This window comes from Ranitomeya variabilis, chromosome 3 (genome assembly GCF_051348905.1).
Source record: "Ranitomeya variabilis isolate aRanVar5 chromosome 3, aRanVar5.hap1, whole genome shotgun sequence".
In the NCBI taxonomy this organism is placed as follows: Eukaryota; Metazoa; Chordata; class Amphibia; order Anura; family Dendrobatidae; genus Ranitomeya; species Ranitomeya variabilis.
In genome coordinates this window covers 731,596,775-731,740,953 of record NC_135234.1, presented here as the reverse complement: position 1 = coordinate 731,740,953, position 144,179 = coordinate 731,596,775, and the positions used below count along the sequence as shown (strand labels likewise).

Here is a 144,179-nt window from a genome sequence, read left to right as displayed (position 1 = left end):
TGATTAGCCAAGCTGGTGCGACGTCATGTGCATAATGCAGTGATGACGTCGCACCAGCCCAGCTAATAGATGACCTGGGAGTTAAGCAGATTTCCACGTCTCCCATCCAACACTCAAGATTACTGACCTTTGGATCGAAGTTCATCAAATCGATTCTCCTCATCTCTACACCTGAGGTGTCTGGGAGCAGCAAACTCCCCAACTTCCTATTAAGAACACAGGCACACTTGGATAAACTGGAGCACACGTGTTTTCGGAGGTGTCAGGGAGAATACCTACGACCTGGTTTGGAATTATTATAGGAGATGCGATTCATTATAGGAAGCTTCTGTTACGTAATAGACAATTCAACTGAGTCTCTTCCATCCTTTATGTAAATGGCAGTGACCCCCGGCGGGAGATAAACCCTCATTATACACTTAGGGTACCGTCTCACTATACGATTTACCAACGATCACGACCTGCGATACGACCTGGCCGTGATCGTTGGTAAGTCGTTGTGTGGTCGCTGGGGAGCTGTCACACAGACCGCTCTCCAGCGACCAACGATGCCGAGGTTCGCTGGTAACCAGGGTAAACATCGGGTTACTAAGCGCAGGGCCGCGCTTAGTAACCCGATGTTTACCCTGGTTACCAGCGTAAAAGTAAAAAAAAAGTAAAAAAAAACAAACAGTACATACTCACCATCTGATGTCCGTCAGGTCCCTTGCCGTCTGCTTCCTGCTCTGACTGAGTGCCGCCGTACAGTGAGAGCAGAGCGCAGCGGTGACGTCACCGCTGTGATCTGCTCTCACTTTCCGGCCGGCAGACAGTCAGAGCGGGAAGCAGACGGCAAGGGACCTGATGGACATCAGATGGTGAGTATGTACTGTTTGTTTGTTTTTTACTTTTACGCTGGTAACCAGGGTAAACATCGGGTTACTAAGCGTGGCCCTGCGCTTAGTAACCCGATGTTTACCCTGGTTACAAGCGAACGCATCGCTGGATCGCTGTCACACACAACGATCCAGCGATGACAGCGGGAGATCCAGCGACGAAAGAAAGTTTCAAACGGTCTGCTACGACGTACGATTCTCAGCAGGGTGTCTGATCGCTGCTGTGTGTCAGACACTGCGAGATCGTAACGATATCACTAGAACGTCACGAATCGTGCCGTCGTAGCGATAAAAATGCCACTGTGTGACGGTACCCTTAGAGCTCAGGACATTATTCACACATATAGTTTCCATCTCCTCCACAATGGAGACAGATGATGCAGATCGCTGTCGCGTGCCGCGGTTATGTCTCCCATTTGCTGCCTCACAAAGTATATTCACATTCGAAAGACGCTTTTTATAGATTTTTATGATTCATTTTACGGATACCAGCTTTCTGTGTCATTGAACTTCTCGTTATTATTAAGCCTGCGATAAACAAGAACACGGGAAGATGAAAGGGATCTAAATATACAGTGAAGTGCATAATAAAGAGTGTAAGTGCAAGCCTTCATCATTTATTTATAGGACTGCTAAAAACAAAGTTGTGAAGAAATAGAATTTGAGTTACCAAAAAAAAATTATATTCATTGTCCCTTGCTGCTCCTCTTCTATTTTTCCCCGATGCCCCGCAGGTCTCTGTGCTTCACCTTTTGGCCAAATAGCATGTGACTGTGACTGCAGCAGCCAATCACTGTGTCATGCTAGGTTCAAGGACAATTGCCCTCCTAATACTATCATTTTGGACAAGATGATGGTCACAAAGGGATAAAAAGAACCCCAACGTGCGTTTCGCGTATGTGTTTCAGCTTCCTCAGGGAAATACCGGATAGAACCTTTCACTTAACTTTTATCAGGACCTGAGGTCACATGGTCTCGTTAGACCAATAGCAGCTGGGTATATCGGCGCATGTGCAACTCACCATGTGCGCCAACCGCACCGCCCACATTAATGAAGGAGGGCCACACATGGCCAGGAGGCAGCAAGCGTTGCTAAGGCTCCTCTGCATGCTCAGACACCCATATAGATGCAAGGAGCAGTGCGAGGGCACGGAACAGAGGGGCGCCCTCCACAGGCTGTCATACACTAGGGTCAAATATATAGTATGCATCACCAACTAGGGGTGATAACTACCACACTATTATGCAATTTGTATAATTTATACAATGTGATTTTCTGGATTTTATTTTTGATATTCTATCTCTCAATGTTAAAATTAACCTACCCATTAAAATTATAGACTGTTCGTGTCTTTGTCAGTGGGCAAAGTTACAAAATCAGCAAGGGATCAAATAATTATTTCCCCCACTGTATTTCTGGTCACATAATGGCTGGGTGATTGGTCAAATTAATTAGAATAATCTGCTGCTTCAGTGACGCACAAACTCATCAACTTTCATTAGATTTTTGTATTCGATGTTAATATCACTTTCATGGCCCGCATAGCCCCTCCACGAACACAGTATGATTCCCCCACAGTGCCCCCACACGCACACAGTATGACGCCCCCAATATCCCAATTCAAACACATTATGATATCCCACACACAGTATGCTCCTCCAGAGACCCCACAAACATTGCGATTGCCCCCATAGCTCCTCACATAGTATATTTCCTTCACCACCTCCATCTCAACACAGTATGGTGCCCCCACATATGTATAATGCCCCATGCTTCCCCACAAAGCATGACGTGCCCCCTACACACACACATAGTATGATGATTAAATGGAGCAGTGGTCAATCTTGGGCATCATTGCTCTATTCAAAGTCTATAGGAACTGTCAAAGATGGCGAGTAGGGTATATGGTATTAAAGGGGTTGTCTGGTCATCTGATAAAGGCTGACAGGATTCACCGGTATTGCCGGTGAGAGTGGGTGGTCACATGACCGCAACGATACCATTTGCATGCTTGTAGTCACATTACAACTAGACGTGTCTGGCCTCACTCATGTCACATGTATTGAGAGAAGTCTAGAAAGTCTAGTCAGAATGTGGCCAGAAATATGCAAATCACATAACTGAAGTCACCTGACTGCCCGCTCTCACTGGCAATACCGGTGAATCTACAGCGTGACTGCAGGTTAGAAGACCAGATAACCCCTTTAAACGGTTTATGAAATTTCCTAATTTAAACAAGAGTGTTTTGGTAAAATCGGGGAATTGAAACACTATAAAAGTGATAAAATCAGGAATCTGCTTTAAAAAAAATAAATAAATAAATGTACTATTACTTTTGATGAAAGTTGAGGGGCCATTTTTGGACTTTAATTTTGACTTTAGAGGAACTGGAGGAATAAAAGAGAATATCGATTTTTACAGAAATCTAGAAGAAAAAGAAAAAAAAAAAAAGCCAGGAACACTTTTCAATTAGCGGTGGCACTAGTACATGGCACTGGGATCAGATATGTCACGAAATAAATGTCACCGATCCACCGCTGTGTTGTAAGTGCAGCCATTGTGCCGCCTCATTATCCAGCTAGTAAAGTAACACTCTTGTTAGTCAGCCCTAGAGGTAAATGGAGTTTCAAGGGTCCGATATTAAAAATACTCTGCGCCAGGACTGTCTCCGAACGTAGCAGAAAATGACAAAGATCAGACGGGGAGAGGAAGTTTCTGATTTATTAGTCTGCAGATGTTCTGTACAGGGAAATCTCATTATAAGCAATCCAGGTCCGGGAGCCTCCAGCCTGTCTACAGTGGATGCAAAACTACAACTCCCAGCATGCCCTGACAGCATACTAGCTATATTTTTTTGCAACAGCTGGAAAGAAAAAGGATAACCGTGCATATAAAAGAAACACATCAGTCACATGTATAAATATATGCAGCATACAGATACGGATGTAAGATTAGTAAGAGGCATCGGAAATGCAGCGCAGTAGTAGCAGAGCTTGGTGCAGCACCATATTATATCCATATGAAAGGTGAATGCCTGGCGAAAGTATGTGCCAGATGTATACACCTATGTAGTCGCATATACCTGCCATAGACATTTGTGGCATATAACATGTAAAAAATCATGAAAATCCTGTTTTTTGTGGGGTTTTTCATTTATTTTTTTGTGAATACTTTTGTACACACATAAGTAGTTTTGTTTTTTTTTGCCTATAAAAAAATATATATCACACCTAGGACATGATGCGTTTGGGAAAAAAAAAGTCTTAGGAGAATACAAAAAAATACACCAAAAATGTAAAAAAAAATATCATGCAAAAAATTCACGAAAAAGCTGTACTGCTTATAGTGCATTTAATACTCACAGCTAATATCTGGCCAAAGTTTTGCCACAAAAAAAAAAAATTCCAATCATTTTGTGCAAACAAAAAAATTAATATATGGTATGACAAAAAAACAAAAACATTCCAAGGCTGCGTGTACAAGATGTCTTTTAAACGTGGTTTCCTGAGTGTTTTTCCAATTATTTTGGCCACCGATGACTTCATGTAGTTTTCTCACGTTTTTTTGTGACACATTTTTCACCGTTGATTTCCTGTCATTTTTTTTTCACTTCATTGAATAGTGAAGAAATTGCTAGTGGTTTAATAAACAAAAGCGATAGCAGAATGTTCCAAAAGACGACCAAGCATCGTATTTACATAGAAATGCCTATTTTCATTGTTTTGAGCATGTTCCCTCAACCTGAAAAATCCTCTGTGTGCACACACTCCTACAGCGGTTTCTTTGGACGATTCAGTGTAAAATGGGAGGGTTACCAGGAATGAGTTCAGGTTGCTTAGCAACCAACCGTTTGCCATCTGGGTGACTACTGTCCTATGTACTGGATTAGTCACATGGAGATTAATCTACTGTACAAGAAGAGGACATGCATTTCTAAACACTAATACAGACATTTCTTAAATATGGAGTCGGAAGTAGTGCTAGGCCCTGCGCCATATTTACATCTAGCACTCACTTTTTGCATAATTTATCTTTTTTTTTATTTTCAAAGATGCATCAGACTGCCTATAAGGCTGCCGTCACACTAGCAGTATTTGGTCAGTATTTTACATCAGTATTTGTAGCCAAAACCAGGAGTGGGTGATAAATACAGAAGTGGTGATGTGTTTCTATTATACTTTTCCTCTGATTGTTCCACTCCTGGTTTTGGCTGAGAAATACTGATGTAAAATACTGACCAAATACTGCTAGTGTGACGGCAGCCTGAGGGTGAGAGCAGTTGTACTCCATGGAGAACTTTTTTTGCCCATTGGCTTGGCTTTAGTGTTTTGTACCTTTTCCCCTGGTATTCTTTATGAAAACAAATTAATACATTGAGAAATGGAGGGGAAAACAGGACTCGCACGCTTTCTTTACAAGTGGGCAGGGGAATCAGGACTCACAGGGTTTCTCTACAAGAGGAAGCAGGACTCAGGGTCTCTCTACAAGTTGTCAGGGGAAGCAGGACTCACAGGCTCTCTCTATAAGTGGGCAGGGGAAGCAGGACTCACAGGCTCTCTCTATAAGTGCGCAGGGGAAGCAGGACTCACAGGCTCTCTCTATAAGTGGGCAGGGGAAGCAGGACTCACAGGCTCTCTCTATAAGTGCGCAGGGGAAGCAGGACTCACAGGCTCTCTCTATAAGTGGGCAGGGGAAGCAGGACTCACAGGCTCTCTCTATAAGTGGGCAGGAGAAGCAGGACTCACAGGCTCTCTGTATAAGGGCTGTCCCACACGTCCAGATAATTCTGGTACCGGAATAAATCGGTACCGGAGTTATCCGTGTCCGTGTGCCTGGGAACTCACGGAGGCCATACGTGCGGCACACGTGTGCCGCCCGTATGGCGAGTGGGTACCACACGGAGCGTGTGGTACCCACTCTGCATCATGCTGAAGCCGCGATTCATATGTTCCCTGCAGCAGCGTTTGCTGCAGAGAAAATATGAATAATAGTGTTTAAAATAAAGATCTATGTGTCCGCCGCCCTCCCACCCCCTGTGCGCCCCCCCGCTGGTCAGAAAATACTTACCCGGGTCCCCCGTCGGCTGTCGCTCCTTCCTGGTCTGGCCGCGGCTTCTAGTGTATGCGGTCACGTGGGCCCGATCATTTACAGTCATGAATATGTGGCTCCACCTCCCATAGGGGCGGAGCCGACTATTCATGATTGTAAATGATCGGCCCCACGTGACCGCATACAGTAAGCCGCGGCCAGACCAGGAAGGAGCGACAGCCGACGGGGGACCCGGGTAAGTATTTTCTGACCAGCGGGGGGGCGCACAGGGGGTGGGAGGGCGGCGGACACATAGATCTTTATTTTAAACACTATTATTCATATTTTCTCTGCAGCAAACGCTGCTGCAGGGAACATATGAATCGCGGCTTCAGCACCATGTGGGGGGGACAGCGTTTACTGTAGCGCTGTCTCCTGCACGCACACGGACCCCAGACGGAGAATGTCCGTGTGAGGTCCGTGTTTTACACGGACCCATTGACTCTATTGGGTCCGTGTAATACGTGCGCTCCCACGAACACTGACATGTCTCCGTGTTTGGCACACGGAGACACGGTCCGCAAAAAATCAATGACATCTGAACAGATGCATTGATTTTTATGGGTCTACGTGTGTCAGTGTCTCCGGTACGTGAGGAAACTGTCACCTCACGTACCGGAGCCACTGACGTGTGAAACCGGCCTAAGTGGGTAGGGGAAGCAGGACTCACAGGCTTTCTTTACTCAGTGGGCAGGAGAAGGACTCACAGGGTTTCTCTACAAGTGGGCATGGGAAGCAAGACTCACAAGGTTTCTCTACAAGTTGGCAGGGGAAGCAGGACTCACAGGCTTTCTTTATGAGTGGGCAGGGGAAGCAGGACTCACTGGGTTTCTCTATAAGTGGGTGGGGCAATCAAGACTCACAGAGTTTCTCTACGAGTGGGCGGCAAATGCAGGACACACAGGCTTTCAGTACAAGTGGGCAAGGAAAAACAGATTTGCAGGCTTTCTCTATGAGTTGGAAGAGAGAGTAGGTCTTACAGGCTTTCTCTACGAGTTGGAAGAGAGAGCAGGTTTCACGAATTTTCTCTATGAGTAGGTGACGAAAGTAAGAATCATGCTTTCTCTACGGGTGGGCAGGGGAAGCAGAACTCAAAGGCTTTTTCTATAAGTGAGCAGGGGAAGGAAGACTCACAGGGTTTCAATACGATTGGGTAGGGAAGCAGGACTCACAGGCTTTCTCTATAAGTGGGACGGGCAAGCAAGATTTGTAGGATTTCTCTACGAGTGGGTGGGGAATGCAAGACTCACAGGCTTTTTCTTTGAATGGTAAGGGCAAGCAAGATTAGTAGAATTTCTCTATGAGTGGGCAGGAAAAGCAGAACTCAAAGGTTTTCTCTACAAGTGGGCAAGGAAAGCCAGACTCGCAGGCTTTCTCTATGAGTGGTAAGCGAGAGGTCTCACAGGTTTAGTAGGTGGAGTAAAGTAAGACTCACACGCTTTCTCTACGAGTGGGCAGGGGAAGGAGGACTCAGAGGCTTTCTCTGTAAGTGGAAGGGGCATGCAAGACCCGAAGGATTTCTCTGTAAGTCTGGGCAGAAGTTTTACAACTTTTTACATAAAAATACCAAACCAAATTATATAAAACAATATATCCCACAGCTCTGCACCTCAGCTTCTGACATATTGTCCTCAAAAGGAAGGCATAACCTTGCCGCTTTATTAAAAAAATAAAAAAAATTCTACATTCATAGAGCAGATAGTACAGTATCTACAAAGGACAGATCTGACAGTATTTGTCCTATCAACATCAGGCTTTGCTTCTAGAACAGACAATAATCAATCATCTAGTTTTCTTTGTGGAAATGTCTGTAAATGATATCCAGCGTAGAAACAAGATGCTTCCAATTACAGAAAACAGCTTAAAGTTAGATGTAATCTCTGCCCAATTACCCATAATGTGTCTATAACAGAGGACACCATAAGACAATTTCTGTCCATCTGATATAACAATGCAGCACGAAGACTACATGTTCCTGAATGTTCATGAACAATGAAGCTTTCTTCTGTACTATCCAGCCATAGATAGAGCAATTTACACTCAGCGCTCCTCTTATAAGCAGCAAAGGAAGGAGAAAGTGTATATATTTTCCAAAATATTACATCAAAGAGATAAATTTTTCGAAAAATAACCCACCATAAAAAAATGATTGGTAAGCCTGTTACATTATTTCTCGACACAAAACTGGGCAGAGTCATAAATTAACTAGAACTAGAGATTTTTCAAACTCAAGTAAATCAGTTCAGGTCAAAGAGGTACGGGGGTGCGGCGTCAGGAGGGAATCAGTTGTTTTTGCTTGGGGCAAGTTTGGCCATCAATTTCAACCTTTTTGGGCAAAGTCGTAAACAGTAACCCAACGCCTTTGTTCTCTGTTGGGTTCTTCATATCTGAGATCTTACATAAAGACCTAAGAAAGAAGTTGCCCTGGACTAAAAAAATCTGTAGGGGTCCAACATCAGCTAACATCTGGTGCAGGGGTCGCCCAAAGTATATGGTATGGAGCCAGCACAGCACACATCTACTTCTGGTGGCCGAATCACTAGGCATCAACCGATTCTGGAGGTGGTGGACCTCAACGATCTGCTGGCCATGTCTGAACTAAACCAGTCCTTTTTTTAAGTGACATGGATGTCGTTTACATCATCCATACGCCGCTTGAAATCTCTCACTTAAATCTTATAGCATAGGACATGCGCATACGCACTTTACTTTTGGCCTGGGATGGGGAAACAACCCTACACCATGTTACTTCATCTTCAACTTGATGCTGAATCATTTAACATGCATGGTATCTCCAGTAGCACAAGATGAAGAAAGTAACCCAAAAGTGGCATCAGAACTGGCGCATGCGCAGAAGAAAGGTCTCCTATAATTACAGCTCATCACCTGTCTAACTACAGACCAGGTATTCAGTGTCTGACTGCTGTGACCCCCCAATGATCACAAAAACGAGAGTTTCATCTTCCTTGGTTAATGGGACAGGTAACAATACTCAAGCTAAACTAATTTTTGTGATTGAGTTTCATTAAAAACGTGCCAATTTGCCTTCTATAGCCTCATTTATTGCTGGCTGCAGAATGAGTTACCTGAGAATCCGTCAGTGAACTCCTTCTGGGAGAGTCTGTAACTCTTTATCTGTCTTTTCTGAGCTTCTTTTAGCTGTTTTATAAACACAGACCACATCACAATGGAATGCACAGGGAAACATAGGGCCGGTAAAAGCAAGACGGTTCAACGTTTTTAGCTAAACCAAATTGAAATTATTTTTTTTTATTAAAAATATATGCATTTAAGTAAAAAACAAAAATGTCCAAGAGGACAGATCCTTTAATGAAAGATTATTCATTAGAAATTCTTCAGCAGAAATATTGAATATTCTCAAGTAAATAAATAGATGCAATGATCACCATCAGTGCCACCAAGTCTATTATTAGGTGCAGCACTTGCTAAATGCACACGATCTCACTCCTGCGTCTACATCGGAATCATTTAAAGGGCAGTGAACCTACAGAGCTGATGTAGCAGAGCAGAGCTGTTGTAGCAGAGCTGAGGGAGCAGAGACGAGCTGAGCAGAGGTGTTGTAGCAGAGCTGATGAAGCAGAGCAGAGCTGATGGAGCGAAACAGATGTAGCAGAGCTGATGTAACAGAGCTGATGTAGCAGAGCAGAGCTGATGTAACAGAGCTGAATCTGTCTATTCAACATCAGGAGGTTGCATTTTTCATAAATTGTCAACTCATAGTTGTGCCCCAGTAGTGACAAAATATTGTATGAGATTGTCTGGCACTTATGTCCACATCAGTAGGTGTTGCGGTCCGATTCATCAGCAGGACCAGGGCACAATACCAGCCGATCATACACAGATCCCGGTAGGAATACGTACACACAATGGAAGAACATTTGCACAGTATCTGATGATCATGTATGAGTCTGTATGAATATGAAACTGTATGGGGGGAATTAAGACACACAAGTTAGGGGCCCCATAACAAGTAGCTGTTTTTACTACAAGAAAGCCGCCACTAGATATCTCTGGCAGGGGCTAATCTCTCCGAGGACAAAAAAAGGCAGTCTGAAATCGGGTATGCCGGATCCTCAGTCATCCTCTATCCATTACCCCCTTACATAATAGACTACCAGACAAGCCCACTTGCTCAGCAGACATTAATCTAATATGTATGGGGGCCTTAAATCTCCTGCTGAGCTCAAATTTCTGCTGATAGTTCGCTGAAGCTCCAAGGAGGCATGGCTTACTGATCTTTCATCCTATGGAACAGTGGGGGGAGGCTCCTGCTGCAGGCAGCTGTCTTAAAGAAGTCACACACAAGATTGTGATAAGCAGGTGAGCATGGCCAAAAAAAACAAGATTTACCATATATAATTGTAATGTAGGACAAAAGACGAATCAAAAGGAAAAGAAGATTCAAAGAGGAATTGCTGGGGTATTTCCTTCTTAGATTTGTGTTCCTATTTGTGGTTCTAGGCCAGGAAGTAGAGCAGCAGTGGACTTCTTCATTAATGAGGCAACCAATTGGAGAGTAATCAGCTACTGTCAATCCTCTCCCGCAGAAACAAACCCCCCCGTGTCTCTACACATATAATAGTTTAAATAATTTTATATTGTGATAGCAGTTATTTTTACAGTCATAATGATACCAAATATATAGCTTTTTTTGGTGGGTGGGAGGGGGACAGGGAGGGTCAATTTAAACATTTATATCTTTATTTATACACTATATTTTGGTTAAAATCTTTTACTTTATTTTTTCTGCCCATAGGAGACTTGAACCTTGCATTGCTTGATCGATGTACTGCAATACTACACTATCACAGTATATAGTGTACGGTAATTCCCATGAAGCCCAGCCTGCGGCTCCGCTTCATAGTAGGACTATGATAGAAGGCCACCGGCTGACATTGGCTCCCCACGATAACTATGTAATTGCTCCTTGACTTAAAAACAAAACTATAGTTGCGACTTTTATTTATATGCAAATGGACTTGAGTGCTCTGGGTGTTATCAGAGCACTTCCTGGGCCTCCACCTCCCTGGTTTTATTTCCCACCTAGCCCCCCTTTCCTCTGCTCATTGGCTTGCCTATGCAGTCAGCGAATTGTCAGTGAAGCAGAGGCAGATTGGACTGGGCGGGGAACAGAGACTTGACCAAGTCCAGTGCACTTAAGCCTCATTTGCATATGTATTGAAAGAGCAACTTTTTTTTCAGACAGGGAGCAACAGACTCCGTCAGTAAACGTATGGGTTATATATTGAGAGCAACATGACCATATAAACAGTTCGGGGGAATGGATCGTTGTGAAAATTACCTTTAAGGGGGTAGTATAGAGATCAAAAAACAAATTACATAAATATGAAAAATAGTAATATTTCTTATATCTTCCTGACATTTTTTCTTACATTGCAGTCCAATTAGTAAAAATAAGCTGATATGAGTCCTAGTACGTATCAGTTTTATCTCCTTCCATACTTCTCTCGGGCTGGGAGGTAGTTTGCAGCAACGGCAATCCTCCACAATTACTCTGTCTGAAATGTGCACCCCAAAAAATAAACATTTTGCTCGGCCATGCCCTCTTACTTTGTAATTACTCAATGAGATGGAGAAAAGGAGGATCAGAGGTGATGCTGATGTAGAAGGCTCAAGAGGATGAGCTCAGTGATTGGCTGCAGCGGTCACATGCGTCGTTGCGACATCCTGATTGCAGCCTGCAAACATTAGCAGCAGCAAGAGCAGCAGTAGAGATCTGGCTCTGGAGTAGAGTAAGGCTACTTTCACACTAGCGTTGTTTGGCCTCCATCGCAATGCGTCGTTTTGGAGAAAAAAACGCATCCTGCAAAAGTGCTTGCAGGATGCGTTTTTTCGCCATTGACTTGCATTAGCGACGCATTGCGACGGATTGCCACACGTCGCATCCATCGTGCGACGGATGCGTCGTGTTTTGGCAGACCGTCGGCACAAAAAAACGCTACATGTAACTTTTTTTGTTGAGACGGTCCGCCATTTCTGACCGCGCATGCGCGGCCGGAACTCCGCCCCCTCCTCCCCGGACCTTACAATGGGGCAGCGGATGCGTTGAAAAACTGCATCCGCTGCCACCGTTGTGCGGCACTTTCAACACTAGCGTCGTTGCGTCGGCACGACGCATTGCGACATGCAGTGCACGACGCTAGTGTGAAAGTAGCCTAAGGCGAATAAAGCTAATTTTACATCAGCCAAGAATTGAGGGATGTCCCCTGTTGTACAGGTATATTTTTTAGAATCCAGTCCCATCTGAATAACGTGGAGCTTTCATGGCAGATGGGCTCAGGCACGAGTTTTCACGGCAGATGGGCTCACACACGGGGTTTTCATGGCAGATGGGCTCTCGCACGTGGTTTTCATGGCAGTTGGGCTCACGCACGGAGTTTTCATGGCAGATGGGCTCAGGCACGAGTTTTCATGGCAGTTGGGCTCACCCACGGAATTTTCATGGCAGATGGGCTTACGTAAGGAGTTTTCATGGCAGATGGCCTCACACGTGGTTTTCATGGCAGATGGGCTCACACATATTTTCCATGGCAGATGGGCTCACGCATGGAGTTTTCATGGCAGATGGGCTCACACACGGATTTTCCATGGCAGATGGGCTCACACACGGATTTTCCATGGCAGATGGGCTCACACAGACTTTTCATGGCACATGGGCTCACACAGTGTGATCGAATGTGCACTAACAAGCTTACACAAAGCATAAGAAACATGGCAAGAATGCAATTTAAATGAATTGAAATATGTAAGTGTTGCATATATATTAACCCCCTGCGGGGTACAGCTACACGGCTCACGTGGTCCAGGATATCCGGGGTCATCCACCAATTCTAATCCCATCATATAGTGTAGGTAATAAGAGAACGGCTCGCCACATTCTTCCTCTGCACCTGAGCTGTGCTCTCAGTTCTAGAAAGTGAAGGACTAATAACTCTTACAGACAAGTCCCCGTTTTTACTGATCGGCCCATAAAGATGGCGCATTACTTATTTATCATAGAGAGTTACAACTCTAATCTGCCTTCATTATAGAAGCATCGTATAAAGCAGTGCCACACAAACAGCTCACGATATAAAAAAAAAAACTGCCAGAGATAAGACACAACTAAAAGCGTAACATAGGAGACAGAATGGGGGATGACCATGCATGTTAAAGGGATCGGGAGGGATAGTGGGTCGTCATCACCTGCCTGGAGCACAGAATATAGAAGTTGTTGTTGTGCACTGGGTGTCAGGGTAAGCAAATGAGACAAGAATACAAAATGGGAGACGTGAATATCAGAAGCGTACAGGAAAACCGAAGAATAAACATAAATTCAAGGGGCCCATGGATTGATCATTTACCCCTATAATTAAAAATATGGGGGTCCTGCAAGGGATGCACTAAGTAGCTGGGACTCACCTTCTCCCTTCCTGGACATGGGAAGCAGCCACACATTGAGTTTGATGACATCGCCCCCTGGTGGAGGCTTCTGGCAGGTGAAATAGAACTGCAGCGCTCATTTCGCGCATGAGTTCTATTAATATGGAAGCCTACAGGACACGCATGCCAATACAACAGAAAAGGAGGCATTTGTTGGATCTATACAGATATCTTAGGGAATCCTACTAAGGAATACTGCAGTGTGACCGGATGAAAACCAGAACATTTGTGTTTTACCTAAATTTTTGGCTTAAAGTAATTTTTCCCATTGGGTTTCATTAAAAAAATGCACCTTTTGTCTTCTGCGGCCTGTAAATTGCATTGGCTATTGGTGGCTGCAGGATGAGTTATCGGAGAATCAGTCAGTGAGCTTGTGCTGACAGTTTTGGAATCCTTTTGTGTCATTTTTCTGAGCTTCTCTCTCATCTAAAAATCAGGATGACATGAAATTTCAGTTCCACATTAATGTGGCCTATGTTAATAAATCAACTGAAAAGCGCCTGTAAAAGGCAGATTGAGTTGCAAATTCTTCCTTCAGAATTAGCTCACTGACAGGGTCTCAGTTAACTCATTCTGCAGCCAGCAATAAACAAAAGTTATTCCTAAAAAAAGTAAAAAGTGCTATGGCCTCACCTGCTGAAGGGGATTCTCTATGCCGCAGATCAGGTAAAGCAGCACAGATCAGAGGCAATGATGCAGCTGCCCCGGACTTGACGGACGGCTCTGTATCAGCGAGGACTGGTAAATTATAGCAGCAGATGGAAGAAACAGATGCAGCAGAGCCAGATGTGCGGATAGAATAGGAAAATAAGAGATGAGTAGGTAACTGGTATCTTGCTGCAGAAATGCAGTTATACACAAGAATGTCAGATATAAACAAACTGGTAACTTGCTTGCAGAGATGTGGTTACTCACTGGAATTGCAAAGATGCAAAGACACCCCCACCCTCATCATGGGTGATTTCAATATCCCAATTGCTTCTCCCCTCTCCCCATCTGCTTCTCACCTTTTATCTCTAACCTCCTCTTTCGGCCTCTCGCAGCATACTAACTCTCCAACACATGATGATGGAAACTCCCTTGATTTGGTCTTCTCCCGGCTTTGCTCACTGGATGATTTCACAAACTCCCCTCTCCCGCTCTCTGACCACAACCTTCTTTCATTCTCTATCAAGAACTGCCATCCCGCTCAGGTCATCCCCACTTTCCACACTTATAGAAACATACAGGCCATTAACACCCAGAAACTTATGAAGAACTTGCAGTCTTCATTGGCCCCAATCTCCTCCATCTCTTGTCCTGATTCTGCTCTGAAGCATTACAATGAAACCCTGCAAAGTGCCCTGGAAGAAGCTGCACCTCCTATACATAGAACAACTCGGCACAGACGGCGACAACCGTGGCACACGCTGCAAACACGTTTCCTGCAGCGGTGCTCCAGGTGCGCCGAACGTCTGTGGAGAAAATCTAATCTGCCCGAAGATTTCATCCATTATAAGTTCATGTTAAAAACATACAACTCTGCCCTTCACCTCTCCAAACAAACCTATTTCAACACCCTCATCACCTCGCTGTCCAATAACCCTAAACGTCTCTTTGACACTTTCCGGTCCCTACTCAACCCAAGAGAGCAGGCCCCAACCACAGATCTCCACGCTGACGATCTGGCCAATTACTTCAAAGAAAAAATTGACCACATTCGACAGGAAATCATCTCCCAATCTCTTCATACCAAGCACTGTCCTCCCTCCCCCACTGCATCTAGTTCACTCTCTGACTTTGAACCAGTTACAGAAGAAGAAGTAAGCAGGCTCCTTGCATCTTCTCGCCCGACCACTTGCACCAGCGACCCCATTCCGTCGCATCTCCTCCAGTCCCTTTCCCCGGCTGTCACCTCTCACCTAACAAAAATATTCAACCTTTCCCTCACTTCCGGTATTTTTCCCTCCTCATTTAAGCATGCCATCATACATCCACTACTTAAAAAGCCCTCCCTCGATCAAAATTGTGCCGCTAATTATAGACCTGTCTCTAATCTTCCCTTCATCGCTAAACTCCTGGAACGCCTGGTCCACTCCCGTCTTACCCGCTATCTCTCAGATAATTCTCTTCTCGACCCTCTTCAATCTGGTTTCCGCTCTTTACACTCTACTGAAACTGCCCTCACTAAAGTCTCTAATGACCTACTAACAGCTAAATCTAATGGTCACTATTCCATGCTAATTCTCCTGGATCTCTCCGCAGCATTCGACACTGTGGATCATCAGCTCCTCCTCACTATGCTCCGCTCCATCGGCCTCAAGGACACCGTTCTCTCTTGGTTCTCCTCCTATCTCTCTGGCCGATCCTTCACTGTTTGTTTTGCTGGTTCCTCCTCCTCTCACCTTCCCCTTACTGTTGGGGTTCCTCAAGGATCAGTCCTAGGCCCCCTCCTCTTCTCTTTGTATACTGCCCCTATTGGACAAACAATCAGTAGATTTGGTTTCCAGTACCATCTCTATGCTGATGACACCCAATTATACACCTCTTCTCCTGTTATCACGCCGACCTTTTTAGAAAACACCAGTGATTGTCTTACCGCTGTCTCTAACATCATGTCCTCCCTCTATCTGAAACTGAACCTGTCAAAAACTGAACTCCTCGTGTTCTCTCCCTCTACAAACCTACCTTTGCCCGACATTGCCATCTCTGTGTGCGGTTCCACCATTACTCCAAAGCAACATGCCCGCTGCCTTGGAGTCATCCTTGATTCCGAGCTTTCATTCACCCCCCACATCCGATCACTGGCTCGCTCTTCTTATCTGCATCTCAAAAACATTTCCAGAATTCGCCCTTTTCTTACTTTCGACTCTGCAAAAACTCTTACCGTCTCACTTATTCATTCTCATCTGGACTATTGTAACTCTCTACTAATTGGCCTACCTTTTACCAGACTCTCCCCGCTCCAATCTGTCCTGAATGCTGCTGCCAGGATCATATTCCTCGCCAACCGTTACACCGATGCCTCTACCTTGTGCCAGTCATTACACTGGCTACCCATCCAATCCAGAATCCAGTACAAAACTACTACCCTCATCCACAAAGCACTCCATGGCTCAGCACCACCCTACATCTCCTCTCTGGTCTCAGTCTACCAACCTACCCGTGCCCTCCGCTCTGCTAATGACCTCAGGTTAGCATCCTCAATAATCAGAACCTCCCACTCCCGTCTCCAAGACTTTACACGTGCGGCGCCGATTCTTTGGAATGCACTACCTAGGTTAATACAATTAATCCCCAATCCCCACAGTTTTAAGCGTGCACTAAAAACTCATTTGTTCAGATTGGCCTACCGCCTCAACGCATTAACCTAATTATCCCTGTGTGGCCTATTAATAAAAAACAACAACATAATCACGTTCCTCCATCATGTTCTCATACACTTTATGCAGTTAATAGCCTCTGTGTCTGTACTGTTACATACTTAGGCAGTTAACTGGTTCATGCAGCTTTACATGAACACCCGAGCCTTACACTATGGCTGGTCCAAATAACTAAAGCAATTGTTACCATCCACCTCTTGTGTCTCCCCTTTTCCTCATAGATTGTAAGCTTGCGAGCAGCAGGGCCCTCATTCCTCCTGGTATCTGTTTTGAACTGTGATTTCTGTTATGCTGTAATGTCTGTTGTCTGTATAAGTCCCCTCTATAAGTTGTAAAGCGCTGCGGAATATGTTGGCGCTATATAAATAAAATTATTATTATTATTATTATGTATAGGCAAACTGGTAACTTGCTTGAAGAGATTAAATTATTTACAGGTATAGCAAAGATGTATAGGCAAACTGGTAACTTGCTTACAGAGATTAAATTATTTACAGGTATAGCAAAGATGTATAGGCAAACTGGTAACTTGCTTGCAGAGATGAGCAAGTGTCCTACCAGGATAGCAGAGATGAGCTTGTTAACATAACTTGAGACAGCAGCGTACAGAGTACACCAAGAAGCTGGACTGAGTTTGAAAGTAGAAGCTGGTTGCTGTACAGAAGCTGTGAAGATAATTAGGTACTTGGCTGGAATAAAGTCAAGAGGAAGAGGAGGATAACTCCAGGAAAATCACATGGTAGCAATGTGCAATACTTCCTAAATGCTCAGCCTAAAAAAGGCATATGATGACAACAACAGTGGTGCAACTGGTACCGGTACAGGCACGTAACAGAAAGTAGGCACATTATAAAGAGTTTCAGCATTTTACCCTTTCAACAAAATTGGCAATCCCCATTTCAAAACCCTGTCTGTGCCCTCTCCCGTGTCCCTGCTGTACACATGTAGTGAGCCACCAAAAGGAGAGAAGCGGTCACGGTTATAGACTATGATACAATGCCTCTGCACCTGCTGCCAACTCTCCTGCCCTTCTGACTTTGTATAATAGCAGATCTGCTCTCTAGCAAGTTATAAAACACCCCCCACACTTCCCAAGCCAAGGTGGAGGCCGATCCTTTAACCATATTAACAAATATGTACAGTCGGAAAATACTACTACCCAGTGATTGTATTCCATACCTATGCAGAGTCCACCTTTATTTTGTTGTTCAGATTGGCAGGCAATCGTGTGGTTTCCTGTCTGGGTGACCATTATTACATTACATATCACTAGAGGTATTGAACGGGAAAGTTCTACATACTATAGAAGAGACTGCCTGTTGATGCAGCACAGGCTTGTTTCACATCATTCCCATTCAGACCACAATAAGTGCAAGATAAAAAAAGAAGCCATTTATCTGTAAGATATTAAGAACCAAAAAAAGAAACACACAGGAAAGCTCAAGAAGTGCAGTGTACGAGAAAAAGGCTCAGAGGAGACAGCTTTCCTTTAAGACTCCTCGCCGAGTATACGAAGCATTTGCCACTTATACCTTATATTGCTCAAAGGAAAACCCCTACATTAACACTGGTGTAGGGCCAACATGAAGACTGATATGTACATGGCTTTTTTTTTTCTTTTTAGATTTAGCAGAGCAGAGTTTGCCATTTGGCATAATGGAATGGTTACGGAAAATGAACTTTTTCTCCCAGAAAATTATTGCAGTTACACATGTTTTATTCCCTTTGTGTGTATTGGAACATCACAAAAAACACAGAGAAATAAAAAAGCAAATTGAACAGAATTTCACACAACACCACAAAAATGGGCAGGACAAAAGTGTGGGTAAATAACTTTGTTTCTAGCATGTGACGCTTGTTCAAACTCACCTGTGGCAAGTAGCAGGTATAAGCAATATGAAACTCACCCCTGAAACCAAATAAAAAGGGGAGAAGTTGGCTTATTCTTTGCATTGTGTGTGCCACACTAAGCACGGAGGACAGAAAGAAGAACAAACTGTCTGAGGACTTGATAACCAAAATTGATGAACAATATCAATAATTTCAAGGTTACAAGTCCATCTCCAGAGATCTTGATGTTCCTTTGTCCATGGTGCGCAAAATAATTAAAAAGTTTACAACCCATGGCACTGTAGCTAATCTCCCTCGATGTGGACACTGATGATGAAAGGTTGCAACGCAGAATAGTCCGAATGGCATAAAAGCAGCCCCACTCAAGTTCCAAACAAATTCAAGCTGCCCTGCAGGCTCAGGGTGCGTCAGCAAGAACCATCTGTCGACATTTGAATGAAAAAAAAAACAAAACACTATGGCGGGAGACCCAGGAGGACTCCACTGCTGACACACAGACATAAAAAAGCTAGCCTGCAGTTTGCCAAAATGTACGAGTAAGCCAAAATCCTTCTGGTAAAGTGTTTTGTAGACAAATGAGACCAAGCTAGAGCTTTTTGGTAGAACACATTATTCTATGTATACTGAAAATGGAATGAGGCCTACAAAGAAAAGAACACAGTACCTACAGTCAAACATGGTGGAGGTACAAAAAGAGGTTTTCGGGTTGTTTTGCTGCTTCTGGCACAAAGTGCCTTGACTGTGTGGAAGGCATCATGAAATCTGAAGATTTTCAAAGGATTTTGGGTCATAATGTAGTGCCCAGGGTCATGGGACTTCCAGCAGGACGATGACCCCAAACATACTTGAAGAAGTACCCAGAAATAGATGGAAACAAAGCGCTGGAGAGTTCTGAAATAGCAGCAATGAGTTTGAATGTAAATCCCATTGATCACCTGTGGAGAGATTTTAAAACTGCTGTTGAGAGAAGATACCCTTTATCTATGAGGGTCCTGGATCAGCCTGCAAAAGGTAAGTGCTCCAAAATTCCAGTTGAAAGGTGCAAGAAGCTCGTTGATGGTTACAGGAAGCAATTGATTGCAGTTATTTATTCCAAGGGGTGTGTGACCAAATATTAATTTAAGGATGCCAACAATTTAGTCCAGCCCATTTTTGGGGTATTGTGTGAAATTATGTCCAATTTGCCTTTTTTCTGTTTTTTTTTTTTTTTTTTTTTGCATTGTTCCAATACACACAAAGGAAATAAACGTGTGTATAACAAAACATGTGTAACTGCAATACTTTTCTGGAACAAATGTCAAGAGTGTCAACACTTTCAGCCATACTGTATGTTATGTATGGCTTTACATATGACTGCAGGCAATCTCCCTGCACAAAAGATGCTGCTGCCCATTGGAGAGGGTGAGCAGGTTTTCTAAAAAATTTTGACAAGAGTAAAAGGCGACTAACTAGATAAGAAACAAATAAAATTATATTAATGTAATATATATTTTTAAGGGAAAAGTTGTATACACAGACAATAGGTAGGCGGCACGTAGTGATTTTGAGAGATAGATACTTGTAAATATAATTTAAACATATATTTAAAAAAATAAAAAGATATATTTATATATAAAAATGCCATGAGCAGGAAACGGCTTAGGTGCATGTATGTATGTATGTATATATCACACATTTTTATAAGAGGTACACACGCCTCGCTCTTCAATCCCTCATCAATCGTTGCTTACTTCCTGCGATTGCGCGCTGTACATCATTCACGTGACCACTGCAGCCAATCAATGGCCTCAGCAGTGATAATACTTGCAGCAGGAAGTAAGCAAAGACTGGAGGTGATCACCATAGAGTCGGGGATTGAGTAGAGGAGTGAGTATGTGTGTGTGTATATATATATATATATAATTTTTTTATTTTGTATTATTATAGTTTAACCCAATCCCTGTTCTTGGTTTAGTTTTTATAAATTCCATAAACCACAAATGACAAATTCGGCTCTGCTTTATCCATTCTAGTGCAAAAAAAATGATCACAAATTATGGAAGCACCAGGGTTCTGTCATCCTAATGATCGGTGTCAAGAAGGTGCTTAGACAGGCGGACAAGACCCCTATGGTGTAAATACCCGACATTCTTTAAATTTAAAAAAAAACAAACAAAAAAAAACACACAAATATAAGTCAGGGGCATTTACAGGAGCCCCCAAAACATCCAAGTATGAGACGTTCATCTTCCTTGTGGTGGATCCAGCTACGAGGGATTCTTCATAGCAAAAGACACCTGGGGAAAAGTCTGTAAACGGAAGCTGTGTACACAGCGCCACCTAGAGGCAGTACACGTCATCTCGCGCAGCAAACCAGCGCCCTACTCTGCACCAACTGCTGGTTATAGAGGCAGACAGGATTTCATGGCTCTTGGGACTTGTCTCTCTAGTGCCCCCTAGTGCTTTCCTTCTTTCTGTGGGAGCACCATACATGCATATACAACAAACCAACAGGAAAAAAAAATTAAAAAAAAATCCCATTTCAGCAGGATGGGTCAGTGCGTCTTTGTTTTTTTTTGTTTTTTGTTTTTTTTTTAAAAAAGTCATTAAACGTAAGCTTAATAAAATAATAAAAACACTTATTATACAGTTTTACCAGTTTTTGCCCAGGTTTGTGACATCCAGTGTCGACGGTACCATTTTTTTACTATGAGGCATTATATACCTAAAGGCAAAACTGGTCAGTCTGATCGCTTGATTGACAGCTCGTATTATTATGGCATACAGTCGCCGGACATAAGGGTCGTGTCCTTGATGACTTCTTAAAGGAACAGCTTCACAATGAGTCTTCAGTAAGCGCTGTGCAGTGATCGATCGGCGGCGGCGGCTCCATCCCAGCTGTCGGCTCGTGCAGTGAATACTCGCAGCGGTTGCTGTAAACAATGTCGGGAAGGCTGAGGGTATTGATCAGCATGATGAATCTAGAAGTCTCTGTCTGACTTTCTTATCATCCGTCTTTATGCCATCATTCGTTTTCAGATCTGGGGACACAACGGGGTGCGGATCAGAAATTCTAGCTTCATAATAGAAATGTCCTCCCTGCCCCGGGAAGCAGAAAGTACTGTGTAAGGGATTCATAATCACAGCGATCACCTTTATCATTCTGTGCTGGATCATTTCCGAATATATCCACATAGCAGCTACAATAAAAAGACCTATCCCAGGCTGTTCTTGTCATGTCTCCCCCTGTACACCCTCCAGATACAGCAACTTTCCCTCATGTTACCACCCCTCTTACCAATCACTCCTGTACAACTTCCAGTGATTCCAAAGGATATAGAATCGTTTCCTCATGTTACCACCTCTCTTACCAATCACTCCTGTAAAGCAGCCTCCAATGATCCCAAAGGATATAGGAACTTTCCCTCATGTTATCATCCACCTTACCAATCACTCCTGTAAAGCAGCCTCCGGTGATCCCAAAGGATATAGAAACCTTTCCTCGTGTTACCACCCCTCTTACCAATCACTCCTGTAAAGCAGCCTACAGTGATCCCAAAGGATATAGGAACTTTTCTTTATGTTATCATCCCTCTAACCGTCTATAATAATTTCAGCCTCATCTTTTCTACAGTCCCCAGGGACCCCATGGAAGGAAGTTTTCTTTATGTTATCACCCTTCTTACCAATCAGTTTCTTGTATGGTCATCGCTATGTTCTGGGCAACCTTCAGTAATCTCTGTTATACAGGAACTTTTCTTTATGTTATCAGACCACTTCCTCATCTATGCTACTGTCGTCTCTTTCCCATGAAATGTCTCTATTGACCCCGGGGATGGGCTGGGGAACATAGGAACTTTCCCACATGTTATCACTCTTCCTACCAATCAGTCTCTGGTACCGTCTCCTGTCTACGCTTACCAATCACTACCTTTACAGCTTCCAGTGATTGCAGAAGTATACTGGAACTTTTCTTCATGTTACCAGCCCTCTTACGAATCACCATCTACAGTAATGTCATCTTTTTCCCCTGTGCAGCCTCCATGATGCAGGAACTTTTTCTCATGTTATCAACCCCAATCACTGCCTGTAGTACAGTCATCTCTCCTGTTCAGCCTCCAGTGACCCCAGGAGGATATAAGATCTTTTCCTCATATTATGACCCCTCTTAGTGTCTCTGGTAATTTCACCCAATACTGGAACTTTTCTTCAAGTTATCATCCCTTTCAAAAATCACAGTCAGTCACTCATCTCACAGCTATCCTCCTCTGTGCTGTCTCCAGTGGGACCAGAGAAACAGGAAACAGTAATTTTCCATGTTAACCAAAAAATATTATAAAAATGCAAAAATATATATACATTTACCCTTAAGCTCAGTTGAATTTTGCCCTGTAGGTGGCAGAGCTGCACTCTTAAATGCCGTCTGCTTTCCATCGACCGTATCAGTCTTCACGGTTCCCAACGTTCGCAGAAGCTGCATGGGGTCAAACTCTTCTCCAGTGTCCTTCAAGTTCTCCAGCACTTTCAGGAATTTATAAGATTTCAGCTCACTTACGTTTTCTTCCAAGAACAGAAGAAAGATGCTGAGGTCGTCGTAGCTCTTGGAGTAACACTGCTGGATGCTGAAGTTCGGCAGGACACTTTCGTACGCTTTCAGAACGTCGGACCGTTTCCTGCATGGCACCAGCATTGTGTAGATGACGACAGGCATGACAAAGCAGTAGACAATCAGGTTAATATAACTGAGCAGCTGGAAGACCCCAACCGCAATCAGCTTACACTGGATCAAGGGCGGGAGCGAAGTGTCGTTCTTCAGGATGCCGGTGCGGATGTTACAGCTGAACTCATCTGTCAGGGAGAAGAGGCTGATGTAGCAGCCGAGGTAGATACAGGCCAAGAGCATAATCGCCAGCGTCCAGGATCGGCAGATGAGGTACTTGATGATTAGGTTGTGAGAGATCTTCTTGGTCTTCAGATACTGCTCCACAAATGGATACTTGAAGGTTCCTTCTGATATCTCCAACAAGCTGCAGATGGACGTAGATAAGTAAAAACAAAACAATGAGTAATCAATGGCTTCAGTCATCACGTCCATGACAGTTGTAACCCCTCAAGGACTGGCCTAGTAGGGTCCCTTAGAGGTGTGAGAACTCAGCAAACAGCTAAGGAGCCCCCTGGATATTAGACATGAGCAATTTGATGTGAGCTGTCCTGGTCTGCTCCTCCACGGCAGCTGGTCTTTCCTTCTTGTCATGGTGTCCTCAGCCTGGCATGTCGGGGGCCACCCAACATCATGGGGCATATTAAAAGCATCAGTGGCGCACAGGATGGTGGAAGTGAAGTCTGTCTGCCATGGAAGACCAAACTGGACGACTGACCGGGGCAGCACAAATAGAACTGCTCATTCCTAGTGGACATCACAAGATGGATGTCCTCTATTTGACACCCGGCTACTGGGCAAAACTAAAATCCCCCTAATGTGGATACCGCGCACAACGCTGGAGATATATTGGCCGTGTTATATATTACTATATTAAAAAAAAAATATATATATATATATACATATACACACACTGTTTTAACCTTTTTACTTTATCTTTGTGGGAAGGGGGTCCTTTATTAATTAAATATTAATTATCAGAATTCAAAAAGTTGTCCAGGAGTAATAAAAGCATTGCTCTAAAATCAGCGCCTCATCTATCCACCGCATGGGGCGGTATTGCAGATCAGCCACTACCCTGCGGTTTCTAGAAGAAGGCGGCCATACTTATAGTCTTAAACAACACCTTTAACGTATACGGACACCATTGAGGACAATTTTATTTTTACTTAAACGCATGGATTTTGGGTTAAAAAAAAAATAAAAATACATACATATTTTTTGCTATTGGGTTTCATTATATTTGTTTTTTTACAGGATCTTTGTTGACCCCCTGCACCTTACTGGCTGCAGAATGAGTTACGTGAGAATACGTCTGAGCTTGTAATTCTTTGATTTAGGTTTTTCTGAACTTCGGTGATCTGATTTATGATCATACTACAAAGTTCTACTCTCCATTGATGAGGTCAGCGGTCAAATGAGCTAAGGAAAGCTCAGAAAAACTCCATCAAAACGAGCTCACTGATCGAGTCTCGGTTTACTCATTCTACAGTCAGCAATACAGTATAAGGCAACGTTCACACGCTCAGTATTTTACATCAGTATTTGAAAGCAAAAACCATGAATGGATCAATCAGAGGAAAAGTATAATAGAAACACGTCACCACTTCTGTATTTACCACCCACTCCTGGTTTTGGCTTACAAATACTGAGGTAAAATACTCAATGTGTAAACATGGCCTAGGTTCACTACTACTGAAGCAGGCCATGTGCACACGTTCAGTATTTGGACAGTATTTTACCTCAGTATTTGTAAGCCAAAACCAGGAGTGGAACAATCAGAGGAAAAGTATAATAGAAACATATGCACCACTTCTACATTTATCACCCACTTCTGGTTTTGGCTTACAAATACTGAGGTAAAAAACTCATAAAATACTAAATGTGTAAACATGGCCTAGGTACACTACTACTGAAGCAGACCACGTGCAAACGTTCAGTATTTGGTCAGTTTTTTACCTCAGTATTTGTAAGCCAAAACCAGGAGTGGAACAATCAGAGGAAAAGTATAATAGAAACATATGCACCACTTCTACATTTATCACCCACTTCTGGTTTTGGCTTACAAATACTGAGGTAAAAAACTCATAAAATACTAAATGTGTAAACATGGCCTAGGTACACTACTACTGAAGCAGACCACGTGCAAACGTTCAGTATTTGGTCAGTTTTTTACCTCAGTATTTGTACACCAAAACCAGGAGTGGAACAATCAGAGGAAAGTATAATAGAAACATGTCACCACTTCTGCATTTATCACCCACTCCTGGTTTTGGATTACACGGATGTAAAATACTGACCGTGTGAACGAGGCCTAAGTATGCCATAAGGATGTATCACAGTGAGGAGCCGATGAGCTGACGGAGTGGCGGAGGGCTCCTTTCCTTTTTGTAACTCTTTACATGCCTGGTCACGGTTGACAACGGCATGTAAGGAAGTAAGCTGCCGGGATGAGAGCCAACTCTGATCCTGGTCATGGCGGCGAGATATCGGTTGTATATTACAGGTGGTGCCCACTACTAATGAAAGGGATGGAAGCTGTAAGCCCCACAGCTAATTCTTAGGGCTGACAACCTCCGTGGCGGCGTTACCTCTGTGATACGCTGTCAGTCGCTGTCGGTGAACTGGAGCCTTGTTTCTTGCTGCTGGTTTTGCTGTCTGCAGCTTTGATGGCTCTGTTGTAGGACTTGTCCAGCTCCTCCATGATGAATTTCAGGTCGGAGCAGAGATGAGGGGCCGCGGTAAACCTCCAGAACAAGGCCGGCAGGTAGAGCAGGACGGCCCCCAGGAGCAGGATGTAGGGGAAGAACTAGAAGCAAGGAACCAGGATTATAGCCGGCACTTGTGGGGGTCAACATTACTCTGATGTGCTGTGTCCAAGAGACCAGCAGAACTGTATTGCTGGGGGCTTCAACCTTCTGGACCCCGGCACAGCCCCACTGGGGCACTTTGCCTTTCATTCTGTTGATCTCTCTGACGCGTGATGCCCTTTCAATCACCAGTGATCGGCCATGTTCACATACAGGGTTTTTATCCCCCCATTTATAGAGAGGATCCTCCACCAGATCCTCCTCAAAAACGGCTTTAAAAAACGATTGAAAAACTCTTCCTATTCGTTATTAAGTGCATTCCACTTTGCTGTTCATAGGACATTATTTGGAGGTTTTTTGTTTGTTTGTTTTTTTTTTGTTTTTTTTTTAAAGTTTTTAAAAATGCCGGGTGGAAAAAAATAAATAAATAAAAAGTGTATTCTCTTCTCTAAAGCGACAGAAAAAAAAAACCCTCCAAAGACAAACATTGTTTCCTTAAGTTATCTCTGCTTGAATACCTCAAAAAGCTGCGTCTGCACAAATCCGGGCTCGTTAAAGTGCCCCTGTCAGCAGGACTGTGCTCAGTAACTACAGACAGTGTCAGGTCGGGGCCGTTATACTGATTACAGTGGTACCTGGTAATGAAATCTGTCTTGTGGTTGTTGTTAAATCAGAATTTGCTAGAGGAAAAAAAAAAATGTCTCCACCAAGATGGTGCAGGCAGCGCTTGAGCAGTAGCATCTACCACAGGCCGCCCCGGAGCACGAGCATATTATTAACTGAAACCTGAACATAAAGATTAAACAACCACAAGACGATTTCATCACCAGGTGTCAGTGTAATCAGTATAACGGCGCCGACCTGACAATGTCTGTAGGTTACTGTGCACAATCCTGCTGACAGGTTCCCATTAAAGGGTCAATACTGGCTTGTAGGATTGCTACTTCCTTTAGGTGGCGCTAGAGTTCTAGTCCTCATCCTATCTGAAGAGACAATTTGCACCTATCCTGGAAAAATCCTAAGCAAGTTAGTGATGTGCTGCCACCTAGTGTCATAACTACTGAACTACATCCAGCAGCATCCAACACTTCCAAAACTTCTACACTTGCACTCTCCGATAACAAATGTACTATTTCTAACCCTATTAGGATGCAGTCATTTTTACATTTATTTTTTCACCTTGGATTTATTTTTCCTCCTTTGTCTTCGAAGAGCTATAATTATTATACTTTCCAATCACGTGGCCACTGAAAAGAGGAGATGTATTGTTTTTAGAGATGACATAATTCACAATTTAGTGTATTGAAGAATGGAAAAATAAAATTAGCAGAAGTGGAGGCTGGTACCACCAGCAGTTTCCATATTGAGACACCCATCATTGGGTGCCCCAATATGGCGGTCAGTGAACTTCCGCTTGGAATTCTGGGATCCGGACGGAAATTAAAAAATATATATATATTTATATTATAGTAATAATGTTTTTTTTTTTAAATATTTTTTTTTCCCGAAAGTTCAAGATTTTTTTTTTCAAAGTATTGATATAAAAAGCCTTAATCCTACCAACCTAGCTAGCTTATTACCGCACACCGGATAAATTAAACCCAAAATATAATGATGAAATTATGTTTTTCTTCTCATTATTTTACCCCACATTGACATTGGAGTCATTCAAAACTGCAGCGCAAAAAAACAAGCGGTCAAATGGAAAAATTATATATATGTATATATATATATATGTCTCTTGGAAGAAGAGAAGAGGAATAAAATAAATAAAATAAAAGCGCAAAATTGAAAAATTGGTCAGTAGGCAGTGGCGTAACTTGAAACACATGGGCCCCGATGCAAAAGCTCCAACGGGGGCCCCCAAATATTTTAAATCTTTAACAGCAATAGTTTTTTTTCTATAGGCCAAAGGGACTTTTAGGGCCCCCTAGGCTCCAGGGCCCGGGTGCGATTGCAACCCCTGCACCTGTTGTAGTTACACCCCTGGGCATAGGTCTTTAGGTCTTACCTTGTGAAGCCACAGAGGGATGTTCCCGGAGTCGCTGTGTGACAAGTGCTTCTGCTGGACGGCTGCCCAACAGAAAGAGTCCACGTAGGCGGCCTGTCTCCAGGAGAAGCTGCTGGGGGCAAAGCAGGAGATCTGGGCACCTGTCACCGAAATACAGAGCAAATCAATCATTAATGGTCTGCGAGAGTGATGGGGAGGAAAGCAGGACCATACACAAGTGTAATTACAGGTCCTCAATGTGGAGCTAATATTACAAACACTGCACATGTGAAATGATGATAGGACACTATGGAAGTGCTATAGGGGCTGTAGTGAAAAGAGAGCCAGCACTTTACTGCATTTCCTACAGCTGCCACTAGGAGGAGCTCACTGCACAGAGAATTTATAGCTACTGTGCAATAGCAAAGAGCATGAATACATGAGCTCCCCCTAGTGGTGGACATGCGCTGTGCAATGTATAGAGGGCAGAGTGCCCCCCTCCTATAAAGCTTTGTATTGCGCCTCCTTGGCTTTATGAGGACTCCTGCCGGTACAGGGCACATGTAAAGTTAGAAGAGGAAGGCTACTTTCACACTAGCGTTTTTTGCAGTACGTCGCAATGTGTCGTTTTGGCGAAAAAACGCATCCTGCAAAGTTGTCTGCAGGATGCGTTTTTCCCCCATTGACTAACATTAGCGATGCATTGCGACACATTGACACACGTCGCAACCGTCGTGCGACGGATGCGTCGTGCTTTGGCAGACCGTCGGCACAAAAAAACGCTACATGTAACGTTTTTTTGTGCGACGTGTCCGCCTTTTCTGACCGCGCATGCGCGGCCGGAACTCCGCCCCCACCTCCCCGCACCTCACAATGGGGCGGCGGATGCGCTGAAAAAATGCATCCGCTGCCCCCGTTGTGCGGCGTATACAACGCTAGCGTCGGTAACCTCGGCCCGACGCAGTGCGACGGGCCGAGCCCGACGCTAGTGTGAAAGAAGCAGAAGACAACCACATGCAGCCGCTGCCGCCATTCTCCTACATCCACGTTCCCTTATACAACATCGCCACCTAGTGCTCACTTCTTCTTACTACACTACTGCTATGCTCTGCTAAGTCCTGGTGTGTTTTCTGGCATAGAGGTTATGATTGCAGCGGACAGCATAAGAAAGCTTTCGTCTAGGAAATGTACCCAATCTGCAATGATTACAGCACCTACAGGAAAGACAGTAATAAAGATGGGATCATAGGGAGACACATGAGATGTGGTGTGATGTACAGGACATTATACAATAACACGGATCTTACAGAAAGGTCTCCTGGGCTTATAACATCTAGAACATTCTCAAGAAAAACAATGGCAAAATATGAGCAGCGTCCCCCGCAGTCAATCTCACTGACAGTATGTTACTAAAAGGAGAAATAGCCAAACAGGACAGCGGGTACAATATAGTGTCCTCTGCCACGTTACCAGTGTGTACAGCTCCGGCACCATATACACAGCGTCTACTGGACCCACGATAAAACCCCCTATGTGTGCTCTGGGGTATTCTATGGGACATGGTATCTTTGTAAATACATTACTTGATCCTGAGTTACATCCTGTATTATACTCCAGAGCTGCACTCACTATCCTGCTGGTGCAGTCACTGTGTACATACATTACTGATCCTGAGTTACATCCTGTATTATACTCCAGAGCTGCACTCACTATTCTGCTGGTGCAGTCACTGTGTACATACATTACATTACTGATCCTGAGTTACATCCTGTATTATACTCCAGAGCTGCACTCACTATTCTGCTGGTGCAGTCACTGTGTACATACTTTACATTACTGATCCTGAGTTACATCCTGTATTATACTCCAGAGCTGCACTCACTATTCTGCTGGTGCAGTCACTGTGTACATACATTACGGATACTGAGTTACATCCTGTATTATACCCCAGAGCTGCACTCACTATTCTGCTGGTGCAGTCACTGTGTACATACATTACATTACTGATCCTGTACTGATCCTGAGTTACATCCTGTATTATATTCCAGAGCTGCACTCACTATTCTGCTGGTGCAGTCACTGTGTACATACATTACTGATCCTGAGTTACCTCCTGTATTATACCCCAGAGCTGCACTCACTATTCTGCTGGTGCAGTCACTGTGTACATACATTACATTACTGATCCTGTACTGATCCTGAGTTACATCCTGTATTATATTCCAGAGCTGCACTCACTATTCTGCTGGTGTCCATCTTATGCCTGTTCCGCTGTTCTTTGGGGCACTGATTAGTGCTGTGTGAACAGACAGCGGAGAATAATTATTATTGCTGATGAGGGCTGCGGACAGGACGGCTTTGTATTGTACACACTGGCACCAGGCGGAGGACATGCACACATTTACAGTCCACATAAAGGAGGATTGTTCAGATCATATGACTGAGGAATAAATCATGGATGATCACATTATGCGGACAGTCGCCACGTGCGGAGCAACATCACATCAATAAGGAGGGTCCCGAGCAGCAAAGGCGACCACAGCAATGATTCTGGGGGATCTGGTATCATGGGCAATCAACTTCAGCAGATAGAGATTTATACAAATCTAATCTTCCAAAGTCAGAGATCAGGTTGGACCTGACGGACCCAGGGCGAGCTGGGGTTCTGTCAGAGGCTAGAGCGGCGAGACCTGAAGCAATCGGCCGCTCCGCCGGGGGCTAGAGCGGCCAGACACGGGGCAAGCGACTGCTCTGTGAAGGTTAGGGTGCCCGGACCTGAGGCTATGAGACGATCTTTGGACATTAGAGCAGCTGGACCTTTGGTGATACAAAGATCATGTGAAGGTTAGAGGAGTCAGACTTGGGGCTACCAGCTGGACCCAGCCGAAAACGGATTTAGAAAACCCTAGAAATCTGTGGTGAAGTGCGCCCGGCCATGATTATGTCAGGTTATGGTCTCATTTATACGGGCAGTTACTTAACTAGTAATCGCTCAAACTCTCCTCGTGTGATGAGGCTTCGACTGGGTACCGGATTACGGCGAGTTCCCTCTCCCAGGCTCTACCCCTGGGGGACGTAATTATTATGCAAAAACACGATTCTGAGGGACAGATCCTGCGGTTTGGTATCAGCGCCTGGTGTTAGTTCGGGTCAGAGCCCTGCGCACGGTCCGGCCATCGCAGTCTGTACTCAGACCCTGAATGTCGGACTTGTTAAACCTTCCTGTGGAGAATACTTCCTTACATAAGACAAGGTGGAGCCTGTGTGTACGATGTAGGGAGCACTATGTGAATAATGGACAGGGGTGGCCACGCTGAGATTACCACCATCATGGGAGAATTCAGTCAAAACAACAACCTTATAATGTCAGACACACAGATGAGGCGAACCTTCATTTTGGATCACAGATTTCTAGAATGATAAAGACTATAGAGAGAGTAATCCCCTTTGTCGCTGCTCAAAGGCTTCTGTAACTTTAGCATCCATAGGCCTCAACTACCAAAGCTATCTTTGTTGTCCGTAATAACCAATCAGAGCCCTGCTTTCATCTGTAAATCTGCTGTGGAGTAATGAGAGCTGCACTCTGATTGGTTGCCAAGGACAACAAGGACAGGCTTTTCTCTCAGTTTTCATAAACTAGGCCCAGTGTGTGTGCGGGAAGCTCAGCTGTAGGGACAGGAGGGTCAGACATTAACATCTACACTACTATATAATCACCAGTCCCAGCGAATAAGACACCAGTCTACAGTGAGCTCCCCCTAGTGGTGGCTGCCAGCAGAGGGGATATAACCTCTGTCCTATATGCCCACTGCAGGAGATTTGGAGCTCTGTATCAGTAAAGCAGAGCCACAATGGATAATAAGATATTGCCTATGTGGAGCCCAATAGTAGACACTTCCCCCTATGAGTCAGACGACGACCATCATTAAATATTCCTGCCACATGGCCATCCTGCCATGTGGAACACAATGTGACGGACGTCCCCGCACGACATCTCCTTCATGAATATCCATTCTGTTCGCTGTTTTTGTAATTACATTTATATTTAATAACGCTGCCGCCAATCACGAGTAATGAATTTGTTCAATGCACAACATGGAAAATTTGATTTTCTAATATGGAGCAGATCGGTTGTGACGAGCGGCGTCCTGTCCGAGGCACAAAGAGACAGTCTGCTGCCGGGGCGAAGCAATTACGTCCGATACAGGGGAACGCATCCATATTGGAGGTGCCAAGAGAGATGTGATGTATGGGCAGGAAGAGATGGCCCACGAGCTGCCGCCATTCTTAAAGGAGACTAATCCGTGACCGGACCGATGCCGGGAATGAACAGCCTTCAGCTCCACTGCTATCTATGGGCCATTTTATGCAGTGATACATTTAGGCTATGTGCACACATTCAGGATTTTTCGGATTTTTTCGGCGGTTTTCCGCTATAAAAACGCCTACATTATGCATCCTATTATCAGAATGCAATCCGCAATTGTTGTGCACATGTTGCGTTTTTTTTCCGCCAAAAAAAAAACCACATCGCGGAAATAAACGCAGCATGTTCATTAATTTTGCGGAAAATCTCCGGATTTGACACGATATAATATGGTAGTGGAAAGATCCGGAAAAATCCACATACAGAAAAAAAAAAAAAAAAACACGCTAAAAAAATGCGAGCGGATTTATTGCAGAAAAAGTCCGGTTTTGTTCAGGAAAATTCTGCAAAGAATCCTGACGTGTGCACATAGCCTTAAAGTTAATGAAGCTGGGACCCAAACCAGGTCCAGAAGCGGCACGTACCAACAGGAGGACCCCCAAAACATTAATGATAGATAAAATGCAAAAATTATACTGCAATACAATGCCATATAATACCGCTATAAAATGTTAACACTGTCAACAATGCCATAGAATACCGTCATTGTTCATCTTGCCATACAATGCATACAATTATAAAGTCATAAAATTATATCGCCGTAAAAGGGCTGTATAATACCACCACAAAATAACAGATAACGCCATAAAATGTCAAATATCGCCAGCGCATGTCTAAAAAAATTTATTTGCACACAAAATATTGCCATATTGTGTCACAATATTACCCCGAGATCCAATCCACATGACACCGCCATACACTTCCCAAATAAGCAGCATGTGAATAATGAAATAAACCCATGTAATACCGCCATATAGAGCACACAGAATAAGGTAACTGAATTCACAAATAATGAAGACATACACCACTATAAAAAAAAAATAAAAAAAATCTCAGGTTGTGAGGTCGGGTCAGGAGATCCCACCATGTAGAACAAGCGGTAGGAGGATAGGAGTAGTAGTCTGCACTGCATATTGGTCTGTATCAACATGTTTGGAGACGCGCAACTTTTTTTTTGTGGAGAGACGTGCTTTTATTGGTACCATTCTGGGGTACAGGTGACATTTTTGGTCACTTCTTACTCCATTCTGCGAGGGAAGTACGCTTACTGAGAAACAGCAACAATAAAATACACTGCAATACTGACGTCTTTCAGTTAATTATGACATTGATAAATCTCCTATAAAAAGAAAGTGAGTCTGCTCCATATATCGATGGCACAAGGTCCATGTAAATGTGCGGCGTCCGTTGCCAAGCGGTTAAGGTCCATATAGCGAAGGCAAACTGCCCCAGTTCTCGGATGGCTGCTGTTGCCAAGGGGTTAAAGTCCAAAAATCTGTGCTGATTAATTTACTAACAAAAAAACAAAAACATTTGTATGACAAAGCTGCAATCCCAGCATAGACATAGATTCAGAACAGACTTTTCTGACTTCTACCACTAGAGGGAGCTCACACCCTGATGTATTACAGGATCAATGTAAGGGTATGTTTCCACGTTCAGGATGGCCGGCGGTATCGCCGCAGCGGCGAAGCTGCTCGGCGCTAAGCCCCGCCCCCTTTCTGGGACGCGATCATGCCGGATGTGTTAACTCTTCACATCCGGGATGATCGCTCTCTCCCATAGGGCCCTGTGATATGCCTTGCGGGGACGCTGCGTCCCCGCAAGGTGTACGGACATGCTGCGATCTGAAAAGACGCGCAGCATGTCCATAGTCGCAGGGCCGCCGCGTGCAGGTTTCCACGCATAGTGGAGACGGGATTTCATCAAATCCCCTCCACTATGCTGGAACATCTGGACGCTGCGTGTTTGACGCTGCAGCGCTGCGTCAAACTCGCAGCGTTTACTGAACGTGGAAACATACCCTAATATGGGGCACATATATTGCTATGGATCTATACTGTACAGCATGTCCAATGGGTCCGGCGCCTCCCTTCTTGCTTCGTGTCCCTACGTCATCCATCCAGTCTCCCCGTCATCGCGTATGCAGGAGCCAGGAAAGGTCAAAGACCCCCGAAACCTGCGCACTGCAGCACATTACCCCTCCCTTAGGCTACGTTCACATTTGCGTTGTGCGCCGCAGCGTCGGCGCCGCAGCGCACAACGCAAACAAAAACGCAGCAAAACGCATGCACAACGCTGCGTTTTGCGCCGCATGCGTCGTTTTTTTCATTGAATTTGGACGCAGCAAAAATGCAACTTGCTGCGTCCTCTGCGCCCCGACGCGGGCGCCGCAGCGACGCATGCGGCGCAAAACGCAAGTGCGCCGCATTTCCATGCGCCCCCATGTTAAATATAGGGGCGCATGACGCATGCGGCGCCGCTGCGGCGCCTGACGCTGCGGCGCTGGCCGCAAATGTGAACGTAGCCTAAGAGAAGCACGCCTGCGCAGGAGCGTGATGCCGAGGAACACTGCGTGGGTGACGTAGGGCACATCATCCATATGAAGCACACAAAGAGGACGGCATTGAAAGAAGGGATGCGGCAGACCATGAAAGTGATGCCCACCAGACCCGACCACACTGTAAATATAATAAAGGGAGTTTTCTTTTGTTGCAGGCCGGGTCGGGGGTAGATATGTAGCACATCAGAATGCTGTATATCGGGGCTGAAAGGTGGCGGTCTTGTCTCATATGGGACAAACCTGGTGACAGGTCCCTTTAAATCTCAGCAGCGGCGGCAACGCAATGCGTTACGAAGCAACGGAGCGGCAAAAATGCAACCGAGAGCCCGGGGAGGGCAGACATTACACGCAGGATCCAGAATGGCCACCTGTCAGGATCAGTGACTGCAGGGAATGCAGTGATCACACACACACACACGGGGCGCGGCTGCAAACCTACACCCACCGTGACCGAACAGCGACACATGGCCTCGGGAAATCACGCCAGGCACAACTACTCGGAAATCTGAGACTGCTGGATCTAATTGTGGTCGTCCATTGAGGAGGATAGGTCCATGAAAAGAAAGGCTACAGACAGAGGACGGCCGGGGCCTGTTTTTCACTGACTAATGTAAGAAGACGCTTTGGAAAACTCATTGACTTTGTTACGAGAAAAATAGATTACACACGGATGATAAAAACAGACACATGGTCCGAAAAACAGAAGAAAAAACGGACCCCGAGAACCGAGGACATGTTTTTTTTCCATATTTCACATACAAGAAGCAGAAAACTGAAGTGTAAATTCGATCTTAGTGCAAAGTTACGGCTGATGGATGGAGGTCCCGACATGGAGACACTTTATGATCGGCCTTTTGAAAAGTAGAGATATTATTCTCCAAGTAGAACACTGAAGATGACCCCTGAAAAGGTGTGGGGGGCGCGGGTTGCTGCATTTTGGGAGCAGAAACTGTTTAATCAAAACTCAGGGATTTTGGAGAGTTCTTGCTCCTAAAACTTAGCAAAAACAAAAAACCCATGTGAGAGCACCGTAAAAGATCCAGCATCTCCTGCTCTGGAGAACTAGGACGACCATAGATTGGTTGAAGGCAACGCCGACTCTCCCGGCAGTGACAGCTGGTTGTGGGAGATCCAGCCTTGGTACAACTATTGTCTCCCTTCTAGTGATGCCACCAGTGAGGTGGTGTCCACATCGGGCCCCCTATACACTCACCCAGGGTCAGACAGCTGATTATAGGTCGGGCTCTTCCCGGAGTCAGACTTTCAATAGAATAAAACATTTGTTGTCTGCTGAGGGTAACGGTTAATACAGACAAGTCACGTGGCCACACTCCAACATCTGCAGGCCCAACGGCGGGTCTAAACTCTCAGCATAAGACACTATATGGCCCCTGTACAGATAGTAGAGCAGGTCTCGCTCTTCTGAAAAGGTTTTCTACAAGATTTGGGAGGCATCAGTGGGAATTTGAGGAGAGGCCAGGGGGTCACAATTTCCTTTCTAATTCATCTCAAAAGGTGTTGGATGGGGTTGAGGTCCAAGCTCTGTGTGGCCGATCATATTCTTCCACCAAACTCATCTAGTGGTACTTTTATGGACCTTGTGCACTGGGTGCAGCCATGGCTCAGTGTTTGAGGGGATGATTATACCAGACGAGGTCTGGACTCTAGACACTTATGGAGTCAGGAGAGCGTTGGTGACTTTTCTGCCCTCTTCTCCTCAGCACTCGGTGATCCCAATATGTAATGTTACGGGGTCTCCACTTCGTGGCCGAGTTGCTGCGGTTCCTTCTACTTCTCAATAATATCACTCACAGGTGATGGGGGAAGATTTAGGAGGAAAGAAAAGGTCATGAACTTGTTACCCCAGAGGCTCCTATACAGGACCTCATCGGTATTAATGAGCTCTGCACCCACTGGCCATTCTGTACCATGGTATGGCATGGTGAGGGGTCGGATGTTACACACCTGTATGATTGGGCCAAGAATGCAAAAATAAAAAAGCAGCCACATCTTGAAGCCCTAGGACTGGTCCCAGAGGTAACCACCTCACCTGGATCTCCTGTGGTTCTACTACACCAGACCTCAGCCCCTATATGACAACATGGTGGTCTCAGTCTGGATCTGCAGACCCCATACCAGGTCCGGGTGAGGGAGCTGTAATCTAAATGTAAAACTGGACACGTTGCACCTTGAATCAACATAAAGCAGGTAAGAGGTGCTGCAAGAAAACAAACCTCTTCCACGTGATGTCTCGGCGGACACCCGGGTCATTCTGTGCCAGGACAGGATTATATTAGATGCACACACCCGAGTAACCCATTTATTGCCTCCATTGTTACATCTGCCACAAGATGCATACACATCCTAGGTGCGGATCTATATAATTATATACCACATGTGGCGGATTAACTCCATCGATGTCTAATTTTAGAAGTGGGTGAGAAATTGATTAGTGATTCCACCCTCTGGTTACCTGGGTACTAAACATACAAGAACATACCACATCCGATTAGTGATTCCATCCTCTTGTTATGTGGGTACTAATTATACAAGAACATACCACATCCGATTATGTAACCACAGAACAAAACCAAAACAAGATGCAGGAATCCCGGAACGGCAGCGAGGTGACTCGGCAGCGGAGAATGAAACGTTTGGTAACTTTCTAATATGTGTTTTACTTCTCCACTATTTAAAGATCTGTTTGCTGTCAATGACCAGAAACTGTCCTCTTTACTCCCAGAAGCAGGAAAGCCTTTAGACCTAAAACTTTTCACAGCTGACAGTTTGCTGCAATTGCATGCAGCCTGGACAATCCTTTGTGAGCTAAATCCACCGGATCTCTCCTCTCCTGTCTGTTTGCTTTGATGTGCAAGTGCAGGAAAATTGGGTCTTGCCAAAATTGTAGAACCTGACAGCAATGGCGGGTTGTCCCTCTTCCATGGTAGCATCACATATGGGGGGGGAGTGCGTAGACCCAGAGCGTGCAGCTGTTGTGTGGCCCTCCAGAGGCAGTGGAGGTAGGGAAAATGATGATCGAAGCTCTTTCGATAGAGCCACCACCGTTTCAAGGGTTCATCCAGGCTGTCAGATTTCTAGATTTCACTTTCACTTCAAGTTTTTTAACCCTCTCGGTATAAAGGGAAAATATACTTAAAGGGATATTCCCACACTGGAAGGTACAACCTTGGAAGGTGCTGATTGGTTGGAGCCACATCAGTCGCAACCCCGACACTCAGCATGTTCTGTCCTGTGGATGGGGGATAACGTACAGGGTTAGGAATGTCGCTTTCTGTTGGGGGGACAGGTGGGGGGCTCCTGTGGTGACATCACCAATCAGCAAGTTGTCACCTAACTTGCAAGGTGTAGACCAATGCATACATTACATAAAGGTCGGGTGTACCCCCCCAATTCTGGGGGGTGACAGCTGACCACTTAAGGTGTGTGGAGACCTCCCCACTGTGCACCGACTGATTATCTCTGGACTGAACGAAAGGACTGATTGGTTGTGACATAAAGTGCTGCCGGGGGAGTCTGAAGGCGGAAAGGAGAGAGACCGGGGGAGCGAGACCAAGGGAGCCTAGGAGGGGGGCAAGGGAACACAGATTATGGTGGGTGTCACAGTCCGCTATCCTTCAGAAATCGGTGGGAGACAGACATAGTCCATTGGGGGGCTACTCCTTGGTGCTTCTGAGATCACAAAGGCGAGCCTGTAGACTTTATGTGCGGACCCCCTAGACATCACAGATTAGGGACAGAGAATCCCATTACTGGGGTCCTCTGGCTATCACATACACAGGACAGGTGAGAACTTATTGATCGGTGGGGTCAGACTGCTGGGGTCCACACGCTCGGGGGCTGCAGAGCGCTGAGCTCAGGTTCTTCCAGAAGCCTCAGAGAATGACTGCAGCAGCGGTATATCTTGTAAAAGGGATAAAGGATCGGTGCTGTGATGACTTGTAGTAGGATTTAACATCATCTACGGTGTGTGAAGTGACCAGAAGTCATCAGGCTGCTGCTCTGTATTTCCCCTTATGCTTTACACTGCAGCTTTGCTTGCAATGATTTGCTGCAGTCAGCTGATTTATGAACAGGGTGAAACTAAATGACAAGCAACTAAGCGACCGCTGAGGATATTCTGGAAATCTGACAGCAGAGGACGGGGATCGCAGCCTCCATCTACAGCCCTGCGTAACATCGCAGGGACTGGTGACTGCAGCTGTGCTGCCTGACAACTGCATATGAAAGGAAGTGGTTGTCAGACAGGGAATCTGAAGGAACGAGGAAGGCAAAGATGCTGGGTCACAGAGAAGAACAGCCGGCAGCAGTCACTGCAGGGATGGGGCAGACATGGCGGCTCTGCAGGTACCTGGCATAAGCAGATGGCTTCAGAAGCCTGAACAGAAGCCCCCCGAGCACAGAGACCACAGAGTGGTCAGAGAAGATCCCACACCGCCAGATATTCCTACACACCACCGGGCCAATGCTCAGAGTACAAGATGAGCGCCGACCAAGAAGAGCTACACTCAGCACACAGTGCCAAACAAGGAAAGCGCCATCCAGCTCAGCGCCGAACAAGGAAAGCGCCATCCAGCTCAGCGCCAAACAAGGAAAGCGCCATCCAGCTCAGCGCCACACAAGAAGAGCGCCATCCAGCTCAGCACCACACAAGAAGAGCGCCATCCAGCTCAGCACCACACAAGAAGAGCGCCATCCAGCTCAGCACCACACAAGAAGAGCGCCATCCAGCTCAGCACCACACAAGAAGAGCGCCATCCAGCTCAGCACCACACAAGAAGAGCGCCATCCAGCTCAGCGCCACACAAGAAGAGCGCCATCCAGCTCAGCGCCACACAAGAAGAGCGCCATCCAGCTCAGCGCCACACAAGAAGAGCGCCATCCAGCTCAGCGCCACACAAGAAGAGCGCCATCCAGCTCAGCGCCACACAAGAAGAGCGCCATCCAGCTCAGCGCCACACAAGAAGAGCGCCATCCAGCTCAGCGCCACACAAGAAGAGCGCCATCCAGCTCAGCGCCACACAAGAAGAGCGCCATCCAGCTCAGCACCACACAAGAAGAGCGCCATCCAGCTCAGCGCCACACAAGAAGAGCGCCATCCAGCTCAGCGCCACACAAGAAGAGCGCCATCCAGCTCAGCGCCACACAAGAAGAGCGCCATCCAGCTCAGCACCACACAAGAGCGCCATCCAGCTCAGCACCACACAAGAAGAGCGCCATCCAGCTCAGCACCACACAAGAGCGCAGTACAAGACCTCGTCACTGTATAGCACTGGCTTTCATTATACAAACACCCGTCACTGCACAGTATCAATTGTAAAATATATATATATATATACACACACTGACCAGGGAATGTTGCTATTACTGCAGCCCTGTCAGCGTCTACCCATTTATCACTTCACAGCAACCCCGTTACTGCATATCCCTCCGTCACTGCACAGCAAACCCCCCCTCCCCGTCACTGTGTATCCCGGTCACTGCACAGCACATCCATCACTGCGTATCCTGCACAGTAAGCCCCCCAATCACTAAGAATCCCTCTATCACTGCGCAGCACCCCTCAGTCACCATGCATCCCTCTGTCCCTGCACAGCAAGCGCTGTCACATCACAGCAAACCCCGACACTGTATCCGTCACAGTACCCCCGTCCCTACACAGCACCCTCCTGCCAAAGCAACCACCTGTCACCGCACAGCCCCCCACTGTCTATCCCTGTGTAACCGCACAGCACCCCACTGTTCATCCCCCGTCAATGCACAGCACCCCACTGTCACTGTGTATCCCACTGTAACCGCACATCCCCCTGTAACCACACAACACCCTACTGCCTATCACCATCACTGCACATCACCCTCCTGTCACCACACAGCCCCCCACTGTCACTGTGTATCCCCCTGTCACCGCACAGCCCCCCACTGTCACTGTGTATCCCCGTCACCGCACAGCCCCCCACTGTCACTGTGTATCCCCGTGTCACCGCACAGCCCCCCACTGTCACTGTGTATCCTCCTGTCACCGCACAGCCCCCCACTGTCACTGTGTACCCTCCTGTAACCACACAGCCCCCCACTGTCACTGTGTATCCCCCTGTCACCACACAGCCCCCCACTGTCACTGTGTATCCCCCTGTCACCACAGCCCCCCACTGTCACTGTGTATCCTCCCGTCACCACACAGCCCCCCACTGTCACTGTGTATCCTCCTGTCACCACAGCCCCCCACTGTCACTGTGTATCCCCGTCACCACACAGCCCCCCAATGTCACTGTGTATCCTCCCGTCACCACACAGCCCCCCACTGTCACTGTGTACCCTCCTGTCACCACACAGCCCCCCACTGTCACTGTGTATCCTCCTGTCACCACACAGCCCCCACTGTCACCGCACAGCCCCCCACTGTCACTGTGTATCCTCCTGTCACCACACAGCCCCCCACTGTCACTGTGTATCCTCCTGTCACCACACAGCCCCCCACTGTCACTGTGTATCCTCCTGTCACCGCACAGCCCCCCACTGTCACTGTGTATCCTCCTGTCACCACACAGCCCCCCACTGTCACTGTGTACCCTCCTGTCACCACACAGCCCCCCACTGTCACTGTGTATCCTCCTGTCACCACACAGCCCCCCACTGTCACCGCACAGCCCCCCACTGTCACTGTGTATCCTCCTGTCACCACACAGCCCCCCACTGTCACTGTGTATCCCCCTGTCACCGCACAGCCCCCCACTGTCACTGTGTATCCCCGTCACCGCACAGCCCCCCACTGTCACTGTGTATCCCCGTGTCACCACACAGCCCCCCACTGTCACTGTGTATCCTCCTGTCACCACACAGCCCCCCACTGTCACTGTGTATCCTCCTGTCACCACACAGCCCCCCACTGTCACTGTGTATCCCCCTGTCACCGCACAGCCCCCCACTGTCACTGTGTATCCCCGTCACCGCACAGCCCCCCACTGTCACTGTGTATCCCCGTGTCACCACACAGCCCCCCACTGTCACTGTGTATCCTCCTGTCACCGCACAGCCCCCCACTGTCAGTGTACCCTCCTGTCACCACACAGCCCCCCACTGTCACTGTGTATCCTCCTGTCACCACACAGCCCCCCACTGTCACTGTGTATCCTCCTGTCACCACACAGCCCCCCACTGTCAGTGTACCCTCCTGTCACCACACAGCCCCCCACTGTCAGTGTACCCTCCTGTCACCGCACAGCCCCCCACTGTCACTGTGTATCCTCCTGTCACCACACAGCCCCCCACTGTCACTGTGTATCCTCCTGTCACCACACAGCCCCCCACTGTCACTGTGTACCCTCCTGTCACCGCACAGCCCCCCCCTGTCAGTGTACCCTCCTGTCACCGCACAGCCCCCCACTGTCAGTGTACCCTCCTGTCACCACACGTGCCTCCTGACCCTGCACACAATGGCCGGGCTCATGCACACAGTGCCGGTACTCGCTGTGCCCGGTTCCCCGGCAGGGGGGCGGGGCCTCCACCTGTCTTTGTGTCCGGCTCTGCCGGTAGCAGCACTCACCCATGGTGATCTCCTGGGCGAAGGCCAGCGAGATGAGCAGCAGCGGCAGCCCCACGGCGATACACGCCACGATCTTATCCGCCGCCAGCTCCAGCCGCAGCCCCTTGTACTTGGACTCGGGCGCATCCTTCAGCAGGAAATCCGAGAAGACGTACTCGGTGGCGATGTGCGCGATGGCCATGTCCGCGGCGGGCAGGAGGGCGCCGGGTCACCTGCGCACAATCACACCCGGCTCACCCGCATAACACTGTGCCCTCGTGTAGGGCGGGGCCGGGGCGGGGACAGGGCGTGCTATAAAGGGGCGGGGCCTGCGGCTGTGCACTCTCCACGTGACTCACCGTTGCAGTCACAGTGTCACACAAGTTTCTGGGGTCTTTCCCACCGGTCTGTCCTGAGCAGTGAGCATGCGCTGTACTGCACTGTCACGCATCTGCCCCGTACTGCACAGAAAAATGTTTAGAATTGAGAGTCCTCAGTGGTTGATACCTTTTAATGGCTAACTGAAAAGATGGTAACAAACTGCAAGCTTTCGAGACTACACAGGTCTCTTCATCAGGCATAGACTAATACAAATTCTGAAGAATCACATATTTATGCACAACATAGCACAGACTCCCCCAAAAAAAACCATGGATAAGACAGGTGGCATGTAGCAGATTTACCATGAGTGATAAACAGTTATGCCCATAAATGTTGGGCCAGTTCTTAGATAAGGAATGTTTTATTGTCCTGATTGGGGTCTCTGTTGTGATGACCCCTCATAGTCTGAGGGGCAAGTTCCTTAGTTAATGTAGAAAGACATAAATCCATGGAACATTCCTGCAGTGAAAGTGTCAAAGGTCGTCATCAGTTTATATTCCCAGACTCTTCTGTCTCTCTGTGTGTTGAAGTTACCTTTCAATACAAATCTGGAAACCCAGGAAGACCAATTATCTCATGTGTGGGCACCCTTACTGAGCAGGTATCTGGATGGGTAGAGGGTGTTCTTAAACCCTTGGTAAAGGATACACCCAGCTTCATTCAGGACACAACTGACCTATTGAATAAACTATCAGCAATAGGTCCTCTACCAGAAGGAACCATCCTGGCCACCATGGATGTGGAATCTTTGTACTCCAATACCCCACACCAGGATGGATTAAATGCCTGCAAATTCTTCCTGGAAAACACAGGGACTGATGCAAATTCTGTGGTGAAACTTATAAAATTCATCCTCACCCACAATTACTTTGAGTTTGACAAGAAGATCTATCTACAGGAGACTGGCACAGCAATGGGAAGTAAAATGGCCCCACAGTATGCAAATCTTTTCATGGCCAAGCTTGAAAGTGACTTTTTGTCCTCATGTCCCATCAGGCCTCTGGCGTACTACCGCTACATTGATGACATTTTAATCATCTGGACGGAGTCTGAACCACAGCTAAAGACGTTCCATGAACAGTTTAATCAATTTCATCCTACCATCAACTTGACACTCAACTACTCCTGCACTGAAATTAACTTTCTGGACACCATCATTAAGCTGCAGAACAATAAAATAGAGACATGCCTGTATCAGAAGCCAATCGACCGTCCAACATACCTTAAATGGGACAGTTTCTAGCCAAAACACATCAAAAACTATTGTCTACAGCCAAGCCATCAGATACAATCGTATGTGTTCCAACCCCATGGATAGAGATGAACACCTTGGTCGCCTCAGAAAGACCTTTTTGAATCAGGGCTACCGTCCAAGAACAATTGAAAATTAGATCACAAGAGCCACCAGAATATCAAGGAATCACCTGCTACATTACAAAACTAAAGAAGAAAATAACCGGGTGCCTCTAGTAGTTACCTACAATCCAAATCTGGAGGCGCTAAGGGGAGCTGCACGGAAATTACAAACTTTACTACAAAAAGATGCCCGATTACAATCCATTTTTCCAGACCCCCCCCACTACTGTGTTTTAGGCAGCCCCCAAATCTAAGAACCATCATTGTCAAGAGCTCCCTGTCCTCTCCAACAGCTGCAGGTACCTTTCCTTGCAACCAGAAAAAATGTAAAACCTGCCCATTTATAATGACCACGGACAAGATAAAGATCCCCAATTCACATCAGGACTACAAGATGCCAGGTACCTTCAGCTGTGTCACTTCTAATGTGGTGTACCTAATTATATGTACTAAATGTCCAACTGGGGGTCTGTATGTGGGGGAGACAGGGCAGAAACTGAGAACAAGGATGAACTCTCACCGCCATACAATAAGAGAAAAAAGAATGGATCTACCTGTGGCAATACATTTCTGTCTCCCAAATCATAACATTATGGACATGAAATTACTTGTGTTAAAAGGTAACTTCAAATCGCAGAAAGACAGAAGAGTCTGGGAATATAAACTGACGACGACCTTTGACACTCTAAATGCAGGAATGAATGTGTCACACGGATTTATGTCTTTCTACATTAACTAAGGAACTTGCCCCTCAGACTATGAGGGGTCATCACAACAGAGACCCCAATCAGGACAATAAAACATTCCTTATCTAAGAACTGGCCCAACATTTATGGACATAACTGTTTATCACTCATGGTAATTCTGCTTCATGCCACCTGTCTTATCCATGGTTTTTTTTTTTGTTTTGTTTTTTTTGTTCTGTGCTGTGTTGTGCATAAATATGTGATTCTTCAGAATTTGTATTAGTCTATGCCTGATGAAGAGACCTGAGTAGTCTCGAAAGCTTGCAATTTGTTACCATCTTTTCAGTTAGCCATTAAAAGGTATCAACCACTGAGGACTCTCAATTCTAAACATTTTTCTATCTACTGGCTAACACGGTACCAAGATATATATCTTTCCTGTACCGTACCGTACTGCACAGTCACGCATCTGCCCGTCTGCCGCCTCCTGTCTGCTATACGTTTATCTACATCTGGATTGTAGTTTTATCCTTAGCTTCAATTTTTACAGCTTTACTTCGTCTCAATCAGTGGATTTTGGCCCCAAATTTATGTCTACAGGAGTAAAGCTTCATGTTCCAGCAAAGTCCCTGCTCGTATACATTGGCTGCAGGCATCACAGCCCACGGCAAGGCTGCAGCCCGTGCCGGTCTTACGCTATGTGCACACGTTGCGGAATTCCTGCAGATCCGCAGCGTTTTTTACCTTGCAGAAACGCTGCAGATCCGCAAGTGATTTACAGTACAATGTAAATCAATGAAAAAAATGCTGCTCTCATGGTGTGGAAAATTCCGTGCGGAAACGCTGCGGATTAAAGAAGTAGCATGTCACTTTTGTGCGGCTGTACCCATTCCATTTTAGAAATCCAGAGGGGTAAAAACGCAAGAAAACCGCACAAAATCCGCATAAAAACGCATCAAATCCACACCTACGTTTTCTGCCAAGAGATGCAGAATCCACAGAAAAAATTCCAGAGGCAAATCCGCAATGTGTGCACATAGCCTTACGCAAATTGGCTCTGGGCAAAAGTTTAAAATGGGCCCCAAATGCCTCCCCATAGTATAATGTGCCTCATAGTCCTCCATATAGTATAATGTGCACTACGGTCCTCCACATAGTATAATGTGCACCACGGTGCTCCGCATAGTATAATGTACCCCACGGTCCTCCGCATAGTATAATGTACCCCACGGTCCTCCGCATAGTATAATGTACCCCACGGTCCTCCGCATAGTATAATGTACCCCACGGTCCTCCGCATAGTATAATGTACCCCACGGTCCTCCATATAGTATAATGTGCACCACGGTCCTCCATATAGTATAATGTGAACCACGGTCCTCCACATAGTATAATGTGCACCACAGTGCTCCACATAGTATAATGTACCCCACGGTCCTTCACATAGTATAATGTACCCCACGGTCCTCCACATAGTATAATGTACCCCACGGTCCTCCACATAGTATAATGTACCCCACGGTCCTCCATATAGTATAATGTACCCCACGGTCCTCCACATAGTATAATGTGCACCACGGTGCTCCACATAGTATAATGTACCCCACGGTCCTCCACATAGTATAATGTACCCCACGGTCCTCCACATAGTATAATGTACCCCACGGTCCTCCATATAGTATAATGTACCCCACGGTCCTCCACATAGTATAATGTGCACTACAGTCCTCCACATAGTATAATGTGCACCACGGTGCTCCACATAGTATAATGTACCCCACGGTCCTCCACATAGTATAATGTACCCCACGGTCCTCCATATAGTATAATGTACCCCACGGTCCTCCACATAGTATAATGTGCACCACGGTGCTCCACATAGTATAATGTACCCCACGGTCCTCCACATAGTATAAGTTACCCCACGGTCCTCCACATAGTATAATGTACCCCACGGTCCTCCATATAGTATAATGTACCCCACGGTCCTCCACATAGTATAATGTGCACTACAGTCCTCCACATAGTATAATGTGCACCACGGTGCTCCACATAGTATAATGTACCCCACGGTCCTCCACATAGTATAATGTACCCCACGGTCCTCCACATAGTATAATGTACCCCACGGTCCTCCATATAGTATAATGTACCCCACGGTCCTCCACATAGTATAATGTGCACCACGGTCCTCCACATAGTATAATGTACCCCACGGTCCTCCACATAGTATAATGTACCCCACGGTCCTCCATATAGTATAATGTACCCCACGGTCCTCCACATAGTATAATGTGCACTACAGTCCTCCACATAGTATAATGTGCACCACGGTGCTCCACATAGTATAATGTACCCCACGGTCCTCCACATAGTATAATGTACCCCACGGTCCTCCACATAGTATAATGTACCCCACGGTCCTCCATATAGTATAATGTACCCCACGGTCCTCCACATAGTATAATGTGCACCACGGTCCTCCACATAATATAATGTGCACTACAGTCCTCCACATAGTATAATGTGCACCACAGTCCTCCATATAGTATAATGTACCCCACGGTCCTCCATATAGTATAATGTACCCCACGGTCCTCCACATAGTATAATGTGCACCACAGTCCCCCATATAGTATAATGTGCACCACAGTCCCCCATATAGTATAATGTGCACCACAGTCCTTAATATTGTATGTGCACCACAGTCCTCCATATAGTATAATGTGCCTCATAGTCCTCCATATAGTATAATGTGCACCACAGTCCCCCATATAGTATAATGTGCACCACAGTCCTTCATATAGTATGTGCACCACAGTCCTTCATATAGTATGCGCACCACAGACCTCCATATAATATACTGTGCACCACAGTCCTCCATATAGTATAATTTACCCCACAGTCCTCCGCATAGTATAATGTATCCCACGGTCCTCCATATAGTATAATGTGCACCATGGTCCTCCATATAGTATAATGTGAACCACGGTCCTCCACATAGTATAATGTGCACCACGGTGCTCCACATAGTATAATGTACCCCACGGTCCTCCACATAGTATAATGTACCCCACGGTCCTCCACGTAGTATAATGTACCCCATGGTCCTCCACATAGTATAATGTACCCCACGGTCCTCCATATAGTATAATGTACCCCACGGTCCTCCACATAGTATAATGTGCACTACAGTCCTCCACATAGTATAATGTGCACCACAGTCCTCCATATAGTATAATGTGCACCACAGTCCTCCATATAGTATAATGTACCCCACGGTCCTCCACATAGTATAATGTGCACCACAGTCCCCCATATAGTATAATGTGCACCACAGTCCCCCATATAGTATAATGTGCACCACAGTCCTTAATATAGTATGTGCACCACAGTCCTCCATATAGTATAATGTGCCTCATAGTCCTCCATATAGTATAATGTGCACCACAGTCCCCCATATAGTATAATGTGCACCACAGTCCTTCATATAGTATGTGCACCACAGTCCTTCATATAGTATGCGCACCACAGACCTCCATATAATATACTGTGCACCACAGTCCTCCATATAGTATAATGTGCCTCATAGTCCTCCATATAGTAGAATACACTCCCTATAGGCCGGGGCCACAATAGTGTGAGGGGCAACGCCAGGGCCGTAGTCGTGGATGAGTATATCTGGTTACACGTGCTCTGGCCTCCTGACACATATAAACAATGTCCCTTTCCTTGCATAACTTTTGCTGCACCATCAGGGTCCCATCGAGGCTGCTGAGGTCCGGCTGCTGATGTTGAAGAGCACAAAGAGACAGAGTCCATTTCAAACTTTACTTGATTCCAACCGCCTCACATCCACATTAGTTACAGCATCAACACAGAGTACGACGTCATTCACATCCTTTTCTTTCCGTGTCTTCACTTATTCCTCCCAGGATTTCCCCAGGGACATATCGACCTGTTCAGTACAGCAGTGTCCTCCCCGTTCAGCATGACTACTCTTAGGATTCCCTCGTCTGCCCCACACCAGACAGAAGGGCAGCGGCCCCGCACCAGACAGAAGGGCGTCTGCCCATGTAGAAAGCTGCCACATATTTGGAGCGACCTGCTTCTTTATCCTTCTGAAATTCCTAGGCTGTAACTCTCTGACCCACTGGCACTGGACGGCTGGGCCCTTTTCTTCGAACGTTGCGGAGCTGCTACACTGTCCTGGGCTTTTAAGCCCTTCGGGACTCCTGGGGCTCCCTGGTCCTCCAGAGCTGTACCAGCTCCCTGTCTTCACTCAACTCTAACCAGGAAATACTCCTGTCCTACCCACATCTAGCTCCTCCCATGGTTAACTATATACACTTTTGTGCCCCACCTAGTGTCCCAACTGAGGTACTGCACTTTCCCTATAATAAAGTAGTATACAAAATGGAATAGTAAATACGGTAACGTAGCCGCAAACAGGATCATAACAGCAAAAATAATCATATATAGCATCCACATTTTACAATGAGAACCGGGTCTGTTCTTAAAGGGGTAGGGGCGAGTACCAGTCCTTAGAGCCCCTTACACTAGCGTAGAATACAGACGAGTGCTATGCGAGAAAACATCGTATAGCACTCGGACCAGTGTTAATCCAACTTAGGCTACTTTCACACTAGCGTCGTGCACTGCACGTCGCTATGCGTCGTTTTGTAGAAAAAACGCATCCTGCAAAAGTGCTTGCAGGATGCGTTTTTTCTCCATTGACTTGCATTAGCGACGCAGTGAGACGCATTGCCACACGTCGCAACCGTCATGCCCACACAGCCTCCTCATGTCCAGAATATGAGGCCCACACAGCCTCCCCATGTCCAGAATATGAGGCCCACACAGCCTCCCCATGTCCAGAATATGAGGCCCGCACAGCCTCCCCATGTCCACAGTAAGACCGCCATAGCTTCCCCATGTCCACAGTAAGACCTCAATAGCCTTCCCATGTCCACAGTAAGATCCCCATAACTTCCCAATGTCCACAGTAAGACCCCTATAGCCTCCCCATGTGCAGCCAAACATCCCATATACGTACATAAATGACTAAAAAAAACAAAAAAACACATACCTCAGTCTCATTCCCCAGCACTCTACTTCTACTCCTATCTCGGTGTCTCCAGTGCGCTGACTCTCCGCAGTACACAGCTGATGCGATGAAATGACGTCATCACATCAGCTGTTTCACACGCTGATTGGTGGAGGAAGTGGCCCAAGGCCCCTCTTATTAATTAATTATTAATATACCATAATTATTAATATACCGTATTTTTCGGACTATAAGACGCACCGGACCATAAGACGAACCTTCTATACTTAATATCCCCTATCCTGGTATGCATGGCCCCCTCATCCCTATCCTGGTAGGAATGGTCCCTCTCATCTCTATCCTGGCAGGAATGATCATCCTCATCCCTATCCTAGTATGCATGGCCCCATCCCTATCCTGATATGCAGGGCCCACATCTCGTCCTGGTATGCATGTCCTCATATCTATCCTGGTATGCAGGACACCCATCTCCTCCTAGTATACATGGCCCATCCCTATTCTGGTATGATTGGCCCCATCCCAGTCCTGGTATGCATGGCCCCATCCTTATAATTAGCCCCACCCCCATCCTGGTATGCATAGCCCCATCAGAAAACATTAAAAAAAAATACACTTACCTTCCCAGCGCTCCCTCGCAGCGTCCTGCTCCATTGCCAGCAGCTGCTTTATGCATCATGTCCTGGACGGCATGTGACTTAAATATGAGTGTCTGAGCAAAGGGTCTGAATGCTTATGACCATGTGATATTTCAGTTTTTCTTTTTTATTAAATTTGCAAAAGAATTTCTATTTTCTAATGTTCATTTCACCTCCCAAAACGTGTAATAAAATATTTGTAAATATCACCCAGTCAGACCAATGAAAACGACATCTTGTCACCCAAAACAGAAGCCCTCCCTTGACGGAAAAATATAAAACTTATAGGACAACACTAAAACAAATTATTATTTTTTTCATTTTATTTACTGTGCAAAAGTGATAAAGCATAAATAAAACTATTAATACTTGATATCGACCCCTTGACAAAGCTAGGTGCGAAACGCGCGTCGAGTGTGGTTCTTTCATTGTCTGGTGAGTCCTCCCTATGGCATAGTGTACATGTACTTTGATGACGTGACTCCCATGGATAACAAACTCCATGATACTTTTTTGTATTGGTCTTGATCCATTCTTTATAAGTACTATCTTATGACAATTGGTACCTGCCTGTAATATTGGGGTTATTTTCATTACATATTAATATTCACTGTTTTATATATATGACCTTCTTATTAGCCATACATACTTATTACTTGGTACTTACCATTGTACTACTATATATGTATGTATGGGTCTCGGTGCTTTGTGTCACGTGTAGGCATGTATCACGTTGTTTACTTATTACTATGCTATCCAGCTGTCAGTAACCTGTGTCTTACTGTTTGCAGGTACTTTTTAATTATACAGTATCTAATAAAAGTCATTTTTTACCAAATATACTGATGCCTTGCACTCGGTCTTTATAGTATTTTTTTTATTGTATTTACTCTATTGGGGCGAGTTGCACTTCGATTTATCATGATTCCACCACTCATGGTGTCCTTGTGATGCTGTGAGTTACAACTCAGCCACCCTATAGGATTAAGGGCATGTTGGGTTATCATTATTGTGAGTTACAGCCCAGTCATCCAAACTGAGGCAAGGCATGGTGGGCTGTCAGTATTGTGAGTTACAGCTCAGCTGTCCAATCTGGCCGGCCTGTGGAGTTTCCTCCAGGTGTCACCCGTTCAGGGTGATTACCTGGCTATTTAGCTGGATGGCAATAATCAGGACATTGCCAGTTGTAGCCTTGCTCTGTGATGTGTTTCCTCTATGTTCTGATTTTACGATCTTTGTTGCCAGACCTTAGATTTTCCTTTTGACCAATCATTTGTATTACCCCTTTTGCCTTTGAGGAACCCTTAGTTACCTGACCCCAGACTTTTCCTCTGAATATCCATTTGTCTTATCCCTTTGTCTTTTGACTTCTCTGCCTCATAGCTTGTTCCTGAGAAGTGATTCAGGGTCACACCATCCGTCCTAATTTAGCCTCTAATACTTCTGGTAACTCCTTTGCTGATTTAAAGTTCTTAAAATTCCTTGTCCTCAACACCTTCCTAATTGCCCTGTAATCTATTTATATTTGCTTGGTACTCCCCCTTTTGTAACAAGATTAAAAAAAACCTCCCAAGTTTGTCCCCTCCATATTCCACTTCTGTGACTTACCCCAAACTTCAAATTTACCAGCAAAGTCCCAATTATACTTCCTCTTCTTACTCTCCCAGCACACCATCTTGTTGTTTACCACACATTATCTTTGCCTCTTTACTCCAAGTCCTGAACTTCCTTCCTCTCAATCTCAATCACAGGTCCAAATCACAAGTCAAAAGCTTAGAACTTTTCTAGTATTCATCTACTTCCTGATATAATTTTTCTACCACTCTGTACCCCCATATACAGTGGGGCAAAAAAGTATTTAGTCAGTCAGCAATAGTGCAAGTTCCACCACTTAAAAAGATGAGAGGCGTCTGTAATTTACATTATAGGTAGACCTCAACTATGGGAGACAAACTGAGAAAAAAAAATCCAGAAAATCACATTGTCTGTTTTTTTAACATTTTATTTGCATATTATGGTGGAAAATAAGTATTTGGTCAGAAACACACAATCAAGATTTCTGGCTCTCACAGACCTGTAACTTCTTCTTTAAGAGTCTCCTCTTTCCTCCACTCATTACCTGTAGTAATGGCACCTGTTTAAACTTGTTATCAGTATATAAAGACACCTGTGCACACCCTCAAACAGTCTGACTCCAAACTCCACTATGGTGAAGACCAAAGAGCTGTCAAAGGACACCAGAAACAAAATTGTAGCCCTGCACCAGGCTGGGAAGACTGAATCTGCAATAGCCAACCAGCTTGGAGTGAAGAAATCAACAGTGGGAGCAATAATTAGAAAATGGAAGACATTCAAGACCACTGATAATCTCCCTCGATCTGGGACTCCACGCAAAATCCCACCCCGTGGGGTCAGAATGATCACAAGAACGGTGAGCAAAAATCCCAGAACCACGCGGGGGGACCTAGTGAATGAACTGCAGAGAGCTGGGACCAATGTAAGAAGGCCTACCATAAGTAACACACTACGCCACCATGGACTCAGATCCTGCAGTGCCAGACGTGTCCCACTGCTTAAGCCAGTACATGTCCGGGCCCGTCTGAAGTTTGCTAGAGAGCATTTGGATGATCCAGAGGAGTTTTGGGAGAATGTCCTATGGTCTGATGAAACCAAACTGGAACTGTTTGGTAGAAACACAACTTGTCGTGTTTGGAGGAAAAAGAATACTGAGTTGCATCCATTAAACACCATACCTACTGTAAAGCATGGTGGTGGAAACATCATGCTTTGGGGCTGTTTCTCTGCAAAGGGGCCAGGACGACTGATCCGGGTACATGAAAGAATGAATGGGGCCATGTATCGTGAGATTTTGAGTGCAAACCTCCTTCCATCAGCAAGGGCATTGAAGATGAAACGTGGCTGGGTCTTTCAACATGACAATGATCCAAAGCACACCGCCAGGGCAACGAAGGAGTGGCTTCGTAAGAAGCATTTCAAGGTCCTGGAGTTGCCTTGCCAGTCTCCAGATCTCAACCCTATAGAAAACCTTTGGAGGGAGTTGAAAGTCCGTGTTGCCAAGCGAAAAGCCAAAAACATCACTGCTCTAGAGGAGATCTGCATGGAGGAATGGGCCAACATACCAACAACAGTGTGTGGCAACCTTGTGAAGACTTACAGAAAACGTTTGACCTCTGTCATTGCCAACAAAGGATATATTACAAAGTATTGAGATGAAATTTTGTTTCTGACCAAATACTTATTTTCCACCATAATATGCAAATAAAATGTTAAAAAAACAGACAATGTGATTTTCTGGATTTTTTTTTCTCAGTTTGTCTCCCATAGTTGAGGTATACCTATGATGTAAATTACAGACGCCTCTCATCTTTTTAAGTGGTGAAACTTGCACTATTGCTGACTGACTAAATACTTTTTTGCCCCACTGTAACATCTGGGCATGTATCGCCAAATCCATGTAGTTCAGCAGCTTTTCTCAATGATCTAGCTTTAATACAACCCGTATGCTAGTGAAAAATAAAACCCCTCTTATCCAAGGGTGGGCAATTAGAGACCATGGCTCTTGTGGAGGGCCGTATTAATAGGCTGAAATTAATTCTATCAATATTAATATTATTTTATATTAATATTAAATATATTACTTAATATTGAGCAGAATTAAGTATGTGACATCCCTCTATATACAGTATGTGCTAGCACACAGCCCCCTATATACTGTATGAGCCCACACAGCCCGCTATTTACTGTATGAGCCCCCACATAGCATAATATACAGCGTAAGCCCCACATAGCCTCCTCTATACATCATGAGCCCCACATAGCCTCCTATATAAAGCATGAGCCCCACACAGCCCGCTATATACCGTACAAGCCCACTCACAGCCCCCTATTTACTGTATGAGCCCCCACATAGCATAATATACAGCGTAAGCTCCACATAGCCTCCTCTATATAGCATGAGCCCCACATAGCCTCCTATATACAGCATGAGCCCTGTTGTGAACTCCGTTTTCAGGCTCCCTCTTGTGGTCACAGATGGTATTGTGGGACTTTGGTTTTTTGGCTCCCCCTGGTGGTTTGGTTTATTATCCTGCGGGTCTGCTGGATCAGCTGCCTCGTTATTCACCAGGGAGGTTCCTATTTAGCTCTGCTTCACTTCCACTTGTTGCCGGCTGTCAATGTATTCAGTGCTATTCTGATTACTCCTGATTATCTCGTTTTCTGCCTCTTCAGGATAAGCTAAGTTCTGTTTGAATATTTTTTGCTCATCTGCCTGCAATATGATTTCTGTGTATGATGAGTCTAGTCCAGCTTGCTAACATGTGATTTCTTTTTGCTGGTAAGCTCTGGGGTACGGAGTTGCTTCCCCCGCACCGTTAGTTGGTGCTTGGGCTCGAGCAATCTCTGCGTGGATATTTTGAATAGGGTTTTTTATTGACCGCACAGTTTCCTTCCTATTTTCTGCTATCTAGTATTAGCGGGCCTCATTTGCTAAATCTGATTTCATCTCTGCGTTTGTGCTTTCCCCTTAACTCACCGTTAATATTTGTGGGGGGCTATTCTATATCTTTGGGGTCTTCCACTGAGGCAAGTGAGGACTTACTTTCCCTCCAGGAATAGTCAGTTTCTCAGGCCGTGACGAGACGTCTAGGATTTTTAGGTAACGTTCCACGGCTGCCTATAGTTGTTTGCGGATAGGATCAGGTTGCGGTCAATCTAGTTACCACTTCCCCAGAGCTAGTAGTCTGTTCAGTTACTTAGCTAGTCCGACCTGCGATCCTTGCCACTAGGATCATAACTGTACAGCTGGCCTATAAAGTGTTAATTGCATGGCAGAAGCAGGAGAAAAGAAGCTTGGAGATTTTTTTTTTTTTGCTGCCGTGTGTCTAGATGCTGTGTGTCTGGCTTCTCTCCTCCTCTTAATCTTGGTGTGGCTCTGAGTTCAGCTGCTGATATGGATATCCAGAGTTTAGCCTCCAGTGTAGATCATCTTGCTGCAAGGGTGCAAAGTATTCAGGATTTTGTTGTGCACAGTCCTATGTCAGAGCCTAGAATACCTATTCCGGAGTTGTTTTCTGGAGATAGATCTAGGTTCCTGAATTTTAAGAACAATTGCAAGTTGTTTCTTTCTTTGAAACCTCGTTCCTCTGGGGATTCTGTTCAGCAAGTTAAGATTATTATTTCTTTCTTGCGTGGCGATCCTCAAGATTGGGCTTTCGCATTGGCTCCAGGGGATCCTGCATTGCTCAGTGTGGATGCGTTTTTTCTGGCCCTTGGATTGCTCTATGAGGAACCTAATCTTGAGAACCAGGCTGAAAAAGCGTTGTTGGCCCTCTCTCAGGGGCAAGATGAAGCAGAGGTGTATTGCCAGAAATTTCGGAAATGGTCGGTGCTTACTCAATGGAATGAGTGTGCCCTGGCTGCAAATTTCAGAAAAGGTCTTTCTGAAGCCATTAAGAATGTCATGGTGGGGTTCCCTACGCCTGCAGGTCTGAATGAGTCAATGACTCTGGCCATTCAGATTGATCGGCGTTTGCGGGAGCGCAAACCTGCGCACCATTTGGCGGTGTCTTCTGAACAGACACCTGAGTCTATGCAATGTGATAGAATTCTGACCAGAAGTGAACGGCAAAATTATAGACGGCAAAATGGGTTGTGCTTTTACTGTGGTGACTCAGCTCATGTTATCTCAGCATGCTCTAAGAGCGCACAAAAAAGATTGATAAATCTGTCACCATCGGTACTTTACAGCCTAAGTTTATTTTGTCTGTTACCCTGATTTGTTCCCTGTCATCTTACCCGGTTATGGCTTTTGTGGATTCAGGTGCTGCCCTGAGTCTGATGGATTTGTCATTTGCCAGGCGCTGTGGTTTTGTTTTAGAGCCTTTAAAATTCCCTATTCCACTAAGGGGAATTGATGCTACACCATTGGCTACGAATAAACCTCAGTACTGGACACAAGTGACCATGTGCATGACTCCTGTTCATCAGGAGGTGATTCGCTTTCTTGTATTGCATAATTTGCATGATGTTGTCGTGTTGGGCCTGCCATGGTTGCAGACTCATAATTCAGTCCTGGATTGGAAAGCAATGTCTGTGTCAAGTTGGGGTTGTCAGGGAATTCATGGCGACGCTCCTGTGGTGTCAATTGCTTCATCCACTCCTTCTGAGGTCCCTGCGTTTTTGTCGGACTACCAGGATGTATTTGATGAGCCCAAACTCAGTTCCCCACCTCCTCATAGGGATTGTGATTGTGCTATAAATTTGATTCCTGGTAGTAAGTTTCCTAAGGGACGACTTTTCAATTTGTCAGTGCCGGAGCATGCTGCTATGTGGAGTTATATAAAGGAGTCTTTGGAGAAAGGACTTATTCGCCCCTCCTCCTCCCCTCTTGGTGCGGGGTTCTTTTTTGTGGCTAAGAAGGATGGTTCCTTGAGACCTTGTATTGATTATCGCCTTCTAAACAAAATCACGGTCAAATTTCAGTATCCTTTGCCATTGTTATCTGATCTGTTTGCTCGCATTAGGGGGTCTAGTTGGTTCACCAAGATAGATCTTCGTGGTGCGTATAACCTTGTGCGTATTAAGCAGGGTGATGAATGGAAAACTGCATTTAATACGCCCGAAGGCCATTTTGAGTACTTGGTGATGCCTTTTGGACTTTCTAACGCTCCTTCTGTCTTTCAGTCCTTTATGCACGACATCTTCCGCGAATATCTGGATAAATTTATGATTGTGTTTCTGGATGATATTCTGTTTTTTTTCGGATGATTGGGAGTCCCATGTTAAGCAGGTCAGGATGGTGTTTCAGGTCCTGCGTTCCAATGCTTTATTTGTGAAGGGCTCAAAATGTCTTTTTGGAGTCCAGAAGGTCTCTTTTTTGGGTTTCATTTTTTCTCCTTCTGCTATTGAGATGGACCCAGTCAAGGTTCAGGCTATTCATGACTGGACTCAGCCTACATCTGTTAATAGTCTTCAGAAGTTCTTGGGTTTTGCTAATTTTTACCGTCGCTTCATCGCTAATTTTTCTGGTGTTGTTAAGCCATTGACGGATTTGACCAAGAAGGGTTCTGATGTTACTAATTGGTCTCCTGCGGCTGTGGAGGCCTTTCGGGAGCTGAAGCGCCGGTTTTCTTCGGCTCCGGTCTTATGTCAGCCAGACGTCTCCCTTCCTTTCCAGGTCGAGGTTGATGCTTCTGAGATTGGAGCGGGGGCTGTTTTGTCGCAGAGAAGCTCTGATGGCTCTGTGATGAAGCCATGTGCTTTCTTTTCAAGAAAGTTTTCGCCTGCCGAGCGGAATTATGATATTGGTAATCGGGAGTTGTTGGCTATGAAGTGGGCATTTGAGGAGTGGCGACATTGGCTCGAGGGACCTAAGCATCGTGTGGTGGTCTTGACTGATCACAAGAATTTGATTTATCTCGAGTCGGCCAAGCGGCTGAATCCTAGACAGGCTCGTTGGTCGTTGTTTTTCTCTCGTTTTGATTTCGTGGTCTCATACCTGCCTGGTTCGAAGAATGTGAAGGCTGATGCTCTTTCTAGGAGTTTTGTGCCTGACCCTCCTGGTGATTCAGAGCCAGCTGGTATCCTCAGAGAAGGGGTGATTTTGTCTGCCATCTCCCCAGATTTGCGACGAGTGCTGCAGGAGTTTCAGGCGGATAGACCTGACCGGAGAGACTGTTTGTCCCGGATAGATGGACCAGCAGAGTTATTTCCGAGGTTCATTCTTCGGTGTTGGCAGGCCATCCTGGGATTTTTGGTACCAGAGATTTGGTGGCTAGGTCCTTCTGGTGGCCTTCCTTGTCGCGGGATGTGCGTTCCTTTGTGCAGTCTTGTGGAATTTGTGCTCGGGCTAAGCCTTGCTGTTCTCGTGCCAGTGGCTTGTTGTTGCCTTTGCCTGTCCCGAAGAGGCCTTGGACGCACATTTCCATGGATTTTATTTCAGATCTCCCTGTCTCTCAGAGAATGTCGGTCATTTGGGTGGTGTGTGATCGTTTTTCTAAATTGGTCCATTTGGTGCCCTTGCCTAAGTTGCCTTCCTCCTCCGAGTTGGTTCCTCTGTTTTTTCAAAATGTGGTTCGTTTGCACGGGATCCCTGAAAATATTGTTTCCGACAGAGGATCCCAGTTTGTGTCTTGATTTTGGCGGACCTTTTGTGCTAAGATGGGCATTAATTTGTCTTTTTCGCCGGCCTTCCATCCTCAGACGAATGGCCAAACCGAGCGCACTAATCAGACTTTGGAAACCTATTTAAGATGTTTTGTTTCTGCTGATCAGGACGACTGGGTGACTTTTTTGCCATTGGCCGAGTTTGCCCTTAATAATCGGGCTAGTTCTGCTACTTTGGTTTCGCCTTTTTTTTGTAATTCAGGGTTTCATCCTCGTTTTTCCTCGGGTCAGGTGGAGTCTTCTGACTGTCCTGGAGTGGATGTTGTGGTGGATAGGTTGCATCAGATTTGGAATCATGTGGTGGACAATTTGAAGCTGTCACAAGAGAAGGCTCAGCGCTTTGCCAACCGCCGTCGCTGTGTGGGTCCCCGACTTCGCGTTGGGGATTTGGTGTGGTTGTCTTCTCGCTTTGTTCCTATGAAGGTCTCCTCTCCTAAGTTTAAGCCTCGATTTATCGGTCCTTATAAGATTTTGGAAGTCCTTAACCCTGTGTCATTTCGTTTGGACATCCCGGCATCGTTTGCTATTCATAATGTGTTCCATCGGTCGTTGTTGCGGAGGTATGTGGTGCCTGTGGTTCCTTCGGTTGAGCCTCCTGCCCATGTGCTGGTTGAGGGAGAATTGGAATACGTGGTGGACAAGATCTTGGATTCTCGTATTTCTAGACGGAGGCTTCAGTATTTGGTTAAGTGGAAAGGCTATGGTCAGGAGGATAATTCCTGGGTTGTCGCCTCTGATGTTCATGCGGCCGATTTGGTTCGTGCCTTCCATGTGGCTCACCCTGATCACCCTGGGGGTTTTGATGAGGGTTCGGTGACCCCTCCTCAAGGGGGGGGTACTGTTGTGAACTCCGTTTTCAGGCTCCCTCTTGTGGTCACAGATGGTATTGTGTGACTTTGGTTTTTTGGCTCCCCCTGGTAGTTTGGTTTATTATCCTGCGGGTCTGCTGGATCAGCTGCCTCGTTATTCACCAGGGAGGTTCCTATTTAGCTCTGCTTCACTTCCACTTGTTGCCGGCTGTCAATGTATTCAGTGCTATTCTGATTACTCCTGATTATCTCGTTTTCTGCCTCTTCAGGATAAGCTAAGTTCTGTTTGAATATTTTTTGCTCATCTGCCTGCAATATGATTTCTGTGTATGATGAGTCTAGTCCAGCTTGCTAGCATGTGATTTCTTTTTGCTGGTAAGCTCTGGGGTACGGAGTTGCTTCCCCCGCACCGTTAGTTGGTGCGGGGGCTCGAGCAATCTCTGCGTGGATATTTTGAATAGGGTTTTTTATTGACCGCACAGTTTCCTTCCTATTTTCTGCTATCTAGTATTAGCGGGCCTCATTTGCTAAATCTGATTTCATCTCTGCGTTTGTGCTTTCCCCTTAACTCACCGTTAATATTTGTGGGGGGCTATTCTATATCTTTGGGGTCTTCCACTGAGGCAAGTGAGGACTTACTTTCCCTCCAGGAATAGTCAGTTTCTCAGGCCGTGACGAGACGTCTAGGATTTTTAGGTAACGTTCCACGGCTGCCTATAGTTGTTTGCGGATAGGATCAGGTTGCGGTCAATCTAGTTACCACTTCCCCAGAGCTAGTAGTCTGTTCAGTTACTTAGCTAGTCCGACCTGCGATCCTTGCCACTAGGATCATAACAGAGCCCCACACAGCCTCCTATATACTGTATGAGCCCCACACAGCCTCCTATATACAGCATGAGCCACACACCCTCCTATATACTGTAAAAGCCCACACACAGCCCCCTATTTACTGTATGAGCCCCACATACCCTCCTTTATACAGCATGAACCCCACATAGCCTCCTCTATACAGCATGAGCCCCACATAGCCTCCTATATACTGTATGAGCCCCACACAGCCTCCTATATACTGTAAAAGCCCACACACAGCCCCCTATTTACTGTATGAGCCCCCACATAGCATAATATACAGCGTAAGCTCCACATAGCCTCCTTTATATAGCATGAGCCCCACATAGCCTCCTATATACAGCATGAGCCCCACACAGCCTCCTATATACCGTAAAAGCCCACACAGCCCCCTATTTACCGTATCAGCCCCCACATAGCATAATATACAGCGTAAGCCCCACATAGCCTCCTCTATACAGCATGAGCCCCACATAGCCTCATATATACTGTATGAGCCCCACACAGCCTCCTCTATACCGTAAAAGCCCACACACAGCCCCCTATTTACTGTATGAGCCCCCACATAGCATAATATACAGCGTAAGCCCCACATAGCCTCCTCTATACAGCATGAGCCCCACATAGCCTCCTATATACTGTATGAGCCCACATAGCCTCCTATATACAGTCCTGCTCATCGTTATTGGCACTCATGAAGTTTAAGTACATAATGTGGAATATCTCCTGAAACAAAGAATCAAGGGAAACAGTTTTGTTGTATAGAGCACTCGTGTTAAATACAAAAGAGCAAATGATAAACAATTTAAAACAAAAGACAATGGGAGGGGAAAATAGAAAAACGTAATGCTTGCTGTGACACTGGTATTGGCACCCTTTACATTAAATTAGCATGGAAACACATTTTGACTCACCTGTGGTCAATCACCAATGAGAATCAACTGTGATTAATTGTCGGTGCCCATGTGACATGAATTAGCCAATGGATGATGACTTCAGTGTTTTAAAAGCCAGATGGCTACAAGAAACGTTTAGAGGCTGTCATCAATGCCAAAGGGTGTGCAACCAATTTCTTTGAAATTGTAACATGTAAGTTGAAAAACAATGTTTTATTGTTGTATTACTTTGGACCATTAAAGCGATCCGATATAAGATGCGGCCACCGCCTTTCAAGGCTTATCTACAGCATTCTATAATGCTGTATATAGGCCCCCGATCCAACCTGAAAGATAAGAAAAATAAGTTTTATTATACTCGCCTGTGGGCGGTCCGGTCCGATGGGTGTCACAGGTCCAGGTCCGGCGCCCTTCATCTTCTTGTGATGCCGCCCTCCTTTTGTTTCATGGCTCCACGGCATCACACTCCGACGCAGGCGTACTTTGTCCTGTTGAGGGCAGAGTCAAGTACTGCAGTGCGCTGGTGCCGGGAAAGGTCAGAAGGTCCGCGGGCTGCAGTTTGCCCACCCCTTATCCATTCCTCAGTTTTTCTTTTTAGCTTTCTTTCTTTCTGCCTGATTCAGCCCATTCAGTCAATCATGCTCAGAAACTTGTCCTCACAGATCTTTTTCAAAATCTTTTTCGACTCATGGACATTAGGGTGCCAAGGAAATGCATCGTAAAAATTGAGTAGCAAGTTTTTGAAGGTCTTACCTCCTAATTTTGTTCCTTTTTGGTCATAGATATTTTTTTCATTTTCTTTTTTTATGATTAGTTATCATGTACTGGTTGCTCAATGGCACATCATATTGCAGTTTTAAATGTTTGTTTAGTATTTATCATCATGCATATCCCGCGTTATGTATGGTATGTTATGCCGTTTACCGATCAGATTAATTGATTTTATATTTTGATAGATTGGGAGTTTCTGAACGCGGCGATACCAAATGTGTGTGTTTTTTCTTTTTTTTTAACCCTTTAATTTTCAATGGGGCAAAAGAGGGGTGATTTGAACTTTTAGGTTTTGTTAAAATAGTATATCCAGTTAAAGATATGATGACAAACTGAGTGGTTATTGTGTGTACAATATTGTGGGAAATGAAAAACATGGAATAATTCACATGCCTTGAGCAAGTGGTAAATCTAAATTTAATGTCAACATATTTTACATGGTGAATCCTTATGCCAAAAGGAACAAATTTGAGGGGTAAGACTTACCAATTTGCAAAGTTCATTTAACCTTGGCACCCTAATGGGCATATGTTGATGACATAAAACATGCATTTGTCACCTGACACCTAATCTCAAGAATCTTCTCCACCAACTGGCTGTTCTGCGTTCTTCCTCCCACCGGTAACTAATCTGTAGCCGTCCCCTTAACCTTAATTACCTCCAAGGATTTTTTACCATATTAACCATTCTCCCCTTCTTAGTACAGTCATGGCCAAAAGTATTCACACCCCTGCAATTCTTTCAGATAATACTCAGTTTCTTCCTGAAAATGATTGCAATCACAAATTCTTTGGTATTATTATCTTCATTTAATTTGTCTTAAATGAAAAACCACACAAGAGAATGAAGCAAAAAGCAAAACATTGATCATTTCACACAAAACTCCAAAAATGGGCCAGACAAAAGTATTGGCACCCTCAGCCTAATACTTGGTTGCACAACCTTTAGCAAAAATAACTGCGACCAACCGCTTCCGGTAACCATCAATGAGTTTCTTACAATGCTCTGCTGGAATTTTAGACCATTCTTCTTTGGCAAACTGCTCCAGATCCCTGATATTTGAAGGGTGCCTTCTCCAAACTGCCATTTTTAGATCTCTCCACAGGTGTTCTATGGGATTCAGGTCTGGACTCATTGCTGGCCACCTTAGAAGTCTCCAGTGCTTTCTCTCAAACCATTTTCTAGTGCTTTTTGAAGTGTGTTTTGGGTCATTGTCCTGCTGGAAGACCCATGACCTCTGAGGGAGACCCAGCTTTCTCACACTGGGCCCTACATTATGCTGCAAAATTTGTTGGTAGTCTTCAGACTTCATAATGCCATGCACACGGTCAAGCAGTCCAGTGCCAGAGGCAGCAAAGCAACCCCAAAACATCAGGGAACCTCCGCCATGTTTGACTGTAGGGACCGTGTTCTTTTCTTTGAATGCCTCTTTTTTTCTCCTGTAAACTCTATGTTGATGCCTTTGCCCAAAAAGCTCTACTTTTGTCTCATCTGACCAGAGAATATTCTTCCAAAACGTTTTAGGCTTTTTCAGGTAAGTTTTGGCAAACTCCAGCCTGGCTTTTTTATGTCTCGGGGTAAGAAGTGGGGTCTTCCTGGGTCTCCTACCATACAGTCCCTTTTCATTCAGATGCCGACGGATAGTAAGGGTTGACACTGTTGTACCCTCGGACTGCAGGGCAGCTTGAACTTGTTTGGATGTTAGTCGAGGTTCTTTATCCAACATCCGCACAATCTTGCGTTGAAATCTGTTGTCAATTTTTCTTTTCCGTCCACATCTAGGGAGGTTAGCCACAGTGCCATGGGCTTTAAACTTCTTGATGACACTGCGCACGGTAGACAGGAACATTCAGGTCTTTGGAGATGGACTTGTAGCCTTGAGATTGCTCATGCTTCCTCACAATTTGGTTTCTCAAGTCCTCAGACAGTTCTTTGGTCTTCTTTCTTTTCTCCATGCTCAATGTGGTACACACAAGGACACAGGTTGAGTCAACTTTAATCCATGTCAACTGGCTGCAAGTGTGATTTAGTTATTGCCAACACCTGTTAGGTGCCACAGGTAATTTACAGGTGCTGTTAATTACACAAATTAGAGAAGCATCACATGATTTTTCGAACCGTGCCAATACTTTTGTCCACCCCCTTTTTTATGTTTGGTGTGGAATTATATCCAATTTGGCTTTAGAACAATTCTTTTTGTGTTTTTTTTAATTTAAGACAAATTAAATGGAGATAATAATACCAAAGTATTTATGTTTGCAATCATTTTCAGGAAGAAACTGAGTATTATCTGACAGAATTGCAGGGGTGTGAATACTTTTGGCGATGACTGTAGGTTTATCTCTACATTTGACCGAAAATTTCCATCCAACGAGGATGACTCGGACTTATACTCAGCTAAGTGTTGTGATGATCACTGGATCTCTTTCCCGCCTCTGCTTAGTACTGGGCTACTGATCGATGGTCCTGCTGTCTTTGGGGTCCAGTTACTCTATATTATGCCACCCCACACCATAATTCCTGGAGTAGGACCAGTGTGACGTTTCCTCGTGAAGGCCTATTCATGGCGTTGCCCAATTGTGCTTTTTTTGGATATCGGTAGAAGGTTGTGTGTGAGATCATTAAAATATTTGAGTTATTGAATACATTATCAATTTTCAGAAACTTTGATCCATCGAGCAAAACTCTATTTGCATAAACTAAATTGCCTACAGGAGTTCTATTACCTTGTGAATGAATGTTCCCCTTTGAACACCGCATGTCCACAATAATCATTATTTCCATTTTTCTGCTGGAAATACAAGTGAGATTGGATTTTCATGTTCTTTGATATTAACATGGGACCAATCAGATGAGTCTTGAATACTTGGAAGCAATACAATTTTGCTTCTTTCTGGGTTGGATTTTTCCAAAACAAAAAAAATATTCAAATATATCTTTTGGATTCGTGTCATTATAGTTGTCATCACTTTAAATATAGAAAGAATTATCTTCTTCCTCGTCTTCAGATCAATGTTTGGGCCAATAAATCATCCTCACTTTCTGAAGGGATACTGTAGTCATCATTATACAACCTCGAAATCTGAAATAATAGTCTTCACCGGCCAGAGACTTTGGGAGATTTTGTTTTTGATATTTGAAAATAGGAAAGTAAACCCTTAACCCTTCCTTATGTGGGTAGAAGTTGCTATTGGCAAAACCCATTCTAATTTATTTAGAATTTTGGAAAACAATTGAACAAATTCATTAAGCAATTGCTTTTCCGATTAATATAATCATTTAGATGTATTATCTCATTCAAACAGGACTCTGTTGTAGTCTGCACAATGATTTTACTTTTAATATTTTTTTCCTGTACATGAATATTTTTTCCTAAATTTTCCTAATACTTTATCATTCTTTTGATGTTCCTTTTGCTTGAACCAAGGCTTTCATGGCCGTTTACTGGTCTGTGCAGATGCTTTCTTTAAAGTTAGATATGGTTCAGTTGCCTTAGCTCTAGATTCTTGTGTTGAAAAAAATTCTGTGTCGGGAATTTAAAATTTTTCCTTCAGCTTGTTGTCCTTATTTTTTTCATTGATAACTGTAAAAAATGTTATTTTCCCTTATAGGATTTCTGAAGTAGTAGTCGTGAAATTTATTATAATTCTTTCTTGATAATAAAAAAAAGATAAAGATTGGAGCAGCACCTGATCGTGCTACTCATGTCACTCCTGTGTCGCAGAGAAGGCAGATGGCAATAATGTAAAGTGTTCCAATGGAGCCAAAGAAATAGAAGAGTTTTATTGGGGGGGATGCGTGTACTGACAGTGTGGGGGGAAAAGTGTGAGGTGACAATATAGCAGACAAAAGTGTGAGGGGACAGTATGGAGGAAAGTATGAAGAGACAGTATTTGGGGGACAGCGTGATAAGACAGTTTGGGGAGCAAAAGTGTAAGGGGACAGTATTGGGGGAAAAGTGTGAGGGGACAGTATGAGGGTGGGAAGTGTGATGGGACAGTATGGGGAGGAAAGTATGAGGCAACAGTATTCGGGGGGGAAAGTCTGAGGGGACAGTATGTGGGACAATGGTGTGAGGAGACAGTATAGGGGCAAAAGTGTGAGGGGATAAATTTATATATAGTTATACAATAACTTGCTCATTTTGAGTTTGAGTCCAGCGGCGGTACTATTCAGTGATTGACAGTAATCTCTCCAAAGACGACTGTCAATCATTGAATAACTCCTCCCACTGGACTCATAACACCACAGTAGGAATTGCTTTTTCCAATATTTAAATATCAATCTGCTCATCAGTTTGTAGGATTTATTATAACACTTTTCCCCATTCATTATAACCCACTTATAATACTTTTTCTTCATAATAACACATTTGCCTCACATGAAAACATTTTGTATCATCATCACATTTTTTATTATCAGTCACTGTAATACATAATATATGATATATACACGGTGCACAATATAAAAACATCCCATGTGTGCAAAAATGATAGCATATCATACAAATATCATGACATTCACCCCAGCACATAAATGAAATTTAACATATCCTTCGTGTACCCACAGAATATGCAGCACTGGGAGGATAGTTCACTTAGAGAGCGTTTGAAAAGTTGTGGCCTACATAATGCAGCGAGAACCCCGAAGATAACTATGCAGCTAATGGAGGTACCATCCCAGGAGAGCAGGGCTGCCCCTCTTCATGGGTTTAGCTATTTAAGTAAACATTCAATAAAAGGGGACTGGCTCAAGACGAGAAAAAAGACAAGTTATAAGCAGCATCTTACAGTAGCTAAGGTCTGTGCTTTTACCGTAGGGCATCCTTCTACCTGACTCCACCCTAGACCTGCCCCATGCAGAATCCCTCTTCATATGAATATACCCGTTACACTATTATTCTACTATTTTTCTTTCAGTTGTGGTAATTATATACGTGATTAATTATTTTGGCTATATGAATTTGCATTTGATCAAATATTTCATATAATTCTCATGTGTTATCACACTACTTTGTAATCAATTTTGTCGTCCCATGGTACAGTGCCCTTTCTTTGGTATTTTGTTCCCCCTCTACCCCACGTTGTTGCATATCCTTTAATGTTATCATTGGACACTTTCGTTTTTTGTTTTTTTTTCCACTTTTTTCATGATTGTATTTTTCGAGTTGTCCGTCACATTGTCCATTTGGTATACATAGTGGTGAATCTGATGGTTAAGAATTTTTCCCCTTTCTTTTTGATTTATTTAAATGCATACCTTGCCTTGAGATTTGTGTCTTTACATTAGTATATGGACAAGGGTCAGAGGGAGGTACCGGAGACCGACCACTGCCGCCAGGAGATGGAACCAGCGACTACAATATCATCTAGGAGGAGGCACTGCGCCCGCCGTTAATGTGCAGCAAGAACTGCAGTGTGAGGACTACCTTATACTCTTGCCACTTAATTATTGTGTTTTGAACTGTTGCATTTTGCTGTACCTTTAACTCCGTTTGACTCATTACCTCCCTGTGTGGAGTATCTCCCCTGTAAATAAACCTGTTAACCCTTGCTCTGCATCCTGTCCGAGATGATATCCCACGTACCTGCTAGAACCTTTCACAGCGTCCCTCCTCCTGACACTACCCTGGTCTTGCCTCAGGCAGCATCCCTCCTCCTGTCACTACCCTGGCCCTTCCTCATGCAGCGTCCCTCCACCTGACACTACCTTGGTCCTTCTTCATGGAGCGTCGATCCACCTGACACTACCTTGGTCCTGCCTCATCCAGTGCCCCTCCACCTGACACTACCCTGGTCCTGCCTCATCCAGCGTCCCTCCTCCTGACACTACCCTGGTCTTGCCTCATGCAGTGTCACTTCACCTAACAGAACCTTGGTCTGGACTCATGCAGCGTTCCTCCTCCTGACACTACCCTGGTCCTGCCTTATGCTGCATCCCTCCACATAACACTTCCTTGGTCCTGCCTCATGCAGTGTCCCTCCAACTGACACTTCCTTGGTCCTGCCTCATGCAGTATCCCACCACCTGACACTACCCTGGTCCTGCCTCATGCAGCGTCCCTCCACCTGATACTACCTTGGTGCTGCCTGATGCGGCGTCCCTTCTCCTGACACTACCCTGGTCCTGCCTCATGCAGCGTCCCTTCTCCTGACACTACCCTGGTCCTGCCTTGCCTCATGCAGCATCCATCCCCCTAACACTACCCTGGTCCTGCCTCATGCAGCGTCCCTCCACCTGATACTACCTTGGTGCTGCCTCATGCAGCGTCCCTTCTCCTGACACTACCCTGGTCCTGCCTCATGCAGCGTCCCTTCTCCTGACACTACCCTGGTCCTGCCTTGCCTCATGCAGCATCCCTCCCCCTAACACTACCCTGGTCCTGCCTCATGCAGCATCCCTCCACTTGACACTACCTTGGTCCTGCCTCGTGCAGCGTCCCTCCCCCTAACACTACCCTGTCCTGCCTCGTGCAGCATCCCTCCCCCTAACACTACCCAGGTCCTGCCTCATGCAGCGTCCCTCCACCTGACACTACCCTGGTCCTGCCTCATTCAGTGCCCCTCATCCTGTCACTACCCTGGCCCTGCCTCATGCAGCATCCTTCCACCTGACACTACCCTATTCCTGCCTCATGCAGCATCCCTCCACCTGACACTACCCTGGTCCTGCCTCATGCAGCATCCCTCCTCCTATCTTAGATGGTCCTGCCTCATGCAGCATCCCTCTTCATGACACTACCCTGGTCCTGCCTCGTGCAGCATCCCTCCACCTGATACTACCTTGGCCTGCCTCACGCAGTATCCATCCACCTTACACTACCCTGGTTCTGCCTCATGCAGTGTCCCTCCTCCGGCCATACCCTGGTCCTGCCTCATGCAGCGTCCCTCCACCAGACACTACCTTGGTCCTGCCTTGTGCAGCATCCCTCCTCCTGACACTACCCTGGTCCTGCCTCAAGCAGCGTCCCTTCTCCTGACACTACCCTGGTCCTGCCTCATGTAGCGTCCCTTCTCCTGACACTACCCTGGTCCTGCCTTGCCTCATGCAGCATCCCTCCCCCTAACACTACCCTGGTCCTGCCTCATGCAGCATCCCTCCACCTGACACTACCTTGGTCCTGCCTCGTGCAGCATCCCTAACACTACCCTGGTCCTGCCTCGTGCAGCATCCCTCCCCCTAACACTACCCTGGTCCTGCCTCATGCAGCGTCCATCCACCTGACACTACCCTGGTCCTGCCTCATGCAGTGCCCCTCATCCTGTCACTACCCTGGCCCTGCCTCATGCAGCATCCTTCCACCTGACACTACCCTATTCCTGCCTCATGCAGCATCCCTCCACCTGACACTACCCTGGTCCTGCCTCATGCAGCATCCCTCCTCCTATCTTAGATGGTCCTGCCTCATGCAGCATCCCTCTTCATGACACTACCCTGGTCCTGCCTCGTGCAGCATCCCTCCACCTGATACAACCTTGGCCTGCCTCACGCAGTATCCATCCACCTTACACTACCCTGGTTCTGCCTCATGCAGTGTCCCTCCTCCGGCCATACCCTGGTCCTGCCTCATACAGCATCACTCTACCTGACAGAACCTTGGTCCTGACTCATGCAGCATCCCTCCTTCTGACACTGCCCTGGTTCTGCCTCATGCAGTGTCCCTCCTCCGGCCATACCCTGGTCCTGCCTCATACAGCATCACTCTACCTGACAGAACCTTGGTCCTGACTCATGCAGCATCCCTCCTTCTGACACTGCCCTGGTTCTGCCTCATGCTGCGTCCCTCCTCCTGACACTACCCTGGTCCTGCCTCATGCTGTGTCCCTCCACCTGACACTACCATGGTCCTGCCTCATGCAGCATCCCTCCTCCTGACACTAAGAAGCTCCTGCCTCATTCAGCATCCCTCGTCCTCACGCTACCCTGGTCCTGCCTCATACAGCGTCCATCCACCTGACACTACCCTGGTCCTGCCTCATGCAGCATCCCCCACCTTACACTGCCTTGGTCCTGCCTTATGCAGCATCCCTCCTCTTGACACTACCCTGGTCCTGCCTTATGCAGCATCCCTCCTCCAGATACTACCCTTATCCTGCCTCATGCAGCATTGCTCCACCTGACACTACCTTTGTCCTGCCTCGTGCAGCGTCCATCCACCTGACACTACTGTGGTCCTGCCTCGTGCAGCGTGCCTCCTCCTGACACTACCTTGGTCCTGCCTCATGCAGCATCCCTCCATTTTACACTACCTTGGTCCTGCCTTGTGCAGCGTCCCTCCTCCTGACACTACCCTGGTCCTGCCTCATGCATCGTCCCTCCTCCTGACACTACCATGGTCCTGCCTCATACAGCGTCACTCCACCTGACAGAATTTTGGTCCTGACTCATGCAGCATCCCTCCTCCTGACACTGCCCTGGTCCGGCCTCATGCAGCATCCCTCCACCTTACACTACCTTGGTCCTGCCTCATGCAACGTCCCTCCACCTGACACTACCCTGGTCCTGCCTCATGCAGCGTCCATCCATTTGACACTACCTTGGTCCTGCCTCATGCAGCGTCCCTCCTCCTGACACTACCCTGGTCCTGCCTCATGCAGCGTCCCTCCTCCTGACATTACCCTGGTCCTGCCTCATGCAGCATCCCTCCTCCTGACATTACCCTGGTCCTGCCTCATGCAGCGTCCCTCCTCCTGATATTACCCTGGTCCTGCCTCATGCAGCGTCCCTCCTCCTGACATTACCCTGGTCCTGCCTCATGCAGCGTCCCTCCTCCTGACATTACCCTGGTCCTGCCTCATGCAGCGTCCCTCCTCCTGACACTACCCTGGTCCTGCCTCATGCAGCGTCCCTCCTCCTGACATTACCCTGGTCCTGCCTCATGCAGCGTCCCTCCTCCTGACATTACCCTGGTCCTGCCTCATGCAGCGTCCATCCACCTGACACTACCCTGGTCCTGCCTCATGCAGCGTCCCTCCTCCTGACATTACCCTGGTCCTGCCTCATGCAGCGTCCCTCCTCCTGACATTACCCTGGTCCTGCCTCATGCAGCGTCCATCCACCTGACACTACCCTGGTCCTGCCTCATGCAGCGTCCCTCCTCCTGACATTACCCTGGTCCTGCCTCATGCAGCGTCCCTGCTCCTGACACTACCCTGGTCCTGCCTCATGCAGCGTCCCTCCTCCTGACATTACCCTGGTCCTGCCTCATGCAGCGTCCATCCACCTGACACTACCCTGGTCCTGCCTCATGCAGCATCCCTCCTCCTGACATTACCCTGGTCCTGCCTCATGCAGCGTCCCTCCTCCTGACATTACCCTGGTCCTGCCTCATGCAGCGTCCCCCCTCCTGACACTACCCTGGTCCTGCCTCATGCAGCGTCCCTCCTCCTGACATTACCCTGGTCCTGCCTCATGCAGCGTCCCTCCACCTGACATTACCCTGGTCCTGCCTCATGCAGCGTCCCTCCTCCTGACATTACCCTGGTCCTGCCTCATGCAGCGTCCCTCCTCCTGACATTACCCTGGTCCTGCCTCATGCAGCATCCCTCCTCCTGACATTACCCTGGTCCTGCCTCATGCAGCGTCCCTCCACCTGACATTACCCTGGTCCTGCCTCATGCAGCGTCCCTCCTCCTGACATTACCCTGGTCCTGCCTCATGCAGCGTCCCTCCACCTGACATTACCCTGGTCCTGCCTCATGCAGCGTCCCTCCTCCTGACATTACCCTGGTCCTGCCTCATGCAGCGTCCCTCCTCCTGATATTACCCTGGTCCTGCCTCATGCAGCGTCCCTCCTCCTGACATTACCCTGGTCCTGCCTCATGCAGCGTCCCTCCTCCTGACATTACCCTGGTCCTGCCTCATGCAGCGTCCCTCCTCCTGACATTACCCTGGTCCTGCCTCATGCAGCATACCTCCACCTGACACTACCCTGGTCCTGCCTCATTCAGCATCCCTTCATCTAACTCTACCCTAGTGTTTCCTCAAGCTGCAGCCCCCCACCTTAATTCATCCTAGTCCTGCTTCATGTAGCATCCATCCACCTCATACTACCTTAGTCCTGCTCCATGCAGCTTCCATTCACCTGAGACTACCTTGGTCCTGCCTCATGCAGCGTCCCTCCTGACACTACCCTGGTCCTGCCTCATGCAGCATCCATCCACCTCATACTACTTTAGTCCTGCTCCATGCAGCGTCCATCCACCTGACACTACCCTGGTCCTGCCTCATGCAGCGTCCATCCACCTGACACTACCCTGGTCCTGCCTCATGCAGCGTCCATTCACCTGACACTACCCTGGTACTGCCTCATGCAGCGTCCATCCTCCTGACGTTACCCTGGTTCTGCCTCATGCAGCATCCATTCACCTGACACTACCCTGGTCCTGCCTCATGCAGCTTTCCTCCTCCTGACACTACCCTGGTCCTGCCTCATGCAGCGTTCCTCCTCCTGACATTACCCTGGTCCTGCCTCATGCAGCGTCCATCCACCTCATACTACTCGTCTGGAGGAGAGAAGGTTTTTCCACCAACATAGAAGAGGATTCTTTACTGTTAGGGCAGTGAGAATCTGGAATTGCTTGCCTGAGGAGGTGGTGATGGCGAACTCAGTCGAGGGGTTCAAGAGAGGCCTGGATGTCTTCCTGGAGCAGAACAATATTGTATCATACAATTATTAGGTTCTGTAGAAGGATGTGGATCTGGGGATTTATTATGATGGAATATAGGAATATAGGCTGAACTGGATGGACAAATGTCTTTTTTCGGCCTTACTAACTATGTTACTATGTTACTATGTTACTTTAGTCCTGCTCCAAGCATCACTCCACCTGACACTACTTTGGTCCTGCCTCATGCAGCATCCCTCCACCTGATACTACCTTGGCCTGCCTCACGCAGTATCCATCCACCTTACACTACCCTGGTTCTGCCTCATGCAGTATCCCTCCTCCGGCCATACCCTGGTCCTGCCTCATACAGCATCACTCTACCTGACAGAACCTTGGTCCTGACTCATGCAGCATCCCTCCTTCTGACACTGCCCTGGTTCTGCCTCATGCTGCGTCCCTCCTCCTGACACTACCCTGGTCCTGCCTCATGCTGTGTCCCTCCACCTGACACTACCATGGTCCTGCCTCATCCAGCGTCCCTACACCTGACACTTCCATGGTCCTGCCTCATGCAGCATCCCTCCTCCTGACACTAAGAAGCTCCTGCCTCATTCAGCATCCCTCGTCCTCACGCTACCCTGGTCCTGCCTCATACAGCGTCCATCCACCTGACACTACCCTGGTCCTGCCTCATGCAGCATCCCCCACCTTACACTACCCTGGTCCTGCCTTATGCAGCATCCCTCCTCCAGATACTACCCTGATCCTGCCTCATGCAGCATTGCTCCACCTGACACTACCTTTGTCCTGCCTCGTGCAGCGTCCATCCACCTGACACTACTGTGGTCCTGCCTCGTGCAGCGTGCCTCCTCCTGACACTACCCTGGTCCTGCCTCATGCAGCGTCCCTCCACCTGACACTACTTTGGTCCTGCCTCATGCAGCATCCCTCCTCCTGACACTAAGAAGCTCCTGCCTCATTCAGCATCCCTCCTCACACTACCCTGGTCCTGCCTCATACAGCGTCCATCCTCCTGACACTACCCTGGTCCTGCCTCATGCAGCATCCCTCCATTTTACACTACCTTGGTCCTGCCTTGTGCAGCGTCCCTCCTCCTGACACTACCCTGGTCCTGCCTCATGCATCGTCCCTCCTCCTGACACTACCATGGTCCTGCCTCATACAGCGTCACTCCACCTGACAGAATTTTGGTCCTGACTCATGCAGCATCCCTCCTCCTGACACTGCCCTGGTCCGGCCTCATGCAGCATCCCTCCACCTTACACTACCTTGGTCCTGCCTCATGCAGCGTCCATCCACCTGACACTACCCTGGTCCTGCCTCATGCAGCGTCCATCCACCTGACACTACCCTGGTCCTGCCTCATGCAGCGTCCATCCACCTGACACTACCCTGGTTCTGCCTCATGCAGCGTCCATCCACCTGACACTACCCTGGTTCTGCCTCATGCAGCGTTCCTCCTCCTGACATTACCCTGGTCCTGCCTCATGCAGCGTCCATCCACCTGACACTACCCTGGTTCTGCCTCATGCAGCGTCCATCCACCTGACACTACCATGGTCCTGCCTCATGCAGCGTCCATCCACCTGACACTACCCTGGTTCTGCCTCATGCAGCGTCCATCCACCTGACACTACCCTGGTCCTGCCTCATGCAGCGTCCATCCACCTGACACTACCCTGGTTCTGCCTCATGCAGCGTTCCTCCTCCTGACATTACCCTGGTCCTGCCTCATGCAGCGTCCATCCACCTCATACTACTTTAGTCCTGCTCCATGCAGCGTCCCTCCACCTGACACTACCCTGGTCCTGCCTCATCTGCATTATGTCATCTGACTCCACCATTGTCATGTCCCTCGTGTCATCCTGTCATGTGGCCAATACAGTCCTGCCACTTACCTCTTCTTTAGCCATGCCATATCTAGCACCTTGGCTTTTTTTTTTTTCTTTCCATCCCTATATCCTATAGTTTATAGCAAATTATTAATGATCCCTTAGATATATAAAACATATACAGTATATACTTAAAAATCTATATTCATCTATTTGTGCGTTACTCCAAGCTGGTCGGTCAGAATCATAATTAATAAACTATAGAAACTAAACAATTCTGTTAGATTTCTGTGAGAATAGATGTTTATTCAGTCATAGGAGGAGTATGCTCATGGCAATGCAATGGCATGAACACAATATTGCTGTTAAAGCTTGACTAGAATTAGAAAACCATAGCTGCCTTCTTCCAAAAACAGAGCCACCCCTGTTTACAGGTTGTGTGTGGTATGGCAGTACTTCACCATTCACTTCAATGGACCTGAACTGCAATACCAGCCACAACCTGTGTAGAGTGGTGGCGCAATTTTTACAATGCCGTTTTGTTTTTTTAATCCTGAACAACCCATTTAAATATTACGCACTGTTTATTGCTAGTAAAATACCAAACTATAAGCATTATCTTATATATAGTAGGTTATGTTTATTACTGTTTTGAAGGCGTTGCCGCAGATCTGTGCTATCTATGATGAGGTTCAGTTGGTGCAACTAGTGTCCGCTTTACACTTCCATTATTTTTGTATTTCTGTTCCTATAATGAGTCGGAACAGGACCTAAAATAATCTGATCTAAATGTAAATGGGAGTGGTTTACTCTTTATAATAGATGAATAAGGCGTGGTTTGAGTATATGAACCTGGGTTATGATTTTATGTTCTAACATGACAGTAAACCTGTCACTTGCCATAAATATATATTTTTCACCCTATGTAAATGCCGCTGTTCCACTGAATCCGGCGTTGTCTTTCTTGTGTTCCAGCTCCACTCCCTTCCTGAGATATCGCCCCTTCTTCCCAGTATATAAACCAAGAATTTTTCACCAACTAGGCGTAGCCCTCAACTGGACCTTGTGGGCGTAATCTTGAGGACCACACCCAGTTGACTAAGACTAGAATATAAAGGAAGAAAGGGCCATATCTCTGGAAGGGAGAGGCGCAAGAATAAAAGAAAAGCATCGCCGGATTCAGAAGAAAAGTGGCATTTACATCAGGTAAAAATAAATTACATATTTATGGCAAGTGACAGGGCCTCATTAATGTATTAAAAAAAGTAGGGCAGTGTTTGATATTCAAGAGAAAATTCAAGAAAAAGTGAGAAGCACAGGAGAAGTCTTGCAGGCAACAGTGATGAAAAGCAAGAAGAGAGAAGCTTATAGACGTATGTAGTGGCGCTATTGCATAGGGTTTGTGTTTCGTAGTTAGTCGAGAATTAATAGGAGGGTGGAGAATGGAGGGAAAGATTGTTTTATATAAATGGGGCCTTGGGTAGTAAGAAAAAAAAAACGCTCCACCACTTGGCCAGTTTTTTTGGTCCTTTTAACCCACATATCACAGGTAAATAAAAAGTCGATATTGACTTTTAGGATTGCTATTTCCAGTCAGAGATGCTAGAGTTCAAGTCTTCTTCCTCTCTGAAGAGGCAATTCGCATAGCTACAGACAATTTTCGAAACCATAAGAATTAATCGCTGTCCAGGACCACAAGTGGAGATAGAGACAAGGAGAGGCCCAGAGTTAGTGATCTAGTGAGATGAACGTGCACCTACAAAGAGTGGACAAGAGATGGAGATGGTACAAGAAGGACAAACTAAACGTTCAGCTACACAGATACAATAACTGTGAGGACCAGGGAAAAGAAAGTCGGCAAAGTGGGCGGTCTACATTGTCCAGTGCTGAGGACACGTTTGGTAGGAGGAGTATAAAGTAGTGTGAGATCTTCAGTGGCTCTGGAGAGGGAAGCTTCTGAAGAGTGGTGGGGCGAAAAGTCAGGCTTTAAGTGGTCAGAAAGGAAATATAAAAAAAAAAAATCCTTAGGTCGAGGTCGTTTAGGAGACAGAAGAAAGATGAGGCATAAATTAACGAGAGCCACAGATGGTTTCTTCGGTTTAGTGGTATGGTGGCATATTGGAATGAGAAGGGGACTGTCCTCTTTAGACAACCTCTTTCCATATCTCCTATGTTTCGCTTATCCGGTAGAACCCCTTTAATGCTAGTCTCAAGGGGTCCTGCTTAGATGATGCATATTGTCTATTTTAGAGAAGGAAGGATGGGGATAACATGGAGTGTAATTAAGTGTGTCAATGGTGAAGTGAACCTTACATGATTTTTACAACTATAATTTTTGTTAACTAAGATTTGACAAAAAGGGGTCTATAAGATTTAAGGAGAAAGTACAACTCAAAAACAGCTACATCTACAGATTGGAGTCTCATAACCATGCTCCAAGGCGCTGCTAGGAATTACATTGACTTACAGGGCATCTACCTATATGGCGCATTTGAGATGGTTTTCGCATATAAAGTTTAAGATATGCTTCACACATTCAAGTAAGAACCACAATGTCCAGACCGGCCACGGGTCTTCTGACGTCAACCCAACAGCCTCGTTGGTATATATGTGACTGTTGAGTTTGACTCGGTAGACCCACGCTTGAGCCTGTTGACTTGAGGTTATGTGACCTGGTGCCAATTCGGATATCGTAATCTACGCTAGGATGGTGAATGTCCAATATGTGATACCGGCTTTAATTACAGGCTAAAAGTTCTTCAGAATGAGCTACACAAAGGCGAGTGCTGGTTGCAGAAGAAAGGTCTTAACGAAAGTTCTTAACCTGCAAGTACCATACAAAAATACATCATCATCATCATAAAATATCAGTTTCCAGACTAGTGCAGATGCATTCAAATACTTGCAGAATCAAGATGTCCCTTTTACATGTGTCATCCCTTAAAGCTCAGATGGTACTAATGGTAAAATATGTTGAAGCTCTTAGTCCTTCTTATATTTGTCAAGCAGTGACCCCACATCAAGGCTCTTCACATTTCCTCTCATCCTTGGCAACGTCCTTGATCCAAGGGGGTCCGAACCTCTCCAGTGTAATAGATGTTGTGCTTGTAAACAAATAACCATAAAGTGCAAATGCAGACTCTATCCCAAGGCACTTCCTGAGGTCCTAGAGATGCCGTGTCCCCAGTCACCTTCTCATATACTGTTCATTGGGATGGAACCATTGTTGATTGTGCTATAATACATTTTGTTCTGTCGGCAGCTGAGAATGATCAGGACCACCACAAGGGCTAGGAGAAGAACCACGCCAATGGCCAACAGTGAGAGAAGGGCAGCATGGGCCTGGCCAACTGTGAGGACTCTTCCTAGGAACGGTACTCCTCCATGCTCATCAGAATCTGTAATAAAGATAGCTCATAAACAAAACTGTAGAGAATGGAGGAAAAAATAATATTTTTTTTGGCTTGAAGGACTCATACCTGGTGTAACAGTGCCGCTTTCTTCTTGGGCTGAAAAAAAAATAAATAAATAACATGCATATAACACAAGAAGAGCTATGGAACCAACTCAAAACTTCTCTATATAAAAGGGGTAAAGAGAGACAAGGGAGGAGCCATATTGGTGTTTGTTTTTTTTTAGTCCCCTTAGGAAATTTTTAAACTTTGATTGCTTGTATTATATACTGTGTATATCATAATATTGCAGTAGAGCATATAGCGTAAATGCCTGGAGTACCAAGATGGCCGTTAAGGGGCCTTCAGCAGGCCTCAGGCAGCATGGTATCTCACTGGTATCCAGCGATCACACAGCGGGAGGAGCGATGGTAGACAGTGTGTGCGTGTACCAGGAAGAAAATCATGTAAATGTCTGCCAGTGATTGTCAGCAGAATTGACGTGGTTAAACAGCAACGATCGGATCCAGCTCTGATTGCTGCTGTCACGAGCAGATGCTGCTGTTAGTGATTGCATCACAGCCACTTTCTTATATGTGAATCCAGAGTGACATCCATAAGCACCCAGGGGTTAAAAAAAAATGAAATAAAATTCAATTACTCTAACACAAAGCTCTGATTCCTTCTTCAAGATCCTCATTCACTATGATGCCAAAAGAAAAAAAAAAACACTATAAAGAGGGCTCACTCTGGAGGACCAAGAATGCCTATGCAGTACAGAGATTTCAATGAAAAATGTGTGATACCTTATGTCTCCTGTGGAGGTGCTACAGAATAATTGAACAAAAGCTGTCAGTGTTCCCACAGATTACAGCTGAATACTACCAGCACGTTATGTACCGTAACTAAAATATTGTACATCATCCCCTTATAGGCCATGGTACCAGAGAGGCCTGAGAGACCCTTCTATCATATATTAAGAATATCTTTAGCCTGGTTTGTGTAGATTTTATACTGGATCATGGGTCTCTATAAATATATTTATATAAATCTTGCCTGGCTTCTTCTTCACAGTGAAAGTGGTTTCCATTCCCGCATGGATGTGATCTGTGACGTGGCAGTGAAGTAGCCAGGTCCCAGGGTTACCAGCCACCAACTCTATCGTCTGAAAAGTCCCAGGAAAGAGGTCAAACACGTCTGCCCGGTGTGTCTTGTCTTTCTAAAAGTCAAAAAATATTAATTAATTTACCATTCTGTACAAAGAAAATATTCACTCCGATGAGTCCTCGTCCTCTGAGGGGCTCACAGCGTACCGATATTACATACATCAGGCCAACAGATTTGTTGAGAGTGTGAGTCCACCTATGAATTTACACATTACATTATACAATATAGGAGTTACAGCCTGTAATACTCCAAAGCTGTGTTCACAGTTCTGTAGCCTCAGAGCTGAAATCCCCCAGCATTCCTTAGTTTCCCTGCAGCTTTGGGCAAGAGCCGTCCCACCAGTGCCGCTCACAGCTGAGGCAGTTCTGCACATGTTCTTATGGACAGAGGAGCTTTACGACAGGTGAAAGTCCTAGGAGTCAATATATATTCCACCGGCACAGCAGTATATCAGCAATATCATACTGTGGCGTTTAGAAAGGATTTAATCTAATGTTACCCCCAATTCCTTTCCTAAATAAAATATGAAGGGCCCTACGCCAGGTATGAACCACAAAATAACCTGGAGGACCCGGCATGAGATCCTCCTCACTGCAATTCACCACCGGAGGCTACAATATCTCTGCGGTGTCAGACATTCCCTGCATGTCACTACAAACAATGCACAAACTGGTGGAACAGGTTCAAACGAGAAAGACGCGACCTTGGCTTACTCAGAAATTATCTGAGGTGGATAAAATACGGTATATATGCAAAAAATAGATGATAGATAGATAGATAGATAGATAGATAGATAGATAGATAGATAGATAGATAGATATGGGATAGATATGGGATAGATAATAGATAGATACATAGATAGATAGATAGATAGATAGATAGATAGATAGATAGATAGATAGATAGATAGATAGATCTGTCACCAGGTGAGAAGTGGACAGTTTTTGCTCTTATTTTATTCCGACCACTCTAATGGGTTTTTTTTTTTTATCTGACATACGGTTCCAGAGATATGGGCTTTTTTATTTAATGCTAATTTGTATGCCCTTTACCAAAGGGGCAGTGCTCACAAGGTAATTATGCACAACAGCCTAAAGACACGCCCCCGAGGATCATGTGAGCCACACCCCCTTGTAAAGAGAACAGAAATCACCAAATAGAAAAGCCCATATCTCTGGAACCGTATGGCAGATTAAAATAAATAAATCAATAGTCAGGGGAGCAGTGGGAATATAGAGCAAAAATGTCCACTTATAACCTGGTGACAGGTCCTCTTTAAGAAATATGCTTGTCTTGTACAATAAGTGATTTTCTGGCTCATCTCTGAGAAGGAATAAATGACCTATCAGCCCATTAGCACAGAGCGTGGCGTTATCAGCTGTCCGCACTATCCATACGTGATTCTTGCTCCCTTCCCACCACATCTGCGTCTTCCATCAGCCCTGTACCTTAGGTGTATTCCCTGCTCTATACTTTTTATGGAAAGCTCATCGATATGCTAATGTATAAGCATACATCGCCCATAGGCTCATTGTAGAAAAGAGGTATCCTGCACGTCGTGCCTCTCTTGGCGGGATGTCCCCTCGCAGAAAATTGCAGTGGTCTACACTTTTCTACACAGGCAAAAAAAAAAGGGATATCAAGATAAACCGGGCCAAAAATACGTACGTTTGGCTTATATGCCAGCAGAGCTCCTGCAACAGGATATTGCCGATCTCCTGGTAAATTGTGAAAGAGGAGCAATAGGGCACAGAGGTTTCTAGAAATACCACTTTGAGGGCCACCAAAATGTGTAGATGGTGTCCACCAGCCACCAGCACTGTGTGCACCGTATCACTGCACGAGAGGAGATGTGACAGGCACTCACCTTATACAGAAAGCTCTGAGCGTGGAAGTGCACGGTGTGCATGTCAACTTCATTCCCCATCCCCAGAAGATACCAATTGGTCTTCTCACCTTCAGTCATAATGAGGCCGTGGAGATTTCCATAAATCTTTCCATTAATAGCTGTAATACAACACATAAGTCAGTAGTGGAGAAATACTTACATACTCTGTCCAGACACTAAACCAGCAGGGGATACAAGCTCTAAAGCCTGCAGAATAGTGAGCGCAGCTCTGGGGTATAATACAGGAGGTAACTCAGGATCAGTAATGTAATGTATGTACACAGTGACTGCACCAGCAGAATAGTGAGTGCAGCTCTGGGGTATAATACAGGATGTAACTCAGGATCAGTAATGTAATGTATGTACACAGTTACTGCACCAGCAGAATAGTGAGTGCAGCTCTGGGGTATAATACAGGATGTAACTCAGGATCAGTAATGTAATGTATGTACACAGTGACTGCACCAGCAGAATAGTGAGTGCAGCCCTGGGGTATAATACAGGATGTAACTCAGGATCAGTAATGCAATGTATGTACACAGTTACTGCACCAGCAGAATAGTGAGTGCAGCCCTGGGGTATAATACAGGATGTAACTCAGGATCAGTAATGTAATGTATGTACACAGTGACTGCACCAGCAGAATAGTGAGTGCAGCTCTGGGGTATAATACAGGATGTAATTCAGTATCAGTAATGTAATGTATGTACACAGTGACTGCACCAGCAGAATAGTGAGTGCAGCTCTGGAGTATAATACAGGATGTAACTCCGGATCAGTAATGTAATGTATGTACATAGTGACTGCACCAGCAGAATAGTGAGTGCAGCTCTGGGGTATAATACAGGATGTAACTCAGGATCAGTAATGTAATGTATGTACACAGTGACTGCACCAGCAGAATAGTGAGTGCAGCTCTGGGGTATAATACAGGATGTAACTCAGGATCAGTACAGGATCAGTAATGTAATGTATGTACACAGTGACTGCACCAGCAGAATAGTGAGTGCAGCTCTGGGGTATAATACAGGATGTAATTCAGTATCAGTAATGTAATGTATGTACACAGTGACTGCACCAGCAGAATAGTGAGTGCAGCTCTGGAGTATAATACAGGATGTAACTCCGGATCAGTAATGTAATGTATGTACACAGTGACTGCACCAGCAGAATAGTGAGTGCAGCTCTGGGGTATAATACAGGATGTAACTCAGGATCAGTAATGTAATGTATGTACACAGTGACTGCACCAGCAGAATAGTGAGTGCAGCTCTGGAGTATAATACAGGATGTAACTCAGGATCAGTAATGTATGTACACAGTGACTGCACCAGCAGAATAGTGAGTGCAGCTCTGGGGTATAATACAGGATGTAACTCAGGATCAGTACAGGATCAGTAATGTAATGTATGTACACAGTGACTGCACCAGCAGAATAGTGAGTGCAGCTCTGGGGTATAATACAGGATGTAACTCCGGATCAGTACAGGATCAGTAATGTAATGTATGTACACAGTGACTGCACCAGCAGAATAGTGAGTGCAGCTCTGGGGTATAATACAGGATGTAACTCAGGATCAGTAATGTAATGTATGTACACAGTGACTGCACCAGCAGAATAGTGAGTGCAGCTCTGGAGTATAATACAGGATGTAACTCCGGATCAGTAATGTAATGTATGTACACAGTGACTGCACCAGCAGAATAGTGAGTGCAGCTCTGGGGTATAATACAGGATGTAACTCAGGATCAGTAATGTAATGTATGTACACAGTGACTGCACCAGCAGAATAGTGAGTGCAGCTCTGGAGTATAATACAGGAGGTAACTCAGGATCAGTAATGTAATGTATGTACAAAGTGACTGCACTGTTGTGATCCTAATGGCAGAGGATCTCAGGGTCTTCAGCAAAGTCTGCAAACATAAAAACTAGCTCTTAGGGAGGTGGTAACTAAGCTGACCACATACCTGATCCTAGCCCACAAATAATAGCAGCCGGGGAACGTGCCTACGTTGGTTCTAGACGTCTCGCGCCAGCCGGAGATCTAACTAACCCTTTCAGAGAAAATACAGACCTCACTTGCCTCCAGAGAAAGATACCCCAAAGTAGATACAGGCCCCCAACAAATAATAACGGTGAGGTAAGAGGAAAGGACAAACGTAAGTATGAACTAGATTCAGCAAAGAGAGGCCCACTAAATAATAGCAGAAATATAGAAAGCGGACTTATGTGCTCAGCGAAAAACCCTACTAAAATATCCACGCTGAATATCCAAGAACCCCCGTACCGACTAACCGTATGGGGGGAGAATATCAGCCCCCTAAGAGCTTCCAGCAAAATCAGGAATCACATTATGAACAAGCTGGACAAAAAACAGAATAATACAAATAAACAAAAAACAAGAAAGTAGGACTTAACTTATGTTGCAAAAATCAGGACCAGTAGACAAGAGCAACCAGACAAGGACTGATTACATGGATGCCAGGCAATGGACTAAGACTCCAGGAAGTTTAAATAGAAACACCCAGAGTCTTAACGAACAGGTGACTACCAACCTGAGGAAAGAGAATCCAAGAGCCATACCGCGAGTGACCACAAGAGGGAGCCCAAAAGTATAGTTCATAACACTGCACCAGCAGAATAGTGAGTGCAGCTCTGGGGTATAATACAGGATGTAACTCAGGATCAGTACAGGATCAGTAATGTAATGTATGTACACAGTGACTGCACCAGCAGAATTGTGAGTGCAGCTCCGGAGTATAATACTCAGAATCAGTACAGGATCAGTAATGTAAAGTATGTACACAGTACCAGCAGTACAGTGAGTGCAGCTCTGGGGTATTGTGAAGGATGTACCTCAGTATTAGAACAGTCTAAGTAATGTTATGTTTTTACAAATTATTGAACTTCTGATGTAGATCCATTTGTTATATAATCGGTAGTATCATTATTCTAAGGTGGAGGACTACTCACCATGGATTTTGTTGCTTTCTTCTAATTCCTCTGTCACATTGATTGCTGCGGGGTCTTTATGAACATAAGTCTCAATATTGTCAGCCAAATACCATGACAGATTTTCGTCAAATACCAAAAACAACAATGCGAATTCCCGAGCCACATCCCTCCTCCGGCCTTTGTTGTCCAGTACACCTTTCCTACAAGTCAGTAGTGGTCCTACCAGGCCACTGTACATGTCCTACACAAACAAGGGAAGGTAGAAAAATCACCCTAAATAAAGACAGTCTATAGAGAAAAAAAGAATTAATGAAATAATAGAATACTTAAAATCGACATCAAGCAGAATTGAGGTTACAACTAAAGATACATGGGACCTGGTTCAAGGGTAAGACCTAACTCATGGATGTCAGAGAATCTTACCTCGGGGGGCGCTCTACAAGGGGTGGCATGATTAAGATCTAACAGCTTTTTTACTCCACTACCTGCTCGTTTGCCACCCAAAAAGCACCCAGTGGTTTTGGCCCCTTGGATCACAGTGTTTTATGGGCTAAAAGTCCTGGATCAGAGGTTTCTCCAATAAGTGTCAACGAGCAGCAACAAAAGCCGTAACATTTTTATAGTGTATATCATACCTTCATATAGTCTTCTTTGGAATAGTAGGCCCATGTTAAGCAGTCCGGATCATTACTCCCTGGTCCTGATCGTTCGGGAACATTCCAATGATAGATACTTGTACCTCCTGAAAAAAAAAAATTTTGGCTAAAAATGAAAAAGAAGTCACAGGATCCTGCAAAAGTTACCCTCGATATAGATCCTAATTATTAATTATGACTTTATATGACATTCATATTTGCCAAGTTTCAGCCTTGATAAGTTGCTTAAAGGGGAAATTCGGTCAAAGTGTTTGTAACAAGGAGTTTATGCAGCATATCTAGTGTCATGGATCAAAGGTTCTGCAGAAAACGAAGGGTAGTCCCAGCAACAAGGTTCATAGTTAAAAACTCTTCATTATTAGAAAATCCCAGAATCAGGAAGCAGAATATCCACCATGAAGAATGCATGAAATGATCACATCGAAAAAAAAATACTCTAGTCAATGCGTTTCGGATGACAATTCTAAATTCCTGATTTTATGGAATTTTCAAATAAAGAAGAACTTTTAACCAAGAACCTTGGAGCTTCATTTTCTTCACCAAATGTTTGATAGATGCCACGCAATGGCAGATATCTTCGGAAAAAAAAACACCCTACCTCGTTTCCATTCATTGAGGGAGGCTATAGTTGACAAGTCATTCATGTCGAATTAGAGATTTGGTCCCTTAAAGAGAAATCCAGACTGAACCGGAGATCAGAGATCTTTCGTGTCACTTTATGGCCATTTTCATCCAACAGAACAAACTTCACAGACCAACAATGAATGACAAGTCCCTCAGAAGACATCTTTCTAAACTCCCTCATGTATGACCATCCATTTTTGGGATACTGTGTCATTTCCAGGAGCAGATGGTTCTCACTCCCCATCAAGAACAGACGAGTACTGTACTAGTAAATAGTCCATTAGAGTCAAGTTCTTACACAAGAATCCAAAATTTCCAACAGACTCTAACCCAATTTGGAGGTATTTTTGGAGTCAATCACTTGATCCTTGACATTTTGCTTTAGTTCTAATGCTATTACATCTGGGTTATTTATTTTTATTGAACATTTTGAGATGATAGAAGGGGGGGTTCTCCTTTAACTCACCCGGTAGAGTATTTTGGATGACACTTCCACCATCAAGATCTGCCACCTGAACACCATGTGCGTAGATGGAGTATGGTCGCGAGGCTTTGTTTTTAAACACAATAAGTATACTCTCTCCAACCTCTGCTCTTATGAATGGGCCTATGAAGTAAAAAAATAAACTTTTTAAATGAGGTTTTAATTACAGAAAAAATAAAATTATGTGATTATCGAGAAATACATTTTTATAGTGTTCCACAGAGCCAACTAAAGCACACCGTCAGCCGGCAATAACCGTTTTCTGTAGCTTTTTTTGTTGACTTTGCATTGTAGACTGTGACAGAATTAGCAGAGTCATCTCATTGTCATTAGAGGGCAGGTGATATAAGGACAGGTCCACTAGTTAGAAGCGTACAGGGCCGCCATCAGGGCATGACAGCCATGACTGGCGTATGGGGCCCGGTAAGCAGAGGGGGCCCACATCGGGCCCCGTCTAATCTGCTCACCGGGCCCCCCCCTGCCGGCGCTGCGGGCCCCCCACCTGCCGGCGCTGCGGGCCTGCAGGACACTATTGACGTGCGGGCCCGTGCCCGCACGTCAATAGTTAACAGCCGCCGCCAGCCAGTCGGAGGCAGGCAGCTGACTTGAGCGGCCGCAGTGCGCAGTCGCACTTCGCCGGCGTCTGACGTCATTGTCAGCCGCCGGCGAGTGCGTCCTTCACCTGCGTGGAGGAAGTGAGGTTCCCCGCCGCAGGAGCATGGCAAGGTAAGAACTCGTTTTTTTTTTTTTTGAGAGCGGCGATCCCAGGGGGTTGGGGCCCGGGGCAGAACGCTGGACACGCTGGGGCAGAAAACTGGACACGGGCAGTATGCTGGACACAGGGGCAGAGATGCTGGACACAGGGGGCAGAGATGCTGGACACAGGGGGCAGAGATGCTGGACACAGGGGGCAGAGATGCTGGACACAGGGGGCAGTATGCTGGACACAGGGGGCAGTATGCTGGACACAGGGGGCAGTATGCTGGACACAGGGGGCAGTATGCTGGACACAGGGGGCAGTATGCTGGACAAAGGGGCAGTATGCTGGACAAAGGGGCAGTATGCTGGACAAAGGGGCAGTATGCTGGACAAAGGGGCAGTATGCTGGACAAAGGGGCAGTATGCTGGACAAAGGGGCAGTATGCTGGACAAAGGGGCAGAGATGCTGGACAAAGGGGCAGAGATGCTGGACAAAGGGGCAGAGATGCTGGACAAAGGGGCAGAGATGCTGGACAAAGGGGCAGAGATGCTGGACAAAGGGGCAGAGATGCTGGACAAAGGGGCAGAGATGCTGGACACGGGGCAGAATGCTGGACAAAGGGACAGAGATGCTGGACAAAGGGGCAGAGATGCTGGACAAAGGGGCAGAGATGCTGGACACAGGGGGCAGTATGCTGGACACAGGGGGCAGAATGCTGGACAAAGGGGCAGAATGCTGGACAAAGGGGCAGAATGCTGGACAAAGGGGCAGAATGCTGGACAAAGGGGCAGAATGCTGGACAAAGGGGCAGTATGCTGGACAAAGGGGCAGAGATGCTGGACAAAGGGGCAGAGATGCTGGACAAAGGGGCAGAGATGCTGGACAAAGGGGCAGAGATGCTGGACAAAGGGGCAGAGATGCTGGACACAGGGGGCAGTATGCTGGACACAGGGGGCAGTATGCTGGACACAGGGGGCAGAATGCTGGACAAAGGGGCAGGATGCTGGACAAAGGGGCAGAGATGCTGGACAAAGGGGCAGAGATGCTGGACAAAGGGGCAGAGATGCTGGACAAAGGGGCAGAGATGCTGGACAAAGGGGCAGAGATGCTGGACAAAGGGGCAGAGATGCTGGACACGGGGCAGAATGCTGGACAAAGGGACAGAGATGCTGGACAAAGGGGCAGAGATGCTGGACAAAGGGGCAGAGATGCTGGACACAGGGGGCAGTATGCTGGACACAGGGGGCAGAATGCTGGACAAAGGGGCAGAATGCTGGACAAAGGGGCAGAATGCTGGACAAAGGGGCAGAATGCTGGACAAAGGGGCAGAATGCTGGACAAAGGGGCAGTATGCTGGACAAAGGGGCAGAGATGCTGGACAAAGGGGCAGAGATGCTGGACAAAGGGGCAGAGATGCTGGACAAAGGGGCAGAGATGCTGGACAAAGGGGCAGAGATGCTGGACACAGGGGGCAGTATGCTGGACACAGGGGGCAGTATGCTGGACACAGGGGGCAGAATGCTGGACAAAGGGGCAGGATGCTGGACAAAGGGGCAGGATGCTGGACAAAGGGGCAGAGATGCTGGACACAGGGGGCAGAATGCTGGACACAGGGGGCAGAATGCTGGACACAGGGGGCAGAATGCTGGACAAAGGGGGCAGAATGCTGGACAAAGGGGCAGTATGCTGGACAAAGGGGCAGTATGCTGGACAAAGGGGCAGTATGCTGGACAAAGGGGCAGAATGCTGGACAAAGGGGCAGAATGCTGGACAAAGGGGCAGAATGCTGGACAAAGGGGCAGAGATGCTGGACAAAGGGGCAGAGATGCTGGACAAAGGGGCAGAGATGCTGGACAAAGGGGCAGAGATGCTGGACAAAGGGGCAGAGATGCTGGACACAGGGGGCAGTATGCTGGACACAGGGGGCAGGATGCTGGACACAGGGGGCAGGATGCTGGACAAAGGGGCAGGATGCTGGACAAAGGGGCAGAGATGCTGGACACAGGGGGCAGAATGCTGGACACAGGGGGCAGAATGCTGGACACAGGGGGCAGAATGCTGGACAAAGGGGGCAGAATGCTGGACAAAGGGGCAGTATGCTGGACAAAGGGGCAGAATGCTGGACAAAGGGGCAGAATGCTGGACAAAGGGGCAGAGATGCTGGACAAAGGGGCAGAGATGCTGGACAAAGGGGCAGAGATGCTGGACAAAGGGGCAGAGATGCTGGACAAAGGGGCAGAGATGCTGGACACAGGGGGCAGTATGCTGGACACAGGGGGCAGGATGCTGGACACAGGGGGCAGGATGCTGGACAAAGGGGCAGGATGCTGGACAAAGGGGCAGAGATGCTGGACACAGGGGGCAGAATGCTGGACACAGGGGGCAGAATGCTGGACACAGGGGGCAGAATGCTGGACAAAGGGGGCAGAATGCTGGACAAAGGGGCAGTATGCTGGACAAAGGGGCAGTATGCTGGACAAAGGGGCAGAATGCTGGACAAAGGGGCAGAATGCTGGACAAAGGGGCAGAATGCTGGACAAAGGGGCAGAATGCTGGACAAAGGGGCAGAGATGCTGGACAAAGGGGCAGAGATGCTGGACAAAGGGGCAGAGATGCTGGACAAAGGGGCAGAGATGCTGGACACAGGGGGCAGAATGCTGGACAAAGGGGCAGAATGCCGGACAAAGGGGCAGAGATGCTGGACAAAGGGGCAGAGATGCTGGACAAAGGGGCAGAGATGCTGGACAAAGGGGCAGAGATGCTGGACAAAGGGGCAGAGATGCTGGACAAAGGGGCAGAGATGCTGGACACGGGGCAGAATGCTGGACAAAGGGACAGAGATGCTGGACAAAGGGGCAGAGATGCTGGACACAGGGGGCAGTATGCTGGACACAGGGGGCAGAATGCTGGACAAAGGGGCAGAATGCTGGACAAAGGGGCAGAATGCTGGACAAAGGGGCAGAATGCTGGACAAAGGGGCAGAATGCTGGACAAAGGGGCAGAATGCTGGACAAAGGGGCAGAATGCTGGACAAAGGGGCAGAATGCTGGACACGGGGCAGAGATGCTGGACACAGGGGGCAGAGATGCTGGACACAGGGGGCAGAGATGCTGGACACAGGGGGCAGAGATGCTGGACACAGGGGGCAGAGATGCTGGACACAGGGGGCAGAGATGCTGGACACAGGGGGCAGAGATGCTGGACACAGGGGGCAGAGATGCTGGACACAGGGGGCAGAGATGCTGGACACAGGGGCTATGAATGATGCTGGACACAGGGGCAGAATGGAGATATGGGGTATGATGAAAGACATGGGGGCATGACTGGAGACAGATGGGGAAGGATTGGAGACACAGGAGGCATGATTGGAGACACTGGGGGCAGAATTGGAGACAGATTGTGCAGGATCATGGGGCAGGATGGATACGATGGAGACAGATGGGGCAGGATGGGGAGATCATATGGGGCAGGATGGATACTCATGAGGGCAGGATGGGAGAACATATGGCTGACGCCAGGAATGAGACACACGGGGGCCAGGATGGGGAATATTATTACCATAGGGACTAATTAAGGGATATTATTACTGCAGTGATGTATTTATTTTTTGAGGACACTGTTTTAAATGAGGGGGCGGTCCTGTTACTGTGTAGAGTGACACTATGTCGCCTCTTTTTCTTTATGCGGTGTAATGTAGAAGTTGGGAAAAATTAAGTAATGTGTTCTGCAAGCGGAGCTCGAGATAACTGTGTTATTTCCTGCAGAAACGAGTCCTGGCTGGAAGACATGATGGCGGTCTGTGCTGGATGAAAGATGAAGGACTTCACCTAGAGACGTCACTGGTGAGTCAGTGTTACCTATACACTGACACTATACACTGTATACTATATACAGAGGTCCTGTGTATAATTTCACTAGTGATCACTGTATTATCTGTACACAGACACTGCATACTAAGTACAGATCTCCTGTGTATAATGGCACTTATGGTGATAGTGTGGTGCTTTTTTTTTTATTACTGATCAGAATTGTAGTATTCAGTAACTATGTGGTGGTAATATGTGGTCTGGACATGGTGTTGCGGTATTTGTTCCTTGTATGTGATATTATTCGATCACTGTGGTGCTAATATACGGTCTGGTCATGGTGTTGCGGTATTTGTCCCTTGTATGTGATATTATTCGATCACTGTGGTGGTAATATGTCATCTGGTCATGGTGTAGCGGTATTTGTTCTTTTTATGTGATATTATTGGTCATTTTAAAAATTGAAAAATAAATAAAAATATACCTAAATTGTATTGCATATTTTAACAAATATTTAATAGGTTACAGCAGAGTAGGGCCTCACCAAAAGAGTCTACCGTGTTATGGTGGCGGCTTACAAAATCTTTTGGCCAAAACAAAAGCTGCCGGCTATATGTGTGATCTGGTGATGGGAACTGTTAGGGTATGTGTCCACGTTAAGTAAACGCTGCGTGTTTGACGCTGCGTGGGGCCACAGCGTCAAACACGCAGCGTCCAGATGTTCCAGCATAGTGAAGGGGATTTTATGAAATCCCGTCTCCACTATGCGTGGTAACACGCACCCGGCGGCGCTGCGACTCCGGACATGCGGCGCTTCTTTTAAGATCGCAGCATGTCCGTGTTCCTTGTGGCAGCTGCGCCGCCGCAAGCTATAACACAGGGCCCTATGTGTGGGGTGCGATGATCCCGGATGTGTGCAATGAACACATCCGGCATCATCGCGTCACAGTAGGGGGCGGGGCTTAGCGCCGAGCGGGTTTGCCGCTCCGACGCAACCGCCGGCCATCCTGAAGGTGGACACGTACCCTCAATGTGTGATTGGTGAGAAGTGGAGTTTTTCCAAGAGAGAGCGGTGGGACTATGGACAGTTTGAGGGGTGGAGCGTGGAGGCGGGGCTGGGGTGGAGCCTGGGCGGAGTCTCAAGGGGGCCCCGAAAATTTTGCCAGTATGGGGCCCCGAAATTTCTAGTGGCAGCCCTGGAAGCGTACATAATGTATGTGCGCCTTTTCAGTATTTGCAGCAGAAAAATCTTATGGTGTGTTGTGCAGGATAAAAAGGCTTCATAAAATACAAGCATTTTTTTAAAAAAAATGAGTACATGAGGCTGATTCATATCAGTTGAATAACAGGTATAAACAGTTAATGTCATTATTGACAGCGGTGATGGAACGAAAGGGAAGACCAGATGATGGATGTCATCACTGTTGAGAAGGAAGACATTGCAATATCATTCATGGTCACGTCATTATGAAACCAAAGGGAACCCCACTGGGATCAGTAAGATCCACTTCGGTCTCCATCTAGGAATGTCTTCTTCAAAATGTCCCACCAGTGTATGCACAATTTGATATATCCTTTGGAAAAAAATCACAGGTAATTAATTATCTTTTTTCTATTAGGAAGCTGGACAATAGCAATGTTGGCATCATTGCAGATCAAACAGGTAAAGGATAAACATATTTCCTTAAAGAGCATCAGTCAGTAGGATCAACCTTCTTAAGCCGTCTATATGGACATGCAGGTCATAGGAAGTTGAATAAAATGATACCCTGATATCTGCGATCTCATGTCTTATTCCAGAGAAATCCACACTTTTCTTAATATGTAAATGAGCTTTTAAGATCTATGGGCCGGATATAGATCTCACGGAGAATCTGCCTCCTGAGATTATTTTAAATGAAAGGGGCGTTACCAGTGTGAGACAGGTAATGCCTGACAGTCTGCTCTTCTGATCTTCATGTCTCACGCTGGTAAATCGTAGACGTGTTTACACAGTCATATATGAAATTCAGAAGGAAAAGAAAGGAACCCAAAAAGACCTTTGGCATATGTGAAAACCCCCAGACCCTGGATGTAACAAAATGGGAAAAGTGCTGAGAAGGGGAACACACAAACCACAGGAGAAGCAGTAGAGAAAATGCCAGTAACAATCCTTCACTGAGGAGCTGGGACTCCAAACATCCATCTAACTTGGAATATAGCCAGCAAAGACTGCATGTGTCAGGAGAGTATAAGTAACCCCTACAAAGATATGATAGGACAAACCAACGAGGAAGTGAACACCTTCACAGAAGCAAAACAGCAAAGCAAAGACAAGAGCATTATCAGCAGTTGGACAGAGACAACACAGGCTGTGATCCAACAAAGGAAAATCAACCCACAGCCAGAGGTCACTGGATCAAGCCCCAGCCATGACACTCCCTAGCCAAAACATTTGTAATTTGCTAATTAAATGTGTGCAGGAATGTATTTATAATGACATTTCCTTTAGTTATTTTTTTTTTCTATTCTCGGAGAACCCCCTTAAGTTTGGAACGGCAATTTATTTGTTATACTTTATACAAAGCAATGGTGGAATACTGGAACACTGATGGCTAATCCTAAGAATAGGCACCTCTAAAGAAAAAAAAATATTTTTTTTATTGTACCCATGATTTCTAGATGCTCCTCCTCTGCAGATCTCTTCTTTGGTTCTGTGAAGTGTCCGTCCGTGTATTCCCTATAAACCACTTTCTTGTATTTGGAACCTATGCGGTCTTCACCTGTACTAACAAATATGTGGCCCGGGCTAGAACAAAAGAAGACATGTCATAATGAAAAATATTATACTACCTTGAATATACCTAAAACAATAACTAAAATAATACATTTAGAAAGCAACCTAAAAAATAAAGTCACATATTCATAAGAGCACAAACAGATAAAGAAGACCAACAACTAGATGGATGGAGAGAGGTAGACATTCAGCAACAAGATGAATGGAGAAATATGATTGACAAGCAACAAGATGGATAGAGGTGGACGACCAGCAACAAGATAAACAGAGAAAGATTAACCACCGACAAGATAAATGGAGAACAGAGAATGACTAAAAAGAGGATGGATAGATAAAGGAAGATGTCCAACAGCAAGATGGGTGTGGAGAGATGGACGACCAGCAACAGTATGAATAGGGAGAAGAGGATGGCCAACAAGTTGTCTGGAGTCAAGAGTATGACCTATAACAAAATAGATAGAGTGAGAAGACCAACAAGAAGATTGTTGGAATTGGGGAGTGGTGTGCAATCATCAACAAGATGGATAGAGAAAAGATGGTGACCAACTTCAAAAAGGATGTACAGCAGCTAACTAATAACAAAATAGTGGACAAAAAAGGACAATCATCACAAGATACACGAAAAGAGGACAACCACCAACAAGCAATAGATGTGAGAAGAAGACAACCAACAACTGGATGGACAGAAGGACGGCCAACAAAAAGACAGAAAAGAACAATCAACACATGACTAATAACAAAAGGAGGATGATTAAAAGCAAAATACCGTAGATAAAAAAAACAACATGACAGAAAAGAGAATGACCAACACGAGACAAATGGAGAGTGAGAAAAAGGTGATCATAAAGACGGATGATGAGATGAAGATTGACAACAAAATGGAAAGAAGAATAACCGTCACAAGATGGAAAGAGAGAATCGGACACCCAACAACAAGGTGCATAGTGAGAAGAGAATGACCAATAACAAGATGGATAGTGAAAAATAAACCCAAGATTAGTGAAGAAAATAAAAGAAAAGAATAGAAGTATAATAATAGAATAATTTTCTGAAGAAACACTGTCCTTTATTACCAGCACATTGACTTCATAGCGCCAGGCTATACAAAGTACATACCTCTCATGGACATGTTCAGTAATGTTGTGTTTTTCGAGTTCCCAGGATCTATCGGGGGAGTAATCCCACTCCACTTCCTCTGTCGCAATAAAATAAGTTCTCATGGCGCCATACTGGTGCTCATCAGCAATGGAGTTGTCACATGACTGCACTGTATATGTATGCTTCATCCCACTGATATAGTGATCCATTGTATGACAGCCAAGCTCAAATATCCCTGAAGAATAAGGGCAGGAAGTCTATTTAGATTTTAAATCAATCAATTTCATGAAGTTAGCCTGAAATTCTTAAAGGGTTTTCCCGCGAACAAAAGTTGATTTTAATCAATAGAGCTTGGAATAATAATAATTTCCACAATTAGATTTATTTAAATAAAGTGTTCCTGTGCTGCGATAATCTTATAAATGTGCCCCTGCTGTATACTGTGTAATGGCTGTGTCTGACCGTGCAGAACCATGGTCTGATCGTACCACAGCTCCTGGGAAGGTGAGGAAGCAAAAGACCGAATACAGACAGGACCACACGGGTCATCTGGGCACTGGAGGAAGGAAAGAAGTATACAGACATTACAGCACCGGATCACAGCTGATTCTTTCTGTGAGGTAAAACATTTTTCTGCCTGTTTTTAAACAATGAGAAAGAATAATTTGCGATCCCATACCGTCCTGTCTGTATACGCTTTTGTTCCCCTGCCCAGGAGATGTAATTATATTACGTTACATCTTTTTTCCTCTAAGGCAATGCTCACATGTGGATTTTTGAGATTTTTGGTGAGTGATCCACGTAATCAAATCCACACCAAAGTACAGTACCAAAAAAAATGAATGGGATTTCAAAGAATCAAATCCCATGCAGGAGATGTTGCGGTTTTGCATACTTACAATATATGAAACTTGCTCGTACGTATACACGTTTTTATGCCCTAAAGTTTTTTTTGAGGGTTTTTTTTTTTACATCCTAACCATAAGCCAACATTTGTGATTACCTCCCAAGATGACCCCCATAAAATCAGCAAAATAAGTGGTAGAGGCGTTCTCAAGTGGCTTCCATATACGTTCTGTTAATTGGTGGACCCCACACTGATTATGTATCGATGGCATATTCTTAGCGTCAATGAAAAATCCTGCAAACCCTCCATAAGTTCCTGAGTCCTGATGGCGTCACATACCTGCCTGATCTGGTTGCATGTACGCAGTCACCGACGTGTGCGGGAAAAGGCTGATGGTGTCTCTGGTCATTCCCCCGAGGTTCAGAGTATTCCCTTGAAAGTAAACCCCATGGATGTCAATTTCTGTGCCCAGGCCTAGTAGATGCCAAGATACGTTGTCCCCCAGGCACATCTGAAGACCCGGTAGGTCGCCAAACATGAATCCATTAATAGCTGTGGAGGAAAGGTAAATGCTCGGTCATGTGAGTGTACAACCCCCGAGCATCGCACCCACTGGGAATATGAATTCTCACTCCGATTTACTTATTTAAGATCTTCACTTGGTGTCAGTGAATAAAAACATCCCTCAAGGCATGGAAATCCTTCCAGATGGTAACAATATATTCTCTTACAGAAATTGGTTTGAGGGCACGAGATAGTAAACTTAAATTGTGAGCCTCATGTGGGCACGGACTGATGCAAGACTATTATCTGTACCATACTGGGGCATTGTATGAGTGACATAACCACGGGGCAGCAGAAAAAAAAAGTAGTGTATTGTAATACTGATTAAAAACAGGGGTGGATAAAGTCCACTTTAGGAAAAGATGGTAATCACGTAGTAGAAACTAGAGAGGAGCAAAAAAATGTTTACTCCGCTCTGATCCAGTGGTCACCTTGGTAGTCCATAGTCACCAGAACGGAGCTCTGAAAGCTTCCTCCTGTCCCCCGGCATCCTGGCTCCTACGGCCAGGTTAAGATGGGTGGGAAAAGACGTTGACTCTTGGGGAACACCGTTCAGTCACATGCAAAAATAATCTGATCCTAGTTCACAAATTTACTGATGCTTCTATGGTATATTAATTCAGCCAGCTTGTTTAATGAATTATTACAGTAGATGATACCTTGTTCTCAAAATTGTGAATCAAGTGTAATAGCACTGCTCATCAGCACTCCTTCACAGGGGCCTACTGGAGGATTCTCCTGTTCGCCCATGGGCCAGTCCGAGCCAGATTGCGGCCAACCACAACGTTGACGTAGCGCCAACCCAATCAAAGGAGGAGTCGGTGATGGCAGCAAGTAGGAGGTGGATTGCGGGGCTCTAGTCCAAAAACCACTACGTACAGACGTGTTTGTTGGACTAATCTTTTAGCTCAACTCCAGTAGAAACCAATGATCACAACTAACAGTACCTATTATTAACCCCTTGGTGGCACAGATAGTTTTGGCCCTTATGCCAGAAATTTTTTTTTCTTGTCTTTTCTACTGTCACCTTCCTTTTTTTACATTTTTGACAACAGTCCTATGAGGTCTTGTTTGTTTGGGGGTTTTTTTTGGGGGGGATGAGTCATTTTGGGATACATAGAACTTATTAACCAACTTTTATTAACTCTTTATGAGAAATATAACCGAAACAGCAATTCTACCACAGTGGTTTTAGCCTTTTAAATGTCATGGTATTCGCCGTGCTGCACCAATAAAGCTTTATTCTGCGAGTCAGTACGAAAATGGCAATACCAAGTTTAAATAGTTTAACTACTTTTGTACAATAAATACACTCTTTGAAACAAAAAAATCCTTTTTCGGTCTCCATATTTTGAGAGTCATGAGTTTCCAAATTTTCGGTATGATGGCTTATTTTTTGAGTGACTAACTTTAGTTTTCATCTGTGCTATTTTTTGGTACACGTCACCTTTTTGATCTCGTTATTAACTCTGAGAGGCCAAAGGAAAAAAAAAACAAAAAACAGCAATTCTATATTTTGTTTATTCTTTTTTTCCCCAAACACCAATCACCATTAACTGTTATTATATATTTCTTCCTTTTGCAAAATAAATGACTTTAAAAAAAATAAAAAAAATTTTTTTGGGTCATCATATTCAGATACGAAAAACTTTGTATTATTTTTACATAGATAAAGCATTACCGGAGCTTTTTTTTTTTTTTTTTTTTTTTTTTTTACAGGATAAGATGTTGTTTCTACTAACACGATTTTCAAGTACATACTACTTTTTGAACACTTTTTTTTTCTGCCAAGACTAACAAAAATGGCAATATTTTTTCATATGTTTTTAACGAAGTTCACAGAATGGGATGAAAGATTTTATTGTTTTATATTATGGGTTGTTATCAATGCGGTGATGACAAATATTGGAATTTTTGCTGAAGATTGATTTTTTAAAAGCAGTGAGATGGTAATTGTTGGGATCAGCATTTTTTCTGCTTTTTTTTTAAAAAAAAACATTACTGATGTGTTTTTATGCACTAAATGGGTAAAAAACGCAGCAAGATCACTAAAAGAATTGACAAGCTGTGATTAAAAAAAAACACACCATAGCTTAAAAATTGTGAGTGAGACTTTAAAAATCTCATTTATCTTGTTGCCACTGAAAAATGCTGCAGTGTTTTTTTCTGCATGAAAAAAATACTCAAGAAAAACGTATAAAGAACGCCTTAAGACTATACAGATTTTCTATAGTTTGTCAATGTCTCCGGCATATGGAACGTTACCGTGCATTTTGTTTGATTCCTGAAAATCTTCATCTTCGACGTCCACAGCGGATGGATCAGGAGAAACGCCTTCGATATTTTCCTCCAAATACCAGCTCCAATTTTCATCAAAGACCGTAAACAGCAGGAAGAACTCATGCTCCATCTGCAACTGGAAAATTATAAAATCAAGACCAAATAAAGTTCAGCAGCCGCTGTGTGCTCTAATTATTATATACTGTATATATACAGCTCCGGCAAAAATTAAGAGACCACTGCAAAATGTTCAGTTTGTCTGATTTTTCTCTTTATAGGTATATTTTTTATATTTTTGAGTAAAATGTAAATTGTTCTTTTATGCTATAAACTTCTAACAACATGTCTCCGAATTTACAAGCAATACATTTTGTATTTTTTTCTGACAAAGAAAAATGGTCAAAGTTAAAGAAAAACTCCGTGCTTTCAGACCTCAAATAATGCAAAGAAAACAAGTTCATCATCATTTAGAAACAACAATAATAATGTTTTAACTCAGGAAGAATTCAGAAATCAATATTTTGTGGAATAACCATGATTTTTAATCACAGCTTTCATGCGTCTTGGCATGGTTTCCACCAGTCTTTCACACTGCTTCTGGCGTAAAAATGTCAGCAGTTCTTCTTTGTTTGATGGATTGTGATTATCCATCATCCTCTTGATTACATTCCAGAGGTTTTCACTGGGGTTCAGGTCTGGAGATTGGGCTGCCCATGACAGGGATTTGATGTGGTGGTCTCTATTAATTGTTGCCAGAGCTGTATATATCCTCTCTTCCCTGCATTGAAGACTAATACCTTCTAACCCCACTGGGTGGAGACATTGTACCATCTAACTATTTTCTATAGAGGGTAAATTGAGGCTGTGTATATATGTGTGTCCTCTCTACACATGGATTATTGTAACTGTCTCAATGTATTGAATATTTTGGGAAAATACACGTCTTCTCCTTATGCTCCAGCCTTCAGTTTATCTCCCTTTTCATTGTTTTTATTCGGTCTTTTTTGTCATACATTTGTTGAAATAAAGATTTCCTGATGTAAATCTAAACTGCGTTCTATGGGAGTCATTTTCTAGGCTTTATATGGTTTGAATATAATCTGCATTCGGCAAAGTTTCGAATACTGTATGCTTTGTGCTGCAGTCGGTTCTCAAGATCTCCGTTTGCTGTCATTTGATATGGACATTCCTGTTTACATCTAGAGGTTAACATCCCGTACAGGACCAGTATTTCTTACAGATGAGTTTTTGCTACGGTTGCATCCGTTCTGTAAATTAAACAGACTGAACACTGGGCTCATACATTTTACCGGGACTGACATAAAATCTCAGGTCAGAAAATTGGCTAAAAAGGTGTTAAAAATATGCTGTAATGAGACCTCCTGTAGAAAGTGTTAATTTTCCCTGCATTGCCCCCATAGGGTGAATGAGGTATTACAGTAACCCCCTTGAAATCAATATATATCTATAGAACGTGAGAACATGCACGGACCTCCAGAGTGACAGACTTTCTTTGAGTCCTTTCTGGCTGAGAAATGAGGGTCCCATTTGGATCCCTCTTCAGATGTCTTGAATGTTTCCCAAAGTTTCTCGTACCAGGTACCCCCTACTCGAAGTGATTTTATCAACATTTCCCAAAAGCCATGATCATATAGTGTGCTGCACAATATATTGTACATACATCACACCTCAGAGGGTCACCAACCTGCGGCACTCCAGCTCTACAACCATCAGCATTCCCCGACAACCTGCACTAACTACACTCACCGCTGGGCGAGGACCTGGATTACCACATATAGAAGAAGCTTTATTAGGTCCTTTTTAATCAGCACATGGCAGGAGAAGAAGCAGATTATGGCTAGAGGTCATAAGGAAACATCATACATGGAATGGAGTTATAGAGTATATAAACTGTTATTTTATTTTTAATAATACTCGTTTGGAGTACAGATGATGGCAGTGAAATGGTCGGCACCGGTCTCACTATCTCTGGGGATAAACTAAATCAGGCGCTTATTCTGATAAGTGAAGGAGAAATGTGCGGAGACGATCCTGTCACGGCCATCATCTGTACTCCAAATGAGAATGTTCTGACAGCAAATAAATATAAAAAAAATAAAATAATGCCACTTACTGAACATGCGTGGTGTCAAGACAGATATCCTAATAAAGGGATCTGTAAAGTTTCATAGCTTACTATGCTGGATAAAAAGGAAAACAAATGTAAAAGCTCAAGTAACTGACTATACCTGTGTGTGATCAGGCCGTAGTGAACCTTGTTTGCAGACCACCAGTGGACCAACCAGTCCAGAATTTGTGTCCTTCACTGGGTCAGATGCCGAGTAGTACATGTAGGTCAAGCACCGGGGATCAGCGGAGGTAGGCCCATCCTTCTCTAGGACGTTCCAGGTGTATGTGAAGGTCTCTCCAGGTGCAACGTGAGCTCCGGCCTTGACTTTTCCACCTGCCACAAAAGCACAATCATGATGATTAAGTAAGCTGACATATAGAGTTCAGATAAAAATAGAGGGGCTCCATCAGAGACTTTCTTAAAATCAGGCCTAAAGGTGGTCTCCAGAACTTGTAAATTGATATTGTAGAAAGAGAATATCAGACTGGTCTGCGTCCCCCTACTGGCACCTCAACTCATGAGCTTCAGTGCTCCAGAAAGAGCTTCACTCTAGTGCTGGGTGCCAATCGATTCACCGGGTCCGGTTGATTAGCCGGCCCGAATGTCACATGCACATCATAACGAAATAATGACACCACACAAAAAGAGGAGCTGGGGATGTCAGCTCGGAGGCTGTTCTCAAGGCTCCCATCCGGTATGGCGCAGGTTCAGTTCGATAGTCCGGCTCTAGGAACGTACTCAAGATCTCACAGGAATGGTGGTGCTCGCGTGAGATCTCGGGTGTGGGAGCAGGTCAAGAGTGTCCTGTCAGTCAGCGATAGGAAGCTGGCGGCGGGTGGGCAAAGAAGGGAGAAGCCGGAGAACTGTAAATGGTGGGCCAAACCCCCTGAACTTACAGCTCATTAGCATAAAAACCGGACACAGGATTTTTCTGCAACGGAAGCACAGATTGGGTTTATTCAGCATTACAGGGACGTGACATCGATGATATTAGTGGTGGTCTCCCAATAGAGGTTTACATCTATAAATGGAGGAAGCATACCATCTGCATATGGCGCACCCTCTGATTCTTTCCCAAAGGACAGTCCGTGAGGCATCATACTGTAGTTCCTGTCAGCCTTGTTAGAAAACACAACCACAATGGTATCTCCCGCTTCAGCTTTAATGACTGGACCTACAAAAAGGCAAACGTCAAAAAATTCCCAAAATTGCATACAGTAGGTACCCAAATCTATAAACAACCAAAGAAAAACAAAAAAAGGTTCAAAAATTTAGAATACTTAATGGGGTTATCATTCCCTTTCAGAATACATCATAGGGGCGATCAGCAATGTCCTCGGGAAAGTCACAGATAGTCAGGAGAATGTAGTAATAAGTGGCGGCCATCAAAATAAATGGCGGCTCCTGTGATACAATGGCTAGTGAGTCTTCAAGACATCAATCATACCTTGTGGGTGTGAATAAAAACAGTGTTCTGGATAAAGCCCCACCCACTTGACTGGAAGCATGAAATTTACATATTGCACATACAGTACTGCTTTCAGTAAGTGTGTAAAAAATGCTGCAGCGTAATAATGCTTTCAAAAATAGAAATCAAGGGGTTTTTATCAATTAAGGGAAATGGAAAGGGCGTGAAGAAAAGAGAAATGTAAATCAAATCAATATTTGGAATCTTTCACCAGGATTTCACACCCCAACTATTTATATGTGTATGTAGCTTTTTCAAAGACAAGTTCAGCCATATGTTTACATGCCCGGCCTGTTTCTGAGAAATCGGCATTTGAATTTTTATGCAAGTGAGGCTTAAGAGCTATTGGTAGATCTGAAGCCTCTGTCACTCCAGCTCTATTCCCCACCTTCTCCTGCTTGACTGTCGATGACTTTGCCTGAAGTCACACAGCATAGCTGTCAGTCAAGGAGGAGTTGATACTGAGCAGGGAATAGAGCTGGGGTGACGGAGGCTTCAAATCCACCATATTCCTTCAGCATCGTTTGCTTCTTAATTCAAATGCTGATTTCTCTGTAATGGAGGATCCAACTGGCCATTTAAAGGTATTGCAAATGGTTTTATTATGTGGTGGCTATGTAAAATCAGTATGCAATCAGCTCCCCCTAGTGGTGCCCGCGAGCAGCCAGAATGCTGGAGCCCTGTGTGAAACAAATGGGGCAGCAAGGTGGCTCAGTGGTTAGCACGGTGGCTCAGTAGTTAGCACGGTGGCTCAGTGGTTAGCATGGTGGCTCAGTGGTTAGCACGGTGGCTCAGTGGTTAGCACTGCTGCTTTGCAGCGCTGGGATCCTGGGTTCAAATCCCACCAAGGACAGCAAACAGTTTGTATGATCTCCCCGTGTTCCTGTGGGTTTCCTCCGGGTTCTCAGGGACAGTGATGATAATGTCTGTAAAGCGCTGTAGAATTAATGGCGCTATCTAAGTGAGGGCTAATATTAACCTAAAGGATCTAGAAATAAAAAGAATTCTCCTGTTCATACCCAGAATTCCAAGATGTTCCTCAGCTTTAGTTTGGGCCTTCTTAATACTAAATGATTCATCTGTATATTCCGTGTAATGCACCTTCCAATAAGATCCTCCAATCCGGTCACTGCTCTTTGCAAAAAAAGTTGCAGAATGGCTGTAAAACAAAAAAAAACGTGCATTTATAAATGTAACTAGCATGCACAAAAAACGCTGGTTCTTAAATAACAATTTTTTTTCTACCAGCAGATGGCGCTTTAGTAAATTGAGCTCTTTGTAAGCAGAAGTGCTTTAGACTCATAGAATTATGAACGGCACACCATGTGGCCAGGTGAGGTATTACAAGTGAAATGCATTATTTCTAAACTAAAATATTACCATTTTATTATTAGGATATCATGTTATTGCAATAATCGAACAATTTAAAAGGATACAGTAACAGAATATACAGCCTTACCTGCCCGGATCATTTAAAGCTTTATGTGTAAATCTGTCGTAATTGTTTGGTGCATAATTCCACAGGACTTTCTCAGCAGCAATAAAGTACTTTTTCGCATCGCCAGATGACAAAGCTGCTGGAGAGCGTCCACAGGTTCCCACATTGTACAGCCCCATCATTCCAGCTGTGAAAATATGTTAAAGAATTAATTCTACAGTAGAAGTGATCAGGCAAGGTCAAGTCCCCTAAGGGGACTGACAAATGAAGTAAAGAGAAAGTTTTTTTTAATAAAGTAAAAAAAAAAAAAAAAAAAAATAGATAAAAATCCATATTAATCCCTTTTCCCAGTTAAGAATAAAAAATACACCTATTTGGTATTAACATGTTCAGGAAAATCTATGAAAATATAAAATTAGTTAAGATCTGTAAAAACTATAAAGACCAAAAAAATTGAAACACCCGAATTGCAATGTTTTGCGGCTGTCGGACATCCGTGAGACATGCAGCCGCGAGGACTTATTTTTCGAGCATGCCGAAAATACTCGATTAGGACATGAGCATGCTCAGATAATGCCTTATCCTCGCTTATTACTACTGTATACCCAGTTATTATTGAGGTCACTATATGGAGTTTGTAGTAAGCTCCCCCTAGTGGTGGCTGTCAGTAGCTAACAGTTTATTATTCAGCTTACTGGGGGCCGATAAATTGATGAATGGAAGATAAAAAGAAAAAAATGGACAAAAAAAACAAAAACACAAATGATGAATCATTTGATTGTTTTTAGTCCATTTTCATTTTTTTATCTGCATGCCTCACGTGGCTCATGAATTATGGGTCAAATAAAAAATATTCTTTGTTTTTGTCTTTTACCTTTTTTTGCACCTTTTTAGTGAAAAAAGTCACAAAATTTCTGCAAAAATTACAGCAGAAAGAGATTGTGTTACAATTGTGTAATCATTTATCAATCAACTTTTTAAAAAGCCTCAATGTATGAATCAGCCTGAAAACATCTGGAAACTCCAAAGCCACAATGATGAATTTACAAAAAGTGAACAGAATTTAAAAAGGAGAAAATTAAAATAAAGAACTTAAAAAAAAAAAAGTTATAGCCGTGGCAGAAAGCAAGGAAAGAAACGGAAGTGCACAAGCAAAAAATAAAGGTACGTACAATGTTCTGATTGCTTTTTAGTGGGGGGGAAAGTGGGTTTTTTTTTTTTGGGGGGGGGGTAGTAGGTGCAGTACCTGAAAAATGTCAATTCTGACATGGTAAATGTTCTAGAGAAAAAAAATCACAATGTTGGCCAATTTCATTTTTTCATATTTTGGCCTTTGGCAGACATGGTAATACTAAATCTGTTATTTGTTGCCTGCTCCACACATGAGCAACTGACTTAAAAAATAAAGTAGAAAAATGAAAATACATTTAAAAAAAAAAAAAACTTTTTCCCAGTTTAAAAGTAAAGAACTAAAAAAAATCGAAACATCAGTAAATCTGATCTGTCAAAATATAAAATCAGAGCGCCGGCTAGGGCCTAGGGGATACTCGGTACCGGGTCCAGTAGTAGTTAAAGGGGCAGTCACGGTGGCAGTGACCCGGTCCGTGGCCCTGGGCGTCCAAATTAAAGGGAAAGTCTTTAAAGGGGTTGTTTTGAATAAAGAATGTTCGTGACGCCACCTGTGGTATTCGGTCAGGAATGACCGACGCTGCTTAAAGGGGTCCACTGGGGATGATGTTATTGCAGCAGGGATGGTATGGCTTCCCACATTCGAAGCTTAGTTCCCAGGGCTCCCGGTGTAGAGGCAAAGATGATAGATGGTGTGATGCCAGAAAGAATTAGAGGACACAAGGTTGCAATCTCTTTACCTTTTTACTGGCAGTATGCAGCCACAGTTCAGGGTACAGATCACAGGTGATGGTGAGGTCGGGTCAGCCTGGAAGCGATTCAGGAATCCCCCTAGCCAGGTGGGGTTGGGAGCCTTCCTTACTGCGCTGTAGTGTGTGTCCCTTGCTGCCTGAGGCTTCACACAAGGTCCTCTCTCTCGCTGTCCTATATGTAGGACAGGACCCGCATGGCAGGTAACTCGAGCCTTTTTACAGGTGTCTCTATTTGTGGTGACTCCGGGCTCTAAATGCTGCTGTGCTGTCGGGTGTGGTTGTGGACAGGCGACTTGAAATCCCCTGCCCTCCAGTTTCTGCTGTGGGGCATACAATCCCACACAGCCTAGGACTCCCGGTGTCAGGTTCCTGCGCTTTAGCGTGAAGGGAGCTCAGTCCTGCTCCCCTCCAGCTCCTTACTTCTCCTGTGCGTCTTCTCCCCTCACAGTCTCTCACGCAGACTGCTCTGTCAGGAGCTGCAGAATCTCGTGTTTGCACGGCTCCAGCTCTCCTCTCCTCACTACTCACTCTCAGACTCCCCTAACTCCTCCTCCACCCAGAATATATATAGGGAAGCCAGCCACAAACTGTATCAGAGCTCCCCCTTGTGGCCTGGAGTCAGAACAGTGTTGTGTGTACATGTTACATGTTAAAGGGATCCTTCCTCTCTTCCAGGCACTCCCCCTGTGAGGAAAGCAATACCACTGTAACAACCGGTTTCCTGGGGTGTTACAAAGTATTTAACCCTTACAGCAAATACGATTAAGAAAAAAAGAAAAGGAGGTCAAAACACCAGAATTACTATTTTTGAGTCACCACAGCTCCCTAAAGAAAAGACCCAAAATGGCACCTTTTAAAGTGACAGTTCACCATAAAAATAAGAAATCAAACCTTCAGAAAGCTCCATAAATGAATAAAGTTAAAGCCTCAGAAAATGGTGATATAAAAATAAAACAAAAAAGCAATGTATTTTTTATTCTAATTCCTCAACATTGTTAAGATCTGTATTTGCGGACAATGAATAGAAATTTTGTTAAAAATTACAAACTCTGCACTGGCATAAAACTTATCACGGCAAAGAGGTGGGTACAGTTACCTTTATCATGTTCTTTGGATTGGACTTTTGTAGAACTTGACTCTCCCAGAAATGTTGAATTTTTTTCATTTTTTTCATTTCTTATTTTTTTGTGTGTTGAGAAAAAGTGGGTGATTCATACTTATGTTGTTTGTGTACTTTTAAAAAAGCATTTTACACTTTCCTTTTTTTTTGTTTCCTCCTCTTTGAACCTTGTTTTATTTATTGTACTATACACTGTAATACTGCAGGTTCTGTGTTGTGTTTTGCATTTTGACTCCATGCACAATGGAGTTGAGCTGCAATACCAGGCACACCCAATAGAAAGGGGTTGCTGTTTTTGAAAAAGAAGTCTGCCATGTTATGATCCTGCACTGCACAGCAATTTTCACTTGAATGGGGCAGTGGGAGTGATTGGAGGCATTTTTGTCCACAAAAAAAACAGGGAAGAGAATGCAGCATTAAGCAATTTTACATTTGTTGGAGGTCCACGGATCCATCAAAATGAGGGCATATCCCAGTGATTTGCTATGACTTTATAAGATAAGTAAACCTTTTAATTACCTGGACGACAGGAGGATATAATGTAGAAACTATATGGTCAGGACAGGAAAGGGTATTTGTAATCCCAGTCATATGTGATGACGTTCCATTCCAGTCACCTGACTGGTGTAGCCAATCATGGACCTCACTGGTCAGGTGATTGAAAAATGGGAATGTCATGGCTTCCACTATTTCAAGAGATCTCTAGAGTTATCTGTGCTTCGCTGGAGCCAAACGGGATAAAATGGGTTAATATATATAGTTGTATTACTTTTTCTTACAGATCCCTGCCTTCTGTAAACTTTTTTTTTTAAATTTGAACAATCCCTTTAAGTTTATATTTGCATGGGGAATTCCAAAGTTACCACAACACGAAATAAGTAAGCATGTGGTTAGAGCATAGTTACAGATTCTCTCAAGTAGTTCTAGGAAATTATATAGGAAAATAGAACGGGGGGAAAACAGAAGTGAAACGAGAGGTGAAGCAATAAAGAAAAAGCTGAAGCCTGCCCTTCAGAAATGTGCGCCACTCAACCCCATTAGGAGGTGCAGGTTTCGTAAGATGTTATTTAGGACAATGTAACATCTGGTCACAGAGGTAAATGAACCATATGAAAAACACAAGTCTGCGAGCTGAATAACTGCAGCAAAATACCTGTGAAATAACTTAAAGTAGAGAACCTGTCATCAAGTCAAAGGTGGCCAGTTTTTGCTTATTTTATTCCCACTGTTCACCCGAGTATTCAAATTTTTGTTTTGCATAAATCTGCCATACGATTCCAGAGATATGTTTTTTGGTTTTTTTTAGTACAAATTTTTACTCTTACGGTGCTCACAGGATCCTCTGGGGCGTGTCTTCAGGCTGCTCTGCATAATTATCCTGTGAGCCACACCCCCTCGGAATTCCTGAAAAAATAACAGATCGGATCAGCAGAATGATCATGCTGCTGGTCCAAACTGAACACTCTCCCAGGGTAGTAGCAAAAGACAGCTTTGCCTCTGCAGCATTGGAGAAGCACAGGGGATCCAGCCAGCTTCAGAGTAGCACTTGCAGGCTCTAAAGCATAGAACCTAGTACTTGCTTCTACCTAGGTAACCGGCCACTCTCAGACTGCAGAGGTGGGTGGTAACCTAGGCAGCCAGCAGTAAACTAGAAAAAAATAAAAAGCTTGCTTTTACAACTATTTGAAATTTTAACCATTTAAGATCTTGAGATAACTCCCTTAAAACGTTTGTACCAACATTTCTAGTTATCCTCTATCTGAATTCCTGATCACTGGTGGTCCATCTACTAGGACCTCCATCAATCCTGTGAATGGGACCCTGAAGAGCCCTGTCTTACTGGAGTGGAGGTAGAACTTGCGTACCTCCACTCCTTTAATTATCAAGAGGACCGCAGGAAATAGTTAAGCGTAATCTGATTGAGCATGAACGGAGTGGAGATGCACATGCTCGACCTCCATTCTCCATGCTCCATTCAGACGGACAGACCCCATATTTTCAGGATCGGTGGGGGTCCCAGTGATCAGATGCCCAGCGATCAGGAAGTTAACTCCTGTCCTAAAGGTGTGGATAGCATCAAATTTTAGTACAAACCTTTTAAGGAGATGCATTTAAGCAGATGGATTAAAGTGATCTTCCTAAGGCTAGGGTCACACGACCATTTAATCTCCATCAGAGAAAACCGGTCCATTTATACTGATCATGCTCTGATCAGTTTGGTCAGAGTGGGTTCCATTTCCTCGGAGGTGGAAAGAAAAAAAAAAAAAAAAAGTTTCTCCGCTTTCTCTATTATAAAATTATTATTATTATTGGTGTCATCCAAGTAGGGTCTGATTTTTTCACGGACCCATAAACTCGAATGGGAGAGTACCATCCGATTCTTGGAGAAAATCATGCATGCCGCAATATTTTTCCACTTCGTCCGAGGACAAAAACAATCGGGCATGTGCACGGCCCCATAGAATAACATGGATACGAGTGCTGTCTGTTAAAACCACAGATCGCATTCGTCCCATTTATACAGTCCTGTGCATGAGCCCTAAGGGAGATCTCCAACAAAACCTATGATTAGTCTGATTCCGTAGTCAGGTTCTACTCCACTACCTGCTCATCTTGATAACCTCCAGACAGTAGAAGAGTGGCAGAGAGAACAAAGAGCGCTGCTCCCGGGTCCTTAGTGCTACTTTACTAGAAGATTTTTCCCTGCCACTCTGTAGCTTTACTATAGGAGCTACACACTTCCATTCTGAACATTAGAATCATTCATGGTGCAGATGGATCAGGGAGAAGCATGGAGGACATTATACAGTAGAACTGAGCAGTGTAGCTGTGAATCCAGCTCTGGAATTAGATAAAGCTTATTAGAAAACAGCAGCATCTGTGTGTCTCTCTTCCTGTTTCTCATTGCTCTTCCCTTCTAATAGGAAGAGCTGTGATCTGATACCTCAGTGAGCTCCAAGTTCGTCATGTCTTCAGCAAAAGACATATTTTAACAGTTTATTGGAGTGAAAGAAGAATTCAGAAGACAAAGGGAGGATAACAATTGACTCATAACTGGGGACATAATTATATTTCTCTGATAAAACATATTAGAAAGTTTCTTATATTTGCTTGTACCATTAATATATGCAAAGTTTATGCAAAACACCAGTGACCATTTACCCAGTAAGGAAAATGGTGCAGACATCAGTACAAGCATGTAAACTATTATAATCTCCCTTATGGGTCTAACTCTCAATATAACAATCTCATGCCAGTTCTGTACTGATTTTAGAGGTACTACAGAGTTTTCCCGTAGGACAAGTAAGTCCAATGCTTACCTTGAATGTGGTCATTTACTTGACAGCTTAACATCCACGATCCCGGCATTGATGGGGTCATTTCTACTGTGACAAATGTGGCAGGGAACAGGTTGATCACGTCTGTCCGGTGTCCTTGGTTGGTGACTGTGTGACCATAGAAGAATGCAGAGTGGATATCCACTTCATTACCCATTCCAAATAAGTGCCAAGACACCGAGTCTCCGAGACACATGTCCATGGCCGGAAGGTTCCCAAATAGATAACCGTTGATAGCTGAAAAAATATCGAGATGTATCATGACATCAGAAATCTTAGATCAGATCTGTAAAGAGTTTGTATGTTTGTCCTGTGTGTGGTGGTTTCCTCTGGACAACCCACACTCCAAAAATATACCGAAAATTGTGAGCCTTCATAGGGACGCTGTAAAGCGCTGCTGAATATGCTGGCGCCATATAAGTGAGCATAAGGAATAATAATAATATTATTCCTGATTTGAATCCTTTTTCACCCAGATTATGCCTTGTTCTTGTTTACTATCTCTGTCTTGGCCCTTGAATAGCCCATCTGGTACCTGTTTTCTTCTGGCTCGAATCCTTGACTAAGTTCCTGTCTATTATGCATACTGTTTTAGTGCTATTGCCACCAATACATGACTGTCCTGGGAATTCCTATCTGGGGAACTTCCTGCAGCAAAATTTATACCTGCTTGTGAAGTTAAGGGTGAAAATAAGGGAAATGTTAAGACTCAGAACACCTAGTGGTATTGGTCATACGTACTGCCTGTCAACAACTAGAATATAGGCAACCATAGAATATTACTGACTATCAGGAAAGAGAAGCTGACTGTACTACTGACAACCAAGAAAGAGATGCTGACTGTACCATTAACCATCACTGTAGAGAAGTGATCGTAGGACTGACCAACTGGCTCCAGACTAATGACCTCTAGGAGAGACAGATGTTGAGTACAACATAGACCACCAGGACAGAGATGCTGGCTGCAACATTGACCATCAGGTAAGAAATTCTGACTGCACTACTACTGACCAGTAGAACTGAGATGCTTTAATTATACCACAGACCTCCAGGACAGATATTCTGGCTGCAAACACTGACCACCTTGGTAGGAGATTCTAAATGTACCAGTAACCACCATCCAATGTACGAATGATGTAAAATGGAATTAAATGTAATAATGTTTCATACTCAAGTGGAGTAGCACTCCTCCCAAAACATTGCCATAAGCTTTTTAATCATGGCCGTAACCACACAATTGTGTGCCCCATGGCTTACACCCTGCCTGTCGCATTTCCCGATTCCCGGCTCTTGCTCTACACAGGTTCTTGACATGAAAGAGATCTTACGATTTATGCTATTGCTCTGCTAGATTTCTGCCTACCTGCACCCGCTGCAGATGTCCTTGACATAGACAGCTCCTGGTCGAAACGTTGGACAGTATCTGTTTTCGTCTCCTTGTTGGATCAAAATAAATTTACACTGGAGCAAAACCTACAGTCTCATTTTCTTTTGTGGTGCTGAGGTTCCTAGCTCAATAAGTCTGGAGTCCACAAGTCTCTTCTTCAGGCATACAATTTTTTTTTTTTTTTTTTTTTAATAGGACAGTGCCGATCTTTCTCCTTCTAACAAACATAATTGTGGTCATCTTTCTTTATTTATTTCCTGACCTGCAATAACCCGTTATGCACTAGAGAAGAAGCTGGAGGAGACACCTGATGCTTCTCCAAAATTGTGGCACCCAATTTACATTTACACTGCTGGAGAAAGCTAAACATGAATATTAGGGTGCCACTGTGAGAAAACCTCGCTGCGGCAATGTGACCCGCAGTCATATATGATAACACAGGTCAACAAAAAAAAAAAAATTTTCTGGTGTCCAAAATATTTTAATGAATTTGGGGTATTTTTGGGGTGCTGATTCTGAATATGCTATCAGTTTTGCCAGATTGGCTCAAGTTTTTGAGATTTTTGGTATCTTATTTATAGCACTTGTTGGTAAATGCGACGCATCATCTCATTAATTTCTTTGGATTAGTACTTGAACTGAGCAGTTCTCAATATAGTTTTGTGTTAATTAGTGTTCTAAAAGTTTGTTCATAGCTTGATTTTTGCACTAACTTTATGTTGTTTGTTTTCCAGTGAAAAGCATGAACTCATCAAGAAGAAGTTGTCTTAACGATCCAGACTCATTCTGTTACATTTGTGGTGAATACACACTGCCAAAACATAGAAGAAACATAACAGACTTCGTAAAAAAAAGTGTATTTTGCCTATTTTGGGGTTATGCTTGGGGACCAAGACAAGTTTTGGGCACCACACATAGTGTGCAAAGCATGTATCGAATTATTACGAAAATGGAGCAAAGGACAAAGAAAAAGCTTCAAATTTGGTGTTCCAATGGTGTGGAGAGAGCCAAAAAATCATCATGATGACTGTTATTTCTGTGCAGTGCAAGTGCAAGGATTCAATAAGCATAAGAAACGAAAATGGGAGTAACATGGAATCTGCAAGAAGGCCTGTCCCTCATTGTGAAGATGTGCCTGTACCTGTGTTTACCATAAATAACAGTCATCATGATGATTTTTTGGCTCTCTCCACACCATTGGAACACCAAATTTGAAGCTTTTTCTTTGTCCTTTGCTCCATTTTCGTAATAATTCGATACATGCTTTGCACACTATGTGTGGTGCCCAAAACTTGTCTTGGTCCCCAAGCATAACCCCAAAATAGGCAAAATACACTTTTTTTTACGAAGTCTGTTATGTTTCTTCTATGTTTTGGCAGTGTGTATTCACCACAAATGTAACAGAATGAGTCTGGATCGTTAAGACAACTTCTTCTTGATGAGTTCATGCTTTTCACTGGAAAACAGACAACAATATAAAGTTAGTGCAAAAATCAAGCTATGAACAAACTTTTAGAACACTAATTAACACAAAACTATATTGAGAACTGCTCAGTTCAAGTACTAATCCAAAGAAATTAATGAGATGATGCGTCGCATTTACCAACAAGTGCTATAAATAAGATACCAAAAATCTCAAAAACTTGAGCCAATCTGGCAAAACCGATGACATATTCAGAATCAGCACCCCAAAAATACCCTAAATTCGATGAAATATCTTTGGCACCAAAAATGCTGTTGACCAGTGTAATTAATGGATAGGTCGATGGGATAAAAAACTAACATTAGAAAATTACAGTCTCGTGATGACATTTCGGGGACACTCACCGTGCATCTTGTTGCTTTCCTGGAAGTCTTCATTATCTACCTCTACCGTGTCTGGCTCGGAGCAGAACGTCTGGATATTCTCCTCCAGGTACCAGCTGGTATTCTCATCAATCACATAGAACATCAGCACAAAGTCTTTATCAACATCCAGTCGGTTCAATGAACTGTCCAGTGTCCCTGGAAAATGGCAAAACCAACATACAATGAGGTTTACTGAATTTGTGAAGGAAGCCGGATCGCTCAGCACTTGATGGACATAGATCAGTTTTTGGATAGTAACCTAACATCTATGAAGGCAGCATTGGATGTATTAGGTGGGTCTTCATCTCGCTTATCACTATAGATTTCACTCCTTGAAACCTGAACTTTTTCATTTTTTTTTCATTCTTGCCTTCCAAGAGGAAAAACTCTTTTTAGACATGCAGTAATCATATCTAATTACAGTCTTGAAGGCCTTAACAACCCATCAGCACCTCCATGATTACATCATGGTGGTGGCCAACAGCTTGGATGCTGCATCATCTAACTTATGGAGTTATCTCCAATCCAGGCCACTTCAGCAGGGTGATACCCGCAATATACTGTATGTAGTGAGCTTAGCTTCATGTAGTCCCAAGACCCTGCACAATGGTCCCTGGGTATCCGCTTTAAATATAAGCTTCATGTTCTCATACTTGGTCCACCAGCGATCAGCTGTGATCTAAAGACAATTCTTAGACAGTAGTCCATTCATGCGCACAAAAATCTGGGGCCTCCAGCACAAAAAAACTCTGCTGCTTTTCATTTTTTGTCTTCTTTTATATTCATTGGAACCATTAGATGCCTATTTCTTTTCATGGTGCCTTCCAAACTTAGGGCTCGCTCACATGGGCCTACATTCTCTCATTCTAGAAAATCTGAAAAATTATGTAAATGACACTTGGAATGAAGGAATGAATAAGGAATGAATGGAACACCTGGTTTAGCATACGCACTGCCGATCCATTCTATGAAAGTTCATCATAGAGATAGAGAAAGATAGACTGTTTGTGCTTCGGGGTGGCCTGTGTGCAGGTCTCTCCTTGGTTTCTCTGGCTTAGAGCAGGAAGATAAGAGTCTGCCTACAATCCGACCTGGAGCACGGGCATCTCATTAACTGAAAATGTCTAACACTGATTACACAAGAACCACAAGACATATTTCTTCTCCCCAGGTATCATTTTAATCTGTTTAACACTGCCAACCTGACAAAGCCTGAAGTTTACATAGCAAAATGCTGGCAGGTTCACTGTAAAGTCTTATTGCTAGGAATGTTTTAAAAGAACTGCAGAAAATTGGGTGTTGGAGGTTCTAAGGCAGTCAAGACCATGGGGCAATAGGCTCTTTAGTCCTCTATATAATCCATCACTGTGTACGCTAATAGATATCAATCATATAGGCAAATGACCTACAACCCCTAGATCCCAATATAAATTCTGTAGCAAAGACTGACCACCTACTATGTGCCATTCATAATATGCATGTGGGATAGCTGCGGAGACACCATCACGTGTTTCTCAACACAAGCAGTGAATAGCCAGGCCTTTCCCCGGGAAGGAACAACCACGGGAAGGGCAGCATCCAATACAGGAAAACCACCTATGCCAAGCATGGTATCCATCCACAGACAGCTGTTTCGGGGTGTTTGCCCCTCATCAGTGTGGAGTAGGAATCTGGCTATTAGGAGCAGTGCCTAGTAAAAGGCTGTAAAGGCACAGATGATTGGCCTCGGGGAGACCAAAACATCCAACACCGCGGAGACACCATCACGTGTTTCTCAACGCAGTGATCCAGAACACTGCCCCCATCCCTTATGGGAAATATGCAAATGCATGTGGGATAGCTGCAGAGACACCATCACGTGTTTCTCAATGCAAGCAGTGAATAGCCAGGCCTTTCCCCGGGAAGGAACAACCACGGGAAGGGCAGCATCCAATACAGGAAAACCACCTATGCCAAGCATGGTATCCATCCACAGACATCTGTTTCGGGGTGTTTGCCCCTCATCAGTGTGGAGTAGGAATCTGGCTATTAGGAGCAGTGCCTAGTAAAAGGCTGTAAAGGCACAGATGATTGGCCTCGGGGAGACCAAAACATCCAACACCGCGGAGACACCATCACGTGTTTCTCAACGCAGTGATCCAGAACATGCGGTGTCTCCGCAGCTATCCCACATGCTTTTGCATATTTCCCATAAGGGATGGGGGCAGTGTTCTGGATCACTGTGTTGAGAAACACGTGATGGTGTCTCCGCGGTGTTGGATGTTTTGGTCTCCCCGAGGCCAATCATCTGTGCCATTCATAATATGGACGCCTGTCTAAGCCCCGGTGCCTGGGCGTAACTGCTACCTCTACACCTGGTGCAGCTGTGCCACTTTAAGCAGTACGTTATCTTGGTTCTTTTTAATGCATTTTCCACAATCGTGATGTTTACCCTGCTCTTGGTTTTACATACTTGCTATGATATTTTTCTGAACCTGTTCCTAAACCTAGCACCAGGTCCAAATATAGATCATCAGGAATAAAAAATAATTCAATTTTATGTATCATGGTTTATGCCTTCTCCACTCAATGACCATCATTTTCAGTTAGTTATATACAGATTTTCAGGCATAGTTGTAATGCATTTGTTGAAAGTAATTGCCCTTCTTATAATGACTGACCACATTTTCCAACTTCTATGGGTTCCATAATATTTACCTTTCTTACAAGTCAGCAGAGCTCCTATCAATCCACTTGCTATGTCTTTAGGGGCATCGATATGAGAATGATAGATCCAAGTCAAGCAATTGGGATCTTCAGAGGTTGGTGCATATTCCTGTTTAACAATCCACTTGTAAGTATGACGACCCCCAGGAGGAACTGCATCATCACGTTTATCAGATTTGCTGGTTCCATCTGGATAAAAAGCTCCTATAATAAACAATATGTAAAGTTCTGGGTTATATGGAAAGTAAAACAGAGCTACATGACGCTAAAAACACACAACTGATAAAGTGATACAATTTCTTTATCAAGGGATTTTTGAAATCTTGAAGAAGACTCAAATTTGCTACAAAGGGGTGAAAATTTCCTTCTTTACTTGATGTGGTGATCACACTGGAATGAGATTTAACCACTTCACTACCATTTCCTAAAACTAAATGCAGCAGAATCCTTTAAAGCAATGTATCACCTTTTGGCAAACCTTTTTAGTATAACAAGGGAACCGCCATGGGGAAAACATATGCCCCAAGTCAAATTCTTCACAGCTATTCCATGATTGCAACAGCCTATTTACTTTGTTAGCATAAGCACCAAATTTTGCTGAGAGCCAGGCCATTAAAGAACATAAGCACACCCTTAGTGGTCCTCAGCTATTACCTAACTCATTCCTGGTTAAAATAAACACTAATTTGGATGAGAAAGGTATATCATCGAGCATTATGTTAAATCAACAAAAAAATTAAGAGAGGGCATGTACTAAAGCACACCATACACAGATAGGTGTCTTACTGACCATCTTTGATCCATGTGTTCTGGAGCCTTAAGTCCATAGGGGAAAATAACGTCAGCAAACATATTTTAAAACAATCACAATCTACAATATTTTTCCAATTATATTCAAATTACATAATCCTAGTTGTTGCCCTGATTTCCCATGAAGTCAATTAGATTGACTCACCAATCTCCAAAGCTACGATCAAAATCAAACACATTTACCTTCTGAATCCTTTTCGTAGAAGACTCCGTGTGGATGAAGAGTATAGGATCGAGAAGCAAAATTCTTCAGATGTATAATAATAGTGTCTTCAACTTCTGCCTTGATAATTGGGCCAAGGAGTCCTAGCCAGGCAGGCTTACTGACCTCCTGATCATACTCGGCATCCTTAAATTGTTTGTATATGGCCTTTTTATAAACACGTCCTATTCTGTCTTTGCCATTTTCCAGAAATACTGATGCATGTCTGGTGAAATAAAAAATAATATACAAAAATAATAAGGTAAAATTGTGATTTAGCATATAAAATAAAATAAAAAGCATTTTGTACACAAAATAATTTCTCAGACAATGTCATAATGCATGCAAAACATACATGGAAGAAATTGACCAGACCACTAGTCAAAAGGAGTAGTGCGCTTTTATTTAACATGGAGGTTGTCCATTTTGGAAAATGTAATAGAAACCTACTCTGATGATAAGATGATCGTAAAGGGATCTGGTGCTGGAAAAAAAATTTGTGAAAAATTCTCTGCAAGTGTTCATTTCTTCTGCATGAGTTTGGATAGTTAGGAAACTTGTGCATTTATTTTTGGATCTTTATTTCCTTAGGAGGTTCTGTATGTGTTTTGGGGGTCAGGTGTGTGTTCTGTTTTCATTTTTAGGTAAACTGAAGCAGGGGATATGTGCTATTTCTGATCCAATGCTGCATTATAGAGGGAATGTCCTAAATAAATACGGTAGGTAAATCATAAAGCCAAAAACTCCACTTTATATTCAAACTTTTTGAATCTTCCTGATGTCCTTTCCCAAAAGTTATGAAGAATATCTCCAGAATAGTTGTCCATGCAACATCTACCATGGCTTCTGCCCACTCCTCACACCTAATTACTACCTAGATTTTTGCAGTGAGCTTTACTTTAGAAAGACACTTGTGGCTAAACAAAATTTCCTGTCTTTGTGTTTTTTTTTTTTTTTAAGCAGTTCCCGGAATAGGCCTGGATACAATACTACCAGTGTTTGACAGTAATTTTATTCTAAGACCTCATACCAGCGGGAATAATATACAAAGAGGGGAGCAAAATGTGTTTTTTTTTTCTTCATCTTAAATGGGCAGTACTTGGACAGCATTCAGACTAGTGACACTGCAGTTTCATATTCAGGATGGAGCCGCGCATGGTGACAACAATCAATCAGATTCTTTACTAGGAATCTTTCCAACAGCGACTGACTGTATAAGCAGAAAACAGGAGGAAAAAAAGAATATTTTCTGTTCTTCCAGTGTCATCAATAGCAAATTCAGGATCATTCTTAAAGGCGTTGGTTTCCAAAAACAACAAACTTAATTTTATATACTGTCAACTTTTTACATGAATATAAACATAGGGAGTTTAGGAAAAATATAGAGAAAAAAAAACACAAAAAAAAATCAACTTATCAGGTCACTCAGGGCTTCCTTGACTTTCGGACCTAAGAAATATCAATATCAGAGGCTGCTCAGATAATTAGTCCTTAACGGTAACAGAAGTTTGAAGGCTGACAGAATTTTTATCCAGCAATATCAAAAAAGGTTAAAAAAAATACTCCTTAATTGAAAAATAGTTTAAAATCCAAGGTTATCATTTAAGAAAAAAATTAGAGGAGAGACAGTATTAAAAATACATGTACAGGTGATGCATTTCGAACCATGCGGGTTTTTATTTATATGATTAACCCATGTGATTTGAAATGCGTCAGCTGTACATGTATTTTTAATACCATGCTTTCTTCTCTGTTTTTCCCTCAAACGACAACCATGGATTTTAAATAATCTATATATATAATTGTCTAAGGGTTTTTCTGTCTGTCCTGGAAATCCCGCGTCTGATTGGTCGAGGCCGCCTGGGCCTCGACCAATCAGCGACGGGCACAATATCGACATAGAAATCCCGCGTCTCTGATTGGTCGAGGCCGCCAGGCCTCGACCAATCAGCGACGGGCACAGTATCGACTTAGATGTCATAATGGAAATCCCGCGTCTGATTGGTCGAGGCGACGGGCACAGTATCGACGTAGATGTCATAATGGTTGCCATGGCGACAATGATGTCATAAAGGTTGCCTCGACCAATCAGCGACGGGCACAGTCTGCCGCGAATTCTGGAATCATCATTGTCCATATACTACGGGGACATGCATATTCTAGAATACCCGATGCGTTAGAATCGGGCCACAATCTAGGAGGTTCTGTATGTGTTTTGGGGGCCAGGTGTGTGTTCGGTTTTCATTTTTAGGTAAACTGAAGCAATGGATATGTGCTATTTCTGATCAAATGCTGCATTATAGAGGGCATCTACTATATAATTGGCCAAAGGTCACTTCCATCTGTCTGTCCTTCTGTCTGTCTGTCACAGATATTCATTGCTTGCGGCCTCTGTCTGTCATGGAAATCCAAGTCGCTGATTGGTCGCGGCAAAACAGCCACGACCAATCAGCGACGGCCACAGTCCGGAAGAAAATGGCCGCTCCTTACTCCCCGCAGTCAGTGCCCGGCACCCTCATACTCCCCTCCAGTCACCTCTCACACAGGGTTAATGGCAGCGTTGACCGCGGTGTAACGCACTCGGTTAACGCTGCTATTAACCCTGTGTGACCAACGTTTACTATTCATGCTGCCTATGCAGCATGAATAGTAAAAAGATCTAATGTTCAAAATAATTTAAAAAAAAAAAAAAATTAGTTACATACTCACCCTCCGTTGGCCCCCGGATCGCAGCAGTTACCGATGCTCCCGGATCGAAGCGGTTACCGACTCTCCTCGCGACACCCCGGTGACCGCTCCATGCATTGCGGTCTCGCGCGATGATGATGTGCGGTCTCGCGAGACCGCTACGTCATCATCTCGCGAGACCGCAATGCACTCTTCAGACTGGAGCGCGCGAGGACCATTGGTAACCGCTTCGATCCGGGAGCCAAAGGAGGGCGAGTATGTAACTATTTTTTATTTTAATTCTTTTTTTTAACAGGGATACGGTGCATACTACATGACTGGCCAATATACTACATGACTGGGCAGTATACTACGTGACTCTGTGCTGTATACTATGTGGCTAGGCAATATACTACGTGGCTGGGCAATATACTACGTGGCTGGGCAATATACTACGTGGGCTGTGCTATATACTACGTGGACATGCATATTCTAGAATACCCGATGCGTTAGAATCGGGCCACCATCTAGTTTTTAAATAAAGGTGTATTTTGTGACCGGTTTTGGAACATATCGTCTTTGTCTTTCGGATCAGTATATACAGAATGCGTACTGCCACAGTTTGGACAATCAGGTGATCGCCGGCTGGTAATTTGCTGCATGAGCTGCTGTATGCATAACAGGGGGAATATATTCTTCTAAAGCTAATATATTGGCCCTAGCATCATGGAATACCAGCAAAAAAAAGTAAGGAAGGAGGAAGTGAAGGAGGGAGGGAGGAAAGGAGAGAAGGAAGAACGTAAGGAAGGAAGGATGGAAGGAGGGAATGAAGGAGGGAGGGAGGAAAGGCGAGAAGGAAGGACGTAAGGAAGGAGGGAGCAAAGGATGTAAAGAAGGAAGGAGGGAAGAAAGGAAGGACGTTAGGAAGGAAGGAGAGAAGGATGTAAGGAAGAAGAAAGTCAAGGAGGGAAGGAAGGAAGGACGTAAGGAAGGAGGGATGGAAGGAGGGAGTGAAGGAGGGAGGGAAGAAAGGAGAGGAGAAAGGACATAAGGAAGGAGGGAAGGAAGGAGGGAGCGAAGGAGGGAAGGAAGGACCTTAAGAAGGAAGGAGGGAGGGAAGGAAGGACGTAAGGAAGGAAGGAGAGAAGGAAGGATGTAAGGAAGGAGAGAATCAAGGAGGGAAGGAAGGACGTAAGGAAGGAGGGAAGGAAGGAAGGAAGGACAAAAGGAAGGAAGAACGTAAGGAAAGAAAGAGAGAGTGACATAAGGAAGAAAGACCACCTTGCGGACACATGTGCACAACCCTCCGGAGTCTCATCAAAGCTGGAAGTCCTGGCCCAGAATGAGAGGCTCTGGGATTGCAGGGTGACAGGTGGTGATGATCTGAAGATGCAACAAGAACCGGATGGTTGATGGTGTGGAGCCAGAGAAGTAAGCAGTAAGGTAAGTATATGGATTTTTTTTATTTTTTACATCTACATTTATTATGCTCTTAATTCTAAGGAGACCTCAGCGCGTAATAAGGAACATTAAATACTAGGTGAACAACTTCTCCATGAATCGAATTTCCCAGGAAAATCTGCGAATTCTAATTTTACCTGATCCACTCATTTCTAATCACTACCTCTACTCTAATCTCCACCCAAACACACACGGGATTCCCTCCAACACAGAACAAGTCACTTGGCCACCCAGCAACTCCTGCATGATTGACAGCCCGGACTAGCAACCTCACCGCACCACCAGCCCATGCTGTGCACTCTGACTCTGCTATATGAGGCAGTTCTCCCTCAGCAGCATCAGAGGATTGCAGATTCACTGCAGTTTGCCAGATCGGGAACGAACATTGCGCTCCAGTGATCCTGACAGCTTCAGAGCAGTGCTTACAAGCTAGGTAGGAAAAAGATTATAAGTACTGCACGTTTGCCCACGGCTGTAGGTGGCCGGTAACCTAGACAACGAGCCATAAGCAGTTAAATTAAAAATCCTTCCATCCTTGAGAACAGAGGGAGATTTTAGTAACAAGTAAATGGCAAAGTTGCTTATTTTTACAAGCATTTGAAATTGTAATCACTAAAGTACATGAATATAACTCTGTGCCTCAGACTGACAATTTAAGAAATAATGTCTTAGTACAGTGCATCCTACATTCATAAAAAATCACTCTGAAATATACGCACAAGCCTGCACTGTTGTAGAGCCACTCTTCGCCAGTGTGCAGCTCCGCGGGGGTGTGTGTCTGCAGCATTAAACATCACCAGCACAGCTGCTGATTGGCTGAGCTAGTGACATCTACATCTGTTTCCTGCAGGAAGAGTCCAAGGCGGAAAATCCTCCTCCAAGGCCGCATAAAGCCAGGAAGGATTTGCTGAGGAGAAACATCAATTTAGTGCGTTGTGGCCAGGAGGACCCATATTTTATCATAAATCATGCAGCCACAAACAGATCCAGCTGTACTGCCCTAATGGCAGCTTTGCTTCAAAACCAAGATGATATGAAATGATCACATATAATGTGCTACTGACCAAAGCTTTAAGTAAAGGGGAAGTCTACAGAACAGACCCCTTTAATTTAGGTTTTAAAAGAGCTGTATCATCCTGACAGTGCCTTTCTATGCGCTCTATTCAGGAATAAGGGCATCATACAGAGGACCGTGCACTGACACCCGACTCATGAGATACTTGCCTACTTTTCTGAAATGTGGAAGGGGCTTAATGAAAGTGGGGGAACTTCTGCTCTCCTGGAAGGTACTCAAGTCCAGGTGTTCTGAGGTGGGGTGGTCTGTATTTATTTAAGGAATATGCCTTGGATCTGTATTTTTTTTTTTTTTGAGGGTTTGGTCAGGGGTATGATGACTATTCATTTAAGGGGTCTGTATTTATTTAAGGGGTTTGGATTGAGGTCTGTATTTTGTTTTCATCTTTTGATCTAGGATCTGTACTTGTTTAGAGGCCTGGTACTGTATATATATTTACCGTATTTAAAGGACTGGTACTAGATCTGTTCTTTTTTAGAGGTTCTATAAGACCCTGGACATCCGACTTGGCCTCTGACTGACAGCTCTATGTAAATGCAGACCCCATTTGGATATTTAGCCCATCACTCGGGGGCCATCCAAAATCATCAACTTGAAATTTGTCCTGCTATATTTTGTCAAACCTTTAATTAACTCACCCCTAATGTGATGACTGGAGCTTCTTCTCTTTGTAGCGGCTGTGATGTTAGTTGGCATTAATGATGTTACTACTTACAACTGGGTCTGACCGGGGTTCTTTATTTATTTATTGTGGTTTTACATCAGTATATATTCATGACATTTACACTTGTTTAGAAGGCTTAGGGTTTAAGTTCTAAAAATATTTTCTACGTTCTGTTTTTGTTTAGGGTTCTGGTGATAGGTCTATTTTTTAGAGATCAGGTCTAGATTATCTATTTGGGGTCTGGTCTAGCATTTATTAGGGGTCTGGTCAAGTGTCGCATCCATTTAGGGTCTGGTTTAGCCTTTGTATCTATTTGTGGTCTGGTCTAGGGTCTGTGACTATTTTGGGTATGGTGTAGGGTCTTTTTCTGTTTTGGGTTTGGTGTGGGATCTGTATCTATTTGGGGTCTGATCTAGGGTCTGTGACTATTTGGGGTTTGATCTAGGGTCTGTGACTATTTGGGGTCTGGTCTAGGGTCTTCATCTGTTTGGGGTCTGATCTAGGGTCTGTGACTATTTGGGGTATGGTGTAGGGTCTGAATCTGTTTTGGGTTTGGTCTGGGGTCTGTATCTATTTGGGGTCTGGTCTAGTGTCTATCTGTTTGGGGTCTGGTCTAGGGTTTGCATCCATTTGGTGTCTGGATTAGGGTCTGTATCTGTTGGTAGTCTGGTCAAGGGCCTGTATATATTTATGGAGTCTGATCTCTGGTCTGTATGTACTTATGAGACTAGTCTAGGATGTATATTAGTGGATCTGATCACAGAGTTTATATTATTGAGGAGGTTTGACCTAGGGTCTGTATTTACATATCTAGGGGGTCTGACCTGGGTTGCACATTTTTTAAGGATGTGGAAAGAGTATTTGTTTTGGTCTGTACGTGTGTAGAGTCTTGCTTTAATTACAGTCCAAATTTTGTTTTCAGATTTTGGTCTGGGCTCTTGTATTACTTAAGGAGTCTGATCTAGGAGACTCCCCTGGGGTATGAATTTATTTAGATGATTTGACATCGGTATTTTTTTGATTGGTCTGTAGTTGTGTACAGGTTCTGTTTTATGGTCTTATGTTTTCAGAAATTGGTCAAGGGTCTATATTTACTTTGGATGTCTGAGCTGAAGTTTGTATTTATTTAGGGCTTAGGCGTCTATGGTTAGTGGCGCTATATCAGTGTGAGGGATACTGGTCTGGGGTCTGTCCTTTGTTTTCAGGAATTAGTCTTGCGGTCTGTATATATTTAGGGGGCTGGTCTGTGGCTTGTATAAGAAATGGTGCAACATTGCAATCATCATCATCATCACGAAGGCCTTATGCAATATTACATTTCATCTTCTAATACCCACATATGCATTTTATCCATTGACCTCTACACATCATGATCGGACTGTGGATACATGAATTTTGAATCACTTGTGGGAAATTCCCATTACCTTGCAGCTTACACGAACATAATTACCATTACCAATACATGTGGGTGTCCAGCAGTCTGGAAATAACGTGTCTGCAGGAGCTGTGGGAAAAACAAAGTCCGCTCCATCTGCAGTCAGGACTGACAAGTGACAGATTCCATCACAAGGGCGAGAGGGTAAAGAGGTTCAGTATAGTAATCAGGTGCTGCTGGTCACAACAGGGAAGAATGGGCAGAAGCCTGGACTATCTGAATCACTGATGCAAGTGTGAATGTGGGCAACCACAAGGAGGAAAAGCTGTGGAATTCAGAAAATCACAGGATAGATAGGCATATAACTAAACTGCAAATGACAAAAAACTAAATTCTCAAAACATCTGGACTTACTTAAGATGGAGTATGAACGCCATGCGCAGAACACTTACAGCCTTGGCTGCTATCAATGTCGTTATGAATGGTCATCTGAGGAATGTTCTGCCGCTTTGAATGAACTTGGGAAAATCATCAAGATCCACTGCTGGCAGCTCCCAATTACGTCCCAGATGTGCTCAATGGGAGTCAAGTCCGGAGATGCTCCAGGCTACAACAAAATCAATGTAATGCCGAGCTCTTGCTGTATTTGGAATGAATACTAGAGTGGTACATTATGCCACTGCTCACAATAATCCTGAGTGTAGGACTGGTGTGACGTTTCCCTGTGAAGGCCTCTTCATGGCATGGCCCACATGGTCTCCAGATGAAAACCTGAGGCTGAAATGGAGCAATGTAGGTTGGAATGAAGGTCTATGCACGTAAACGATGTGACCAGTTTGTATTTTGAACACAATGACAGCTGGAGATTTGTCTGGAGATCTCATGGGTAACATCATCAAGAAGACTTCACAGGGGTACCTTATACCAGGCCTACTCCCAAAATTATGGTAAGCGGTGGCATAAGAGAACAGTAGCAGGACACCTTTAGTCTTCATTTCAGATACACTAAAATCTCAGAGCTACACCGATTTGGTGGGTGGAACCAGTGATATGGCCATTTCTCCAAAGTGTCACATTTTTCAACACAACATAAGGTCGCATGTTTTTCGTACTTCTGTGAACAGCCTGGGTGGCCTAAATATGCCACAATGGCCCGCAGCCTTTCCAGACTTGTCTCCCATTGAGCACATCTGGGACATCATTGGTCCGAAATTGCAAAGGAAGCTGCCAGCAGCAGATCTTGATGATTTTCCAAAGTGTATTCAGCATGGCAGAACATTCATCAGATGGCCATTAATAACCTCAATGATAGCACAAAAGTAAGTGTGTGGATTTCTGCAGGTGACACTCATACTCCCTACTGAAAAAAAAATCAAGGTTTTGAAAATTTTGTTTCCATTTCTACATCATTTGCAGATCAGTAACACGTCTGTCCATCACAAGATTTCCAGAATTCCACAATTTTCTTTCTTTCTTTTCAATGTTGATGTGCGTATAATGAAAAAAATTGCAACCCTTAGGCTATGTGCCCACGTAGGGTTTAAGCGGTTTTGTCATGTTTTTCCACTGCGGAAACGCTTACAAAATGCATCCAATAATTTCAATCGCATTCCGAAATTTTTGTGCCAATTCTGCATTTTTTTCCACAGCGGAAACGCATCACGGAAAAAACGCAGCATGTTCATTAGTTTTGCGGAATTGCGGCGATTTCGCCACTATAGAATTGTATTTGGACACATGAAAAAAAAAAACACGCAAAAAAGACATGGAAAACGCGACAAATGCAAAAAAAAAAAAAAAGAAAGCGAGAAAAACGCTAGCGGATTTCCTGGCAAGGGTGTCCGGTTTTGGTGAGGAAAATTCTGCTTACATTCTGCAACGTGGGCACATAGCCTTAGGGTTAGGGGGTTAGATGTTATGTAGTCTCGACTCCCCCACACCTCCCCCTCGCTTTGTAGGGCCCAAAAACATGTGTGTTATTTAATCTCACACTCATGAGAAAAGCTCCAGATGATGTCAAGACAAAGGGATAATACATGTAAATGGTAGGAAGTGAATGTTAATGGGAAGCAGATGTAATGGGATTGTTTCACTTATATTATATAACCCATGTGCGAGTTACTGTAGCTCTAAAATAGATTCCAAGTGATTGGATCATAAAATAATTTATGTTACATGACATATGATAAAGTGTTGTCTTATTTCTGAAGAGCTCTGAGAACTGATTTATGCAGAGATAGTAATAGGAGATATCTGGGTACTGCCCTGCCAGGACCTTCCTCCTCAATAGCATCATCCCAGACCTTCTTGCTCTCCTTGCATTCTTTAATCTGCCGATTGATCAGTGAATGCACAATAGGTGGTCAAAAAGTCCCGCTGTAATTGGCAGGGTTTGGCCGACTTTGGCCTACTGTGTATGGCCACCAGAAATGTGTCTCTTTGTAAGTGTCCTGCTGGAAAAGCACTCACACTAACTGAGAGGGACATGAAAGAAAAGAGTTTTAAAAGGAGAAGCCACTGTAGCAATGAGCTGGTAAAACTAGTCTAGCAAACCATAAACATCAAGGGAGGTCATGTAGTTTGACGTCCAAGTACCATATTCCATGACAATAGTTTGGATAAGACTTCTCATGGTTAAGTCTGTGCCGTTAATCTCGCCACTTTAAGGGGACCTGGCATCTGGCTCCTGACTTCTAATTAAGCAAAAAAAAAAAAAACAGTTTACTGGTCTCTCTTTTTTAAGCCATGGGACCTCCATATTTTTAGCCCCCAAAAATGGAACTGGATCCTTGCAGCAGGCCTCAAGGCACAGGACCTAAAAGTTCTTCCAAAAGCTGATTTCCCACACAGTCCCTCTCAGACTCAGATATACCATACCCTGTCCAGCACCACCCAACCAGTCCCAGACTGGCGTCTCTTACAAACCCAGCACATTTTTTCGTAACTGACCCCTACCTGGCTGACAACGCGCTCAGCCATACCACTTTAGCAGCAACCGGAGCAGAAATCCATAAGCTGCCCTCATCCTTGGCTAGACTAACCCAGCCCCACAATGTATTGGTCAGCTCACCGTCTACTCTTTTCAGTCCTCTCTTAATGATGTAGGATGATAACTCTTACAAAGATCTCAAGGAAACTCACTGCGGGATTGCTTCCATAGATCTCTCTAGCCCGCCACTTTTACATACATCAACACCTGATCCCAACAATATGCTACAGGACTGCCCTTCATTTTGTATATAGCGCAAAAGACACTGACATTGAAGCCTTAACTAGCAGGTATTAACCACCTACTTTAACCTTCAATATCATCAAACGATATTAAGACTTGTTCATCTACAGCAAGCCCGAGGCATGATCCCAATCTTACACTGGACCTCCAGGAATAAAAAAAATGTGTTGTGTATATACACGGTAACCCTAGACCACCAGATATTAACTATATCACTATTACTCAAGACCACCAAATAATAAATAAGGGTTCTGTTTTACCCTAGACCATTAGGAAATAAGAAACCTTATTTCCACTATATCACCATGGAACAATAAGAGACCTTCTTTCTTACCTTAGACCACCAGGGGCTAAATAAAGAATCTTCTTTCTTACTCTAGACCACCTGGGAATAAATAAGGGATCATCTTTCTTTCACTAGACCATCAGGGAATAAATAAGGGAACTTCTTTCTTACCAGAGACTACCAGTAAATAAATAAGGGATTTTTTTTCTTACCACAGTCTACCAGAGAATAAGTAAGGGATCTTCTATGTTACCTTAGACCACCAGGGAATAAATAAAGGACCTTCTTTCTGCCATTAGACTACATTACTGTAGAATAAATAAGAGATCTCCTTTCTTCCTCCATATTGTCTTGGAATAAATAAGGGACATTTATTCTTGCATTAGACCACGAGGAAATAAATAAGGTACAGTACCTTCTTTCTTTTTCTACACCACCATGAAATAAACAAGGGACATTATTTCTTCCACTAAACCACCGGTGAATAACTATAGGGCCTTCTTTCTTCCATTAGACTACCAGGCAATAAATAAGAGACCTTCTATCTTCATCTACTCTACCATAGAATAAATAAGTGATCTTCTTTCTCCTATTAGACCACCAGGGAATAAATAAGGGATCTTCTTTGTTCCACTAGACCACCAAGGAAGACATAAGGTACCTTCTTTCTCACTGTACACCACTATGAAATAAACTAGGGACCTTATTTCCTAAACTAAACCACTAGTGAATAAATATGGGACTTTCTTTCTTCCATTAGACTTCCAGAGAATTAGTAATTGACCTTCTTTCTTTCATTAGACCACCAAGGAATAAATAAGGGACCTTCTTTAAAACTGTACTCCACCATGGAATAAAAAAATGGACCATATTTCCTAAACTAGATCACCATGAAATAAATGTGGGACCTTCTTTTTTTTCCATTAGACCACCAGAGAATAAACATGGGACCTTCTTTCCTAGACCATCAAAAGTAGTTATAATATATGCCTTCATACCCTTAGACCATTGTAGAAGTTTTAATTAGTATGAAATATTTTTTTCTTATTTTTTTGAGTCCAGTACACCCTAAATCCAAATATACTGGTAATTTTCTTGATTTTATACTTTCTAAAAAGAAATGTTCTTATGAGTGATAGAGACTAGTGATGAGCGAGTGTACTCGTTGCTCTGGTGACCTCCGAGTATTTACGACTGCTCGGAGATTTAGTTTTCATCTGGCAGCTGAATGATTTACAGCTATTAGCCAGGCTGAGTACATGTGGGGATTGCCTGGTTGCTAGGGAATCCCACATGTACTCAGGCTGGCTAGAAGCTGTAAATCTTTCAGCTGCCCAATGAAAATGAAATCTCCGAGCACATACAAATACTCGGAGGTCACCCGAGCAACGAGTACACTCGCTCATCACTAATAGAGACCAATACAGGGACAATACATGGAATTCCGATCTATATGCCTCCTACTGTGATAATATACTCAACGGGCTCTCACTGCTCTCCAGTAGAGAATAACATCATCTTAAACTGAGTTGATAATTGTAATCCTGTAATGACTAAGTAACCTGACTAATCCAACTCTTTGTTCCTCCAAATATAACTGCCAATAAGGGAAATTAGTTTCAACACATGTCAACGTGACCTGGATAAGAAGTATTTTGGCCTAGCTCCAAGTACCTACATGAGTGCCAGATTTGCTGTCACCGTTGTGGGTGGAATGCCAACTTCACCAAGTTAAACAATAAACAGCCTAAACCGTTTCCTAGAATTTCTCAATAGTACTTAAGAAGTTAAAGCTTAAAGAGAAATTTCCGTTTTATCACATATGTACATGTATGCAATAAGAAAGAAAGGCCACAAAACACTTCATGATTTTTTGGTAAACTTGACCCGAATCTTCTCACTTGCTATAAGTATTTAATTTTCTTTACCTGGTGGAAATACCTCTGTCCTCCTGAATCCAGCGTGGTCTTTCTTTTGGACCTGCTCCTCTCCCATTCCGAGATATGGCCTCTTCTTCCTGTTCTAGTCTTTTTGACCACGGAGTTTGGTCATTAAACCTACTTTGTAGGCGTCGCATTCAAATCCATGCCCACTTGGCTAATATGACTAGATTTATATACAAGGAAGAAGGAGTCATATCTCAGGAACAAAGAGGTGCAAGCAAGAAAGAAAACCAACGCCGGATTCAGAAGAACAGTGGTATTTTGAACGGATAAAAACAAAATTAGGGCAAGTGACACATCCTCTTTAAAGTACATCTCTTAAAGAAAATAAATACAATTTTTAGTTCCTTCCTGTTATATGTTTCTCAAAAGAGATTGATTCTCTTCTTAGTATATGCCATCAATATTTGATTGATTGGGATCTGACCTCCAGAACTCCATTCTTCAGTTTAACCCATTACATAGTTGTCAAATTTGCTCGAACTTTCAGAAACAATCTTGGATAATTTGGACATTCCTCAGGCTGGAAACAGGCAGATTTTATAAGGATTTCTGGGGGAGAAATTAAATTGTACCTATTCTGCCAAACTAGTATTAATTAAACTATGCCATTCATCATAGTATCAGCAGACCCCAGAAGGTTGGCCCACAAATATTTATGGCCAATCTTGTTGATATGTAGGAAGAAAAAGATTATGCTGGTGGATCATGAACAGTAGGAATTGTGCCATAGAGTGGATTATTTTTGCATATCACTATGGCACTCTTTTGTCAGATAGCGCCTGAGTATGCACCTATCCCAAATATTAAAAGTATGAGATGAAACTCACACAGACACAGGGAGAACATACAAACTCCTTGCAGATTTTGTCCATGTTGGGATTTGAACTAAGGACCCCAGTGCTGGAAAGCAACCACTGAGCCACTTCATTGCCCTTTTTTGATTTAATAAGGTCTTCAACTAATAATCTTTTCTTAAGCGCCTAGCTTCTAGCGATCAGCTGCAAAGTGCAAAAGTGTTAAATTTTCCTACAGCACCCCCGTAGGTGAAAAAAAGCATTACACAGTCCCTTTAATTTTAATGACTGATCATGTAAAGTAAAGCGTGCTGGGTGTTCCAGAGATAAAGACCCTTTAGTTATACAGAATTCATCATGAGGGTCATGAGGGAAATGTTATTTCTAAACCAGACACCTCCTATGTGACGTCTACTCTGTACGCCCATCCCTAGTCTGCCCAAGCAATAAAAAAAAAGAATTGCCAGCTCACAGCAAAATCAAGTTTAACACATGGAGCCCGGTACAACCTCAATGTAAATTGATTTATTGAAAAGGAAAGGTAAGTCCAGCGGTCCAGCTCAGCAAGGGCGTAAAAGTCTTCAATACTTTATTGGAAAAATAAAACTAGGTACATATCTACCGAGATCTGCAACACCAATGTAGTTCTGACTCGGTGTGTTCCCTTAATCATGGTGTTCCAGAGTCTGGGTATATGCACTTAAAGATCCACACCCGAGACCGGTGCATACTACCATACAAAAGGAGAAGGTCCCAAATAAAAGTTTCCCTGTCCCTCCGGACCAGAAAGCCACAGAAGGGGGCAGCTAGGAGAGAGACTGTTGTAGCAGCTCCAGTGGATGCACCTCAGTAGAACTGAAGCTCAGTCTAGTTCAGCTCCCTCCCAGATGGCCAAGGGTTTGCTGGAGGTAGCACAGCCTGATGGCCACATGAACCCCCATCACTCGGGACCATTCAGAAGGGAACGAATAAGGGTGCCGAACTCTGAAAAGTTCTAGTGATTACGACACACAGAGACAAATTAAATAGCAAAGGTATAGAGTGTAATAATGTCTTGACTTTAAGCTGGAACATTTTAAAGTACCCCCTCCTAGTCAGAAGGGATGTGTACTCGTCAGCCATGTCACCCTCCACAAGGAGAGACATTACCACTTACCGCCCCAGTCAGAGGCCTCTCATAAAGCCAAATCAGATCTCTTGCTTTGCACTGATGAGCGGCAATACCCTGAAACACGTGTCTGCAAATTGACAATCTGGTTTGGCTTTTATCTGTAGTCATATGACAATGCTCATTAAAGAGCCAATATTGATTTTTATTATTGCAATTTCCATTAGGTGGCAATAGGGTGTAAGTCAGGGCAATTTGCAAAAAAATCAAATAATTAATTGCCCTCACACTCTGTGAGTTCAGGGTCACCACAACTGGGAAACGTCTGCACCTCGGGCTCTCAAAATACCCAACCTCATGGCTTAGCTCCTGACGGCTGGGGTCACCTGCAGTTGGCCATTGGAGCTGTTCCTCACACAACCTGAAGCTTCCTCCAGTGTGTACGCATCCATTTGGCTCAGGCAGAGGTACAAGGACTCAGTTAAGGAATATTGAGCTATCACTTCCCCTGTCCATGATGCATAAACTCTAAAGTATTGTTTATTACTTATATGATAGGGTCAATCTGGGTCCCTCACCAATGTCACCTTGGCTCACGGATACTGACACGGGCTAGAGAATAATGAACAGGCCTAGAGATAACCCTTCACCACTGATGTAAATATCATCTATAAATAAGGTAATAAAATATGTCATAGATTGTGTTACAATAAACTCATTACTAATGTATTTCAGGTGACTATGACCTTATGAAGTATGCTGAGCATGCAATTAGCAGGTAGGATCATTATTCATGAGGATTTCCACTTGGCCATGTGTCACCACTGCAGAGATTGCAAAAAACCTTCCTGTAAAACTCAATAATCAACCTGGCACTCGCCATCTCCTGAAGCCAATTTCACATAGAGGATGCCACATAAAGAAAGGCTATGCCACTTGCCTTAAAAATCTATTTTTTTTACCTGCTGTAAATCTCGCTCTTCTCGTGGATCTGGTGTGGTTTTCCTTTTGTCCGTGCTCTTCTCCATTCCTGAAATATGGCCTCCTCTTTACTGCATATAAATCTACTCTTTTTAGTCAAGTGGGTGTAGTCCTCAACTCTCATTTATGGGAGTCTTCTTGAGGGTCATGCCCACTTGGTTAGGCCATATCTCAGGAATGGAGAAGAGAAGATCAAAATCACCAGATCTTTTTAGCCAAGTGGGTGAAGTTCTCAACTATTCTCTGTGGACGATGTCTTGAGGATCACGCCCACTTGGTTAAAAAGACTAGGTTCACATACAGAGAAGAGGGGGGACATATCTCTGGAAAGGAGAAATGCAGGAACGAAAGAAAAATAACGTCGGATTCAGGAGAACTGCGGCATTTACACAAGGGAAAAGATTAAATGTTTATAGCAAGTGATAGATCCTCTCTAAAGGGGTTTTCATAAAAATAGACCAGAGGGGCTACACTGTTGGGACCCTACAATCACTAGAATAAATGCAGTGGTGATTGATAATGTAGATTGATGTTTCATTCAAAGACTGATGGAAAAAGACATTGAATGATGCAAAAGGAGGCATGCTTAACTCTCGTTCCATTCTATCTCTATCATTGAGGAGGAAGAAGGTCTCAGGACCATTAAATTAAAGCCCCAATACACATTGGATTGACGTTGGATGAACATGCCAATATTATCGGGCTCAGCCAACAGTCTAATGTGAATGGGGGGCTTCACAACTCATTTGGTAGATGATGTTGGAGGAGACAGGGATCCGGCTTGTTTGATTTCGGCCTTCCGATCCTTTTGTTGTTTGTGAGATAAGTCACCGCCAGAGGAGTCTGGCAGCAGCTTTCTCATGGGGAACATAGGGGACAGATCTATGGAGGAATCAGAAGAGACAGCTGACTGCTGAAAGTTGAGCTGAACTATTGTTTAGCTTTTGACTACTATCTATTGTGTTTGGGGGGTTTTATTATGGTGGTCAGTGGGGGTCATAGCTTTACAGTTATCACGCATCCTAGGCGATAAATGTCTATTGTGGGAAATCCCTTTAATGACGAGTCTGCAAAGCCGAAGGTTGCGTCAAAGTTGCAGCACAGTGCACCCCTCGGCACTGCAGACGTGCAAGTCCCATTCATCAGGACAAGGGTCGAATTTGGCCGTGAGCTGCGTCACGTGATTCAATTCTATACGTATTCAATGAAAATGACAATAACGCTGAAAATTCACGAAATAAGACAAAGAGCAGACACATCGCACTTACTCGTCATCAGATATGTTGAGTCTGGAGATGAGATTTTGGCCGCTCGGTGCATAGTCCCAGGACTCCTCCACAATGCCGATATAATAGGTTCTTGTAAGCGATTGCCCCCGTCCAGACAAAGAGCTGAGAAGCAGCAGCGATACAATGGTCGCACAGTATAGAGAAGGCATTTGTGTCTCTGTCAGCAGCCAGACAGAATGAAAGGCTCCTAAGCTTTGCCTGCCAGCATAGCCAGGCTCTAAATAACACAAGACACTCCTCCTGGCTGCCAGAGGCCGAGCCTGGACACAGGAGAAATTGTGCAAGGAGGATTAGCAGAAGTGCCAGTCATGGGTTACTATAGTCACAGGGCTCACCTACCGAAAAATGAGCCGCAGCAATGTGGAGGATGAGGGCACACAATGCAGCACAAGCTTCTTGCAAAAAAAAACAGCAGCACAGATGTGATCATTTTTGGAATCGATTCCCGAGAGATAAAGTAGTTTTTCCGATTTCGCTGTATAATAAAAAGTTCTGTAACTTTTTAATACACTTCGGTCTCCATTCATTTGCTCTCTTTTTTTTGTTCTTTTAAATCCATTTCTTTATTGTATTGTTTTCCTGTTCTGCTGGCAGATTTGGCACCAAATTCATCAAAACGAGTGCCCGATATTCGCTGAAATTAAAGATGCTTATTTTTGGGCTTGTGCTTTTTTGATGCTTTTTACAGAAAAAATAGCTCTACCTTTTTGATAAGCTTTAAAATGTAATCAAATGATAAATATAAAAAAAATTTGATTGATTTGGGTTTTTAGTCAACATTTTGAAAAGACACGAATGAATAATTAGGCGAAAACCGTGTCCATAAGACTGAACCTGGAACAATAAGAGAAAAGCAAGTAAAGTTAACTTAAATAATGATTAATGCAGCAAAATATAATTCGCTAATATTATTAATCTTCAAAATAAAGTTGAATCGGCCGCTTGTGTTTCAAGAACTCTACTTTCAATAAATTGGGATTATTCCAATTCACTACTAATGGCTAAAAATATGTGTAAACTTATCTTTTTCTCATAATTAAGAGTTTGCTCTGATTGTATCTGGTCAATACAGTCCTCTGTGAGCTAAATATATAAGTAATACAAATTTGCAATAGTGTATCATCAGTGAGGGTAAATTGAAGGATCGCCTAGGGTGGATTGGATTGGAGAAAGTTTTCATTGGCTGTAAGCCATAATCATCGACATTAACAGAAATAAACACTTGAAATAGATCGCTCTGTGTATAATGACTCTATATAATATATGAGTTTCACTTTTTGTATTGAAGAAATGAAATAAATTAAACTTTTTGATGATATACTACTTTTGTGAGAAGCACCTGTAGGTAGGGTTGAGCGAAACGGGTCGTTCATTTTCATAAGTCGCCGACTTTTGGTAAAGTCGGCGTCTCATGAAACCCGACCCGATCCCTGTGTGGGGTCAGCCATGCGGTACGCGATCTTGGCGCCAAAGTCGCGTTTCGTATGACGCGTTTAGCGCCATTTTTTCGGCCAATGAAGGAGCGTGGGCAGAGTGATGACATAGGGGTGAGAGAGAGAGAGAGAGAGAGAGAGAGAGAGAGAGAAAAAAAAATATCCCCACTAAAGTGCATAGGGTTTCGTGTTCCGGCCGATCCTCGACTTTGCGCAGTAATCGGCCGATTTCGCCCGACTCGACTTTTCCAACAGTCGGGTTTCGCAAAACATGACTCGACCCTAAAAGAGTCAAGGTCGCTCAACCCTACCTGTAGGTACTAACCATGCAGGGTGCCCAAACTTTTGCATCAGACCATTTTCCTTTTTGTATTTTTTTTTTAATGGAAACAGATAAAAATATTTTTTTTTTACCTTAAAATACAAAGGAAATGTGTCTGACTTTCATCAGTGCTGGATATGCTTTACATCCAGATTTGGGTCATGTTTGTTACCATCCATTTTCGAGTATGAGTAAAATAAATGATGAGGGTTCTCAAGCTTCTCTGAGCTTTAGAGCTCAATCACACGTTCGATTTTTGCGTACGAGTCCTGTCCGTGATTCTTTGTGAGATCCATGGAAAATCGCGGATACATGTCTGATGTTGATCAAAATTGACAATGCAAGTCTATGGTTCCGTGAAAAAATTGGACCACTCTTTGATGTCATTTTCACGGACTATCAAAAGAAAGGAGAAGGTGGACATTTTTTAAATTTCTCCACGAACGTGAAAATCAGATGACACTCATAACACACTACGAACAAAGTTGGGTCAGAATAACCAGTCCGTTATTCTTGTACGTGGAAAAATCGAACGTGTGAATGAATGAACAGAGACTCTAGATGAAATGTCTAAGCAAAGATCCCAGATCATACCCCCAAACAATTCCATCCCTAGACCAGTCCCCCTAAATGCATAAAGAACCTAGATTAGACCCAATAAACACATACAGAAGCCCTAACCATATAAAAAAACCCACTGGATCTGACCCCCTAAATAAATATAGACACCCGATTAGATCTACTAAATAATTACAGAAACCAGACCAGTGCACTAAACAAATATAGACCATAAACCAGCCAACAATAAACAAATACAGACCCTATATCAGACTCCTTAAACCGCATATGTCAAACTCTGGCCCAAATGCAAAATTTGGCCCTCCAGGTGAGTATATTTGGCCCGCCATGCTACTTCACCCAACATTGCACTTACATTTGTATCGGCATCCTAGCAGTGATGTGGGAGGGAGTATCAGCTGACACTCCCTCTCCCATATTTCCCCCTTTGTGTCTGAAGCCTCAAAGCAGCAAACACGATGATGTAATTACAATGTACCCACTGTACCGAGATGTGCAGAGGATCTGAAGACAACATGAAGAAACCGGAGCAGTAGAGGAATGGGTAGAAGTGAGTAATGTATTTATATATTTTAAGGTGGGGCCTATTATATTTTATTGAGTGCAATGTGGGGCCATTATACTATATGGAGCACTATGTGGGATGCATTTACTGTACAGAGGACTATGCGGTGCCCATTATACTGTATGGAGCACTGTGGTACCCATTATACTGTAATTAACACTGTGTGGTGCCCATAATACTGTATGGAGCACTATCTGGTGCCCATAATACTGTATGGAGCACTATGTGGAGCCATTATACTGTATGAAGCACTATGTGATGAACATTATACTGTATGGAGCAATATGTGGAGGGTCATTAGACTGTGTGGAGCACTATATGGGACCATTATACTGCAAAAGAGCACTATGTGGAGCAATTATACTGTATGACACTATGTGGGACCATTATACTGTATGGAGCACTCTTTGGGGTCATTTATATGGGGGAATATTGCTGTGTGTGTGGAGCTATATGTGGGGCATTTATACTGTATGGAAGGCAATGCAGGGCCCAGTTATACTGTATGGAGCACTATGTGGGGCCCATTGTACTGTATGAAGTACTTTTTGTGGCCATTTAACTGTATGTAGGACTATGTGGGACCATTATACTGTATGGAGGGCAATGCAGGACCTATTGTACTGTATGGAGGGCTGTGTAGGGATTACAGTTGGAGAATAATACTGTGATAGGGTCACCATTCTTTGTAGTGGATATTGAGGGAGGGGGGTATTCTGGATAAATTCACTGTGGGGGTATCTTACTGTTTTTGGGGACACTTGTTTGCATCATATTTTATTATCTGTATTATTTGAGGGGGTTTTTATACCTTTTTATTACATATTTAAATTAGACCATTGGGACATATGGTTTTACTGCTCTTACATAGCAAATTAGATTATTCCAATATTTCATTCTCAGATCTATTGATTAAAATGTACTTTGTTCGTGGGACAACTCTTTTTACTTTGTTTCCAAATGAAAAAGTTTATAGTTATATTTGATAAGCAAAATCATCCTCAAATGTACACACTCTCTTAATAAATATCAAGACTGTCCCGTAACTATGTCCAAACTTTTAATTTGGACCCCCTGTGAATTTGAGTTTGACATCCCTGCCTAAACAAATGCAAAGTCCCAAATCAGCCCCCAAATACAGAACCAAACTCTGAAACAAGTAAAGACCACAGACATCTCCTTTAACGAATTCAGAGTGAAATCCGTCCCTCTAATGAAGTATTGGCCTAGACTCCCCTAAATAACTTCTATGTATTAGGTGTCTGTACACTGGGTATATATATATATATATATATATATATATATATATATATATATATATATATATATATATATATATATATATATTGTGTATACCAGGTATCGACATAATTGGTGTCTATGTATGGGGGTCTATGTATGGTATATCTACAGTGGGTATTTACATACCAGGTATCTATAGTGAGTATGTACACATGAAATGTCTATGTATGGGGTGTATATGTCTAGTATCTATATATTTGGTCTCTCTGTATGGTGGTCTAATTATGTGGGATCTATATTGTGTATTTACATATTGGCTGTCTACTGTATGTATGGGGAGTCTATGTATGGGTGTGTATATTTGATATTTACATGTGGGGTGTCTGTATTGCGTATTTACACATCGGGTGTATATGTTGGGTATCTGCATATTTGGGGTCAATGTTTATGTATAGGATGTCTATGTGTGGGGCATCTACACTCACTGGCCACTTTATTAGGTACACCTGTCCAACTTCTTGTTAACACTTAATTTCTAATCAGCCAATCACATGGCGGCAACTCAGTGCATTTAGGCATGTAGACATGGTCAAGACAATCTCCTGCAGTTCAAACCGAGCATCAGTATGGGGAAGAAAGGTGATTTGAGTGCCTTTGAACGTGGCATGGTTGTTGGTGCCAGAAGGGCTGGTCTGAGTATTTCAGAAACTGCTGATCTACTGGGATTTTCACACACAACCATCTCTAGGGTTTACAGAGAATGGTCCGAAAAAGAAAAAAAATCCAGTGAGCGGCAGTTCTGTGGGCGGAAATGCCTTGTTGATGCCAGAGGTCAGAGGAGAATGGGCAGACTGGTTCGAGCTGATAGAAAGGCAACAGTGACTCAAATCGCCACCCGTTACAACCAAGGTAGGCCTAAGAGCATCTCTGAACGCACAGTGCGTCGAACTTTGAGGCAGATGGGCTACAGCAGCAGAAGACCACACCGGGTACCACTCCTTTCAGCTAAGAACAGGAAACTGAGGCTACAATTTGTACAAGCTCATCGAAATTGGACAGTAGAAGATTGGAAAAACGTTGCTTGGTCTGATGAGTCTCGATTTCTGCTGCGACATTCGGATGGTAGGGTCAGAATTTGGCGTAAACAACATGAAAGCATGGATCCATCCTGCCTTGTATGGAGCATCTTTGGGATGTGCAGCCGACAAATCTGCGGCAACTGTGTAATGCCATCATGCCAATATGGACCAAAATCTCTGAGGAATGCTTCCAGCACCTTGTTGAATCTATGCCACGAAGAATTGAGGCAGTTCTGAAGGCAAAAGGGGGTCCAACCCGTTACTAGCATGGTGTACCTAATAAAGTGGCCGGTGAGTGTATATTGGGTATTAAAATATTGCGAGTCTATGTATGGGGTATTTATATTGGATATTTACATATGGGGTGTCTGTTTTGGTTATTTACACATCAGGTGTCTATATATCTACGTGTTTTTGTATGGGGGAGGTCTAGGTATTGGATGTCTATATATAGGACGTCTATGTATCGGGTGTCTATGTATCGGGTGTCTATGTATCGGGTGTCTATGTATCGGGTGTCTATGTATCGGGTGTCTATGTATTCATTGTCTATGTATCGGGTGTCTATGTATTCATTGTCTATGTATCGGGTGTCTATGTACTCATTGTCTATGTATCGGGTGTCTAGCATTGTGTGTGTCTGTGTCAGGTGTCTGTATTGTGTGACAATGTATCAGGTGTCTATGTATTGGATATATGGTGTTTTTGTATGGGGAGGTCTAGGTACCATGTGTCTATGTATCGTTGTCTGTATCAGGTGTCTATGTATAAGGTGTCTGTAACATCCCTGTCAGCATCACTGCATGGCTTCCCATCTCCCATCTTACTCACCACTCCGGGCAATGCTGTGAGCTCTGACCTCTGCCGGTATCTTTCTGTGGGCCCCATGTCCTTGCTTGCTGCATGCTTCCTGGCTGTATGCTTAGGGCAGCGGCCCCGGCACTTCCTAATTCTTATAGATACTGTGTGCACACTCCTAATATGTCTCCAGCCTATTGCTAAGAGGCATTAGGTACTTAAGGCATCTCCACTGTTATGATCCCAGTGGCTGAGGATCACTAGAAATACTAGCTAAGTTACTGATCATAGAACAAGCTCTAGGGAGGTGGTAACTGGACTGACCGCAATCCTGATCCTATCCAAACACACTAAAGGTAGCCGGTGAACGTGCCTAAAATCCTGGACATCTCGACGCAGCCTGAGAAACTAACTACCCCTAGAGAGAAAGCAAGACCTCACTTGCCTCAAGAGAAATCACCCCAAAGATATAGGAAGCCCCCAACAAATAATAACAGTGAGGTAAGGGGAAAACAAGTACGTAGAAATGAAAACAGATTCAGCAAATGAGGCCCGCTAAAACTAGATAGCAGAAGATAGATAGTGAACTGTGCGGTCAGCAGAAAACCCTACAAAATACCACGCTGAGAATTCAAGAACCCCCACACCAACTAACGGTGTGGGGGGAGAAACTCAGCCCCCTAGAGCTACCAGCAAGCAAGAAAATCACATATTAGCAAGTTGGACAAGAAACATATTGAACACTGATGATCAAAAAATGAACAAACGGAAACTTAGCTTCTCTTGAAAAGACTGGTAGCAAGGTAGTCAGAAGGAATCAGAATAGCACTGAATACATTGGCAACAGGCATCAACTGAGAGTCCAAGTGAGCTTAAATAGGAAACCAGCCCACATATAACGAGACAGCTGATGCCAGTCACAAACCTGCAGAAAGACAGCACTCAAACAGTACCACTTGTGACCACAAGAGGGAGCCCAGAAATAGAGTTCACAACAGTACCCCCCCTTGAGGAGGGGTCACCGAACCCTCATCAAGACCCCCAGGGCGATCAGGATGAGCAGCATGGAAGGCACGAACCAAATCGGCCGCATGAACATCAGAGGCGACAACCCAGGAATTATCCTCCTGACCATAGCCCTTCCACTTAACCAAATACTGAAGCCTCCATCTGGAAATACGAGAATCCAAGATCTTCTCCACCACGTACTCCAATTCGCCCTCAACCAGCACCGGAGCAGGAGGCTCAACAGAAGGAACCACAGGCACCACATACCTCCGCAACAAAGACCTATGGAACACATTATGAATGGCAAACGATGCTGGGAGGTCCAAACGAAAAGACACCGGGTTAAGGATTTCCAAAATCTTATAAGGACCGATGAAGCGAGGCTTGAATTTAGGAGAGGAAACCTTCATAGGAACATACCGAGAAGACAGCCATACCAAATCCCCAACACAAAGTCGGGGACCAACACAGCGACGGCGGTTGGCAAAGCGCTGAGCCTTCTCCTATGACAACTTCAAATTGTCCACCACATGGTTCCAAATCTGCTGCAACCTATCCACCACAGAATCCACCCCAGGACAGTCAGAAGGCTCAACCTGACCCGAGGAAAAACGAGGATGAAAACCAGAATTGCAGAAAAAAGGCAAAACCAAAGTGGCAGAACTAGCCCGATTATTAAGGGCAAACTCGGCCAATGGCAAAAAAGTCACCCAATCATCCTGATCAGCAGAAACAAAACATCTTAAATAAGATTCCAACGTCTGATTAGTTCGCTCGGTTTGACCATTCGTCTGAGGATGGAAGGCCGACGAAAAAGACAAATCAATGCCCATCTTAGCACAAAAAATCCGCCAAAATCTGGACACAAACTGGGATCCTCTGTCAGACACAATATTTTCAGGGATGCCGTGCAAGCAAACCACATTCTGAAAAAATAAAGGAACCAAATCGGAGGAGGAAGGCAACTTAGGCAAGGGCACCAAATGGACCATTTTGGAAAAACGATCACACACCACCCAGATGACAGACATTCTCTGAGATACTGGAAGATCTGAAATAAAATCCATGGAAATGTGCGTCCAAGTCCTCTTCGGGACAGGCAAAGGCAAAAGCAAACCGCTGGCACGAGAACAGCAAGGCTTAGCCCGAGCACAAATCCCACAGGACTGCACAAAGGAACGCACATCCCGCGACAAGGAAGGCCACCAGAAGGACCTAGCCACCAAATCTCTGGTACCAAAAATCCCAGGATGACCTGCCAAGACCAAAGAATGAACCTCGGAAATAACTCTGCTGGTCCATCTATCTGGGACAAACAGTCTCTCTGGTGGGCAACGGTCAGGTCTATCAGCCTGAAATTTCTGCAGCACTCGTCGCAAATCTGGGGAAATGGCAGACAAAATCACTCCCTCTTTGAGGATACCAGCTGGCTCTGAAACTCCCGGAGAGTCAGGCACAAAACTCCTAGAAAGGGCATCAGCCTTCACGTTCTTTGAACCAGGCAGGTACGAGACCACGAAATCGAAACGGGAGAAAAACAACGACCAACGAGCCTGTCTAGGATTCAGGCACTTGGCAGACTCGAGATAAATCAGATTTTTGTGATCAGTCAAGACCACCACACGATGCCTAGCTCCCTCGAGCCAATGTCTCCACTCCTCAAATGCCCACTTCATAGCCAACAACTCCCGATTACCAACATCATAATTCCGCTCGGCAGGCGAAAACTTTCTTGAAAAGAAGGCACAAGGCTTCATCACAGAGCCATCAGAGCTTCTCTGCGACAAAACAGCCCCTGCTCCAATCTCAGAAGCATCCACCTCGACCTGGAAAGGAAGAGAGATATCAGGCTGACATAAGACTGGAGCTGAAGAAAACCGGCGCTTCAGCTCCCGAAAGGCCTCCACTGCCGCAGGAGACCAATTAGTCACATCAGAACATTTCTTGGTCAAATCCGTCAAGGGCTTAACCACGCCAGAAAAATTAGCGATGAAGCGACGGTAAAAATTAGCAAAACCCAAGAACTTCTGAAGACTCTTAACAGATGTAGGCTGAGAAAATAGCAGAAGGAGAAAAAATAAAACCCAAAAAAGAAACCTTCTGTACTCCGAAGAGACATTTTGAGCCCTTTACAAATAAAGCATTAGCACGCAGGACCTGAAACACCATCCTGACCTGCTTCACATGGGACTCCCAATCATTAGAAAAGACCAAAATGTCATCCAGATACACAATCATAAATTTATCCAGATATTCTCGGAAAATGTCATGCATAAAGGACTGAAACACCGAAGGAGCATTAGAGAGTCCAAAAGGCATCACCAAGTACTCAAAATGGCATTCGGGCGTATTAAATGCTGTTTTCCATTCGTCCCCCTGCTTGATACGCACAAGGTTATATGCACCACGAAGATCTATCTTGGTGAACCATCTGGATCCCTTAATCCGAGCAAACAGATCAGACAATAATGGCAAAGGATACTGAAATTTGACTGTGATTTTATTTAGAAGACGATAATCTATACAAGGTCTCAGAGAACCATCCTTCTTGGCCACAAAAAAGAATCCTGCACCAAGAGGGGAGGAGGACGGGCGAATATGTCCCTTCTCTAAAGACTCCTTTATATAACTCCGCATCGCGGTATGTTCTGGTACAGACAAATTAAAAAGTCGTCCCTTAGGGAACTTACTACCAGGAATCAAATTTATAGCACAATCACAATCCCTATGAGGAGGCAGGGCACCGGATCTGGGCTCATCAAATACATCCTGGTAGTCCGACAAAAACTCAGGGACCTCAGAAGGAGTGGAAGAAGCAATTGACACCAAAGGAGCATCGCCATGAATCCCCTGGCAACCCCAACTTGAAACAGACATAGCTTTCCAATCCAGAACTGGATTATGGGCCTGCAGCCATGGCAGACCCAAAACGACAACATCGTGCAAATTATGCAGCACAAGAAAGCGAATCACCTCCTGATGTACAGGAGTCATGCACATGGTCACTTGAGTCCAATACTGAGGCTTATTCTCAGCCAATGGTGTAGCATCAATTCCCCTCAGTGGAATAGGGAATTCCAAAGGCTCCAGGACAAAACCACAGCGCTTGGCAAACGACAAATCCATAAGACTCAGGGCAGCACCTGAATCCACAAAAGCCATAACCGAGTAGGATGACAAAGAACAGATTAAAGTAACAGACAAAATGAACTTAGGCTGTATAGTACCAATGGTGACAGGTTTAGCAATTTTTTTTACGCGCTTAGAGCATGCTGAGATAACATGAGTTGAATCACCACAGTAAAAGCACAACCCATTTTGACGTCTATGATTTTGCCGCTCAATTCTGGTCAGGTCTCTGTTCAGAAAACACCGCCAGATGGTGCGCAGATTTGCGCTCCCGCAACCGCCGATCAATCTGAATGGCCAAAGCCATTGAGTCATTCAGACTTGCAGGCGTGGGGAACCCCACCATAACATTCTTAATGGCTTCAGAAAGACCCTCTCTGAAATTTGCAGCCAGGGCACACTCATTCCATTGAGTAAGCACCGACCATTTCCAAAATTTTTGACAATACACCTCAGCTTCATCCTGGCCCTGAGAGAGAGCCAGCAAGGCCTTTTCTGCCTGGTTCTCAAGATTAGGTTCCTCATAAAGCAATCCAAGCGCCAGAAAAAACGCATCCACATTCAGCAATGCAGGATCTCCTGACGCCAGGGAGAAAGCCCAATCCTGAGGGTCGCCACGTAACAAGGAGATAACAATTTTAACTTGCTGAGCGGAATCACCAGAGGAACGAGGTCTCAAAGAAAAAAATAATTTACAATTATTCTTAAAATTCAGAAACCTAGATCTATCTCCAGAAAACAACTCAGGAATAGGTATTTTTGGCTCAGACATAGGACTGTGAACAACAAAATCCTGAATGCTTTGCACCCTTGCAGCAAGATGATCCACACTAGAAGTCAGACTCTGAATATCCATGTCTGCAGCTGAACTCAAAGCCACCCAGAGATTAAGGCCGGGGTCACACATGCGTGTTTTACGGACGTAAGAGCGCAGAAACTACGTCCGTAAAACTCGCATAACATACGGCACAATTCTTCTCAATGGGGCTGCTCCTATCAGCCGTATATTACGGATCCGTAATATACGGCTTTCTATGGCCGTACAAAATCGCAGCATGCTGCGTTTGTCAGCGTATTGCGCAAAAAAAT

At 44.4% G+C, this 144,179-nt stretch overlaps 2 protein-coding genes across 2 annotated transcripts; both read right to left on the bottom strand.

The window, feature by feature from the left end:
* Positions 1–20,555: 20,555 nt before the first annotated feature.
* PANX1 (pannexin 1) lies at positions 20,556–42,704 on the bottom strand. Its single transcript, XM_077298435.1, has 5 exons — positions 42,412–42,704; positions 28,102–28,241; positions 25,872–26,089; positions 22,986–23,647; positions 20,556–21,661 (listed from the first exon to the last, which is right to left on the bottom strand). The coding sequence occupies exons 1-5, from the start codon at positions 42,590–42,592 to the stop codon at positions 21,588–21,590; spliced, it is 1,275 nt and encodes a 424-aa protein (XP_077154550.1). The 5' UTR covers positions 42,593–42,704; the 3' UTR covers positions 20,556–21,587.
* Positions 42,705–72,827: 30,123 nt separating this feature from the next.
* Positions 72,828–133,315, bottom strand: HEPHL1 (hephaestin like 1). Its single transcript, XM_077298434.1, has 20 exons — positions 132,915–133,315; positions 116,039–116,283; positions 115,037–115,249; positions 112,319–112,495; positions 109,087–109,341; positions 102,788–102,953; positions 102,348–102,487; positions 100,903–101,034; positions 99,979–100,193; positions 97,715–97,865; positions 95,225–95,437; positions 94,057–94,273; positions 92,813–92,952; positions 85,641–85,781; positions 84,530–84,636; positions 83,913–84,135; positions 80,918–81,057; positions 78,940–79,102; positions 77,971–78,000; positions 72,828–77,889 (listed from the first exon to the last, which is right to left on the bottom strand). The coding sequence occupies exons 1-20, from the start codon at positions 133,082–133,084 to the stop codon at positions 77,687–77,689; spliced, it is 3,441 nt and encodes a 1,146-aa protein (XP_077154549.1). The 5' UTR covers positions 133,085–133,315; the 3' UTR covers positions 72,828–77,686.
* Positions 133,316–144,179: the final 10,864 nt, after the last annotated feature.

Bases quoted from the DNA above. Each gene is read 5' to 3' on its own strand.
- PANX1 (XM_077298435.1), bottom strand. From the start codon at position 42,592: ATGGCCATCGCGCACATCGCCACCGAGTACGTCTTCTCGGATTTCCTG. The intron at 28,242-42,411 runs GTGAGTGCTGCT...TTTCGGTGACAG, and splicing joins CGCCCAGGAGATCACCATGG to GTGCCCAGATCTCCTGCTTT. The intron at 21,662-22,985 runs GTAAATGTATAT...TTGTGTCCCCAG, and splicing joins AAATTCAACTGAGCTTAAGG to ATCTGAAAACGAATGATGGC.
- HEPHL1 (XM_077298434.1), bottom strand. From the start codon at position 133,084: ATGCCTTCTCTATACTGTGCGACCATTGTATCGCTGCTGCTTCTCAGC. The intron at 97,866-99,978 runs GTATAGTCAGTT...ATAATTTTCCAG, and splicing joins TACGGCCTGATCACACACAG to TTGCAGATGGAGCATGAGTT. The intron at 84,637-85,640 runs GTGAGTTAAAGG...TTTTTTTTTCAG, and splicing joins CATCCAAAATACTCTACCGG to GAGGTACAAGTATCTATCAT.